Source organism: Ciconia boyciana, chromosome 2 (assembly GCF_034638445.1).
Source record: "Ciconia boyciana chromosome 2, ASM3463844v1, whole genome shotgun sequence".
Taxonomy (NCBI): Eukaryota; Metazoa; Chordata; class Aves; order Ciconiiformes; family Ciconiidae; genus Ciconia; species Ciconia boyciana.
Genome location: NC_132935.1, coordinates 151,691,408 through 151,835,586, shown reverse-complemented (window position 1 = coordinate 151,835,586; position 144,179 = coordinate 151,691,408). Strand labels below are relative to the sequence as shown.

The 144,179-nt window shown below is 46.9% G+C and overlaps 1 protein-coding gene across 3 annotated transcripts; it reads right to left on the bottom strand.

Moving 5' to 3' along the window:
- Positions 1 to 52,205: 52,205 nt before the first annotated feature.
- Positions 52,206 to 118,729, bottom strand: JCAD (junctional cadherin 5 associated). Of its 3 annotated transcripts, XM_072854550.1 has the most exons (4): positions 118,590 to 118,729; positions 68,451 to 68,809; positions 58,033 to 61,685; positions 52,206 to 54,029 (listed from the first exon to the last, which is right to left on the bottom strand). In XM_072854550.1, exons 2-4 carry the CDS (start codon positions 68,747 to 68,749, stop codon positions 53,995 to 53,997), a joined length of 3,987 nt encoding a protein of 1,328 aa, XP_072710651.1. In that variant the 5' UTR covers positions 68,750 to 68,809; positions 118,590 to 118,729; the 3' UTR covers positions 52,206 to 53,994. The 3 variants fall into 3 exon arrangements, with proteins under 3 accessions (XP_072710651.1, XP_072710649.1, XP_072710650.1); XM_072854548.1 differs by lacking the exon at positions 52,206 to 54,029 and having other exon boundaries at positions 57,938 to 61,685; XM_072854549.1 differs by lacking the exons at positions 52,206 to 54,029; positions 118,590 to 118,729 and adding an exon at positions 81,892 to 81,982 and having other exon boundaries at positions 57,938 to 61,685.
- Positions 118,730 to 144,179: the final 25,450 nt, after the last annotated feature.

The window sequence follows — 144,179 nt, the reverse complement described above, 5'->3', positions numbered from 1 at the left end:
TAATACCAGTTTTATTTGTGGTAGGATTGTCTGAAAACCAGAGAGAACGTGATGCTCGTGATGCCGGGGTCCTTGGCCTGGGTTCCTCTTGCACCCCTGCCTGTTCCTCATGGTGCTTCAGGAAGCATGCACTGTGCTGAGCAGTTTGCTAATGCCTATTGACTGCTTCATTTTACATACACCTGACTTGCAATTTGCTGAATGTGTGTGTTTGCTTTCTCCCTGTCCAGTGCCGTCAGTCATGAGATGCTGGAAGCAGCTGGGAAAGCAGCATGGATGCCAGCCATCACCCAGGGCCAAGGGCTTGTGAGGTCCGTTTCTGCCCACAGCTGGCTGAAATACCCCATGCTGGAGCGCAGAGAGACACCAAAAAATCTCCGGCACGTATGAACTATGCTTTCTGCTTACACAGACAGGATAAGTAAGCACTGAGACAGAATAAAGCATTTTTCTTTTAATAATTTAAGTTTGCATGTCAAAGCTTTGAAACTTAAAGCAAACACTGGGGGGAGGTAATTTTCTGCATGGCAATGTGCACGTTGGAAAAACTTTGGGCTTGTGAGTAAATGGCATATGCTTATCTGCGAGACCACAAACATCGACACACGCCTGCAAGCTGCAGCTCTGTCTGGGCCCCGAGCTGTAAGGGGCAGAGCTGTGTTGCTCCAGCATCACAGGCATTTCTGTCTTTTTTTTTGGTCTCCTGCATGCTCAGTTTCCTGTGGCACCTTCTCAGTCACAGCTTCTGTGACCGCTCTGCTTGGGGTGCATCTTCTCCCCACAGAAACAGAAAAATGAAATGAAATGAAAATATATTCTTTGCTGAAGTTTTGTTAATCTGCAGAGGGAGCCAGACAGGAAATTTGTACATTGGTCCTCACTGACATTGCAATAATATAAACTCCTTATTTCCTCCACAGCTGGCTGGAAGCTCAGCCCCTTCAACACAATGAAGGGAAATGTAATTTTCTGTTTGTTGTATTGTTGGAGGTTCTCGTTTTTACAGCTGCTATTTGACTCCCCCTACATTGTATAAAAGGCTCTTGTTTCTCTTCATATGCAGGCTACCTCCCAAAAAATAAACCTTTGGAGGATCTGCCACACAGTCCCCAGCTCTCGCATCTGTGCTCACAGTGGGCATCGCACCTGGAAAGAGCAGATAAGCCATCAGCCCGGCGTGCACCTTGCGCCCCAGCCCTCCTCCCCCTCGTTTCCCAGTGCAGCCACCCTCCAGGGACTCCTCCGAAAGATGACTGAAAACAATAACATTGGTAATAGCTGATCTGGATGCGCCTCAAATATTTGCCCCATGATACAAATGCTTGTGGTTATCCCATGAACCATCCTCCAGACAAATGTTTTGAATTAGCTGTTTCCAGGAATGAGCTCTCAGGAACGGCCCAGAGCAGCTTTCCCAAACACGTCAGCTACCTCGAGCCAGGTGGGTAGCTCTGCCGCACAGGTAAAACCCTGCCCTCATACCCCGACCGAGCTGCCCGCACGCCCACCCTTCTGCAGGGACGCAGGCAGGACGGAGCAGTAGCGAGGGCAGGGGCATGGCGCGCTGGGGCGACGCACGGGGCGGCTGCTCTGCGCAGGCTGCTGCTGGGCACGGAGCAGAGGCAGGACCCCGTGGGCTGCAGTCCCAGGCGCTGTGCCAGGGTGCCAGGGCCCGGCAGCAGTACCGTCTCTGCCGGTGGCTCACGGGACGGGCACCTTGCAGGTCCTGACAGACTCCCAGATCCATTCCCGTGTTCTCCTAGGGATGTGACAGCGTCTCGTTATCAAACCTCTCCCCGTGGGAAACTTCCCACACCGTGGAGCTTGATCCGGCTCTCATAATTATCACACCTAGGCTCCAGTCTGCAGACTGTTAACAGCAGCCCAAATTAACAAAGTCCTTAGCGCCTTAAGATAATAACCTTGGTTAAGAAAACTGGGGGAAGTATATAATCACAATAAGGCTGCTATGTATACACAAAGGCAAGATTAATAAACCATTGTTGAGCCCGGGCTAAGTCAATAAAGTGGAACTGATGGGAAGCCAGGGCAGCAGGCAGGTAATCATTAATCTGTATGTGTGATATTGAGTTTAAAGACCAGATGTTACTTGAAACCCATGCAGATGCATGGGGTGTCCAGGAGGGCACGGCAGCCGCTGTTACCTTACACCCCTGCATGCAGAGCAGGAAGAGCTGCATTCTTTGTGATTAACCCAGCTTGAACTTTGAAATCCGAGTCCCAAATATTTGCAAGAAAATTGCAACTAAGACAAAGGATCGGGGTTTGAAAGGCGCTTTGGTTCTACAGTGTGGGACAAGCTTCCTACAGGGCGTGGGGCAAGTCCCTTCACCTCCTTGGGACCTCACTTTACCATGTTCAGAGTATGATTCTTCCCCAAACGTATTTCCTTTGCATGTCTTCTTTCCAGGGGGAATTAGTACTGAAGTTTTAGAAGGGAAAAACAAGAAGGCAAAACTAAGAAATACCAAACCCTAAAACTAAAACTCTGAGAGAGTTTTTAACTTATTTCAAAGAAGAGCACAGCTGGTCACAAAAGTAGCAGACATTTCCAAGTTCAAAAGAAGTCTTTGCCTAAATACCTGGGTAGTAGTTGTCATACTCACAATTATTGTACAAGAAGGCACCATGTTTCCAGGAATCACAGCTTCACAGCTGTAAATTTCATATGTGGAGAAAGAAGGTCTTACATTCGGAGGGCTTTTAACAGAGCTGTTTTCCCCAGGATTGGCTGGCCACTAAAATAATCCCCTTTCCTTTCCTTATCCCAGAGCAATCGTCAGGGTCTCCAGAGGACAGGGAGAGCCAGGGGTGTGGTGCCCTGGGTGACTTGGTGACCCAAAGGTGCAGTGTGCCCACCCCACGGCCCGGCGTGGGGAGCGCCCCGGCATGGGCTCCTGCAGACTGACTCCCCACTGGAGTTACACAAGTCGCAGACAGAGCAGACTTCTTATTTTGCCCTTGTGAAAGTGCTTTAACTTAAGAATAAAATATTGTTTTAGCCTCTGCCCTGCTGCTCAGCATAACTCCAGTGTTATCTTCCATAACTATAACAAACCTCCTAAGCAAACAGGTTTTAAGCCCTGCTTCCAAACCAGGCTGGACAAGGAGCAAGCAAGCTCAATTAGGTGCAGTGGCCAATTCATTGCCCCTTCCTCTTCTTCCACTCCCCCTTGATCCTTGAGAGACAGGGCTTAGTCCTTCCACTTTACAGCTCACCCTGAACTGAGTAAATAGGATATTTGTCTCCTCATTTGCATGGATATTTTAATTGCTTGGAGCCAGCACAAAATCTCTTCAATATTTAAAGCTGTGAGGTTTGAGTGGATCACTCTGGAGGAGGACAAACGTAGCCCTGCTGTGGCTGCACAGGGTGTTCCTAACCGTGTCACCCATGTGACAAACAGGGCTGAAGAAATTGATTTTGCAAGGTGGCAATGGCTGGGCAGACTCTTTCCAAGGTGGGGGCAAGCCTCCCCATCATCTCTCCGAAGAGTGCAGCCCTGTCAGCAAGCGGAGCCAGCAGGAGGGCAGGGAGGGGAGGGAGGTGGTGGAAACTTCCCAGGGGAGGGTTGTTAGAGAGACTGAACAGGCTCTGGTACATCCAAGCACAAGTAAACGTAGCAATGTCAGGCCCAAGTGCCCTGGTTTGTTTCATGACAGCACCTTCACAAACATCTCAAACATTTGTTTTCCTTTGTGCAGCCTCACATGCCACCACCCAGCCCCAACAAATACAAGCTCCTTACTTTTTAAGCACAGCCTTATGAGGAAATATTGTTACAATGAGCTGCAGCTCAAGCCTGGCATGAGGATAAAAATGAACACAGGAATAGCAGGCAAGTGAGACTGCGTGCAGAATAGAAGTTGCAAGGAGAAGCGAGGCCAGGAACAATTGCAATGGCTCCCAGGAGCCCCGTGGGGAAAATGGGCCTTCAGATACTGAGAAATTCAGGAGACCTCTTAGGAAGAACTTGCTGTGGAGTTAGTAAGAGCTGTTTTATGACTCTCTGGACTGAGATGGCCATCAAAAACGAGCAGGTAATTTTTTTTCTGAGGTGCAGTGAACTGTTGCTGCTGTGGCACCACCTTCACCAAAAGGAGCTGCTGTGCAGCAACAGTCTGTCCTGTGGGCAGGAGCCTTGCCGAGCTCGCATGAAATGTGGGGCCAGTAACTCTGAGCCCTTGGATATGCATCTGCTCTTCTTGACACCTGAACAGTCCTGACTCCAGAGAACAGGTGCTTAGCACGCTCCAAAGTTCACATTTTCTGAAAGACATCCCCACTAGTCATCCCAAACCACTAATGGCTTTGCACATCCTGGCTTTGGGTCTCAGCCTTCTCAGCAGACCCTAGTGCCAAGGACAGCTGATGGGGACATCATGTAGTCCCAAAGCCATGGATTTCATTGAGTTTAAGGGCAGAAGACCACCAAACAGCCTGCAGATTAGACACTTAAGCAGTAAAGTTTTGCTTAGGTATTTGTCACTCGAGCCCATAGGCATGAATTAGACGAAAGCACGCAAATCCTCAGAGTACTGAGCTACTAACTGCCACCAGCAAAGAGCAAGATTCACCCCACTAACACTGACACCCAATTCCCTGGCCAAAATCTCCTGGCAGGGGAGCCAGGCAATATCATCCTGACATGGGGAAAAAGAGCTTCAATGTAGCCCCAAATTAGACCCCAGGTATGTGGACAGGGAAGACATCAAAGCAAGGGAAATCTCTGCCCATTTCACATCCTGTCTCCTCAAGGCTTAGGAGGTTTTTCCTGCCCCTGTGTCATGCTGTGGTCCCTCCCCACATCCCTCTTGAAGCACAGACAAGGAAATTGCATTGCACCAATCCTATCAGGGCTGGGTTGGAGAGGGAGAACTCCTTCCCTGTTTCTCTTTGATGGACCTCCAGGAGACCCTGGTAGGTCCAAGATTTCCTTAAGCTCCTATTTTGCTCCAGCCTGATGTTGAGCTCTTCCTAAGGCCCTGGGAGCTGCTGCTGGAGTGATGATCTCAGCCCTTGTCTAAGCCACCACTCGCCAAGCCCATGCGTCCCACCCCGGGGTTGTCATGAGTATTTATCTCCATTTCCATTTGCAAAGAGCGAGTGGTTTGAAGGAGGAGGAAGCTGAACTGCCCATGCTGTCAGTGGGACTGTCCATCAGCTGTGGGGTCATGGTCTCATACCTGCACTGGAGCAGGGGGTTGTCCTGGGCCTGGCCACCAACAGGCACACTCCTGGAGACCTCACTGTGCCCCAGGCCTCTTGTGGTTGCAGACTTGGCAGCTGGCACAAGCTGGCCCCCACACACATCTTTCCCTAAATATTATGTTTTTCAGTGTGTTGGTTTTAGCTGTTGTATTTGGCAGGTTTCCTTCATTGCCTTTAGCAGCAACGACTTACTGATAGGAAGGAAAATTTGAGGACATTAGCGGCTTATTCCAGCTCCCCTACTTTGTCTCCTGCACACACACACACCACCCCTTTACTACCATGCCCAGAAACGGGGCCAGGTGGTAAGGACTGGTGCTGAGGCCAGTATATATCTGTAGTTTCCTCCTTGCAGAACATTTCCAGGATCAGACCTTCTTTCTGTGTTTTGTCTTTTTGATAATGTTCACCAACTTCTTGGTAGGATGAGATGTGGGGTAGATCAAGAGGTTCAGATTTCCCCATTGGGAGACACGTACAGAGTTTTTGTTCTTAACACTGCAGACTGGCATTTCAAAACTCCCTCTTAAATGCCAAAAAAGTAGTTACTGTCTCATCAGAGTTCAGATCCTGTGTGCTGCCTGTCTGTAAGGACCTCAATGGATATAATAGTTGCTCCTTTCCAGTTTCTGAATAACTTGATCTTATTTCTACAGCTACTTTTGAATGTTTCAGCCACACAAATACATGGTCAGAAGAAAGAGGAAATGGGAGCTGGAGGGAGGTAGGAAGAGAAGGAGAGAGAAGATTCATCTCTTCTTCCTAACACAGTTCTTTGATCTGTGGATATGGGTTGTTACCCCAGAACTAGTGTTTGGGTTGAAGGTTTATAGCAAAGACATGTAAAACCCCTTCCCTATTCTGAGGAAAACATGCATAAGCGGAAATAAGTACATAAATATTCAACTGAGACATCAGATGCTTACCAAGGCCACCCAGTGAGTTGGCTTTTATTCTAGACCATCTTTCTGTTCTATATTTGTGCATATCTTTCACCACGGGGACCACGACCTACCACTGCTACGCCGATGGTGGAGCGAGGCCTCCTGTGCTTCACGTGCTGAGCTTTGCTGCACTCACCTCGCCAGTCTCCTCCAGAAACAGCCGGGAAGCTCCTCGGGGTGCAATACGTAGGGGGGGAAAACGCTTTGGCAGGGCTGATTTCTGAACGCAGTGGATGAGCTTTGTCTTACTCAACATCCGCTGCTGGAAGGTAACTGCTGAGCAACTAGTCCTTCCTATTTCCATTCCCACTCCAGCGAGTGAAGAAAAATGGAAGAAAAATCATTTACCTTGGATATTCATGACCTGGGGCCTCCTGGGAGGTGAGATGAATCCCACCCTGAGGAGCAGGCCAGTTTGCTGAGAGCAGGAACGCAGAGCCAGCCCTTGTCTCTCAGTTTGTTCTACAGACCTTGGCTTGCCTTTTGGGAGCTCCCAATGTAGCCAAAGCCAACGTCATCTCCTGGGTTTTACTCTGAAAATGGGGCCTGCACACAAGGGCTAGTTATTCCTAATTCCTGGTGGTTCAAGACCAGCTGGTGTGGCTTTACAGGAGTCGGGGCTGAGCCCCCTGCCAGGACCACTGCCTGTTGTGCACTGTGCATGCTCTGGAGTTCAGCCGCGGAGACATCCAGCTCCCCTGCGTATGCTGCGGCTGCCTCCCAAACACCATTTGAGGATCCAGGCGAGACCAGAGCACTTCTTGTACTGCATGCAATATATACAAGTTACAGGATCATTTCTGTCTCCAGGAACTCACAGTCTAAATTAAGACAAGATTGCAGTGAGAGATGTCATGAGAACTGGCAACAGGGAGAAAGGAGGATGGGAAACAGGAACCTTGCTACAATCTCATCCTTCTTTTAGCACACTGCCTTTTTGTTTAAAGCAAACTTTCCTGTTTTCTGGAATGATCTCCCAGCACACCCCACTTCTCTCCTGTTTATCTCTGTCAATATCTGGCGCTTACATTGCATCTCTAGATACATAATGCATCAGCTTCACATGTGGTATTAATAAGCAGTGGGTATCTGCACAGAGTGGTTGCAAAGAGCATCTGACTGATTGCATTGCAGAAGGATGCCTGGAACTGGGGTTGTTTTCCCAGATGAACGTAAGCAGGACATATCCGAGACAATTTTTTTCTCCATTCATTCTCATCACATACATATTTTCAGGACTTAAAGTCTGGACAAGCAGAACATCACGATGTCAACCACGGGAAGATGTAAATCTCCTTAAGTAATTTTTAATGAAAAAAAATATTGAGTTACTCTGAGTGCCATAGTTTCTGGGTGGCTGGCTTTAACTTTAGCAAACCATACTTAAAGGGAAATTTTACAGTCTTAATATATTCCAGATGCTCTCCTAGTCCCACATGAAAGCTCTGTCATCGTTTACTGTTAATATTTTTGTCAGCAGTAGAATTTTATTGTAATACCCCATCTTATTTGTAGCCACTATTAGTCATGAGAGAAACTTCCTCTACAAGTAATCCCTGGGTCACTCCTTGAGTGTCCTGTCTCACTCTAATTAAAAGCCATTAACTGCTTGTTGTGTCCAAGACTTGTCTATACATTGCTTGTATACAATGACTTTTTCCTGATGAAAACCATTTGCTTCTAGCAGTTAGACTAAAAAAAATAAAGTTATACTCTACAGTAACAATAGTTGGCTTTATAACAGTTCTCTGGTGGAATGAAAACAAGAGATTTGCTTTGAAAATAAACTCCATGAACTTGGATCGACAACAAGGGACATGAAGGTTTACTGCAAAAACAAGAAACGTCTTTCACGCTGTTAAACTTTGATCAGATGTTAGTTTCTCACAACGATAATAGTATTTAAACATGGCAATTTTGATCCTTTGTAGTGACTGATGGTCTGATTACAGGGGGAAGGGGATTTGGGGAAACACAACAGAGCACATTATCAAAGTACAAGTCCCCTGAATGGACCTTTGAGGACCTTTCTTAGTCAATGAAGAGCAGCTAGAGTAAAAAAAAAAAGGTCACTACATGATGGGCTCCATATGATATTCAGTTAGTATGCAAGTTAGTTGGAAGCTGCTATGTTATTTTTTTCTCACCACTGTCTCTGAACATTAACCTGGATTTTGAAAAATCAAGTCTTGTTGCTCCTGCTCTTGCCTCACTCCCTTCCTCATAGGGCTCTGGAGCTGCTGACAGCAGCTGAGAGGAGCCACAGGGACACACAAGCTCCCAATGCTGTGGCCAACTCTTGGGCCAGCTCCTCAGCACCAGCAGCAGGGTTCTGCTCTTTGGAAGAAAGAGTCTTCTCTGGCTAGAGCAGTGGTAGGGATTAAGTTTGCTGCGTCCTGAGGTGCTGCGTGGGGACTTGACGAGGATGAAGCATGTCCTTTAGTCCTGGGCTGTATTATCAGCAGGAACATACTAGGCTATGAGCCACACCAATAGTGATCTCTCTGACACATGAGGCATTCCCATGTTGGATCCCACGAGGGAAATATTTTACATGATGGGAGCCTGTGCAACTCTACTGAAGCAACAGAAGGTGGTTGCTGGTTTTAAGCAAAGTCTCTGCTGGGCAGCACAACTCCAGGCTGTGGCATTGCCACCACAGGCCTTTCTGTTTCATGAACTATCCTTGCAGATGCAGCCGGTCAGTGGTGGAGCGCGTGAACCAGCTTTGTCGGACAGGTGGAATCTGGGCATGGCTGTAGAATGATGCGCAGTGGGACCCCGCTGTGCAAGTCTCGCACACACGCTCTACATGTGATTTGATTGGGAAAGCTATCACTGAGACATCTAGGACTGTGGAGGTCCTATTCTGTGTTAATTCTGACAAACCCTAGTGATGCTGAACCTCACCAAGACGAAGCAAGGGCCTTCTAAAAGGACTTACCTGTGCACCCGGTTGTAGCCTCCAGCAGCTGAGGGTCTTGTAAGAAGGAGATGGCTACTGGAGTCCTGCACCCCAATTTACTAATCAGTGTTTATTCCATTATTAGTGTCTTTAAGTCTTGACTAGAATCTGGTTTTGCTCAGTGATGGACAAATTTTATTGCAGAAGGATTCCTGCTACAGAAACCTAAAACCAGAAGAATATCTAGAGAACCTGTTAAGTATTGGGGAGTATGGGCTCTGTGTTGAATTCCATACCCAGAAATCCCACTGCAACCAGGAGCTGTTACTTGCTAATTTAAAGCTGCCTCTGGAATATACTATGTGAACTGCAGCCGGGACATACACCTGTGAGAAAATTGGGATGTGGACCTCTTATTTAAAGCCATGGATAAATTTATCCATGAAAGGTGCAAGATGGTGGCGGGGGGGAAAGGAAATGCTGTCTATTCAAGCATAACTTGATTGAAGGGGTCTAATTTGACTGGAACTCCCCTATTTGCCTTGCCCTCTGTGTCTCATCTTCTGGTTTTGGTGCTGGGACTCCCATGCAACTGCGAAGCCCCAGGGATATGGCTAGAAACATAACAAGATTTATTCCAAAGTCCTTGTTTATACTATCTGGATGAATTTAGGCAAGTGCAGATTCCTAAAGGGATGTGAAGGCATGTAATAAATGCCCAAGGCCTCTGGTCTTTGGGTGCCTCATCTTCTTGTGCAGTCTGTTGGCACCTCAGGGTGTAATCAAAGGGGTTTTTTAACCTTTTCAAAAGTTTCCTTTTAAGTTTACAAACATGCTTAGAGCAAGACTTAAAGTGCAAGCTAAAAAGATATTAGGGAGATAATTATTATCCAGAGGCAGCATTCAGATTACAGCAATAATAAGATAAAGGTTTGTCAGGTTTCTTCTGCCCTGTAGCTGCAGCTGTGCTTGTATCTTTATGAAGTGGCCAGCAGAAAAGCACTCTCCGTTCAGCTCAGCTCTTCACTGTGTGAAGCTATTCACAAGAACATAATGGAGTTGGGACCAAAGAAAGGAAGAGGGGGATATGCTGTAGCTATAGAGCGTGTAATGAGCCTTCATATCGTAGAGGCTTAAAGATGTCACAGTTCATCTGAATGTCACTGAGATACTAATGTACTGTTTCTGAATTTTCTTTTATACAGCAGTACTGTGCGCTGCTAGTAATATCAGTGAACCATATCTAATTATGGATAGTACAACTATATCTGCTGCTGTTAGGCTACTGAGTGAGTTTCAGAAAGACTTTAACTGGAAGGGAATAGACCCCAGTAAGTGGACTGTGCCTTATATATACCCTCCTTTCACTTTGGCACCATCACCATCATCCAGGTGTTGTTACCACATGTGAGCACAAAATCTCCTGCAGTGCCTGCACTGAGAGACGAATGACGACTGACAAGACAAAACAGGCACCGCAGCAACTTCTGAAGCAGCCTCTGCTCTTTCCTGAAGTTTGTGGTTAAGATGGTCATTGGAAAACCTTGTGTCTGGCTACATGGAAATTGCACATCAGTATTTACTACTGACTTAAAATCCAGCAGACTACTGAGCCATCCTCTGACATTGAACAGATGACACCACCACTGGATATGATATATTGCACTGTCTTTGAACTCTTCATGGCTTGAGTCGCTCTGATATTTTTGAAGAGAGGAACCTTCGAGCTAGTTGAAACTGATGATGATAATCTTCCTTTTCTTTGTTACTTTCTACAAGCCCTGCTTCTGTAAGCCATAGGCTGATAACCACTGGTACTTGGCATTGCGATTTGCAACGTATTAGGGGTGAGCCAGGAGAAATATCAGACTTTACTGGATGCAGGTCAACTACTTGGCTGAATTACACATGGTCTGCTGGTTAGCATCATCTCATGGTACATTCATGGACCATTACTCAGCAATCCCATATACCAACTTTCTCTTGCTCTTCCACTTTCTTTGCATTCTGTATTTTTTTCCTTTAGCTGCTTATGGGATCCCTTTTTCTGAGCTGTGGTCTTCATTTCCTCTTATCCTCTTATGCTTCCCTCTTCCTGAATTTTGTTCTTTCTACCATGCCTCTCACCCCAGCCCTGCAGCCCACCACCCTGTGGACCACCCTCGGGCCCCTCACTTCCTACCTGTGTTCCCCAGATCCAGGCTGGGGTCACTGTGGCTGTCAGCAAGCAAATACCTGTTGTAGCTGCTGTGGAGGTTCGTATTTGGCAGCACAGTGGTTGGTACCACAGCCTGTATTGGTTGGAAATAAGATGCAAATGTGGAACAATTCTTTGTTCAAAGGGGCAGTCAGAGGCACTGTATTTCCGTTAGAGATGATGCATTTTCCTCTTAAGTATACATTGCTACTGCCCTTCAATACATAATTCAGGTCTTCTTATTTAAGATGGTACTTACAGACAGTTTTAGTCCATGGGTTTTTTTCTAATAAATTCATAAAACTCTGTATGTAAAGCTCTGTCCCACCCTGTTTAGACAAGGAAAATATTCTTTCCATTCCTGCATATGAAGAGGGAAAGGGCATAATAAACTCAATGTGTTTTAAAAAATTGAAGAATATGACTCTGAAAATAGAGCTTAGACCACTTCCTAGTACAATTCTCCTTAAACATGCACAACCTGCTTGGTAATTCACTTTCAACCTTTTCTCAATGTTTTTTCCATGAAAGTGGTTGAATTGATGTATGAAATTTTGTTTGCTGAAATAAAAATGCAAACTCAGGTATTTAAAAGCTAATATATACATGGAATTATATTACTTTTAATCTTTTCTGTCTTGCCATTACACTTTTAAAATAAGAATTAAATACAAGATGAAAGAATTTGCTGACAATTTTTGGTCTCCGTTCCTTCTACATGGTCTGTGAAACATGACAGTTCACTAATAGCTCTTCAAGACCCTCTCCGGTAATACCTACAATAAGCCAAATGACAATTGTTACTACTCTTAATCATCCATACAAAATGGTTTCTTCACTCATTTTCAGCAGTGCAAAGTTATTTTGTCTATCTTTGAGGGCATGTCTCTTGACAGGTCAAGGATGTTACCGCAGCAGTCACTATCATGACAACAATTTACACAAGAGGTAACTTGAGTAACCCGAAGTGCTTAGACCCAGTCTTGGGTCATGCTGGCTGTGTTTCCTCTGCACTGCCTGCGTGAGTGGCATCATAGCTCCACGTACCTGGTCCATACTGCCAGCTTTTAGCTTTTGGCTTTGATGTCTTGGGACACCAAAACGTCCCCATGTTTCACATGGTGACAAGACAACTCCCTGCACAGAGGATTCATTGAACCTTTGCAAGAAAACCTGTCATCAAGTGCATGAGGTAAGTATTTGCTATTTACATACCCAGCCAGAAATTTTATCCCATGCATGCCATTTTCCCACCTGGCTTCCTTCTCTAAAAACAAAGGTCTGCAATATTATCGTGTTTTAACTGGCAAAGCCTCAAGCCTGGATGATTCTCATTTCAAGTGTGAAAAACGTGATGAAAAATGGAGACCTCTGTTTTGTTTTTGCTTTGCTCTGCAATTCAAATCTGTTAAAATGCTGGGATTTTCTCCCTGTTGAACTCTAACACAGAAAATCCAATTTAATCAGCAGCTGAGCAGCCTGGTGTCATCCTGTGAAGTCCAGTCAACTCCCCCTTCCCCTCTCGTGACCTATGAATGAAATAGATGGTCTCTGCCATAAATATCAGGTGTCCACCTGCACGGATAATCATGCGCTGATCTGCCAACAGGCGATCTATATGGAGTGGATAACTGCTGAGCGCTCACTGGGGGCTTTTCCCCCAGAGCAGGCACTGACCTGGGTCTCCGTCCTTTGTGCAGCCCCCAGGTCTTATGGGACGGGGAGGAAGAGCCTCTCTGATACCCTCATCCTGCTCCAGCCTGGCTGAATTGGCACACAAGCTGGAAAGGCACTGGCTGGAGGAAAGGAAGGGAGTCCGACAGGCAGAGTGCAACCACGTGAGCCTCATTTCCTTTGGAAAGCAGGCTCAGCGAAAAGCATACAGGCCTTTTTTTTCTAGAGGGAATTCTTTCTGCAGCTGCTAGAAGCCTAAAGAAAAACTTCAGCCCTCTTGGACTCCTCTTACTTTACAGTTTGGGCACTTATGTGCATATTTGAGTCTTATTATACATAGGCACAAGCGATGGGTTGAACCAGGACCTTAGGACTCAAGCATGGTCAGATGCTGCTCTGCCAGGAGAGCAGCTGTGAAGGTGTTTGCCTCTGTTGGAGCAATGGGCTCCCTCTCCGTGGGTGCAGCAGCCCGCCAGTACCCCAGGGTGGGGGCTGTGCCCAGGGCCCAGCCTACCATCCTGCTCATGGAGACGGCAAGAACGGCTGCTGCTGCTTTTAGAAAACCAAAGGCTGTTGCCACAAATGCCAGGGTAATGCATACTGCTTGCTAAAGCCCTTGCCAGAGGAGCCAGGCAGAAGGGACGATGCTGTACTTTTACTCCAAAATTCTTTTTATTTGTACTTGTGCAAGAAAGAGACAGAAATTTGCTGGTTTTTTTAAGCCCGCTCAACTTTTCGATGTAAAGATGGGTATAACCCATGCAGCACAAAACCACAGGCCATACAACATGTACATAAACAAGGCTGTGGGACTGAGTTGGAGACACGGAGAGCAGTGACACTGCTGAAGGGGTGAGCAGGGACCCTTGGTGAGCCAACACTGCCTAAGGTGGCTGCACAGATTTCACATCCAGGTGGCTTGAGCAGGGCTGGGGTGCGCCCCATCCATCCAGCTCGGCCAGCCAACAACCTTCAGGAGCGATCACTCTAGGTGGACTCTGCAGAGCTTCCCTCCTTTTTTGCTTGCCCCAGAAGATGCGTTTCGTTTCTGTGCCAACCACAAACAAGAAGTGGAGTGTCAACACAAGCTCTTCGGTGAAATTAAGCCACTCACCCTGAGTTCACGGCATATGGTACACTCTCCCTCCCAAAGTGGAATGTAGCTTTGGAAGGGCTGCACCTTATCATAAAACAAGCTATTGTTGTCTGTGTTTGAGTGCAAGCAGATTAATGATGAATCAGCTTTTTATGAATGCCTCTTTTCATCCCTTCCTTATCCCTCACCTGTGTCTTGCTTTTAAGACAGATGGTGTAACTTCCTTTGCAACTTCAGTTCCCACTGCTCACTTCTCGTCTTGCCGCTGGGGAGCACTCCCAGGCAGGGCAGCTCGTAAATAAATCTTTCCTTACAATTGCTCGGTGACATGTGCAGCCTATAAACAATCCAGCAATGCTGAATAAGGAGCTAATTCAGGCTGGTGACCCTTAAGCATGAACTGAATACAATGAATAAAGACAGATGGGTTATAGGTTTTGCTACTTTTGTAAAACATGCTTTAAATTAAAATAAATACATTAAATGTGAACTTAGATATGATCCAAAACAAAACCCATGTAGAGTAGAAGTATGAATTCCCAGATACACAAGACTAGCAGTCAGCTGCTTAAAGGGGTACGTAAATCAATAAGCCATTGTCATTTCAGGATTAAAATGTGTAATGTAATGAAATTAGATGCATTACAGAAGATCCTGCTTCAGTCTTACTCTGTTCCAAATTCAATGTTCTGAAATAGTATTTCAAAATTTCTTTTTCTGAAAGTAAAGACAAGTGTAATTTGCGATATGTTTCCGCAAACAGCGTATGCAGTTCCTCAGGACTTACATCATTAGGGTTGTGTTAAAAAAGCCTGTATGCTGCAGAGTAAGGATTTTTTTACAGTATGGAGCCCTATTAAAGACAAACATTTCTTCCCCCCTGAAGGTCATGGGAACTGTTTCCCATAGAGCTCTGCCCAGGAGTTTCTAGTTAAATGGCAGCCATTTTATTAAAATGTCTGTTTTCTGTCAAGGAAACTTAGCACATCTTTAACTGTCAGAAAAGGCTATACAAACGTGCTATAGCAGAACACAGAATCCATACACATTTGCTAATAACATGCTCTGACTTCACCAATAAAGACAATTTTATCAAGTCTTGGAGTTACCACTGTCATCATTAAGGAGCCTTGCACTTGGCCACAGCTGACCATGAAGAAGTACAGCAGGAATAATATTATCTCTACCCTCACCTTAGGGTTAGGCTGTGGTACACGCTGTTGCATTTGTTATTACTGTCTTATTTTGAATAGTGCCTGTTATAGCAGGAAGATATGGAGTATCTTTTCTTAATTGCAAAAACCGGTCAAGCCAAGAGCCCAGAGTCAGACCTTGTGGGGTCCCTTCCCACAACAGTACAAAGTCGCTTCTCCATCCTGGCAAGCCACTCAGCTACTCTGTCCTTCCTACACTGGAACTTATACACTCCATCACCACACCTGAGCACGTCTCCATCCTGAGGTCCCCGCTGGGATTAGCTTCTCATGTGCTTGCTTTGTTTTACACTTTCTTCCAGTGTATACAATGATTTGAATCTTCTAACAACACACACATGTTATTATACATTCAAGAGAAGGTAACATCAAAGAAGCAGAGTTTATACTGAGGGCAGAAGGTGATGAGGTATTTCCTGGGGAAGTTCATGCTACGGTCTTAGCTGCTAAATATTGTTGTTCTGAGGAGTTAAATCTTTGGTAACCTTAGGAGTTTATGTAAGTTTATGTTATGTGTGGTGTTCTTTAACCAATGTTTAGTATGCAGTATGAGTTATTTGGCTGGGATTTGTATGGCAACCCAGTGACAGGAGAGCAAAATACAGACTGTAAATTTATGGTACACAAAAGTTTCTAAAGTTCCCACCTGAAAAGGCCGTGTTCTGTGGTACAGCACTGGCACCCCTTGATACATGCTGCCCTGAGGCACTCTGCTGAACCCACCTTCAGCAGCTTTTGCTGTCAGGCCAAAGATTGTTTCCCTTTGAGTTTGTACAGCAATTCCATAAAGCCTAAATACCAGTTAAGATGCTAACACAGTATAAATATTTACTGCTGTTACTGGGTTTGAGAGACAACTACTAAGTTTGCAGCTATGGATAGCTGGAACTGGAAAAAGATGTCCCATGACTGCTGAGACGTCCAAGAATTTGCAGAAGAGAAGGCAGGAAAGATGGGAGAGATTGTGGTCTTCAACAGAGGTCTGGAGAGAAGGTCCAGCCAGGGACTCACTTGGTTTGTACAGACTGCCAAGAGATAGGACCTGACCAGGAGGCACAGGAGAGATGAACAGGCAGAGAAAGGTAGGTCATTCTCAAAGCATGGACAAAATCATGGAGAAAAGAGAAAGAGAAGCAGTAGTAGGTAGAAGCAAAACTGATGTGATACTGAAGGAGAGAGCACTCAAGCATCGTCCTATAGATGGCCAGGTTCCAGGTACTGCCTTTAATATAGGATGAAGCCATTTGTGAGAGGGGCACCCAGGGATATATAACCTGAGGTAGAGTGAGAGCATTTTAGCACCACAGCAGGGGGGCAGTTTTGTAATCCTGCAAGAAATTTCATGTAAAAGAGCTATATACTCCCTTTCTTATTATTGCAGACAATAAGAGTGAGCTGTCCAATATGAGTATGCTGCTACATGGCACTCTTTGAGGGACACACAAGGACATCACGAAACAGAATAAGCACTAGAAGGAGCCAGATGGAGCTGCCTGGTTAGAGAGCAAAACAAAGGAGTCCTAAGAATAACATGGGGAAAATGCAAAAGGAAGCAGAAAGCCAGGAGGAGTTTGAGGACGCATCCAAACTGGGATGCAGAGAGCTTGGAGAGCAGGCCAGGCAGGGCACTGGAAGCTGCCATTAGCATAACAAGTGGGACTCATCACCAGCATGTCTGGGATATTTCCATGAAGCTTATTTCTTCTATGGAGGATTAAGGAACCGCTGCTCTGGATCACACTCACAGTCCAGCACCTCCTGTGGAAGAACAGCCAGAAGCCATGGCCATAGAGGAACAAAGCCTGAAGCTGACATTAGGGAAAAGATGTTGCAAGGAAAGGTTTTCCCAGGAGCAAGGTGATAGGTTCTGTCCTATGGCCTCAAAGTTTAGATCCTTCCCATTGCTCTTTCAGTTTTATTTGGTTTAACGCTAAAATGTAAGCATTTATTATTGGTTTTCAAACCAACATTTGATCCTCATATTTGAAAATCTCTTTAGAATAATACTGCATTCCCACTAATTACTGCACCAAATGAAATCTATTCCAAAGTATAGAAACTGTCAAGTATATGTATCGTTATTTCTTCAGTGCCAGGAATTCCCACTTCTCCCCTGGTTTTCCATCTCAAAGTTGCATTGTTCTAGCTGAAGAAGAAGTTATTTCAGGATTAGTTGTGAGAAACATCTGAGATGATCGCTGATTGAGACATAACCCAGCCGTGTTTCCACAGAATTTCCTGCTGACCTTACATGTCATGCTTTCTTTTTATTATTTAACATATTTTCTTTTTCTAGTAAGAGACATACTCACATTTTATACGGACTTTACATTTTCATGGAGATACTTTCCTAATGTTCTGCATGAAGATTTTTGATTCTTGTCATTATCTATGAAGATTTTAATCTGAAGTTATTATTTTTGTTTCATTTGGCATCTACATTTGGGAAGGAGCCAAGGGAGGAAGTGACAAATCCATCAGCTTAAGACGGGAAACCCTGTGATTTCAGAGCTGCTCATATCTCGTTAGAAGTTGCTTTTCCCTTTGGCTATTTCATACTAACATCCTTTCATGGGATAGTTCCTCCATTCACATCATTAAAATATATCATTAAAATATTTATTTATCAAAACCTGACTGGAATAAGTCTAATCTTGCCCGTTATATACTCTACCATGTTTACACAGCACCCGAGACAGCAGACCTTAATGGGAGATGGGGGCATGACTGTATATTAAACATAACATAGTAATAACAGCTTTACAAAAAGAACGGATCATTTGTCTAATTGCTATCCTGCTCATAAACTATTTTGCCTGGAAGATACTAAGTCAATCACGAGTACCACCTTGTATGTGTATGCTCCTAACATATTTCTGTAGCCTCTTTCCTCCTTTGCCCAAGGCAGCAGTCACTCACTCTGGCTCCTTCCCCAGGAAAAACACTGCGTATTTCAGCATCAGAGAAAGGGAAGTTTTCAGTTTGCTTCTCTCAGTAGCAAATTCCATGGTCTCGAGATGCTTATTACAGTAGAAAAGCAAATGAGAATAACTGCATTGATTAAGTTGTGCCTAGCACAAGCCCCAGATAGTGATTCAGAATAATAATAAAAACATTGCAAAACAATATAAATACTAGTGCGATTAAAAAGCCTCCCTCTAAAGCAAACAAGTCAGAGCACACAGGAGTGTTACATCTCATAGCTGCCCTGAGTTGCATAATGTCTAACATCTATCCGAAGCTCTGGCCATCCCTCAGAGCTGCCTCCAGCAAGCAAAAGGCATTTTAGTCCCCAGTCACGGGTCCCAAGAGGGCCCGGTGCCTCCGTGTACATCCTCTAACTCCTCCTGTTGCATTGCAACACTAACAGGGGAACAACAAGGTTGTGGATGATCAGCAGCAAAGTTTGGAGCGAGGCTGCCTGAAAGAAAAGGGAGATTAGGATGAGAGCTGTATTGAACCAGAGCCAACCAGTCAAACCATGGTACTTACACAGCAAATAACCATGATGACAACTTTGCTCGCCCTTCAGCACTTGCCCCTTTTAAACAATTCTGTAGTATCTTGTGCCCTTACTCCTAACAACGTATCACCGTGGGTGTTGACATTTAACCTGTTTGTCAACAGATCCATTTACATCTCATTTCACTGGCACCCCATGCAAGAGGCAGTAAGTGAAGAGTGTTTTAGCACAAGCGATGAAAGATGTCGTTGCTGGTGCCCTTTAGCACTGCCTGCACTGCCATGAAGTATAGCTACCATTAGTAACAGGGATTTGAGTGTAATGTCTACTTTCACCCAGCAAGGTCAAAAATTTATGGTTCTGACCTTTTCTCTCTCATTTGATGTTGGAGTGGGCTCGGGTCATGTTCGCAAGGAATAACATAAAATCAAATAGAGTTGATGCAGGTTCAGTGTGAAGTGATGCAGAGAAAGGATTCCACCTCTCCCTGATAAAAATGACTTCAACGACTTTAATAACGAGGGCCATAAAGTTCCACAAACTTTACAGAAAAGGTTGTAAGGATGTTAAATGTTTCAAAGGGGCACACAAGATTATGCAATTATTCCAAGAAGACCTACATTTATTCTTATCACTGTATAGTTTCTCAGATGTATTTCTCAAGGTCTCAAATATATGTTTCAAGAAGAGCAAGTCTTGTTATGGCATAAAGGCCTGCGTTAGTTAAACCAGCATAACTTTTAAGTGCTGTGCTCTTAGCAGGCTGTAAACTGCTTTGACTTAGTTTGGGTTGGTCACTTTGCACGTGCAAGCTAGAGAGACACAAACCTTCATGCTGCATTCCCCTGATTTGACCAACTTGGCTCAGTTGGACTGCTGTCTATGCTGACGAGCCTGGAAGTTTTAACGGACTCTTATACTTTCCCCTGAACCTTATTTTTAAGGCCAACCAGAGTTGAACTATTTGGCTGAGTCACTTTTCAGCACTGGAGTCCTCTGATGTGCAGAGCTGCAGCATGGTCTCCAGCACTCTCCTCTCGCTGTCACCAGCAGCTGGGCACGCAAGGAGCAGAGGAGTGCACGCCAGTGCACGCCAGTGACGGAGGGCAACTGCCCAGCGGCAGGGGGGAAGGGGTATTTTAGGGACTGTTGGCTCCTCTCTCACTAAGCATGACAGACAAGAGTCACAAAGTTCAGCCAAGATCAATCCCGCTAGTGTTTAGGACCGGGGATTAGCTCAACCCATTGCAGACGCGGCAGCTCAGTGAGAAACCATTTTCCAAATAGCAAGTTGCTCTGCGATCTCGTTATCTGGAATGGTTTCTCTTTTTTTCTTTTTCTTTTTTTTTTCTTTTCTGCAAAGAAGGTCAATGCCATGTCCAACTGCTTAAATGCATGCATAGTAACTATGCAGAGATTCAAACATATATCATCTGTGATGCTGTAGTACAGCTGGCATAATGCATTTAATTTTGGTACAGTTTGGCTTACTTTTAATTTATTTTCTTGCTGTTTTCAACAGGCGTGAGACATCACTTTGACAAGGAAAAATTTAGAGCAATTCTGGACGCTCATAAAACATGCTGATATCAGAGATCTGCAGATATCCTGCAAATTTTTTGTGCTGGTATTTTTTTGCTTTCTATCTGTAGATGCTCCCCCTGGCTGCAGTACCACAAGTCTAAGCAAATATAGCCTTCCTTGAAGACAATCTTTCCCTAACTTTCTGCTAGGATGCATAACTTCATCAATTCCCCAAGTTTTGGATCTGAGTTTGGGACTTCTGCCAGAAAATTTAATGTCTATTTGCATTCAAGCTATCCATTTTAGTGTGCATACAAGCTGTTCTCTGCTCTCAGGGACTTCAGAAAGAATTGTTGCTTAACAGTGTCTCTGGAAATATCAAGTCATACATAAGCTATGAAATAGATTGTTATTGTTATATGGATATTTTTAACACATTTGAGGACTGAGCAATTAATATGAATGCATTTTGATTCCTATTAGCTAAATCCCTTTGTATCCAGCGTGCTTCCTCTCCAGCTTTTGTAGTCTAGCAGGAGATATAATTTGTACCAGCACACCCAGGGCAAGGGAGCAAGAAATAAGCTACATGTTGCATATCTTTTCTTGCTGCTTCTCACTGCTACAGTGACCTTTCTCCCTGCTGTGAAACTTCATGTCCAGGTTTCCTCCCCAATACCACAGGATGCTGCAAGTACTAACTAAAAGAAATGCAGGGGAAAAAAGGGAAAGAGAGCAGTAAAATGGTGATTAGCAAGGATAACAAGACAAATAGGAATAGCTGTTACAACACGGGTTCTAACCCCAGCAAGACCACTATGAGAGAATACGATATCCAGTAATGTTCCTTGTCAAACTTAATGGATTAGAAGTATCTCGGCTGCTCCTTATATAGATACTTTAAATTCACTTTGTAAAACCATGAGACAGATATACTAAACACCTACCTCTGGCCATCTGCTCGCCGTTGTTGCAGCTCGTGACTCGCCTTGCATACCGCTGTGGTCCACCATGCCCATGCTCAGCCCGCCCTTTCTGGTCAAGAACACGGAGGCACGGAAACTCTCCTAACTATGGGGTATCTTCAGATACGCGGGTGCTTCCCCAGAACCAGCGCAGCAGCGTGTTGTTTTTGTTCCTACAGGTGGCCAACACTTTTCCAGGCAGCCTGATTCCTCCGGGGAATATTGTATTTTTAATGCCACTCAGTTCTCACAGTGTTGGCTTTATATGGAACGATTGGACTCCTAGGAACTACAAGAAACCAGAATCTTTCAAGTTTTGCCACTGCTAAAGTGTTGTTAGATTGAGCCCTATGCTTCTGTTCCTCTGGGTCCTTCCCAGCCCACCCAGCCCCTCGGGTTCAGGAGGCAGCGGTGCCTGGGGCACTGTGCGAGGCTTGGCCCGGCGCGGGAGCTGCACCCCTGCAGTGGAACAGGCATGTGAGCCACAACACCTCTGAGTTACTGCAGTAGAATATACTTACTCAAATGCCTGGTTTTCAGCAAAAATAAGGATAAATTTTGGTTAGCTTTTTGTGGTTTTTTACCATGTAAAAAAATCATTTTTACATTATTATTTGGTTCTCTACCTGCTTGCTGGATATCATCAGCATTTCAAACCTCACCACCACAGTAGCTGCAGAGCATTACCACTAGTACAAGAACATGACACCATGCTCAGAAAAGCAAGGGTCTTTAAAGCAAGGGTTACCCCACTGAATATTTTATGCTTTTTGTTTTGCTTTTTGCTTTGCTTTTTGCTTAGCAATTAGAAAGTGCCCTTTGTTTGTGTTTCGACAGAATTATTGTAGTAGGACACTCTACCAAAAAAGGCAAGGAAAGAGCTTTCGTGCCAGTCAAGAGTTCTCTTTTTATTTTTCTAGCGATGACAGTCACAAAATAGGAGTATTTCAGATGTGGGCAATCTGGAGTTTGGTTAAACAGGAATGAAAAAAAATCTACGAGTGACAACTTGCTTTTGTAACAAAGATTACCTCAAACCCAGGAAATGTTACACAGTAAACCTCTCCTTGTTTGCATTTCAAAATAGTTGCTAAAATACCACTTCTCAGTACTTGAAAATACCCAGTGCACGTATTCCTCTCGTGCCCTCCTCAGCAGGGCTTCAGCAATGGATCTGCCCCGCTGACTTTTCAGACCTGAGCTGCCATGCACCTTTGTCACTGGTTTCTCCCCTTTTTGGTGTCGGCCTGGAAGGAAAAGGTGGAGCAGTTGGGTGAAGGCAGCTCCGTCCCACTCCCCCAGCCACAGCCAGCCTAGCCCCCGGAGCAGACTATTTTCCCATCATCGCATGACTAATATAACCACAGGCGCTTGAAGTGCATGGGAATTTGTCCAGCCAGTATTCAGAGGGCAGCAGCAACCTTTCTGCTGAGGAGGGTCTTATGACATATTTTCTGGTTTTTTTCTTTCAGTAAAGAGTTTGCTGCCACCGCTGGTGCAGCAAGACAGACCCCAAACTTGGCACCACTGGAAAATGACTCTTCTTGAATCCTTCACATACCTTGAATTTCACGCCAGCACAGGCCACACTGGTGGCAGTGACAGTCCGTGCATTTTCTCAGGCATGTTCTCTAGTTAAGCTCTGCCAAAAATGGCTGAACGGATCATTTCATGGTTACTGCACAAGAGCTCACAAGACAAGCAGTGAGGCCTTGCTAGGCGCTGCAATATGTGCCACAGCACAATACCAGCAGCGTGTGGCGGCGGCTCACAAGGCTGGTAAGAGCCACTTTAAATCTTGCATGTGCTGACACTGCCTTTTCGGGTTCTCCTCCAGTTAGCCCAGAGCCTGCAAGCCCCTGAGCAGGGTTAACCAGCTCCCTGCTGGGGCTCTCATTAGGAGCAGCCGAGGCATTGCTGTTTCTTCTGTGCCTCTTTTTACATCTGTTTCTATGTTTCTGAGAAGCCTTGCCAAGAACACCCCAATTTATTTAGCGCTCACATCTGATTTGATTTGAAGCTTCTCAGCCCCTCACCCTTGGGTTAGGCCAGATCACAGGAGCAGAAGTCACGAGATTTCTTAAAAAGAAAACAACAATAAAAAAGCTGATTAGACAAAACTCTTGAAAATCTCCAAGAATTAATTTACAGACTAGATGTGAGAGCTTCCCAGAATGGCTTCTTTCCAACTGCAGTGTCCCTATCACTCCAGTCAATGATGGGACAGATTAGGCACTGAATTCCCGCCAGCTGATATACTACAGCATTTTTATTTATGAGAAATTTTGCAATTTGGTAGGCTTTGATCATTCCTTTGAACTTTGGATGTTCCCATTGTCTGATTTTGGCAAGTTTGCACCTCAGTGAATAGCTGTGTGCTGTTCAAAATCTACATGACCACAGCAATGATACCTTTTATTTATAAATGTCACGCACACACAGTTTGGCTACACGAGGTCTGGTCAACGGAGAATGCAGTTACACTTCAGCATGAGAAGAGACACAGAGCTGGACTAGACGAGGGGGGTTTGAACATGGTTTGCATGTTTCAATTTCAATGCTGACTGACTGAAAGCTTGATAAAAATCCTATCTCAACCACAAAAACTGAACAGTCAATTAATTACTAACATTGTCTCAAATGGCTTCTAAATAAAGGAAAATGTGTCTGTCTTCAAGGCTGACATTTTAGGTGTGAAACTCAGTTTCGTACCGGAGATCCTCCACTCTGCTCTGCAGCGAACCCTCTGCGGGGCCAGCCCGGCTGCTGGCACTCCGCCTTGCCAGCCCAGTGGGAATTCAGTTCTGCAAAAACCTCTGAATGATGCTACTAGCATCAGCCCACGGCTGGTGTCTGCAAGCCGGGAGCATCACTAGCTGGTCTGTAAGGTAAATACGTCAGTGAGCCTTACAGAAACATAGAAAAGTCTTCACAGAAAAGAGAGGTGAAACAAACTTCTAGCTGTGAGTTCTCTATTGCAGTGACAGTGTGTGGCTAAAAACCCAACTATCGGCGGCTAAAAGGCGCAGGCCAAAATCAGATCTTTGTACTTCGGGGGAATTCATATTTAAGCCTTCAGGCCTAAGTCCTGTAGACTGAAATTTCTAACTAGCTCCACAATGTCCAGCCCACAATAAAGAAAAAAGCCTTCGTTGAGCAAGGAGAAAATTTCTTGTGACTGGCTCTCTGATTTTTGCAGAACAACTTATGAAAATTACAGTCCTTGCCCTTGGTTCAGTTTATAACTGGATCCCTGGGACAAAAATATAGATTTGGGACCAAACTCTGCTTCTTGCAATAGAAGAGATTGTTTTGTTTGACTTGTTTCCTACAGAGGTCAAAGAAGGGCAGTTATTTTTTCACAAATCTAAATGGGTATCGAGTGATAGTTAAAATAGGAAAATACCCCAGGAGCTACAGCCTCTCTGCATAGGTGCAAATCTGTAATTCAGCTGAATTCATTCCAGAGCTGTATTAACCTGAGTGCAGGTCGGCAGCTGGCAGGCAGGACAGAAGGGCAGAGTGGGGCAGGAGAAGAGACTTGTTAAACCCTGAACCTGCAACCGGATCTCTGCCAGCGGCTGTTCAAAGCCTCCGGAGACTGCAGGCAAGCTGGGGGCAGGCAGGGCTCCGTGCCGGCACAGGCGGCCGCTGAATCAGGGCCTTGTGCATTGATTTATTTTAGAAAGTCCAGGATGCAGTTACTGGACAGCCTAAATATAGCTCTGTCAAAATGGAAAAACAATCTGGAATCAGCCACGTACAATCAACAAACCTCCTCGCACCTCCGGCAAAAGCGAGATCTTTGTGGGGGCAGAGGGGGAAGGAAAGCGCCAGCGGAGGGAGGACAGACCCTGAGCGGGAGCCGGGTCTCCCCTGCAGACACAGCAGCAGGCAGATGCAAGGGGACTTCAGTCTGCAGAGCAAGCTGGCTTCTACCAGAGCAAGAAACAGCCATGTCCCAATGGCAAAAAAAGGAGAAATCTGTAGAGAAAGCAAATGGTCATTATGTGTTGATAGGGCTTACTCTGAAGCAAGATGTGGAGGGAATCTGGTTTTTACTTGTGCAAGCAGCCTTGGCCAAATGTCTTCTCTTCTCTCCCCCTTCACTACTTCGCTAGAAATCCCCTTCGTTACTCACACACAAACAAGGCTGTTGCCATAGAAGTCGTCTTGACTTGGTTAAAAAGTGATTCAAGAGGATCACCCGGTGGCTGAACCGGCTTATGCCGAGAGTAGGACAGCAGAAACCAGGCCCTCTGCGGTGGCTGGGGCTGCAGGCAGAGCCCCGACGCTCCCGTTAGAGCTTGCCAATCTTCAGCTCTGGTTTTGCTCAGAAAGTGAAGCTGAACAGGAAATTATTGTGCTGCGTGACACGGAGAGCTGTATTATGCAGCATGAGGAAGATCGTGTTTATGAAATGTTATTTTTCCACTTTAACGGTTAAACCTTTGGACTTGTTTTCTTAACGCAATTTTCATTTTCTGCAGTTATTTATGTTTTAGTGCTCTCCTCCTCCAAAGGATAGGATCCCTTCCTCTTGCACTAATGCATAAACGCTGTGTCCCCACGGCAGCCCTGGGGCCGAGGGAAGGGAAGGTGAGCCCTGACACGCCAAGCCTCTGGTGGAAATCATCCCCATGCGCCTCTTCACTACCAACCGATGCCAGAGCTGCGGGCCGGGCTCCTGGGCACACGTGTGGCTTCGGGCACACAGCGCGAGGTGCAGGGGGGCAGGCAAAAGGCTAAATGGGCCCTTCCTCCAGAGGGTAGTGATGTGGTCTCACCTCCTTTATCTTTCAGACATGGTCTGTAGCAAAGTGCTGGCATTGCAAGGGGCCCTGTGACCCGGAGAGTGCGGTATAAAATAATTCATCCATTTCCAAGAGTAAGGCTAAAATAAAATATACACTGCTCAGCTCACTGTAAGCATTAACAATCATCTCCCTTGTAGCCTTTCTGACGAGCCTCCTCTAGCTACTGCTATGTGCTGGAGCAGCAGTTTGGCTTTGCCATTGCAGATATACACCCTCCCAGGAATATTCCCCCAGTTAAGGATCCGTCTTGTCTCAGACAACTTGCACTTCTCACAGAAGCTGCCAGGCTCCAGAGGTGCCACAGCAGTGAGCCTGCCCCGCGGCCCCTTCGCTGCTGCAGGGGGCTGCCCCAGGCGGGTGCCACCACAGCGGCCGTGCTGCTGCTGCAGGCACCGAGCAGCTGCGGGCTGCCCCGTGCTCCCTCCTGGGCTCCCGAATGTCCTTTGCCAACAGAGTGGCAAGGGGTGGGACGCAGCATCCTGCCTCTAATGGGAAGTGAAGGACGGAGAGAGATCAGTGGGGTCTGCCCACAGGAAGGATGGAAGGATGACACAGAGGAAGGAGCCAGGTCTGTTGGGGCAGGTGGGGCTATCTGGAGAGGGCGGGAGGACAGACACATCCTCACCAGCTCCCCTGGGTGATGGCAACTTGCTGCTGAGCTCCAGCTGCAGGGTCTGTGGTCTGACCCTGCCCTAGGCTGAGCAGGCTGCGGTACCCAAGGCACTGGGTTACCCTCTGACGAACGGGATGAAGCCAATCTCTTGATTCGCGGTGGGTTGATTAAAGGTAGCCTGCTGTACCCTGGGCGAGACACAGGTCCTACAGGAGATGTAGCACCTGGCTGTGCAAGCAGAGGCTCTGCCACTGCAGGGCGTGGCACAGGGAGGCACAGGAGGGTAGCATGGGCATGGATACTGGCCTTTCCCAGCTCTGGGGCTTCGTTTGGTAGCTTCAATATTTAGTAAACATATTTTTGTGTTATTTTATATTTACACACACTCTGAAGTTCAACATAAACCACTGTCACAGGCCTGAAGTTGACAAGTAAGACAGGGCTCATGGTATATCGTGCGCGCATGTGGATCTAATTATCGGGGGAGCATTAACAAAATAACCTCTCCCTGCTGAGGTTTACTAGGGCTCCCAAGACATCGTCTGAGAGAAGTATCTGACATCTTTAGAGTGTTAAGGCTAAGGATTTTTCACATTTTTTTAGAGCTAAACATGTGGGACACATACAATATGTTTTTCCATTCTAATCGGCATTTTCATTGGCTAAACTGTGCCTCGCCCTGATACTTCTAAGAGACACACTGATTCCACGTGCCATGAGGGCTGCCGAGGAAAACAGATACTCAAAGACAGTGTAATTATGCAGGATTTTAGGCAGCTTCCACTTAACCCGAAAATGGCGTAATACTAGTCTAAAAGCTTCAACCAGCCTTTGATGTAAAATTTAACTATTCGAAAGAGAGAGACAGAGAGGAAGAGGGAGAAAGAGAAAAGAAAAAGCCCTGAACAGACTTTGCAGACTAGAGCTGCATAAAAACCAGTGATCAAACACTGTTTAATCAGCTGCGTGCCATGATTTGAACAGAAGAGAAGAGGAGAGCTGAAACCTCTGCTTGAAAGTTGTTTCCTTCCCAGATGCAAACTCAAAAGATCACCTATCCGCTTGTTATTTAATTTGCAATATCGATGTTCTAAGCTGCTCACACACACAGTAAATCAAGGAGCAAGGAGCAGAAGATAACTCACAGCCCATACAGACAGTGACTTGCTTCATTTATTACCCAGGGAAGTGTGTCCATTTTGCAAACAGAAGTGGCATTTTCCTCGCTCGGTGGCACTAAGTGTCTTATTACAGCAGGACTGCCAGGGCAAGAGACTTTCTGACAGCACTTAGAAGTGCCAAGTGCCCCGTGACTCTAACTCAGTGAAAGCCAGCCTGATGCTGGCTTTGCCTGATGCCTGCTGGCGTGGCCACTCATATCTCTTTAAAGGACACACATATAATGCAGGGATGCCAGAAGTTCTCAGGAGTTATTTACCTGGGAAACGATGTGTCTGAAAGGGAAAATAAAAGAATCTTGACAAGCTGCCCATGCCAAATGTGAAGTGCTTTGCTCTCTCCTGGAAGCAAGCAGGGTAAGCCGGAGGAGGTACGCCTTCCCAGGCCTGCTGGGACACAGCTGGACTGTCAAACCCAGCCTTTGCCTCTGTTAAAACAGGCCAGAAGCTCAAGAGCTCAAGAGACAAAAAGCAAGAGATACCTGTTCCATCACTCACAACAGCACTTCTCCACTAGCAGCTTTCAAACAGCTAATCAAAAAGGCAAGCACAGCCTGGTATAACGCTTGAAGCATGCCATTGCCTTTGCATTTCACTGTCATCCATCCTCGCATGCTCCAAGGCCCGCAGTCTGGCTTTTAGGTGAGGCACTGGAAAAGCTATTGCCCGTGAAGCTGAGCAGAGCATCGTGCAATGCCGTAGCCCTGTAGTACAGCGCTGCCTCTCTCAGGAGCTGGCCAGAAGCTTTGCACTGAATTTGTAAGGCCTCAGAACTGGGGCTTTCGGGCTGTGCTTGGTCTGAACTTTTCTTGACCTGCTTGCAGCTTTGTTTTACTTTGTTTTGCTTCATTTAGCTGTGGCAGCAAGTTCTCTAAGTGACCGCGTGCACAAAGCTAATTTGTTTTACTTTTGTGTATCTTTGCATGGTACAAGCATACTTTTATAGAGATAGCAGTTCTTCTGTGCAGAATGAGATATTTATGACTAATATAATAATGTCGTGTAGAGGAGGGCAGGTCTGCTACAACAACCGTCGAGAAGTGGAGACACAGGATGAGGCGCAGAGGAGCACAGGCATGGGATGACAAGAGATGGGGCACAGGCTGGCACTGGCGATCCCACAGCTATAAACATCTCTCCCATAGTCAGTTCCATAAAAGCGGAGCTGGACAAAACTGGTTTTAGGGTAAAAAAGAGAACAAGGATGTAGTACCCAACATATGTAAAAGGCACCACATATAGTAAATTCCATTGAAAGATGGAGCTGCAGACCAGTGGAGAAAGAGAAAGGTGTAAAAAAACACGTTAGCAAACTTGTGAAAATGACTCCAAGTGGATCCCAGATGAGGAAGGAGACACCATCAACCTGAACATCACGCTCCTCCCCGCAAAGCACTCCAGGTGCCCCCGACTCGCTGCAACGCCCCCAGCGCCACCAGGCTGAGACCATCCGCCTCTGGGCACGGAGGAGCAGGGACGGGCGAGCCTGACGCCAGGAAAAGGGGTAGAGATTAAGCGTGTGTGAAACGATTTTAACTGCACTGTTATTCTTTCTTTTTCTGTAACAATTAGATCTAGACTAGCAGTGATTCTTGCATTACTGTTAAGGTTTCAGTTAGTATATGAGCTTCCTCTTCACCTGTAAGCAAGATTTTTAACATAAAAATTGCTGGAATTAATGAAATGTGGTGACATCAAAATGACAGAGAGGTCACAGCTAGGAAAGAGACTACTGGTCTTCTGCAGGTTTGCTCTGGGCTGTCACAGTTCCCATGACTGAGCCGTGGTATGGGGTGACTTCTGGAGGTCAGACGAGGCATGGCTGGGAGCTGCACAGCACAGCGTGTTCCTGGGCAAGGAACAGCTATTTCGGCGGAGAGCGGCTGCGGTGGCAAGCTTTCACCCACCACGAGGAAATCGCTGTCTTTCCCAGGAAAGGGAACATGAATGGATCCCCCCGAGGCAATGAGAATCCTGGGACAGATGAACTGCAACACACATTATTTATGTTAAAATACTAAAGATCAGGCCAGAAAATGCTGTAGCCAAATTGATTTGGAAGGGCCAAGCCGGATTCATGAGAAGGAGGCTAGCAGAGGACGGTATGTGTATAATTTGTAACTTAACCCAGGCTGCAGTGATACGGAGACACCAGCTGTCATACCCTTCATGGATGCATAGAAAACATTTAACATGATTTAATGGGACTATTTGGATCAAGTGATGTTGAAGTTTGTTTTTCACAAGACCTTTGCTGATAGTGTTTTCTTTATGGACCTTCCCCTGCCAAACCGTCGCCAAAACTCAGCAGGATGCAATTTCTTCTCCATTTTCCCTGGGAAAAGAAAAGCACTGCAGTTCAGTGGGGCTAATCATACTAGCAGGTATCAAGTCTTTAACAGTCTTTAATCAAGTCTTTTTTTTTTTTTCTTCACAAATGGGGAAAGGGTATTTGCAGCTGCTAGGTTAAAGCACCTGGGAAACACCAACTGCAAAAAAATAGAGGCTTGGGAGGCCTGGGGGGCCAGTGTCCAATGCATTATCATGCAAACTGCATCACGTAGAGCACCGACTACCAGTTCTGTAACCACACTTTTTATGAACTCCAGAAGCTGCAATGTGCTTTGAAAACCTAGTTTTTGGATGGACATATCTGGATGCTGGATCCAAGTCAATCTAACCAGCTCAGTGGAATGAAACTTATGGATATCATCAAGCTTTGGATCAATAGAAGCACAAGACTCTGGCAACTCTTCAGACAGGCCAACATTTTCAAAGGTCATTGACAATTTTGCAATACCAGATTTTTAGCCTAATGCTCAGACCTGTGCCACCTGCTTTACAGATACACAGAAAAGCTGGTCTTTTCTCCAAAGACCTTGCTTTATAAACACATGGATCTCATACAGGCAAGGCTGCTGCTAGAATTAATAGTCTACTAATCATGTTAGCTTTTACTTTTCAGCATATGCTGATGCCATATTTCTGCAGCCAAGTTATCTATAACATGATGGATAGTTTTGTCTGCTTCTAATTTTCAAGTAATAGTGGGAAAATTTTAGATTTAATCAGAAGAACCTGACATTATTCTATGGTTTTGTTCTTGGCATTGCTTTCATGATTCAAAAACATTCCCAGTGCCCTGCTTTCAAACTCTTAATAGAGATGGGGGTGGGTATACCCAAAATTTCCTGTCTCCATCATTATGGGTGGGACTCACTCAAGAGGTGAGCCGGTTTCCCGTTACTTGCTGCAGAGCCTGGACCTCCTGTGTCGCCAGCCCAGCGCCAGGGCTGCTCGCACAGCGTCCAACCCAGCAGCCACCCCATGCCTTGCACCGGGGCCACAGGGCAGGAGAGAGGCTGCTGCTGGGGAATATCCCTCCTCAAGCCTTCTGGAAAGCAGTCTGACTGCGGGACCCACTGCACTGCCATATTGCCTTCCAAAGCAGCTGGTGGTGGGGAGGGCAGGCACGGTGGCTCTCCTGTACAAGTGGATGGAGGAGTCCAGAGGGTGTAGTACCCTGCGGCGCTGCCATGGTCCTTGCCCCAGTTGGACTGTTTGCTGTCAAAGCAAAGCGCTGGGGAATGTTTTGCTGCGGTACGTTCCCTTTCCCATCCTGGCAAGATAAGTCACAGAGCAGGGCGAGTTCATTATGTTCCATGTTTGTTGATCTAAGCGAGACAGAATGAACTAAGACTGATTTTATTTGGCTGGAAAGGGCTGAACAGCAGCTAATATTAAACACCTCTCATGTGAAGCAGGGACATTGGTACTGAAAGAATTATAATGACTTAATGTGAACATTAATAGTGTTCATGAATAATACATCTTAAATTATTACCTAGATATTGGCTGGCTGGAGCTCCAACCTTAGCCCATATTTCTCTGGCACTATTTAACCTCATCACTAATTTAGGGAATTAGAGGCACCAGAAATCCTAGCTGTGGGGGAATATGGGTAGACTTAATAGTATAATCCTTGTCCATTCATGCACTGTTTCCCTTTTGCTCCTATAAAAGAGGATAACAGATAAAATGAAATCTATGAATGAAGTCCATAAAATGAAGTCTATGCTGAGTCTGTGGCCTCTCCACACAACGAGAGGGGGCTTCCATGAACCCAGGCCATGCACTGTCTGTAGGAGCTCGTCAGAAGTGCGGGAGCTGTTTTCCTGCGAGGCTGTGCGTGCCTCCAGCAGGTCCCCGCTAGTTCCACGCGCTGTTGACGTGGCCAAGAACTGCATTGTGTCTGATGGAGCAGACAGCAAATTCAGCCCACCTCTTTTTGATTGCGAGAGTCAAGATTAGGGTTCATTTGGAAAACATCCCACCAGCCAGAATTTTCCAAGCAATGGATGAAGGAGGCAGATAACACTGTAATACATAGGCTTGTAAAGTGACACTTACAGCGGACTTCTCTCCTCTTGCCCTGTTGGCTGCCCAAGTAGCTGTATCCATTTCCAATACCCAGCACACTCTGCATGTACCTCCTGCATGTCTGCTTCTTGCAGCCATGAAAGCACACCTCTAGCAAGTGTATTAGTAACACAGGGTACAGCTACGCAAAGAGATTACTCTGAATGAAGTGGAGGTGTGGATTTACAGTGTCAGTGTAGCTGCTAATGGCAACTTCTCAGAGGCAGCCTCTTGCCTTGGAGCAAATTTCCCTTGATGGTTAGGCAACTTTTCACTTACCACAGGCTGTGAATGGGACCTTGCTGTGGAAAACATGATGTGATGTAAATGCACATCCCCACAGTCACTTGTTTGTATAGCTGTACCTTTAGAAATAAGAGTTGCAACCAGAGTGGAGCTTGAAAAGAGCCCTGCTGCTGGCCAAACAATGCTTTCAAAGGACTTTCAAACACTGCTTCATGTGGGATTTGTAAATTGTTTTGCTGTACGAATCACTGCGGCACCCAAGCCCGTTTCAGCCCGAGTCTGAAGCATGGTTTGTAGTTAAAAACACCATGCAGCTGTAATACAATAACAAAGCAGTTCCTCTGACTAAAACTGGCTGCAGTCCTAGGGGCTTTTCTCTTGCTTTCTCAGTCACACCCTTCCCTTAAATCCCCTCCTGGGTCATGCAGCTGACCCCAAGTCCGGGGTCTTTAATGATTAGTCTAAACCAGCAAAATGATTTTCCAGACCAGAACATTTAGGGCTTGATATATAGATAAAGAGTGAGCTTTAGTACTGTCTCATTTTTGACTCATGAGCAATGCCTGACCTTACCGATGTGCCCCCAGCTGGTTTTCAGAAACTGAACTCTCAGGGGAAATATTCATCCTCAAATTGCCAAGCACCGTAGGTGTCGTGTGGATGTCACCAGAAGGCCATGCCAAATGCACACCCACACGCCTCTCCTCTGCCGTACCCCAAACTGCTGTGGCCCTTCAGGAGCTTAAACATCTGCAGCCTTTCTACCGCTCTTGGGTGCGTACACAGGTCACCGCTGTTGGCTTTCTTCCAGCCGTGTGAGCAGCCGGAGACGGCAGCCAGCGAGGACCTGCGTGCACGGCCAGGCACGGCCAGCCCTCCCCAGCCAAGCAATGCTCTGCAGGACTGTGGTGTAATTCGGGATTGGGGTATTGCTAAGCAGGAGGGACATTTTCTGCAGAATGTACCTGTTTTCATCAGAATTTTTTGGAGGATTGAATTAAAGTAAGGGAATGCATAGAAATACATCTTTGCAGTAAACCAATTTGAAATTCTCAATTTTTGAATGTGATCCTTAAAAAAAAAAAAATCCTATTTTTTTTTGCAGAAAACCTCAAAACCTGCAGAGAAATATTCCCCAGATTTCTCCAAATTTTCCCCAAACTGAAACCCCTGCCCAAGCCAGGCACTTTCACAGAAACAAAAGCAGTAACAAAGCTGGATCATTAACATTGTGTAGAAGCCCAGTTTCAGCTGATTGTGTTGGAAATGTTCATACTTTCAGTATCTTTTTCTTCTTTACCAGTTCTAATAAACCACATAACTTAGTGGAAGGAGATACTACAACACACAACAACCTTGGTAGTTCTCCTCAGGGCTCAGCGATCTCTCTTTAGCAAGCTAGGCGTCTGGTTGTGTTATCAATCCAGGCATCACCCCACCTTGCAGTCCACCTTGCAGTACACAAGAGTGCCTATACGCTGCGCTAGCTCTACTTAGACCAGCATCCACTTTCAGTGATGAAAGTCTACAGGACCAGGTGTCTCTAGGCCAAGCATTCCAGTAAGTGAAATTTATTGTTTTAATATTCCTTTCTCCCATTTCTCCATCAAGGCATCTTCCATCACTAAATCAACATGACTCAGCCTGCTGCAGGAAGACAGAAAACAGGACAAGCACAGGCTGTCTAAAAATAAAATGGAGCCAAAGAGGTCCTCTGCAATACTGAGTTTTACTACAGCACCAAGATGACTCAAGAGAGCTACTCTGTGAGGCCAACAGAAGATGCAGGCAGCAAGAAAAGCTTGTAATTGGTGTCAATATGACAAGAATGGGTGAAAATCATCCTGGTCTCCACATTAGATGGAAATCTGAGGTCCTGCACAGAGCAGGAGCAGGCAATCGGGTCCCTCCAGCCCAGTGCCTTTATCATCACACTGGTCACAGAGGAGGGCAGGAAGGTTTGAGGGTGAGCATTTGCTTTGTGCTTTGCTCCCTTCTCTGTGCCCAAGACCACAAGGATAAAAGCATCTCCTCTCTCAGTGTCCACTGGCAATTTCTCGCTGCCAGAGAAGGGAAAATTGGGCTCCGCAACACGCTGTCTTATGGATGGCCCAAATGTGCCACCCAAGGGGGAGGACAGAAACGGCATCTTCAGCCTCCCCACATCAGCTGTCCACGTGGGAGCCACTAGATCTGCCCCTCCCTGTAAGTGGCCCATCCAGCTGCTACAGGATACCTGGAAGGGCTCTATCTATTTCTGATAATGCTGAAGGAGAGTAGTCTCTGATGGTATGTAGTGTACAAAAAACAGGGTAAAAATATGATCCAGAGGGTTTACAATCTAATTAAAGAGTTTAATTCTTTATACACACTGTAAAACTGAAAATCCAGGGAAGGTCCATTTGAAAACAAAGCAAACCAGATAAATGTGAGCTGTTTCACACTGGGCTATGGGTATATTTATGTGGAAGACTGAACAAATAAATTAGTGGTTTCTTTTCTGATAATGTAAATACTCCCAAGAACACTGGAGATCCCAGCGAAGTCATCTGGACGGGGATATAATGCAGTGCAGATGTGAAAGTGCTTGAAGGGAAAGAGGGAGCGTCCAAGCCTTTCCCGAGACTCTCCTAACACCCTTATGACAGTGATCTGCCTTAGTGTTGTTGTTGGCATGGCTCACTCAGCAGCCGTCACAGCCCAGCTTTATAATTGAAGCTACAGGCCCAATTCATTAAAAGAAGATTTACTGGTGTTAAGAGGGTTTTGTTATAGATCTTGTTTTCATAAATGGGGCTCTATAGTGCATTATGCATGTGATTTACAGAGGAAAGAAAAAACTCTGAGTTATGGGGAGAAGTACATGTGAGCAAGGTCCTTGGAGTGAGAATAGTTTAGTATGGAAAGGAGATATGGATCTGGGGGAGAAGGAATGCAATCTCCTCCTAACTGCTGGTGTCCCAGGAGATGTCACAGCAAGACACCATTGCACTGGGGTTGTTGCGGTGCTCTGCTCACCACTCTGCTCCTGCTACTGTCCTGTGTGCTCCAGCAGCTCCAGGGGAGGTGGAAGGTAGCAGGGGGAGCCCAGCTCCCACAGCTCACTGCCTCCTAAGTGTAGCCTCTCCTGTCTCGGAGAACTGCTCAGCTAAGTGCTGAGACCCTGCAGAAGTCTTCTATACTTGGCGCAACTTTCTAGGCAGACTTGCAAGTACAGCCCAGCATGGTTAGCAGGGGGAGCTGCAGCTATAGCGCAAGTGGCTACGGGAGCTATAGTGCAAGAGACATGCTAGACATCTGGGTATGGCATGATAAATAATGTTTAGCAAATAGACACCTAGTTAATAAGGGTAGTGGAGTCTTGGGCATGTCATGTCTCATCCTAAAATGGATGCCTAAAAAACCATGCTCCCCAATTGCCCCCCCCCCCTTTCCATTGACTACAAAGGGAGCCAGAGTAACTGGCCCCAATTGAGATGAAGTCCCTTCACAGGTCCTGATTTAAGGTCCTGATTTAATTGCAACATTCAGATCCTGGTTGCCCGTGTGGCAGAATACAAACAGCCTGGCTACCTACAGTGGCCAGGAGCAACACAATGGGTGGATCCAGATGTGGAAATCTAGAGGACAGACCAAAACCCTTCTAGTCCCCTTCCTCCTCCCCTTAAAACAGCCCCCTATTGGTCTTTATGTCTAGAGTACAAAATAATTGAGTAAAATATCCCGTTCCTTTATTGAACCCTTTAGGTTTCTGTTCTTAAAAGAGCAGATAGATTATTTTATCAAAAAACTGTGGAAGCTTCTAATTTTTATTTTAATTTTTGTCTCTCAAAATCCATAAAAGGCAATCATGTAATTAACAAACGTAATGAGTAACACACAGCTTAGTATCAGCCCCTTTGGAGCTGCTCAAAATCCACAACACCCAGGAGTTAACAGACTTATAGTAGTGAACAAGGGAAATTGCTGTGTGTTTTGATTTATGATGCTATGTTATAGTTATTTTGCTTTTGCAATATCTGATATGCTGTAGTGACCTACACGCAACACAGCTTTTCCAGAAGGTGTCCTGTACACAACCAAGCATTTTCCCTCGCCAGATCTTGTGCATACAAAACATTTTCTGGAAACATTCATTCACATCTTTACAAGTGATTCACTTACTATAGGAATATCATAAAGGCCAAAAAAGTTTGTAGGCATTTTAATAAAAAGGAAGTGTGAGGTGAAGCATTTACTGCCTTTAATTTAAGTTGTTCATGTTTCTCCAGCAATCAGGAGCTAGTTTCCAGAGGCCCTGCAGGTGTTCGAGCACACATTGGATTTGACAGGGTCTATTGTTTGTGCCAAGCAGTAGATTTTTAAGCAACATTTGGAAATGTTCACAGAAAAGGGCAATTTTGGACTTGTACAGGGGGAGTGATCGTGCACAAAACCCGAAGCTAAGCTTCACTTGCCCAATGGGAGAACAAGGAGCAAAGCCATCCTTATGAGTCATGAATTCAGTCAACTCAGTCAGTGTTCAAATACTGCATACTAGCTATAGGCTGCTCCTAAATTGCTTTTGACCAGGGACCACTGAGTAATTCTGATTAAGCAAAAATGTTCTAAATGGTCATAATCTGCTTGTGGTCAATTCACACACAAAAAAAATAAAGATAAATCATCCAATGCAATCTTTATTCCAAGAAGTTTATTCTGTTCTAATCACATGGCAACACCCAGGTATATGGATCCAGTCACACCCTGCTGGCAAGCCACCAGCAATAGGACACAGGAAAATCAGCCTTGATGCTTCAAACCCATGTTTTTCATTTGCAAACCTCTAAAGAACCATGTAGTGGAGAGGAAGATCCTGCATTTCAAATGCAAGCTGGCTGACAACAAGCAGTTAACTTGGACAATCCCCGCAGGAGTCAATCCACAGATGATGGCTGAAAACCATAGTTTTAGATCAATCATATTTGACAACCCAATTTCAGGGCTGGGCTTTTTCCATGTTGGAACTGTAAAGTTAGAAAGAGATTAAGAAGCCTGCCTAATAATTGGCATTCCAGCCTGTCAGAGTCATATTACCGCACATAAAACTTCTATTAGATGAACAATACAAAGGTTGCCAAGATGAGTATTCAAAAGCTAGGCAATACCAGAAATAAGATCATTGCGCTTTATTTTAGCACTTTGAATGATACAGCCATGTTATCCTCCTGTGGCAGTCATCACTGTACTGTCTGTCCTCCACAGAAAACAATTACTATTTTCAAGACAGTCTGTGAGATTAGCATTTCCATGAGTGAAGATCCCATCTATACTCACCCATATAAATCATGACAGCCAGAGCTTGCCAGAAAATTGATTGCTCTGTTTGAAGTGTGTCTCACCCGATTTTTCAGGATTTTTAAGCATGGCACCTCATCTGTCCAAAGCACAGCTCCCACTGGCTTTCAGTGGCACTGCCTACCTCTTCAAAGACTATTTGAATGATGTGCCCTGCGTCACCCGGGGACAGAGGCACAAGGACAATCCAGCTTTCTGGGGTGGTACTGTCCTTCCTATCCCCACGCTTCCTTGCTGCAATGTGCAGTTCCCTTCTGTGTGTGCTCAGAGAGGATGGACTCTGTGAGATACTAAAATCACAGTCTGTAAATGTACTTTGAAGACTGCTCTGGTATTTCAAAGGCTGTTCTTCTGCTCCATGCTCTGCACTATAGCCAGTTCTTTTGCCACATTGCAAGCCCTTTCCAGAGGGAGAAAGAACTATCACCCATCCCACTCCCCACCCAAAAAAGGACACTCAAGAATTTCAGGCCACAAGAAAAAAAGCATTTTTCATCCTTAACTTGGATCTTGGAAGTAGCCCAAGCTGGATGTCTGGCATGGAAAATCTCCTGCCCAAACATTTTTAAAAGTTTGGCAAAATCACAAAAAAGGAAGACTGGGGTCTTATAACAGGGAAAACTGTTCAACCCAAATAATAAGTAGAGCTGCTAGATCTCTCCAAAACAGCACTTGATATAAAATCTATAAGAGTTTGTCCACATAGGGTTCAAAGCTAATAGGCTAAGGACTGGTGTTTTATAAAGACCTAGAAGGACTGCAGAAAATCCTCTACATTTTCCTGTAGACATTCACTGAGATTAGACTGACACCAAGAGTTGTACTGAACTAAATCCACAGCCAAAAAGTGATCATGTCTCTTGGTTAATGTGAGCAGCTGATCTCTTCAGATTGAATCACTAGATTTTATTCTACACTAACAACCTGCAGGACTAATTCATGGACTATAATTGATCACTGGTGACAACAAGGTGACAACAAATATTCATGCAAATCAGCTTCTTTCTTCCTACAGATGGCTTCTTCAAAAATGTTACTGTTCATTTGCAGAAAGCCCTGTTTGGAAGAGAAAGGAAAAGCATTAGTTTGAGGCTGAGTGTCTCTGTGTGAGCATTGCCTCTCTTTACCTACTTTTTACTTTCTAAGGGCTAAAATGTGTGAACTGAAACAGTGACTCGGAAAAGGTTCTGATTTAGATACCTAATGTGAGATAGATATGCTTGAATATTTATCATCCCAGATGCTGTTTCGGGTTCTTTGCTTTATGCTCATCTCTATTCTTTTGGATTTAGTTTTCAGTGATACATGTTTTCCCTAAAGCCTCTTGCACTGCAGGAGACGAGCTCCCTGAAGCTGGTTTGTGTAGATCTTAAAAATAATACTGGCTTACACATTAAAAGACAGAGACAGCTGCAGTGAAGGGCACTAGGCTTTTGATCTTAAAAAAAGAAGAACAAGGGTTTAAAGAACATTCATTTTATGCAAATAAATCTGTGCAGAAAAACAGTGTAAGAGAAATCTGTGCCCTTTAGAGACTGGGGAAAGCAGCTGGCCTGGCCAGGAAGCAGCCTGCAGGTGCTGGGAACTGTCCAGAGGGTGAGATTCTCAGCTGCCGGACTTAAACCTGGCCTTTGCCACAGCAGGAGCAGGAGAACGTGCTTGAGGAAGTGGGGGTCTTGTGGTAGCTGTCCCTGGAGAGACGTTCACCCCCTCCTGGCTCCAAGTGCTTGAAGGGAGTTGCTTGGCTCTTTGTATCTATCAAATGCAGATACCTATCAGGCTGGATGTTGCATTTGTCTTTTCTTGTGAAATAAGACTTAGTTTGAGAAATGTTTGTTCAGAGGTGGTGGCTGGCAGGCATTTCCCTGTAGGGCAGCCTGTGCTCCGACTTTAGTCAGCTCAGAAAAAAGTCAGATAAATGCTTCTGGAGAGCTGTAGAGGAGAGTCTGATCTATTACTCACGTGAAACAGAAGGAGTTTCTATTTGCAGGCCTTGAAACCTTTCCTGTTTATTTCTCATTTTTTTGTCCTGCTGTAATGACTATGGATTTTCTCCGTCTTCAGTGTCTTTTATATGAATACGCTGCCTTATCATAGGCAGTATTAGAAGGTGAGGGGAGAGGAGGAGACAAAAGGAGTACAACAGCCATGTGTTTCTTCCCACCCAGGCAGATCTGAAGTGCTTGGCCTTCATCTCCCCCCTAAAGTCTGTAACACCAAAGGGATCAGTATAGGTAAAAAATGTTATACTGAGTTGCGTGACTTGCAAAGGGCTGGCAATTCTAAGGACTGTGTAACGAGCCGAGGCTGACACAGCACAGGCAATGTGATGGCACTGCCTGCCTTTTGTGTCACCACAGAGGAGGAGATGGACCAAGGCATCTGCCCATCTCCCAGCTAAGACAGAAAGAGAAGATGTGTAGAGAGCTGGAAAAACAAACATTTTAAGAAAAACAGATGAGAAAGAATGGAAAACACACTCCTAAACATGTAGTGCTAGTACAACCTTTTCCTACCTTCGGATCTCAAAATGCTTCACCATTTTATAAGATGGAAAGCACACAAAGCCCACTGCCAAGTTCACTGAACCTGTTTACATCAGAATCCAGGGTGAAAAATTACCTTCAAGCTACTGCAATCTTGAAATATTCCTCCTTCTTCCTCCTAGCTCATCTTGCGACATGCTTCAATATAAATGTCTCGTTCCCCACAAAAGAGGTTCACTGAGTTCAAAGGTTGGAGGAAGTCTAAGGTAAACTTGGGATTGAGATGGATTTCAGGAAAAATGGGGTTAATTTGGCAACATCTTTTTCAAACTTTGAGAAAAATCTGTAAGTGATGGGTGAGGTTACAGAGCAACCGGACGATTAATTGTTCAGTTCAGTGGGTGTTCCCAGTCATCCTGGGACCCAGCTCCCCATGAAACAAATGCCAAGACACAGCTTTCCTCCTCCAGCATCAAGCTAACATGCCTAATCCCTTCCCAGCTATTCTTTAGCCATCTCAACACAATCTACAATCAAAACCAAAGCCAACTTCCATAGACTTTCATTTTACTTACTGCCTTCAAGCTATTTTCCATACAAGTGTGAAATGTCAAATTTGCCTGCGCTGGGTCTGAAACCACAGGACTGGGATCAGACAATTCAGTTGTGGTATCAAAGTCAAATGGGATTATGGGTTACATATTTGGGACTGGGATATAGGATGGCTGGCATGAAAAGGGCTATGGAGCTCTGGCTGTTATGGTTTGGCAAGTGGGAAGAAACTGTGGTTAATCCAATTTTGAAAACAGCCTCTTAGTGCTTTGCCTCCATGAGAACCATCACTGGAATAAATCCCAGGTCTTTTGAAATATTCATTAAAAATCAAAGATTCTCCCTTGCCAGAAGAGCCCAGCAGCCTGGAGTATGTAAAATGAACCTCATAATCTGGGTAAGTACCAGACAGAGCAGAGAGTCTGGTTGCCACGCATTGGCTTTTATTCTTTTTTGAGATTCTGGATTATGTATCAGTCTTCCCTGCTAAAAGTATCCTAGTTTGTATAAATAATTTGATATTTGGTAGGAGTAGGAGAAATTGTATCTGTATAGGCCATTAGTTGGAGTAAACGGATTACTAATTACTGGCATCCCAGTTTAAAAAGAGGAAGGAATTAAAAACAGAGGGTTTTGGCCAGAGTGCAAGATGTAAATGAGAACAAGCCAGGCAAGACAGCAAAGGCAGGGAGGAGGGAAGGCTACGGGCAGAAAGCGGGATGCTCTGAAGGGGTTTACTGAAGAGTCAAATGTTGATGATGTTATTTTGGCCAAAGTGGGTCTAGAGGTGGTGTGTTCAGAACCAAGAGCAGATGTCAGTGAGGTAGAGACATATGTTTTAAAAGGTCAGTGGTAGCTGATGAATGTGGTGACACTACTGAGTAATTTCACATACATTTTGATGATCACTTCCTAGTCCTAGGAAATCATCTCATACTCTGTAGTTGTGTATCCCCACACCTTTGGGGCAGTTGCTAAAGCAGAACCCACGTGTCTCAGGGATGCTAGAAGGGCAAACTGTTTGATGGTTGTAGATGGACTGGCCACCTATGAAGAGAAACACTGAGCCTGGTGCTGCAACGAGTGCCTCTACAGACCTGAAGGGAGCTGCTGAGGTCAGGTACATGCTCCTGAGTAAGCCTATCCTAAGGAAAGTCACAGTAAAAGTAGTTTCAGGACTGAGGTATATTGATACATGTCTCATAGGAAAATCCAAGGAAGCGGGAGCTCCAGCGGAAGAGTTTCTGAAATTTTTTACTCCTTCCAGGTCTGCCAAATAATGCTTCTAACAAACAGTGTGCCACAGCACCAGCTAGAGCAGCAAGCCACCACAGCTAATATGTCCGGCCTCCCCACCCTCATCTGCCACTGGCTCTTTCTGCCCCTTTTCCAGGCTCCAGTTTAACACGAGTTGGAGCCCACCAGCTCCCACCCATCCCATCTGTCTCCCGCCCAACCCCAACCTGTCCCTGAACGCTCCTGCTAAATCCTATTGCCCTATCACAGGCTGTTTGCATTTCAGCTGTCTCACAAGCCCCTTTAATCCTCGGTAAAAGTTGCCCGGCCAGCAAACAACCCCCTTCCCACTGCACTCTTCCCTGTCCCCCATGCTGCTCAGTAACCCCAGGGCCAGGATGAAGATGAGCAGGGTCAGGGTGACAACTGGCCTCCCTGCCAGCCTGGCCTGTCGGGGCCGAGCCGCTTGGGCGGGCTGGTCATGACAGGCCTGGCAGCAGCTTTTCAAGGACCACCCTGCTCCGCCACAGGGCCAGGGTCTCTCCTTCGGCTGGTACCAGGTCAGCTCCCCGGGGACCCTCAGGACTACCAGTCCTCCTGCACCCTCTGCCTCAGCTCACCGGTGTGATTTGTGGGGGCGTTGATCCCCAGCACCTCGACCACGGTGTCCCCGCGTGCTCCAAGACCCTCGCTTCAGGCCTGCTGGCACCCCGCGGGGCCGGGCCCTTCTCCTCGGCCCTGCCCGCGATCCCTGGCCCGCGGCGGCCCCACGGCCGCTGAGCCGCCCCAGGCAGCGCCCCGCGCCCCGCTCCCGGCCGGGCCGCGGCGCGCCCCGCAGGTGGCGCTGTTGCAGAGGCTGCCGCCGGCGGCCCCGGGCGGCCCAGGGCGAGCGGGCGGTCCCCGCGGCGCGGCTGCGGCTGCGGCTGCGGCGGCAGGGCGGGAGAAGAACCGTGGAGCGGCCGTCCGCCGCCTGCCTGGGGCAGCGCGCCCGGCAGCGACTGCGGCGCGGGTTTTTGCAAAGCTGCGAGGAAGGCCTGAATTTGCCTGTATTTACCCCTCTCTCAAAAAGCCCCGTGATCCTGAGGGACGCTGGGGGAGCCCCTAAGGAGGCTGTGGAGGGTGGGGCTGCCACGGGATGGGCAGTAGCCTTAAAGGCTTGACAAACTATGGCCTCCTCTCATGACGTTTTCCCTTACACAAAGAACACCAATAAAACATAAAAAGCGGAGTAATTTTTCACTGACGGACTTTCTTCTGCGGAAAACACACAAACAAACAACTGTGGCAGCAAGCCCGAGGGCAGCCATCCTCCAGATGAGAGACCTGCAGCCCCCTGGACACAGCGTCGGCACAAAATGGCACCTGCCCCAGCAGCAGCGCAGCAGCTCCGGGTGTGGGAAACCCTGGTGTTCCCTCCCAGGCTTTGGCTTATGGTCGGGCACGTCTCAGGAGGGATCGGGGCTGTGTGGCAGCCCTGTGCGGGGCGGCAATGACTGCCGGCTCTGCAGAGTTGCGGTGGTGTGGGGGCTGTGGCCCAGCGGCCATGCCTCTGAGGGGATTTGCAAGGAAGGGGTAACAGCAGCTCCTCGTCTCCGCTTGGCTCCTCTGTGTGAGGGAGAAATGGAGAAGTGAGCTCTAAGCCCTGCTGAAGGGGTGCTCCGGGCTGGCCAGACAGGAGGGGAAAGGGCCAACTCCCTGACGGGCCACTGAGGCCCGTGAACGTTTGTTGTGCCCTGCTGTGTAAAAACGGGGTGGACACTGAAAGGAGGAACAAGTGGTTGAGAAAGATAATCTGAAGTTAAGGGGAGGATACTTCGCAGCTGTGATTTTTGTATCTTCGAATGTCTTCACCCTCGAGGATGAAGGTCTACACTCTCATGGGTGAAGCGTCCTTGAGGAGGACGTTGGGGAAGGATGTCCGCTGCTGCCTTCCCAGGGGTTTCCACTGAAGAGCACAGTCAAGCCCTACTGTCAGAGCAAGAGTAGTGGTTACTAACCGCCTGTAAAGGGGACGTGCAACCCAACAACGACGCTCCAGTGAGGTTCGTGGGCTGACGGGAGATCAGAGGTCAGCTGCAGCTGTTTTAAACAAGTGATTCTCCTGAAAGGAGCTTTGCTTTTTTACTGCCCTGCCTGCATGTAATTGAGCTTTTTGTTTCCCTTCTCAGCTCCATCTCTTCGCTTCACTGCTCCACGGTTATTATGAACTCCTTCAGCTATTTATATGGTTCAAATGTACCGACACTGCCTAAAAAAAATCCTTAAGGTGGAGTTTTAGGAAATTGGTCAGAAGTCTTAGGAACCGAGTCATTGGGGATGGGCTGAACTTTGCTTTTTTCTTCCAGCTGCCTGCTGTGTGTTTGTCAGATAGGGATTGAACTGAGAAAGGGTCCTGGAGTTCAAACGCCTTCCCTGCTGCAGCGAGGTGGAGCATGGCACAGGATGCAGCTTATCACAGATAACAGCTGTGTGTATCAGGGGTCTCCACTTCCCTCTCCTGTGCTGCTTGCTCGGCTCCCTCCCTCTCCCACGCACGCCGCGTGGAGGGAGGCTGGGGTAGGATATGGTTTTCAGTCCCATTAACAGCTCTTCAGCCAGCTGAAGTCTGTGTCACAGGGCATATCCTGCTGATTCAGCAGTAGAGGGCAGTTCCTATCTCAGGGGGAAGGAGAATAAAAAAGATAAATCTCCTTTGCCTTAGGAGGCATGAGTTACACCTTTCAACCCCGTCTGGGTGAAATGTGGACCTGTATTACAAAGCTCTACTGCTTCACTCACATAGTTAAGGCAGTATAATTTCTCAGCAGTCAACAAAACTGTACAGATATAAATGTAGTCACTAACATTTACCAACTACTGAATTATAACTTCAGCTGGAATAGATACTCCACTCTGTTGAGCTGTGTGCACACCAGGCTTTTGTGGTTGTGGTGTGAAAGTTTTTTTTGGGGAAACCTGGAGGGGTAAGCAGATAAAAAAAAAAAAGAAAAATTACTTTTGTGGGGGAAGAAAGGGGGTTTTTAAAGAGCATTTCAGAAGGTTTGAAATGTATTCACAATTGTTTCATTATTCCCACTTCCCCCAAATCCTCTTTCCAAATCTGTTATCAAAAACATTATCCAGGGGTTATTAAAACACCAACACCATAGCCAATAATAATTTGATAATGAAAATGCAAGAAATGTACACAGCAAGAAAAGGCACAATGTTCTCCATGAGCATCCCCTTATTGCAAGAGTTGACAACACTCATGAATTTTGTTTTTCACTTCTCCAGGGGAATAAAGGATGATTTTTACATAAGGAATGTTTCTGTTTAAAATCTGGCCCAGGAGCTTGGTGGCCTCTCTTTGACTGTCCTGACTCCTCTCCCCGCAGTGACTGTGATTCTTGGGGGCAGGGGAGAGGGCCCTGTATTTTTGGCATGGTGCTGATATCCTTCAGGGGACCTTTGGCTGGAGTGACCGATTTGTATGAGAGCTGCTTAGGGTAAGGAGGGTGTTGCAGGAACGTGGAGGTGTGCACTGAGAGGGAGAAGGAGCTGAAAAGTAATGCAGAAGGAAAAAAAGTTTTGTGGATACTTTTCAGCCTTGGGCACTCAAGAGGAGGCGGAGAAGGGAAGGAAATAAGAAAAGCAGCATATCTCGAAGTGAAGAGAGCGGTGACATTTTACAGCAGCCGAAGATCTCCTCCACAGTGTTTGTACTCCTTTCATGTGGTGTTATCAGGGTTCTTTGCGAAGGTTTATTATCGTATGCTCCCAGACAGAAAGCAGACAGCCATCCTGTGACCCACATCCTGAGTTTTACAGCCCTCCTTGTCCTGTGCCATCTGGGGTATTTATAGTGTGACCCACCACTGGGAGAGCAGAGGACTTCCTTTATACTCTAAACATTATGCTACAATAATAATGAGAAACTGGGACAGATGACAAGCCTTTTTCCCACAAAATGTCATAACCCTGCCACTTCAAATGATGCGAGCTGGCTAGGTCACCATGCTGTTTTCAGCGGGTTTCAGGTTACTGGCTGTTGTTGCTACTATAGTGAAACTGAGGCTAAAGGCTGTACCTGGGGCAGTACACAGAAAGTGAGTCTAAATACTCTGCAGGCTAAACGGAGTAGGGAAGGGGTAAGAGGGGGAGCTGAAGCTCCCCAGTTAGGGCAACATTTGTCCACCCAGCACTTCCCAAGGACTGGCTGTTAAATCAATGGCAAAACGAGATACAGCTAGCCCTTGAAGTACACTGCTGCAGAGCGGTAGTATATCCCCTCAAAGAGATTTAAGGGCTTTTTTCCTATTGTTTTTGGCAAACATTTGCCTTGGTCTCGGTTATCTTTACAAGAAATTTTAAGGGGTAAAAGGAGGGAGTTGGCTTCCTTCCTTTCTGCATCACCCCCCGAGGTATGGCACTTCTGCAGGCTGGCATAAATGATGCAAAGGGACTCCCAGGGGGCTGTTTTTCTTTCCCCCAACAAAGGGAAGATTCAGAGCAGAAGAGAGAGAGAGATAATACAGCTTCAATTGAACCTGGGCAGGCATACCATTGTTACCCAGGAAAGGTCAAACATGTTCTAAGGCTGTAAGAGGTCAGTGGGAGAGATAAAGAAGATGAGGTGCGTAGAGTAAGATAAGAGCTAAAGGTCTTATACGATTAGCCAAGGGTCAGGCATGTGTGGTCTAGTGTGGCAAAGGGTGAGTGAGCTGGTGGCTCTCCAACTAGTGCTGGAGAGGGGGCTGAAGGGAAGACCTGCAGCTGGGAGGGTTTCTGGTTGACTTAGCAGGAAACCTTCTGAGTGAGGGCTTAGCGGCAGCCACTCATCCTTAGCTGCCCCTGTGTTTCCCGCTGACTTGCTTTGCAGGCCAGGGTGGGCCTGAGCACCTACAGATCTGTCTGGAGGGAGCATAGACTATGTTGGCCAGCCCTGTCCCTGTCTGATGGCAGACAGCAGAACATTTGACCGCCTGAAGCATGGCATGGGAGTGCTGGCCAGGTAACATCCAAGAGCAAAAGCGAGAGATGGGTCCCTGCTAGTGTCAGCCAGCATCAGCCTTGATACAGCTGCCCATCTCTTTGCAGAGAGGGTGGGTGCAGGTGGGTCGGAGCAAGCGCAGAAAGGTCTCTGCCCTCATGCCTTCACCTTTCCTGCTGGGCTGTGTGTGTAGGCTCCCCAAGACATGGCCAGCCCCTCGCTTTGAAGCATCAGGTCTCGGGGTAGCAGGACGATTTGGTCCCTAGGCACTCTGGGGACTTCCTCCTGTTGTAGCTGATAGCACACAGGCCAGTTCTGTTATGTATGTGGCTACTTCTGGGAAAAGTAATGAACAATATGTGTGTATTGATGCAGGGACCAAAACTAAGGTGAAGAGTAGAAACAAAAACCCCACCCATAAGCAATTGGAAAGAACTGAATGCCTGCCTTCTCCTACCGGCAGAAAAAAGTAGGAAGAATTGGTTTCTAGACTCAAATTGGGTGGAAGATGGGATTAACCTGGATTAGAGATTTTTCTACTTCAAACAGGTGGGGAAGGAGAGGGTATAGTGAGAGCAGATTGGCTGGATGATGGAAAGAAAAGGAGAGCAAAACTGCCACAGTGATTTCCATCTTCAGCCTGCCCAGATCTGTTGGGTCTTTTGTTCCACAGGTTTGTTGGATACAGGAGAGGAGTACCAGGATGAATCCGTTGCTTCTACATAGCAATATATGTGAGCATGACAGTAAGGTCTAACCTGCTTGTGACCCAGTGACAAAAGACAGAGCTGCACATTCTAGCCATGAGCAGCCTACACTTTTGCCTGAAAAAAAAGACTTTTTTTTAATATTAACTTGAAAACTTAGCTCTCTTGAAGTCCTATCAGCACAGATACAGAGCATGCCATTCTTTACTGCAACGTAGCCAAAGTAAACTATCCCAGTGCCATATCAACTTGTGCAAAGGGAGTGGAAAATACTCATATGGAGTGGAAAATGCTCTGACACCGTAGGTTTACCCAGTGCAGATGGCTGGTTGCCAGGCAGTAAAGGAGGAATCGACTCTCGCACAGAGGCAGAACATACCCGAAAGGTAGCAAACAAACACAACACGACTTCGAAATGAGTGACCTACAGTCTGTGATGATCTGAGAAAGTGCAGATGTGGAAAGTAATTCTTTCAAGTAAACACAATTTCTGTACCTGATGGTGTAACAGGCCAGTCACAACATCAGGTTTTGAAGTAGCAGTCCCCTGCAGAATACTGCAGCCTTTTAACGCTTCACCAATGCGTTTATCTTTCTCGAAGGCAATGCAAACATCAGAGCACATGCTCCATTTTGCTCCATGATAACAACATCAACAACATCACAGAGGAGTGTATCCATGCAAAATCTTTATTTGGAGAATGTCTCCTCTTGAATAACAGCACCCCTCCAGTTTACATGTAATCCCAGAAACACAGTATTTGCATTGTGCAGAAAAAAATACAAAGAAAATTCTTAAAACACATTCATCTTCTGATATCATATAAACAGTATTGTAATTGCTTACCCCTATTTCCTCTCCTTTTATCCCTCTAAATCTGACTTTGGGCTAGTTACAGCAGAAAACCATGGCAATGCCATAGTATTAGTTCTGGAGATAGGCCGCAGTATCTTGAAAGTCAGAGTGGAGAATTATCTGCATTGTATAAGGACAAAGGCACAAGGATACTGATATACTGTCTAGCACATATATGTCCTTGTTTTCCTTCCAGGTTAGGAATGGCTTTCGGAATGATTCTGATTATTTTCTCTGCTGGTGCAGAGCTCGAAAGAAGGCTGAGATTGCTGCTGCTGAGGGTGGAAAGTTCCTCCTTCATTTTATAATCTGTATGTTATTGTGGTTTCTCTTGGCTGGGAAATTTCATTTTTATTTCTAATCTCAGCCATGTGTCGGTTAGTTCTGACTTAAGTTCCCTTCACCCTCTCCCTGCTGTGCAGCTCTGCAGGCCATATTGCAAACATATTTTTCAGCATGGGTGGCAGGTAGCATTGCGGTTTTGGGCTTTGCTATTGATATCAGGATTTCCCTTTTTCTTTGTTTGAAACATTTTTTTCTTTAAAAATAGAGTTGATGGTAAACAGCTTTCATTTAGTCCCCAGGGGGAGGTGCAGTGAACATTTTCATGCAAGTTTGAGTGAGAATTAAATCACAATTTCCCAACTTTTCTAGTTAATTCAATGATATAGTCATCTCATGAAATCTTCAGCTTGATCCTTTATTGGGATTATGCAGAAGAATAGAAGTTTAAACTTTGTAGACTCCACTTGTAATTAAATCTCACTCCAGTAAATTAGGACTGCAGCATCGTGGTTTATTGCCAGTGGAGGGAAATTAGGGGATCATTTGATCCCCAACCAAGAAAATACCAATGTCCTCCAAAAGGCCAGCTTTACAGAAAACATTCAGAAGGCTGACAAGCTGTCAATCCTTTCTATTCCTTTTAACACTGTTTTGTCTCTCTTCTTTGAGCTGATGGCTCCTGCCAAGTAAACATTCACTCCTCATGTATACTTACTTGCCTCTATCAGATCTTGAACCTGGACAAAAGTGCCCACTTTGCACTTGCAAGAACTTCTGCCACTTAAAATGCAAGAACATTTCACTTCTACTTTTCTCCCACTCACTCCACTAGTTTTTCCTTTGAAAAGGGGCAGTGAAGAAAATATCAACATTTTAACCCAAAGAGAAGGTCGAGTACTATACAGCTAACATTCAGCTGGCTGTCCATGTGGCAAAGGCAACAGAATGTTGACCTTAGATATTGATTTCTGATATTAAACAAACAGAAATATTTTACTAAATTCCAATATTTACATGTAAATAAGCTTGATGGGACCGGTTATTTTCGAAGGGTGACAGATCAGTTCTGTTATTTGACCACTTTAAGCATATGCTGTCCTTAATTTTTTTTCAAGAGTTATTGGATGTTTCAGTATATGGATTATTTGCTGCCAACATCAGGAGCTGAGTCAAGGAAACTGGACGGAACTTTTTATCAAAAGATAAAGGATAGTTTGCAGTGAAGACTAACCTGCCATAAAACCTGTGGTATGAAATACAACAGTCCTTCGTATGCCTAGGGAAGGTTTCTCGAGCGATGCTTAGTCAGGCATATCGCTGGGCATTTCAATCACCAGCGAGCGTGAGTCATTCCAAGGGCTTTCCCTCCTTTGCCTCCCCCATCCCACCCCATTTAGCCGTGATGGCAGCGGGGTCTGAAACACAGCCTTAGGAGCTCTTCCCAGACCACACCTCTGTCTGGGGCAAAACGCACCTAGCAAGGAGGCTGGCGTGGGATCCGAAAACGGCGGTTCTTCGTGGAAGCAAACTTCCATGTCGTGCTCAGGGGAGCCGCAGGAGGGAGCGCTGGCACCTCCGCAACCGGGCGTCTCCGCGCAGCCCCGCACCTCCCTCCCGCCGCAGCCCCGCACCTCCCTCCCGCCGCAGCGCCGGGGGCTGCCGCTCTCTGTCCGCATCGGCCAGCGAAGCTGGGCTCGGACGATGCAGAAGCCCGCGCAGCTCACGGGCGACTTTTCTTTCTCGGACAGAAGATAAGAGCCTGAAACTTTGGGTTAGCTGTTTATCTTCCTGGCACCTTAGCACTGCCACCAAGTGCTGTTACTGTCGCTTACCCCTTAGGCTGACTATCCGTTCTGGATTTAGCAGGGTAAATGGAAGGAGATGGCAGGTCCTATTTAGCTATCCATCTCCTGAGCAGTCTCCCCATTAAACATTTTTGAAATGTATAATCCAGGCACGGGGTTTTTGCATGAATTTCTGGGAATGCTCGTGAAACAGGTATCTTCCCACCCAAGCACTTGGATAACCTGTCCACTAGCCCCAGCTTCCCCAGCTGCACAGCAACAGCACAAGCTGGATACACAACAGCTTGTAACGAGGTGATTTCTGAGGTTCTAGCTCTGCTCTTCCTCCTGAGAATAAAGATAAATGCAGAGTTCTTCACTGCTGCTCTGCAGCCACACGACCGCATTGCAGGAGGCACTGGAAACAGACTGCCACATCCTCCTCTCCATCCACTCAGCCCTGAGCTCCTGCCGTTGCCATTACCAGTGACAGCTGTTGCCATGACAGTTTTACGCACCCATTGAAACAGGCACTGAAAGTCACCATTTACTGGTTTTTTAACTACAGCTGGTGTAAAAGGAGCTGTCTGTTGACTGCTGATTGCAACTGGCAAAAGGCTTCTGGAAAGGTGTTCAGCTGTGGTACCATCCAGCCCATTCCGATAGCTGACGTTTTAATTATGGCACAGGTACTGTAGAAACACTGAGCCACAATCATTCATAAAACTGTACTCCATGTACTTCTTAGTTGTCTGTATCATAGTATGAAATGAACCAGCCAGTGTTGTTAGAGGAATACACCATTTTTAAAGCAGTACTAACTCTAATCTTTCGCCCACTGGTCAGTCTCATACTACTGCAAAACAAAACTTACTAACTTTCTAGGTTTTAATTTCTCATTCTTAGCCAATAAAACCTTCCCCGCAATATTGCTACTTCCTATTTATTTCCTTTTTTCTTTTTTTTTTTTTTCCTTGAGATCTTGTCTGGGTACAAGATACAAGCACTGGAAAAGTAGTTACTTGACCTGACTGATGAAACAGACATGTTGCAAAATCAGTTAACTCCCTCCCCATCAGAAGAAAATAAAATCCACAGAAAACTCTTGCTCCACAGAGATGTGAACTGAAGGTGGCAGGAGTGGTTGTATGTGACAATTTACAGTTCTCCAGAAATCAAGGATAAATTAAAACTTTAAAGTTATTGCCAGGCACCTCAGCTTTACTAGTAAGTGGGATGATAAGAGTTGAAGCAATTCTTTTTAAGAACTGTTTTTTTATGGGCAGAATTGGGGTGGGGAGGCAGGGGAAGAAACATGTTTTGTAGCATTTACTAGCCCCCAGATGTCCTAGATGGTGATAAAGAAAGGTGGATATAGTAAGAGTGGTGGGAACAGTTTGTCAACAAGTATTGCTACACAGCATGCACAAGAGTTAATAAAATAAATTATACACCACATTTTCTTTTCAAACAAGCTTTAAATAGTCCATATGTAACAGAATCATGTGTTACAGACAAGAAATTCTTGCTGCCAAAACACAGGATGAGTGTTTTTCCCTGTTGTTCTTTCCGAATTACAGACTTAGGAAAAAATATTTCAAGAAATTAGAAGATTTTAAAAAATAAAATTATGCTAAAAACCAGAAAAGGCCAGTAGAATACACCGGTGAAGTACATGAACAAGTCATCAGAAGAATGTTAGTACACAGGTACTTACAAAAAAACACACAGGAGTGGACATAAAGGCTTTAAAGACACAGATACTATGCAGGCTAATTCAGTATCAAAGAGCAGAATGCATAGGCTTTATTATAAACTCTGTAATTCATGCATTTCTGTGTGCAGAGAAAATATACTTAAAGCCATGTATTTAAATGCCATCAAGAAGACACCTGAACTCCTCCCCAGCAACACCAGTTGACTTCAGGGAAGAATTAAACCCAGGTTTGTTTATTTTTATACACTGGCCTAATCCAAACCCATAATGTGTAAAAGGGAACAAAGTAAAAGAAAGCAACCAGGTATTTTTCTGAGCTGCTCAGAGACACCGGGACAAAGATCCAAACCCGCTTTTTGGTAATCACTGTCACTGGAATGTAATGGCAGCAACACCAGCCCAGACGGTTCTCAGCTGTGTTTCAGAAAGTAGCTCCAAGAAGAACGATCCAAGGGTTGAGTGTGGAAAAATAGAAATTAACCCTGTAGTACATACATACATACATACATAGATGGCTCTTTTCAGAACAAAATAAGGTAGGACTACTGAGTATGTGGCAATATGGAGTGTGCATTAAGATATACAAGTGAAATCTGCTTGGGGCACCTTCACTCAGAGGGATAAGTCTTCTTAAAATATAATAATAATAATAATAATAATTAATAATAATACTTCTTTATACTTGCCACTTGTTAGCAATTGTTTACATCGTAGAAAAATAGATAGTATTCTGTAACAAGAAATATAGTTACTTTGTTAAAATGGGCTACTTTAAACCAGCTACTATTCTTTCATATAAAGAATTTCTAAACAGCAAAACAAAAATAGGTAATACTGAGTGCAAAACAGCCAGTGGTATACTTTGCATTGGTTTGAAACACTAGTTGCCAGCTACTATAATTACACGTTCTGTACACTGTACTACAAAAGTCTTCCATCTTTTACAAGCTTTGGGGTTTTTGCTTTTCTTCTCTCTAGGTGGCAAGTAAGTATTTAATCCGAGTAACTTCAAACTCTGGAAGTCAGAAATAATTTCACAATCAGTCTTCGCTACCATTCTCTCGCATTCCTTCCCCCACGTAGTGCAGCAGCACTTTCTACTTATGCCCAGAAATCCCTTAAGTTAAACAAAGTTTAGACTGTAGATACTTATAAGTTTAGCTTATAAATTCACATTCTTTTAAAAATTATTTCACTAATCTCCCACGCTTACATTTACACCAAAGAGAAAGCTCAAAAGCCTCACTTCATGCATTTCATCATCCCTGCTGAAGACTGAAATAGAGTTCAGATAAAAACTCTTTGCCAATGGTAGGTATTAAGTCTTAATGCTACAAAGCCAGATGGTTCCAATGTAGAAGTCAGATTTTACTGTGGTCTCCGCAACAGTTTCAGATATGAATAGCTAATTCCTAGTGGCAGTGGTAAAGGCATTATGAGTACACCATGAACACCACAAATGGAGGCAATTTCCAAGCATCAAACAACAAAAAAACAAACAAAAAGCACCCAGAAAAAAAATCAGTGAAACATTCTTAGTAGACCAGAAATCTCTATTCTCCTCTTCGTTCAACTCACACCTTTTCAACTTTGGTGGGGTCATATGTATCTGAAAAAAGACAAGAAAACACTATTAATAATGTATTGTGAAATCTATTCAACGTTGCTAGCTGCAGAAATGAGACATCTTTTCCCTAGTTTTTTTAAAAGAAGCAGCTAATACTGGACTTACAGCCTTAAAGATACATACTACATTCCTGACCCAAATTCTGTACTTACACCAGTGCAATTTGGGAGCAACTTGGATCAAATGCATGCATATATAATTTGGGAAACCTTGAGTAGGTAGGAACAAGCACACTGAAGTGATTACTTCTAGTTTTCAGATGCTTTGTCAGGGAGAGAAAGATGTAAGATTTGCCCCCCTCGTACTGAACACTAAGGACAGGTCAATGCTTTAAGCATCCTAGCAGGGTGTTTAAGGCTGGCTGAAGAAGTCATGATGCCATCCAGTCATCAGGGTCTTTTCATTCGATTGCAAATCCTTGGTTTCAGATTAATTCAACAGAATATGGGAAAGCACAGCTGCGTTGCATAACTATGGTTAGACTGTCTTGCTTCAGTCTGCAAAACTGCAGCTCACATTTTGAACATAATTCACTAAAGCACTGGACCAGCTTACTAACATTGGTCTTAATTTTCAGCCTACCTGTTGTCAGTTCACAGGACAGACCACATTTGGTTTTTCTTCTCCTGAAGCCCCAAGGACACTCTTCTATCAATTTTTTTTATTGGATTTATCCCAACATTGGCCATGAAGTGAGCAGATATGAGCCTTTTTCTTCACCCTTGTGACTCTGAGATAGGATTGCAATTAAGGGGCTTTGCCTTGTGAGATCTGCCTGCCCTGTGCCATCATGGACATGTCTGACTTACCCTAGGCTCCTTGGGATGCACGGTCATGGCACGGAGGAACCAGGGCTACCTACGGAGGAGTCTGTAGGTACACAGAGGCCTGGACAAACTGGCACTGCAGCCCATGCTACCCTGTGCTACTTGCTGGTTTTACACAACCTGGGTACCTGTGCTAACCTTAAATGTCCCTCCCGTAGGCTGTACTCCGCAGCACTCGCGTTTAAACAGTTGAGCATGAAAATAGTTGCACACATAAATATCACACTTTGGAGTAAAACGTTCACCCTCAGGACTTTTATGTTGATGTGAGTGAATGTCTTCATTCAAACAAGCATAAAAATCCTCAGAGGGAAATTTTTACTCCTGTGTGCAAGTGGTCCATCTGCAGCATCCAGACTCATCAAGGGGGGACTGGCTAGAAAGAACTTCTGGATTTGGCCCCAGTGGGTGGATTCCTGGTGTAGGATGCTTTATCGCTTCTCTTGCCCACTCTCCTCAAATTGCTAGGCCAGCCAAGAAGGGAGTCTGTGCCAGCAACACCTATGTTTTCAGAACTGCTTATCACTATTCAGCCTCTTCTGGTATTTCCAAACTTCAAGAACAGACACCACATGAATGCAAAAAAATCAAGAGGAAAAAAGTTTTTGAGGGCTAGTGCACTCCAGGATAACACTGCATCTTTCTAAGCTTAATGCACTGATGGTGTGGGAAGATGCCTCTAAAGCAGTAACATTTTTTCAGTTGTAAATATTTTGCCATTTAAACTGCTAGAACATACAAAAATTCTGAACTGTTTGCTGCAAGGCTGACCTAAGAATAAAAATGGATTCTGAATGGATTTCAGAAACCTGATTTTCCTAAGACCAGGCACATGCACGCTAATAGAACTCCCCACAAAATTGCAGGTGCTCACTGAGTGGCAGGGGGGAGAAAATCAGGTCACAAGACATGGAGCCTCTGCGTGGCTCAGTTTATTCCTTGAAAGCTTACCCACACCCTCAGCACCTAAACCAAGGAGACAAAAGGGCCAGACGGCCAGGCTATGTCACACTTCTGGGGGGACAAACATTGGAGTTCTAGCACTGATACAGAAATGTTTATTCAACATTTGGTTAAGCTTATTTGAAGTGCTCTCTACAGAAACAAAGCCAGATCAGCAGCCTCATGGAAGCGGTCTTCAAACAGCAGTGGAGAAAAGACATCCAGTGCATTTGGGACCATTTGGAGATGTTCTTCTAATGGCAGTATTTGCATAGTAAGATGAGCTTCTTGCACTGAGTTTCAATAGAGCTCTTACTCTGAGATGACTGTTCATCTGCCAAGCTGCATTATACATGTGAAAGCCTGTTTCTGCTAAGGCCTCTAGCCTCTGTGACGGGCCCGGTCTGCAATTATAAGACTAACATCACCCTACCTCACTCCAAATAGAATGGCCTTTAGAAATATTTACTCTTTAAAAGCAACAAATACAGTAGTTTTCCAGGATCAATGCTCATTTTGGCTTTCAATGGTACCGGTGAGCTAGTCTGCAAGTTGGAGTGAGGGTTAACAGAGGAAGACACAACATCAAGCCTTTCTACAAACATGAATCTTCAGTCCTGCCTCGTTAAGGTAAGGTGAAGATCTTGTGGCCCTCAACAAATCAGGGTCTCTTTGGATGGGAAGAGGCCAGCGGAGGAGATGCCTTCCCACCCTGCGTGAGCGCGTGTTACCCTGCGGTACTGGATGTGCACAGCGGGACGGGACATCCACGCTATCCAGACGTGGGGAGGGCTGTTACGTCTGCGAGGGAACTGCTACAGTGGGAACACACTGCAGAATACAAGCCTGGCATTGTCAGCAAGAGGGATAAATTTAGACCTAATTTACTGCAGAATAACTCTCCAATAAAACACACACAATCTGTTTTGATACATCCCTGAAGTCATGTCACCACAACAGTTATTTCCTTCACTCCAGCAGAAACCCCAAGGGAGGAAAGCATATGAAATGCATGTGGGGCATACTAGACCTGATGGGTACAAGGGAGCTGAATTAGCCTGTTTGGAAAATCTGGCCTAGAGAAATACAGTTCAGAGCAGAAAGAGACACAGAGCTGTGCGATACAGAAAAATACATGAAGGGAAAGGCTGCAAGACTGCAGGAGCCAATAGAACTCATACAAATATTTCTCTTCAGATGGAAATACATAAATCCACTTTAAAGTATGCTCCATTTAATTTCAGTCCCTCTGTACTGGAAAACTGTGAACAGATTTATATCGATGAGGTTTAATGGATAACCTGTGCAGATTTCACAGTAGAGTGTCAGCTGTTACAGAGAGGATGGAAAAAGGAAGGAGGAGATTAATATTAATTTAACAACTTTCACACCATACATTTGCTCACTCCAATTAATTTAATGGACTAGATAGGTGGCCTGGGAGATTTATCCCTTTACACAGACCTATGGCAACAGCTGATTTTCTGTTGCTCAACACAATGCCGTATGAAAACTGTTTTGGAGAGAGAACAGCTCATGTTACTTTGGGGATGCATATGGACTACAAAAGTTTATACGCTTTTGAGAGATGAGGAACACCAAAAAAAAAAAAAAAGGTGTTCACTGAAAAAATCAACTTTCCATTTGTCCTGGGGATAACAGTTATTCTCAACATCTGATCTGGAAAATATTCATGAGAGAGAGAACTTTCCAGGCCCCTTAATGCAGCCATTTCCCAGAGGCTTCACAGAAGAACATCAGATTTTTATTTTTAGTTTCTTCTGAACTCTGATATAGTATGTGTCTACTTAAGTATTAGAGAGGGAAAAAATGGGTATTCAAGGAGAGGCTATGATTAAATCACCATGTGTTCCCAAACACTGGCACTACAGTGACTATCTTTGAACTCTGCTGTTTGAAGCTGGCCATTCCCTGAAACAATTAGACAGAGAGAAGACCTCCGGGAGCACTCAAATCTCTGTGAATGAGTTTCAGTATCACAAGTGAGTTTTACAGTAACTTGTCCTAAAATGGGATCAGAGAACACTCATGTTACCTGTTCCACAAGGAGAGCAAAGGGGGTGGCAACCAGATGGGGGTAGTACCACCTACAGCCTGTTACTATTTGAGCAGCATTATGTGGGCATAAGCAAACTGATCATGCCCATTACATAAGGAAACCGTAGCCACTTGGATGTCCCATAATAGGGTCTTACCTAAAGAAAAATCTTTGTCGATCTTCTTCTTCTCCATTCCACCTAAATATCCATTTTCACTGAGAGAGATAACACGCTTGGAAACAGCCCCTGAGCTTGCCAGTTTGCTTCCTCTCTCTTCTTGTACCCTCGACAGCTTCTCCTCATCCACCTCCTCTCCTGAGTCTGCGCTCTTAATGCTCAGACGTCTCATCCGGGACACAGAGTCAACTTCTTTCATTCGCACTAAGCGATCCATGGCAGTCCGGCTAGGTGGAGAAGTGAGCTTGCCTTGGAGTGTCTCTATCACTTTCGAGGTGCTTCTCACTCTCTTTTCTGAATGCTGATACACAGCTGACTTGCAAACCAAGTTTTGGTCCTCACCTTGGCTAGGACTTGCAGGTTGTTCAAGAACTTGCTCAGTCACCAGTGTTTTAGCGCTGGCTTCCTGGGCAGTGGTCTGGCATTCATCAGGGTATAAAGATCGTCCTCCTGCTCCAACAAAGAGAGCACTCTCTGTCCAGCCACACTTTCGTCTGCCTTCATAAGAACCATCTTTTTTTCCTTCTTTGTCACTTACTGTGCTCCCCACTGATGACTGAAAGTCCTGGGCACCATTTGCAGGGCTAGTGCCTGGGTGGGGCCCAACGTGGTCATCTGGAAGGAGAGACTCCACTGCTATATCTATACCTAAAATTCTTGCAGCTCTTGCCTGCAATGATTCATTCACAGGGATTTCCACTGCATTTGCATTTGAAGAGTGATCAGAATTGTTAGCGCCAGGTCCTGGGGCTGCATCAAGTCCCACTGACCTCAAATCCGGCTCGGAGCGCCCTTGGTTCCTCTTTGTTAGTGACAAACATACTACTGAGCCTCTCTCTAACACCATATCATTTGTGGGAGTTGCACCTTTGCTCAGTTTAACAAAGTCTAGGTAATTTTGGTCTTCGCTCATCTCCTGCAAGACAGGGTTATTGAAAGGATTACTGTGACACGAACTGCTTGGGCTACTGGACAAAACTCTCTTGAGAGGGCCCACACGAACTGGCTGCTTGCTTGTTCTGCTCTTGGCTTCCCCCGTCCTCATTTCTGTTATCAGACTTCCATCTGCTGGCCCGACTCCTTCACTGCTCCCTCCTGGCTGCGAGGAGCCTGGAGAGCCAACGCAGCCCAGCTTGCCGCCATGCTCCGTCCCCACGCTCCAACTTTCAGACTTACTTTTAACTCTTCCTGACTTAAATACAGGCACCTCTGGCACATCCGTTTCTGTTTTCCCACCGTGTTTTGGCTCCTGGTTTGACTTCTCATTTCTGGATGCCCTCCTCTGCGTGAGGGCACCTGCCTGCGGAGAAGCCGCAGCACTTTCCAAATCTTCTTCACTGCTTGTGCTCTCCTCCTGCCCTTGCAGCTCCTTGTTAAAACTTTCTAGCTCACTTATTGCATCCCAGGGACGGCGACTTACCGGCTTCAACAGGAACTGCCCAAACAGCTCTTTACTGTTGCAGGGAGCGCCTGCTTCTCCCTTAACTACCTCTCCCTTGGAAAGAAGGCCAGTTTCCCTCTCCTGGGCAGGCACTGGCTGGCTCTGGTGGGCTTTTGGGGAGGGGGCCTGAAGGACTGAGGTGGCAGTCCTGGAAAATGCACTGTTGCTAGACTGGCTGAGGTACATCTGACCCTTCATACCGTAAGCGCTCTGTCTGCAGCTTCTCTCGTCAGAAGGAAGCCCTGTCTGTTTTGACCCAATTGTGGATGCTGTACATCCTAGGAGCTTCGGAAACAGCATTTTGTTACTATTGGGCTGCCCAGGCTTTGTACCGTGGAAAAATTGTGGGCTTTTAGGTTCTTCGGTGAAACTGGTCTGTGTCTGCTGGTCTTTGTACTGATCACCTGGCCAGGAGCCAGAGTATTTGAGCTCTCTGTGTTTTGTAGGCTGAATAAATCTGAGGTCATTCATTTGTTTGAACTCTTCTGGTCTCCACAGCTCTTGTTTTTGTAACTCATTTTTATTGGTCATGCTTCCTGTAAGCGCTTGTAACTCCAAGTCCGTTGAAGACATACTTAAGAGACTTTGTTCTTGCAAAGCCCCATTGTTATCAAACCCATTCTTATCAGGGCTCTGGGTTATGTTGTTGTTCCTATCTGTATCTGGCAGATTGGATTCTGATTTAACTGGGATAGAGACCAAACAAAATATAGTTTCATTCATTTTTTTCTTTGAACTCTTTTTGCTCTGCATCCCAGTTCCAGGTTCAAACTTTTTCACTTTTGTAACAGTCTCACAGGTGCTGTCCATATGTGAATTTCTTACAGAAATTTTGCCTTTTGTGTACTCCGCACTGGCTTCGTTACGGGGGCTGTGATTAGTTGTGCTACAACTGTCTCTTTGGTCCGGCAAGGCACAATTTTCCTGATCTCGGGTGGACGGTGCCAACCATCTGTTGCTAGGGGTGGAGCTGTTGGAAGTTCTTTCTCCCTTTGCAGAATTGGACAAGTTTGATGCATCCAAAAAGGCACTGTTGTACTGTACTTCAAGATCTCTCTCTTGCAAAGCACTAGAACTGGGACTACATGCATTTTCAGTGTATTTAGTGTTGTCCTGCAGACCTTCTGGTGGCGCAATTTTAATATGTCGTATCCGAGGATCATCAAAGGGAATATACTGAACAGAACGCAGGTAGTCATTGGGGCGCCTCGCATGGCTTTGCTTCCCGTGAGGAAGATGGTTGTCTTTGCAAGGGTCCCCCCCCACCTCCAAAGTATTCGCAGCTGGTCGTTGGCAGGGGACAGCCCGCTCTGCAGGACCCTGCTGGTCGCTGGTGGTGTACGAGTTGGTGTTAGGCACTTCATTGAGGGGATGTGGGGTCACGTTTTGGTGAGGAGGGGATTTGTAAGAAGGAGGAGGTACGTAGACCGGGGGCTCCAAACCAGAGTCTTGAATGCAAGCATCTTGCCTTGGCTCATTAACTTTGGCTAAGTAGGAGATGGGTTTGTCTTTCTGGTAGTGGTCCTGGAAACCCACGGTTTCTGCAGGTGCCCTCACCTGCCGCTGCAGTTCATAGGATGGAGGCTTCAGAGGTCTCCCGTACTTGGGTTTCACCAGGGGAAGGAAATGGCCTCCCGTTTCAGGGTGCTTGGCTGGTTCCACACTCAGTCTGTTTGGGGGATAGGAGGGGGTTTTAGTTACGCTGAGCGAGTTGTTACTGTTGGTCAGAGAGGGCATTTCCACACACCTCATGCTCTCCGGCGAAAGGACCCTCGGCAAGGACTGCGATTTCCCCTTGTTGTGGGCGCTCAGTACGTTGTCTCCCAGGGTCAGTGAATACAGCTCTTGAAGCAGCTTCTCCCTGTCACCCTCGGACATTTGCCTCCCTACCTTTTTTGGCTGGTTCCAGCTTTCCATTCCCAGACTTTGCCATTTGCAGTCGCCAGGCACTTCGCAGCTCTCCTGCAAGCCGCTTCGTCTGATGCACCCTGCGCCCGTCCCCGCCTTCAGCTGACTCTCCCTGGGGTGCCGGGGTGCCCCCGGGGCTGCAGCCAGGCCTTGCATTTCCACACCGCCTTTCTGGGAGTAGCCCAGGAGCACGCTGAAGTCCTGTCCTCGTCTTCTCCAGTAGGCAAGATCTTTGTCAGTCTTGGGCTGGGAAGACCATGCTAATTGAGGCCTGTCATAAACCCTGAAAAAGAAACAGTGTCACAGGCAGTTTGCACAGATGCCCTCTCTTTCCCTTATGGGTAAGGCCATTAGGAGGTCAAATGTTGAGTTATGCCAATGGGGTTTGTGTAATCTATTTGCAACCAGATGACTTTATGATTTTAATGAGCGGATTTAAAAGTCAGTCATTAACATGAGTAAAGGAAGGGACTGATGCTCTGCTGGCATGTTGTTAGCTATGCAAAGCTGTTAGAGAAACAAATGCACACAGTTACATGCTGTGCAAACATGCACAACCCTCCTCAATGGACACCAGAAAACCAGAAATGATTGTGTTGAACTTATTTCTGCACTCTGCTACATCAAAAATCTATAGACGTCTAGGGGACTACAGTGGTATGCAAGTTTAATAGGAATCCAAAGCTAAAAAGCAGAGGTAGGGAGAACAGGTAGGGGGCTATTTCATAAGATATATTCTGTAAGAAGCATGATTTGCATCCTAGTACAAGAGCTGAAATTAAACATGTCATTTCCAATGTTGATTCTTGTTCATCTTTCAAAGGGAACAAATTTCTTCAAAGTGCTTTGGATTAAATGATATATGCCACAACAATGGTGATGTATCAGCACAGTTCTGAGTAAGATGGAACCAATATTTGAAATCTAAAATACCTCAAAAGAAGTATAACACTGTTAAATAAAAGAGGGATTAACTCCAGCAATCTGTTACTGAAATATGAAAGACATTAGACACTGTATTGCGGATTAGAAATTCAGAACACAGATTTACATGAACAGAATAGGTTCTTTGTGTGCTCTTAACAGACTGCAAACTATTTAATATACTGCTCAACAAAATTGGTACCTTTCTGTATAAATAATTAATCTTCTACTTGAACCGTGTTCTGCTATTCTTGTACCTAAGGTGTCCAACACTGTAACTGCCTTTACACTATGTAGCTGCCACCAGCATAGGACTGGAAAGAAAAATCAAAATTGACAGAAATAGGACAAGTATGTAGATAGAACCCAAGAATTTCTTTCTCTTCCCTCTACCCCAAGGTATACAAACAGTGTCATCTGGCTCTTTTTTACTAAAAACAATGATCTATTCAAATAGTAGCTTATGAAAACAAAATACAATTCAAAATTTGGAAGGAAAACTAAGCAATCCAGATCCATAGCAATTTTCTTGTACGTATGTTAACTTCATCCTATGACTATAAAAGTTTAAAAAACAAACTGAGATTAAAAACAAAGGAGAATCTTGTTCATATTAATTCAACTGGATTAAGACTTAAGATCTGAACAAAATATTCTGCCTCTGAACGACAAAGTACAGTTTGATCGCTGAACCCCAGGAAGTAACAGAAGTCTTCATTAATCAGTGAGATGTAACAGGACACCTCCTATATTGGAAAGCTGATTGCTGTAACAACGAACATTTCCATGCCTCTCTCCATGTGGAAACATGCAGCTGAACAAATTCTTCTGAGATTATCAAATCTACCTTTTTCATCTCATCCCCATGCTGCTATGGCACCATTTGTATCTGCGTTTACAAAACGAGGTGAGAAACAGCATCTAGCAATAGCGAGGAGGGAATGGACAGATTGCTCTTTCTGTTTGATTTTAACCATCATTGTAAAAGGGTCTACAGAAATCACAGGAAGTACAGAGTCATAGATTCCAAGATCAGCAGAGACCATTACGATGATTTAGTCTGACAGCTTGCTCAACGCAGGCCATCAGACTTCCCTAAAATGATTCCTGCTTCAGTGGTAGCATGTCTTTTAGAAAAGCATCTAAAAATCTTGATCGTTAAATTTCCAGAGATGTTGTTGCAAAGCTTAATTCACCATTAAAAAAACCCCAAACTAAACCCAAATTCTTATCAACCCGAATATAAAAATATTGGGGAAAGGAGGTATGGTAGACAATAATACTGAGATTTGCAACAATTGCAACTAACAGCACAGGAATGGAATGGGCTGGATGTTTAAAGGATTTAATAGGAAATCAGGAATAGGGAAGGAAGCGTTACTCGACTCTTTCCTAGGAAACCACTAAAACAGAAGAGTTTGGGTTAGTTTGCTTTTTTAAAAACAAACAAAACCCAAGCTCAGACATTCATTAAAGTAAATTAGCCCTTAGTTAGTACGGCTTCAGTTACAGAAAGGATGTTCCTCCATTTACTAAAAGCTGTTTAAAATATTTAATCTTTAAAAATAAATGTAAAGATTCATAACTAGGCTCCAGTAATAAATTTCTGAACATGATACAAGCCACTGTGACCTGTACTATGTCATCATTGCAACATGAATGTAGAAAAGACACTTAAAAGGAGGTATTTAGAGCATTTTAAACCTGATCTTTTCTATGATCTAGTGATAAGGTGGACAATATCAGTCTTTCCAGCTTCTGACTCAGGTACTAGACGTGGTTACACAGACAGCCCGTTTCCTGGGCCCCGCAAGCCTCTGGGGAGGATGGCACTGCACTGCGCAGTGGGAAGAGGATGCTCCACAGTCTCCCCAGGGACCCTCCACCTTAGCTCCAGCCTGAAGACTCCTCTGCTCCCAAAGATGGAGAGTGGCTCCTGCTCACCTGCACGCAGCAGGCACGGCAGGCAGGCAGCAGGCAGGCAGCACGGCACAACCACACTGCTTGTGGCTGCAACTGTGGCAGAGTGGCTCCTTCCAGGATATATGACTCTTTTGGGTCTTGCAGTTGAATGAAGTGGTAGGAAGGGGGAGCATCCGAGAGCCACCCCAAGTTCAAAATACTTCACTACAGCCTCAGCAATGGTACATCTCTGGATGGCGAATGCCAGTCATGCTGTAGTCTTTGCGTCCATGACATTATCAGTGAAGAGACCGCACAGTCCCTCTTAGCAGCAGCTAGTCTCCGACCACGCTACTGTGCAATTCTGTCTCACTCCATGATGCAATGGTACTGACGCACGAAGAAATGCACACCCAGATACAGCAACTTGCAAGTGCTTCCCAGCTGGGAGGGGTGCCAAGGATGGAGCGGTCCCATGGGACAAGGAGTTAGATTTTACATTATGAACTCTCTTCTAACAGGCCTGCTTCTAACAAATATCACATTTGCTGTCATAAAGTGCTTTGAATTGATTCTATATAAAATTAATCCAATGAAAATCATTTAAAAAAATAAACTATTGCTAGCTTTCTATGAATTTTAGGCCTTTGCAAGAAATGAGGCCATCAGTCCACCCTGCACCGGCTGCATGACTGCATTTCACTGAGCTGCCGCTCTCAGAGCAATGGGTTGAAGCTGCCCAGCTCCCCCAGGGCAACGCTGGACCAACAGGACCTTGCACGACCCACAGAACAGGGCTAGAAGCGAAGGAGTGTGGCACAGGCTAAGAAGTCAAAACCCTGCAGAATGAGGCCACTGCAGGGCTATCTAGCGATACCATGGGAGCTCCTGTCCCTGTTCTGGATGCCAGCATGCAAGCAGTAGGCATTAGGCACCCAGTAGCTCAGGGTGGGTGAGCCGCAGGCACCAGCACAGACTTTGTGCCCAACGAGGAGGCACTGTTAAGAAACTTCCAGGATTTGGCAGCAAGGGGGAAAAAATTTTCAGAGGGCTGTTCTGGACACTGGCAGCTGCTGTTCTATTTTGGGATCCTATCCTCACATACGCTCTTCCAAGCCTCAACACTGGGAAACACAGTACAGTCTTCTAATTTTTCCAGCAGGTAATCTCATCAATGATGCTATCTATTTATCTCTAAATTTGCTAGCTACCAACATAGTTCCTCCCACACAAATAGCTAAACAAAGTGCCTCTTCTCTCCACTCAGAAGAGAAGCAGGAGGGAGTTCTCCTTCTGTGAACCCTCTCATCTCTACGCATGGGGTCAGCTTTCCCATTTTCTTTGCCTCGTCTCCTCTTCCAAACCTGTACCGTGTGGCCTCCTAATGCTTAGTTAAGCAAGGACAGCCCTCCCACCATCTGTTGCCCCACGCTTTGCCTGAAGGACAACGGGATGGAGCAACACATCACTTCCCCACTCTGCTGGGGCGTCACTCCCCCCTTGCAAGCAGCAGTGGCGGGGTATGATGTGCCCACCTGCAGTTGCTATAAAGCCTCTCTCCTCCTCCTCAGCAAGGACTGATCAGCAGAACAATCCCAATGAGTGGAGACAACAGCATCATCCCCTGCCATCATGAAACACCCCGAGCCCTGCAAACCTGTCTGCGAAGGCAGCAATGAGGTGGGCAACATCACTCACTTCTGTGGTGTTTGGAGGGTGATTAGTTCTTCTGCATCAGTGGTCTGAGCATGAGTGTGGTGTAGATAATTCCTCATCTGAGGAGCCTGAGTCATGCTCCAGATTGCTGTGGAGCTGGTCAAGGTCTGTGAAGGTAGTTGGGACACACGCTGCCTCTTCTGACCTTCTCCTGCCACTGTGCTGCACTGGAAGGCAGCGTCAGGAGATGGTTGCAGGAAGCCTGCAATGCCCAAAGAGCAGTGTCTTTGTGCTGGACCCTGCCGGGTGGTTGTCCCCTCTGTGGGCCCAAATGGTCCCCAGGTCTCTGCAGTGTGCAGTTCTGTCCCAGCCTGAGAACCAGGAACCTATTTCCTGCAACGGTCCAGAAACCAGACAGCGAGATCAAAATCCCTGGCGGAGTTCACCATGGCCCACCCGTAACAGGGCAAAACACCCCAAAGTGGGCCATCACAAAAATCCTCTCTTCACTTTTAAAACAGCTCACACTTGCACGGCAGCCCCGTGCCTCGGATGCTTCCCCAGAGCAGGGGAGTGGGTCGGGAGTGGGTCTGGAGCGCGACTGTCACCCTGGAGCGCAGCGGCTGTGTGCTGGTTTCGGGAGCACAGGTGCTGCAGCAGTGAAGCTGCAGGCAGCCTTCCAGAGCCGGCCCCGAGCGCTCGCTCCTCCCCTCCTGTACCAGCAGGGCGGCGGCAGCGCCGCGCTCTGCGCCAGAGGTACTCTGCGCGCCCGGGGACGGCACGGGAGGGACGGCTGGTACATAGGTTTTCCCTTGTTCATAGCTGCTAGTGCCTTGTGGAGTTCCCAGCAGGCTCACTGGGAATCAGAGTCTGCTATAGCAATAACAGTCAGAAAAGATTTCTATTTTTGTGAAAGCGTGACAAAGCCATTTCCAGGGCTGCATTCCCTATTTTATGGGGAAAAGCCACTTTTTAAAACCAGGATGTAATATGTAACTACGCTGTAGACTGACAGGTTTCACCCCTTGCGTTTTGAGATGTTAGAAAGAGACGTTTAAACTGTCGGAGAGCATTATTTTGTACTGAGCCTACACCAGCAGTCACAGATACCTCTGCCACGTCGGAGGCACGGGGCAGGCGCGCGAGGCCCTGCAGAGCCCCGGAGAGGCGGGAGGCCGGGAGGCAGCAGCCCTCCCACCTGCCGTGCCCCCGCGCAGGCTCTGCCTTACAGGGCCTGGGACCAGCAGCACTGCGGTCGCTTCCAGCCTTGCACAGCCATACCTTCTTCACACAGGTTTTTCTCCATGCTGTAAACTCTGCTCCAAGGCCAAGCATCACCTTCCTTGACACCCCTGCACACTCTCTTCCCCTGCTTCAAAACCTTTTGCCCTTTCATTCTTTTTCAGCGTCTTTTCTCACTTTATTGGCGTCCAGTTTCCTTCACCCAAAACACACCATGAAGGATCCTTCTTACCACCTTTAAACCTGTGTCCTCTCCTTCCTTCTCCAGAAGGGATAGTTCCACCTGGGGACCTTCACCGCGGCTGGGACTTGCTGCCCTAGGACTGCTTTACATCTCTTCCTGCCCATTATCCTAGCTGGCAGCCAGGAGCCATTCCTGCTCCAGGCAAGCAGGCTCACAAGGGGAAGAGATATGAAGGGAAAGCGTGGACGAGCCCAGCAGTCAGGGGACATGTGCCTTTGCCACGTGTTACCGAAGGTCTTCGTAAGAGGACAAGCTCCCAAGGCGACAGCGTTTTTCCCTGCTTTCAGTTTCAAGCCCATTTGGCAGGAGGAAGGGGCTTTTCCTCAAAAATCATCGTCACATTTGGGCTGGCTTCCAGTCCTGCTCTAGCCCCTTTCCTTTGTTCATCTGCAGCACTCAAATAGCAGCAGAACAATGGCCGAGCCGCGGAGTGTACACACAGCTCTTCCTGCCCAGCCTGCCCCAGCCCCAGCATGCACGTACTCCCTGTTAAGCAAGCCACAGTTGTACAAGCACATTTTATAGAGTGACAGCAAGAGCTTCCACTGGCTTTGAGCTGTTTTAAAAAGCAACGAACAGGCACCTTCTCACGTTTACTCCACGAGAGTGGCCTTAAAAAACCCAATGGAGTCCTTGCCGCATGTAGGAACACCCACCGATAGCTGCACATGGCTGAATCTACAGCAAAAACCAGGGTGTGTATGTGGCAGAAGAAGCTGGGTTCAGTTTTTTAAAACTGAAGAAAAGGAAGAGCTTTTGCCCCTTTTTTTTACTGTACTTGGACTGAGCTTCTCTAAGCCCATCAGAAAGGCCTTTCTGATACAGACCGTATGAGTAAATTAGATTTTCCCACACTCAGCCACTTCCCGTCACCCCAGTATTCTCAAAGGCCTTGCTCTAGCAGAAGGTGAATGGATGTGCCGCTGCTTCGTGTGGACTTGCAGTGCATGGAAATGGTCACTAGTATGGGAGCAGGAAAGGATCACAGGAAGATGGTGTCAAGGGTTAGGGTCATGCTTAGTTATCTGTCAGGACCAAAAGGAGGAGAAAGCAAAGCCATGGCATGATGCTGAAACTTACCCCCCTTCTGAAGTATGAAAAGTGGACAAACCCTGAAGGTCACGGTGGTAACCAGGACCTGCTTGCCTCCCTTGGCTCCCATGGCTGCTCTCAGTGCTGCTCGAGTTGGTTTTCACGAGAGGTTTCTTGCTGTATGCCCCAGCTCTCGATTCTGCCTCGAACCCGTTCAGCGTTCTCTGAGCAGATCTGTTCCCCGCGATTTCATGCCGATATCCATCATATCTGTTCTCGTATGACACAGGAGGATTTTTTGACAATTTGTATCCATGAGAAATCAGGAGGTCCTCAACACTGAACATATTGTGCTGGTTTCGCTCACAGCTATGCCATCAGAAAGCTCTTTCCAGCAGGACCCATCCCTGGAAAACAAAACCAAAAACAAACAGAAGGCCCCTTTAAACAAGGAAAGATACCTCTGATCACCTGGTAGGCTGCTGAAGCTAAGAGTCTCATCCCCTGGCCTCAGTCTTCCACCCTTATAATAAAATAGGTGAAGCAAAGTGCATGCAGATGCTGATGAATCATGTGCTGACCTTCCCTAGACAATACACCTCCGTGTACTCAGCCAAGCAGCAGATGCCGTGCTGCTGCTGACTCAGTCCGTTTCACTGAAGAATTCACTGGTGATTGCAGCTTTCAGATTTCACTAAGTGATCTCAAAAAAAATCTTTGCACCGGAAGTAAGCCCACAATTTGAGTCAGGCATTTCCTTAAAAAACAATTTTTCCCCAGTCATGGAGAAGTGTGCTCTGTATTACTTTTTAAGTTGCTGCAGGAGGAGGGAGCGGATTACAGGGCAATATGCCTCTCCCTACAGCTCTGCATATTCCAATTAAGAAAAAATGTTCACATGAACAAGGACAAAATATGCATGAGAACAAAAATGAATTATGCAACCACATGAGAAACCCAGGTAATGTCATGCAATACCCTAGTTGAACAGTCCTTGTTACAGATTACTTTATTTTTGGCCTGCATTGGCCTGCTGGAAGTCAGTAATCCTCAACTAGAATAATACAAAACCTAAGATTTCAAGTATGGTCTACTTTTACAGCACACTTCCACTGCGTAAAATGACTGGAAACAACCTGAGATGCCCGTGTCTATTGTGTCTCAATGATTTCTAAGACACGGGACAGTCAAGATTTTTCTTCCCAGAGACAGCCCTCAGTTCTCCATTGACTACGGCAAAGATTCAGCAAACTGAATTAGTTGGCCAGAAACAATCTCTATTGTCTATACCACTCTCACAGCTTGTTATGGCAATTACAGAATACCCATTCTTCCAGAGTTTTAAAATGAGTGGAAGGTAATGATCTATTCTGTAGGTTGTGCACAACAATGGAGCCATTCTGGTACACTCCTCCTTGTTGGAACTGTGTTACCAGAAGAAGGAAAGAAGAAAAAAGGTGCATAAAGAAGTGAAACACACAGAAATAAATTTGTTATGTAAAACATAAAACAGTCGAGATGATTTTCCCTGCATGAAGAGTTCGCTTAACATGCCTGGTGAGTAGCGTGCATCCTTACTAATAGCAGGTCTACCTACGGGACAGGAGCCCAGCACTGGCAGCTGCTCAAAAGGAGATTGTCTCTGCAAATATAATGAAAAGCAAGTGCATCTTCTACACTGGGCTCTAATGCTCTCTTTGGGCAAGAAGAAAGAGAACTTTGGTCACTGCTGTTAACAATAATTTACTTTAGATGGAGCAACTACTGAGATGGCTGCTGCACATTTATTAGTACTGAATCTCTCAGGCTACGTATACGCAGGAGTTGATGGGTCGGCTTAGAATATAAACCAGTTTCTGTGGTGCAGCACCTCATATATTATAGCCACTTTTTGCCTATCCAGCGCCCCATCCATTTTCTGCTCCCGCCCTGTCTCCTGGATGCTCTGCAGACTGCAGAGCCGGTCTGGCCAGCCACTCCGGGCCGGCCTGGCGTGCGGCTCCCGGGCACACAGGGACCCTCCAGCTGCCTCTGCCATGCACTGCCCGCAGCGGCCACGGCGCTCACTCGAGGACAGCCCACAGTGTGGAAAAAACACGCACAATTTTTATGCAGAGCCACGATTTAACTGGTAACCTGGAATGCTGCAAAAGTGGCTTTTCAGCCTGAGAGCCTGCTGAGCACTTAAACCGGTTTGTCTCTAGCGCTTAATGAATCTCTTCCCTTTTCACACCCTTTAAAAACAGAGAAATAAAGCTCTATGCCGAAGATATTTTAGGACTATCCCTTGCTAGAACAGGACTCCAAATTCCCAGTAAGTGCTCTGAGTAAGTTAGCCAGCAGTAAGTACAAGCAGGCAGAAAGCAGGGAGGAGCAAGACCCTTCCCTCTTGGAAGGAAGGGAAGGCTTTGTGGATTATTATTGAATGCTGACCTAAAAGGTTGATTTTCTATCCACCCGCCGCCCCGGACTGTGCAAGGAGCCAGGTAGGAGCAGAGCAAGGGGAACAGCTGGCTGCTAGAGCTGTTCAGCCTCTAACAAGAGAAAGATCCAATGTGACTACCATAAACATCAGAAAGCCCATCTGAGTGCTCACAGGTGTAAGGAAGAAATGTGCTTTTCCTGCTATTATTGTCAGGCTGGCTTGGAGTGCAGCTTAACCCTCTCTCTGCCGCCCACTGCAGCCATGGTGCATCAGAGAGTCAAAGGCGAGCGGGCAAGAAACCTCCAGCCCATGGGGTTTACTCTGATCCTCCTTTTGGCACCGGTGGTGAGGAGCAACAGGGTGGAAATGAACCGTGAGGAACTGGTGCGACTGTCTCCTCCTGCTCTGCAAATTTATCACGTGTGGAAGGGAAAATCCCGCAGTGCTACGGGCAGTGGGAAGGCCTGGCTGGGAGCGGGATGCTATCACTGTGCCCATCACAGCTCCGCAATGGGAACAAACAAGGCTGAGAAGCCTGCACCCCTCTGCTTGCCGTGGTGCCCTTGGCACCAAAGCCCCCGATGAGCTCTCCCCAGACCCACCACACGAAGAAATGCTCCGTGCCCACGGCACAAGCTCCAAGGAGCCAGCAGCAATGGTGGCGGGTGGCCGCTAGCCCGGACGCTGTCAGGACACCTGCCTCGAAGGGCTGCGCAGAAGTCGCAGGGAGGTACCGTCCCCCCACATCGGAGCTGGCCGGGGCCAGGGGAGCTGGAGGCCCTGCCCGAGCAAAGCCTGCAGGACATCAACCATGTCAGCACCCAACGTCCGCAAGGATGCTGGCCAGCTTTCCAAAGCTGGCTGCAGTGCTGGGATGCTCTTCCCACCCTCCCTTAGATAAATAAATCTAAAAAATAAAATCAAAGGAATTGTATTGGCAGGAGTAACAAAACCATTGCTGCAGCACTGTCTTGTAAATAATCTGTCAGACTGGGCCAAAGAGTAAAGGCTGTGCAGAGCTTCTAATTTGAGGGAAGATCAACAACACTGGAAAACAGTTTGTTTTTCCAGCGCTCATTTGTTTTCTTTGCCAATGACATCAGTGCTTTCTGATAGGGTTTGCTTCCTGAGGATGCCTGCTATCTTGCCAGTGTTTCCGACTTGTCCCCGTCAGCCGGTACAACTCTGCATTGCACTGGAAACAGGGGCCAAGCTTTTCTCTGGAAACTTCTCAGCAGCGCTCTCAGATGCAAAGCAACAAGCGCAGGCTGCCTGGCGGAAATCGGCATCAGCCCCCGTGTACACAGGGACACAATGGGGACCCGCAGCCTCGGCAAGCGGGACACAATGGGACCACCAGATGGAAACGTCATCAGAGCACCTCGACTCGGGGTGCTCTGTCCAAGAGCGGCGATCTCATCTCTGGCCCTGAGAAAAGCCCAAAGCAGTCCCAAAAGACATCCTGAAGAAATCTGGTGCTAGAGTTTCCTCTGAGCTGCTGCCGGAGCCCATTCTCAGTGGGGGAAACGCGCTGGTTTCTGTTGATAGTCTGCCTTTATCTGCAGTTTTTTTCAGTGGCAGGGGTTCCCAAGCCTTATTATTTAGGGGAGTACCACCACCACCTGTACGACGACCAGTACCAGCGATGATGAATGCCAACACTTGTGGCAGTGGCAGAAGCAGCTCTTCCCTCTGTGCTCTGAAATGGCTCGCATGCCGCTGAACCCTCTCTGCGTGGCGTTTAGAGCAGCCCATCAGTGTGCTCCTTTGGTTAGCCCTGGCTCCAGAGAGCATCCTGGCACAGCACCCACATACCGGGTGGGAGACCAGAAGTGACAGAGAATTTGGCCCTGGCTGTCCTCTGTTACATCTCTCTGCCCTCTGCTACTTGAAATAAAATGGAAGGTGGCAACCCTTTAACTGTTGGAATACGACCCCTGAAACTCCTTGTTGCGCATGATTTGCCCTGCCCACCTCCGCAGAACTATTTATAACATCTTTGTAAGTTATTCTGTACAACTTTACAGAAAAGAAAACATCAAAGGAACATGATTCATATTGCAAAATGAAGCATACAAACATCATGAATTGCCAAAATCCAGGCACCCTGCATGGACGCAGGAGTTGCCGCAGTCTGTAATTACATGACTTCAGGCTACTGAAGTCTGCAGGACTCCTGCCTCGTTTGATACGCAGGCTAGGTGATGCTAGTCTTCCTAGGCTTTATCTACAGCAGCTATCCAAACACTCTTCTGAAGACAGAGTTACTAACAAGCATCTGAATTACAAAGCGTATTATCCAGATGGGTCACACATTAAACTAGCTTATCTTCACTCACGTCTGGGTGACATTATTCCCATTTTGTATCAGACATGTGCCAGACAGAAATATTTATGTAGATAGTCTAAAGTGAAAACAACCCTCTCCACTCTAGGCACCCAGTCTGAAGTGTCTACAACCTGATTTTTCAAAGCACTTAGCCTTAAAACTGAGCTAGGTACATTCAAAGCAACTGCTGCAAGAACCTAGTGCCTCTCCACGTCAAGCCAAGTGTCGCAAGTCAGGTGCCCACACAATGAAGACACGGGATGAGCCAAAAAATTGGTTGCAGTAATTCGTCTACCTTGTTCTCCTCTGTCCCTCTGCCTATCTAATCCAGCACCAACGCTTTTGTCCAGGCAGTCCCCATCTCCCTCCCACGCCTGTCAGCTCCTCACCACCATGTGCACCGCTGCCTTCATTTCCCAATTCCCAACCTTCTGGCCGGTCAGAGCCACCTGTCCTTCCCTCTGCCCCCCAGCATCCCTCCCCTGCTTTCCCGTCTCCTGGTCCCACCAGTCCGGCCGCTCTTACCGCACAGCACACCGCCGTGCTAACCAGCCCACCCTGCCCTGCAGCCCTTACAGCTTCGCCCCGCCAGTCCTCTGTTCACATCCCTCACCCCAATTTTCCTCCTTCCCCTCCTGATAACCAGCCTCTGTCCCATCTACGTTTCCAGCAGAAGCACCTCTGTGCCTGGTCTCCGCTCCCAGGTCCGAGACCCTGTCTCACCTTTACCTGGAAAAAGCAGGAGCTGTCATTATGGGGACAATCCAGCTCCACTGCTGCAGCCGTGGCAGGGGCACTGCGCCGCGGCTACGCAGACATGCTCTGCTCGCACGTCTGCTGGAGCGGTTAGGGCACAAGCGCTGTCCCTGCGCAGGGCTGTGTCACGAGCGGGCTGCTCAGCACCAGATGCTGTGAGGTGCTGATGGATGGGAGGAAAAAATCTTCAGAAAACAGAGCAGCTAGAAACAGAGAGGAGTCTGGCGAGAACATGCATGGACATCTTCAAGCCTTGTCACCATAGATCCTGTTTCTGAACATGATGGCACTGCAGCTCTCAATCAAACATCTGGAAGATTTCTTTTCTTTCCCCTTTTTAATGTGGGCAAAACAACATTCCTTCTCCACGCCCCCCTCCCCCCCAGTTTTTCTTGGAAATGGTTGAATTGGTTTAGCTGATGATATTAAAATAAATTTAGCCTGAGAGAGAGACACAACCTGAAAGTCTCAGATCAAGTGATAAAAGCCTGACAGACTACAGCAATGGAAAACAGGTTCTTGTAGTAGAAGTTTCAATACTAGATGGTACTACTCGCTCAGTCTAAATATAACCCTGAGCAACATCCCAGGAGAATATGCAAGTCTTTGGCCATCGTAATTGCTCTTGTTTTCTCACTCTGGTTTTGCATGTGTGCATATGAGACAGCTTATCAAAAATAAACACATTAAATGAGGCTTTTACCTTGATCATTTCATCTTTTTTTGGGACAATAAAGTCAGATGGGACTGTAAGCGGCAGGCTGCTGTGCGTGCAGCTGCCTTGGCGCGCCATGCCCCTGCCCTCCGCTGCGGAAACAACCACCACCGCCTTCACTGGCTTGCAGACACATGCTCCATCGGGAAAGATAGAATTCATGTGCTTGAAGAGCCTTCAACAATAATGTTCACTATGATAAAATATTAGATAATTAATGCAAAGATAGTCTAGAACACGGGAAAGAGAGATTAGAGAATATTAATGTAAGTTGGATGTATTCAACTCAGCAGGGCTTAATTAAGCGTAGGCTAGGAGTAAGGAAAGAGTAGGGAACTAGCCAGGGCAGCCTCCGAGCCATGAGTAAATACCTCCTAGAAATTCTCAAAGGATAGGCGAAGGACAAACATATTCTCTAACTTCAAACAAAAGGGGGAAGGAGACAGATCTGAGGTATCATAGACCAGACAGCCTGGCTTTGATATTGACTCAGACAAATTATTATTCAACCCACTTGTAAATACTTATAGCAGGTGTCGATTTATCGTGGAGCGGGAGGGAGCGAGTATGTGATCCAGGAGAAGCAGCGGACTTTCCAGCTCCCTGTTTCCCACCCCGCACTGCAGCTGCATCCACTCCCACATGATAAAGTCATGAGAAACCAGAAAACACAGACTTGTCAAGAACAAATTAAATCTAATCAATTTAATTTTCTTCTTTGACGGAGTTGGGAGCAGAGTGACTAGGGAGGAAAAAACAGTAGAAGTCACACATTGGAACGAGGAAAGCTTTTGATGGATGCATGTGATAGTCTTACATGCAAACCAGGTGAATACAATTTAGGTATAGGTGGGTATACAAATGTTTTGTATCTGTGCTCAAGGAACAGTTCGTAAATTCAATGTCAACCTGAAAAGATACATAAGGTCTGTGCCTGGGGTCTTGCTCTATTCGTTATTTCCACTAATGACTTGTAAATTAGAATAAAGATTATAATTACAAATCTGTAGGGAGTGCTGCGAGCATTTTCAGGGATTACAATTAGAATAAAATCTTAATAAATTAGAGACCCAGTCTGAAATGAATGACTGAGATTCAATACAGGCAGGTGTAAAGCACCATGGTGAAGAAGAAGGATGCAATGCAAAAGTGCAAAATGGAGCAGTATGGCAAAAGAGTCTTGGGGGCTAGAGCTGCAAAGAGAGACGACATCAAGAGTAGCGCAGGGCTTGGTACACACAGGTGAATATGCTTGGAGATGTACTAAGAGGAGCATCACATGTCAGGCTCTTTATTCCTCTCAGCCCTATATCCTGTTTTGAGCCCTACCTCAAGCGAGATGCTGCTCCCTCCCACTTGCTCACAAGAATTAAAAGTTTAGGAAGTATGACCCCTTGAGAAGAGGGTACAAGAAGTGGGCTTGTTTAGTTGAAAGAAACGGGAGGAGGAATGAGGGTGAGAGAATGAGAGATGATAACAAGTTTCAAATATGTCAGGCTGCTAAAAGGCAGTGATAATCTTGTCCTGCTCCCTGCAGATGTGGAAAACTGAAGGGACTGGCTTAGTATGCAGCAAGGGGGATTTAGGTTAGATATTAGGAGGAACTGTCTAGCCATGATGATAGTTAACCACTGGTTACGCTGGGAGGCTGTCAATCTCCATCAACACAGGTTTTCAAGAATAGGCTAAATGAAGATCTACCAGGAACAGTGCAGATGAAGCAGACTCTGCTCCAGAACCAAGGGATTTGGCATGGAAACGAAACATTTTTACATTCCTCCTCTCCTTATCCCCCAAAAAAGGTATTGTTTTGTTGGCATGCCCCACACCTGGAGGTTCCAGATTTCAAATATTGAGTTCTTCCCACCTTGATTCCTCAATTATAGTTTGTTGGCCTCCGTTCTCTCCTATGGGCTGGCTCCCTGGCTTTGTATGCTCACATGAACTTCCATGTACCTCCATGGTAAGCCACATACAGCCGAGCAGGATTGGTGCATTTGTTTTGGGGAGTTGAAGCCCTCTGGGGATGTACAAAGAAGTAGGCTTGGAAGCACAGCTCCCCAGGGTAATACATCGTACACAAGACTTTGTTTACAAGTCTGATCTTCTCTCCAACAAAATCAAAACCCTTCTGTACCAGATTCCCAGTCTTATAAATAGCCACCTTGCCTGAATTACAATGTGGCTTTTCCCCAATACTACTGTCCAAAGTAAAATGAACACTTTATCACAAAATGCCACCAATGACCTACCTTGCACCCCCCTGTCCTGACATCCTCTGCTCTGCAGGGAAGAGTGAGGGGGTGCTGAGGACGGGCAGGCCTGGCAAGGTGGCAAGCACCATTTAGTAGGAAGAGAAACTTTGCCTCTCCTCCAGGGATGGGAGGGATAGGGAGAGCGAGACACAAAAGACACACTCACATTGAAGGATCTCGCACAGAGAAGAGGCAGTAGATGACCTCAGTGGAGGCACAAGAACAGTCTTGACCAGAGGACTTGTATCAGATCATGGACACACACCAGAAAAAGCTTCAAAAAAGTTCCCATTTCAGCCAACACCAAGGGCTTCAAAGCCACTAGTGCTAAATGCACAATTATCTCTGCTGCTACATGGGAGGAAGATGTGCCAAAGTAATTGCTGGAAGATAAGCCAACTCTGTGTTGGCTCTGCACATCTTCCCAGGCCTGCATGTCCCTCCCATTCATCTCACCGAAACTGAAAAGAAATCTGTGAAATTTGGTGTTTAACCCTCATTACCTATGGGCAGGAGGGTTCACATTTTTTCCTTTTCACAGACAGTGCAAATTACAGCTCACATCCTCTTTGCATTCTTTGAGCAAAAAGTCCTGACTGAAATCACCAAGGAACTGTGCCAGAGAATAAATTAATGACATGACGTGTCTCCAATAAAATTAGGAAGTGGGGAGGAGAAGAGGAGCGAGTCTCAAAGAGTTTATTTAACTCTCAGAAGGTAGTTATTCCTGTCTTGTATCTCACCCGTGCAGAGGCATCAGCAAACCCACTGTGGCATGAAAGAGAGAGCAGAGCATCTCCTGGGGAGACCTTAACGAGTGACGGCTGCTCTCCAGGGGTTGCCAGCCCCATTTGTTAGGAGGTTTCAGGTCATATTTCAAAGTTTGCCTTCTCAGATTTGCCAAGAAAAAATGGTAGAGAGCTAGATTTTTTTTTTTAAGTAATGTGGGTGTTTGAGTACTGCGTTCACACAATGATGAAATAAATATCTGACGGTGCATGGATAGGAGTTCGTATCTGAAATATGGTTGATTTTTAAATTTGCCATGGACCAATCCAGCCCCGACTGAGCACTGATTCGCTGAGGCTCATAAGCATCCAAATAGAAGTAAACGCATAAAGGAAGAGAGGAAACGTCCAAGCATGCACAGATACCGCTGCTCGTATTAGCTGGTTTTCAAAATGTCAACAGCTCGCTTCCACCGATGACAGAGCAGCACATTACTCCACTGAAATCGGTCCAGATTTTTTTCAGAGAAGGAGCAATTGTTGAAGAGCACTCACTGCTACTCTGTGCTCCAGATATAACCAGTCCTTCGACCAATTGGCAGCATATGGTATATTTCCTCAAATGACAGCTTTTGTTTGTCCCAACAGGAGAACAAAATAGTATATTTATTAAACAAAGTGTCATTAGCCAACTCTATCCCTCCCAAAAAGGAACTGCAGAAGAGGATATTTTTTAGGACTCAGACGAATGCTTCCATGCTGTTTACGACACCACTGTACAGAGCAATACACTCTGGTGGAACAAAGCGCATGGAATCACATTTGTTGCTCACATCTTAAAATCAAGATGTTAAGGGTTAATCATCCCACCTAAACTACCTATGGCAAAGTGCTAATAAGCTACTCCCACGCTAGGACTACATGGATCATTATTATTGTTTGCATGTTTTTTAACAGAGAAGCTCTCCATCTGTACAAACCAAAAAAAAAAAAGGATCTCAATAATAACTGTATTAAATCTTTCAAAGTACAAATTTTTAATAAGGGATCCATCACATAGTTGAACTTCTTTGAGGTGACAGTGACATGACTTATAGAGCCTGGGCTCTGTGATCAAAAGGATTGCCCACATTAGCATCCTACTAATCACAGCAGGACGGGCCGGCCCATCAGGCCAGGACTCACGGAGGAGAGATCCGTAAACAAACACTTTCTCTTGCTCACAAACGTGGCTGGGAGCAGAGGCGCTCCAAGGTTGGTGTGGTCTTCTCCTCTTTGAAAGAGATAAGGATTGTGTCTGCTGGAGTAAATAAATTCTCAGCATAGTCTTACGCATCTGTTTGTTTACTCATTTTCAGACATTTCCATCCTCTCCTGTGTTGTTATCCCTTTTATATTACCCTTGTATGTATAATCAAATGCCCTCTCTTCTGGATTGACCTTCTGCTTCTTCCTGTATTATAGATGCCTTTGATCTTGCTTTCTTGCATCTGTGTGTCCTGCCTTGTCGTCTCAGCAGGATTTCCCCCCGACCCCTTGCACTACCAGAAAATAAATGCCAAAGTAGCATTTGTATGCATTAGCATAGAAAAAAAATAAGACAGACACTCGAGAAGCCTACACGCAAGCGCTGTTCTGCCACTGAGGCACTGCGTGTGCTGGGCACGGCTGCCTACCAGTGAGGTAAGCCCAGGCTGGTGAAAGGTGGCCCAGCTCCTGAGCACGGATGAGCCCCCTGGACCAACAAGGCGAGCAGCCACCATCATGATGGGGGAAGAAGGGCCATCCTAAAATTTCAGAAATGGCTGTTAATTTTTCCCCCTTCGTCACACACTTGGAGACTTGCAGGGTGCCCTCGGCACTTTCAACAAGCAGAACTCAGCTTTAACTTTTTTCTTTTTTCGACTAGCTCAGATTGCAAACTACCTTCCCTTGCCCCACCATTTGAGATGGTCCAAGTTAGGGCTGACAAATTCTATTAATATCCTAACTGTAATACACTTGGGTGACGAAGAGGCCGCTGCTGATTTTTGTTCTTTGCAGGCACTGCCAATACCAGAAGAACTGAGGGTTGTCTCTAGGTAGATGTGAAAAGATGCCATCAGTTCACATAGAGACCTTAATGATTGCATCAAGACTGCTGAAAGGCTGACCAACCCCTTCCTTCATAGCTGGAACTGGTGAGTAAGCTTCCCCAGCAAGCCGGAGTCCACTGGCTCTTCAAACAAAGCACAATAACAAGGTTGCAGAAAGTGAGATAACCCTTTCCACTCAAGAAGTGGAAAACAACATCTGTTAAAAACCAAATAAGCCGGTGTAATGGCTTCAGCAAGAGACCCAGAGGATTTTAGAGATGCAGCTCGTGGCTTGGTCAACACATTGTGAACAGCAAATTACAAGAGAACAATTGTTTCATACCAAGCTCTCCCACCCCTGAACTCCCTCAAGGTTAATTAGGATGGCCTCTGGCCAAATTAATTAGAAGAGAAGATTTGGGCAGGACTTTGCTATGCACTCGTAACTAGTTCCAAGGTGACCGAGAAGTTCAGAAATGCCTCACCTTCCAAATAAAGCCTGCTTGGCAAAAACCAAGCTCACATGTGCCATGTCATTTCTCTGACAATCAGGAGAAACACTTAAAAGTAATCTTTCCCTAACTAACGGCTAAGGCAGAAGAATTTTCTGCATCCTTCCCCACCGAACAATATGCCCTTGTTTATTTTCTGTGTGCTTTTTAGGTCATAAGAGGCCAGTGAAATTATGCATCTAAAGAACAATATACTACTGTAATAAGCCACTTGATACACACAGCCCAGCAGACTCTGAAAGATCGTCTTTTCCAAGAGCTGGCGAATAAATGTTGGAGCATGGAGAAATCCTGACCACCACCATAGGAAGGGAGGATGCAGAAGTGGGCCCAGCCTTCGAAACAACAGACTAAACTGGTATTTTAGTTGGTATTATAACATGCCCTGGTGGCACAGCTTAGGAGAGCGTCCTGCCTTGAGGAGGACAGCCCTGCCCAGCTTCTCTGCCCCGCAGCAGCAACCTGCCTTGACCTCCTCCGGACTCCTGCTGCCCCCAGCATCCTTGGCAAAGGGAATAGCTGGCAGGACCACGCTTTTTTCCTCCAAGTGGTACCATGGTGAGTGGTAGAACTGCAAGAGCATAGCAGTGTAAGGCAGATCTAGCCTCTGTGATTACAAACTAAGCGCTGGCACAAATTGGGGCTTTTGCATGGCTGCATCTCTGAACTGCAGAGCCCTTGTCTGTCATCAATCTGATATTCTTTAGCTTGAAGCTGGAAGGTTGCTATTTTCCATGTGTCTGTTACCCACAAACAGCAATAGCATTTCTAGGCACAATCGGAACTTTTAAAGTAACAAAGAGAAAATGCTTCAGCTCATGCAAAGAAGTGTAGCTGAATAGTTTTCGGCAGGACACAATTCTCATTGTCGCTAGCCAAGATTTAATGTCTTGACTGTGTGGATCAGACTGACTACTCAGAACAGCTACATCGTATTTTCACTTAAAGACATGGGCTGGAGTAACTTAACATGTAGGGTCCGTGCCACAAAAAAGCCATTATTCTCAACTCTTGACAAAAAAGAAAGGAAAAATAAAACAAAACCACCCTTAATAGATGCAAGAGTCCTTTGGCACAGATCCAGTGGCAGACTAAAGCCATAATTTGTAATTCTGAGGCAATTATGAAATGACATAACAGCACAGATCTCCTTCTGACATAACAGCTTTTTTTCATCTCCTTTCCACAGTACATGGTTTGAAACAACCACCAAAAAGGAAATAACCCCAAAGATCTGTTCGACTGCTGTGTAAATACCGGAATAAGAACGAACACCGAGAGGGGCGGCAGTTGATGTTTCAGACCCTGATGCCACATCCCGCTCGGTGTCAACGGGAGCCGGCACCGAGCTGCAGCCGCTGCCCCGCTCCCGGGCGCCGGGGACGGCAGCGACAGGCGTGAAATAAAGGTGAGCGGCTCCGGCGACCGGCACCGACCAACTTCCCCGGGACTGCTGCTCAAGCCGAGCTCCCCAGGGCAGCCGGGCCCTGTGCAGGGCTGGGGGTGCCGGCAGACAGCCCCTCGAGAAACGGGGGGCTGGGGGGGGGGAAGGGAGGAACCAGCAGGTGCAAAGCAGCCGGAGCACGGAGGGATGCGTCCCCCCCGGTGCCCGCCCCGCGACACCTCCGAGCCTCCCCCCGTCGGCGTCCCGTCCTCGTCCCCGCTCCCCGCTTCCACGACCTGCCGGGACTCACCTCTCCGGCCGATCGCCGCAGGACCCTCCGGTAGCGGCTGGGGCCGCCGCGCTCAGCGGCCGCGGCAGCCGGGAGGCACCGAGCCCTCGGCGGGGCGGGGGGCGGGACCGGGCGGGGGGCGGGCGGGGCGTCCGCCCCGCCCGCCCCCCGCCCGGTCCCGCCCCCTGCCCCGCCCGGGGCTCCTTGCTCTCCCCCCGCCGCTGGCACGGAGCATCCCAGCCGAGAAGCGCCGTTTCCTCCACTAAACAGACTTGTTCCCTTTCTTTTTCACTCCCCCCCGCTTTTTTAATTTTTTGCCCTTTTTTAATGGTGGTTGTTTTCCCGCTGCATCCGCCCCGCACAGAGCAGCCCCGGCGGCCGGGGCGCGATGGCCACATCACCCCACAGGGTCCCCAGCACACGCGTGGGGCTGGGGCAGCTCCCGGGGCAGCAGTGCATCAGACCCCCACCCGCGGAGCCATGCTTACGGCCTGGAGAAGCATTTCTTTGCCCTCAGCAAGCCACAGGCACCGGCCCTTGCAGGCGTTACACGCTGCTTTCCCAGCTCGGGATCCAGCGCTTTTCTCCTTTAATCCATCCCTGTGAACACGTTTCCTTGTGCACTGGGGAGCTGATGTCCTGCTCCAGCGGTGAAACGTGCGTGAGGCACTTACAAGCTAAAAAAGCCGAGCCCTAGAAGGTCTGGTTAGCTTCAAGCACCAAAGCCTGCCTGTCACAGGCCCGCTCCGTGGACACTTAGCTGCGAAGCCAGTTTGGGACGTGTCCAACAGCAGTGCGTCCTTCCAGAAACATAAGCCAGGAGGGCCTGACCCAGGAGCCTGCCCCGGCAGTGGGAGCCCTGCCGGGAACACGCTCTTACATGGGGCAGGTTGTTTTCTCCGAAAAGTTGAACAGACACCTCCTGCCCCCTCCCTCTGCAGCTGAGCGCAACGCACAGCTCAGCTGAGAAGAAAGACATCAACTCTCTCAGCACGAGGAAAATCTTCAGAAGGGAAGACTAGGGTCCATCAAGGATGGAGAGGGACCCTTTCAAAGCTCACTGTGCCTTCTGGCACGTGGCTGCATGCCCAAAGGGCTTGTCCTCACCATGGTTTTCACTGGGACATCTGCAAGCATTTTTGAAGCGTTGCTGGTTGCCTGCTTCCCCACCTCTCCCCCCCTCCATCATTTATTCAGCCTCTAGAAACAGGTGAATAATTTGCAAACCTGTTTTGGTTTAATGACACTCTCAAAAGAGTATCTTTGTGAATCATTTACTTCAACAATTGCTTGGGCCCATCAACTGCTTACCATGTCTTAATTGACTTTTACCCTAGGCTATCGAAGCGGTTTACACATGTTCATAAATTGAGTCCTATTCAATACGTGCTCTAGTTAATAGCAGGAAAACAAGGGCAGTGAAGTTACGTGATGAGTCCAAGGTCAGGGGAGAAGTTTGCAGGAGAGCCCAGAACCGTATAGAGGTTTCCCAGTGCCCTGGTTTCATAGGGCACTGGGAGTAATCGTCATTGACCTGCTTTTCTACAGACATCTCGTTTTGTCTTCCAGCAGCGAGGCTCTGAGCCTGCAGCCGCTGACACACGAAGCGTCCACCAAGGCCAATGCCACCGGTGGCAGGGGGACCTCCGGCAGGACCCCATGCAGGCACCTTACACCCAGCCCTTGCAGGGTACCTGTGGAGTTCTCTGTGGCTTTCCTGATTGGGAACCCCCCATATTTTCCCATGGTAAAGCCTTGTAGCTGACACAGTCAAGCAGTAGAAAGTTTAGGTTTTGTCACAGAGCAGCTTCTTGTGGGTGTGACGATAGCACGGGTTTTCATCAAGGAAGCCGTGCTGGCACAAGTTACGGTTTATTATTTAAATATCTTGACTCAGGCAAATTGGGAGTTGTGGGTTTTTTAAATACCTGTCTCTACTGCCTTGTATAAAAAAATTACAGGATGTTTTTTTCATCTGCACGGCTGCAGCTCAGATCTGTTTGCTCTCCTTGGTTGTAAGAGACAGTCCTGTTTACATCCCTCCTTCCCGAGCCAAAAAGCTTTTGCTCCCTGTTGGGTAGTTACGAGGCCCTGCACAGAGCCAGTCCTCGCTGCTGGAGCTCGCAGCTCTCCTTTGGGAAAGCTGCTGCAGCACTGGCTTTAGGGGATGGGAAGAGGGGGAGCACAGGCCGGAGCTGCCGCTCCAGCAGAGGAAATCTGGATCATTTACTGACAAATGTCAAGGTGAAAGGAAGGGACATCTTTTCATCTTCCGGAGGTCACAGCCTGTGGAGCGTACAATAAAAGCACAGAGGACAGCACACCTCAGAGCTGCCTCTCTGCACCTGGGGGTATTTTTTGTTACACCTCTTCTGAGAATACTTCGTGGGCTGCAAAGGGAGGTGTGGCCCTTGCAAGGAGGCACTTCTGCAGATTTGTTTGGAGTCCTGCAGTCACTGAAGATTTCCCTTGAGTCAAGTCAAAGGGCCTCGAGTTGAGAAACAGAGCTTTCCTCCTAAAAAAAGAAAACAGCCGCCCATGCTTCTAGCTGTCCTGTTACAGAGAAAAGCCTGAAAACCTGAGCTGAACTTAGCTCCACGGTCAGACACCAGAAAGCAAATTGCATGATTTTTGAGACAATCTGAGGGATCTCTCGGGCTGGATTCACAGGTAACGACCAATGACAGCTGGCAGCCCCAAGCCGTGTCCAAGCAGGATTGCCCAGAGAGCTGGTGTAATGCATGAAGCCATTAGTCTGTGGTTTGGGAAGCCCGAGTGCTGTGATGGGCTGTGCTCCTCAGCAGCCGTGTGGCTTTCAGGGCCTCCCTTTGCTCCTGCTGCATCTTGCCCTCTGCCTGTTAGCGAGCAAACTCTTTGGGCAGATGTTGCTTCTGGTTTTGCCTTAGCTCAGTGCTCAGATCAATGGGGTTGTGGTCTCAGGTGGCTACTGCAGTGCAGACCATGACTGCCAGGAGAAAGGCAAGGATGAAGAAAAGCGGAGGAGGCAGGAAAGCAATTCTGCTTTTTGGTGGTCAGAGTAAACGTGCACAACTGATGGAGCATTGCTCCCCTGCAAAGCCCATGGTCCTGCAGCCACCTGGGGAGATCTCCCTCTCCTGGCTCTTTCCGGAGAAGGGGACCGTAGCTGGACATTCTTCAGTTTAGAGCTTCAGCCTCGAAAAGGCTGGAAGAACTAAACATGGCTGCAAGAGAAGCATACAAATGGGGTTTGCAGAAGAGAAGAGAGCACTAAAGACTCTTCCCTGCCACTGAGAACTCTTGAGATGCGTGAAAATCAGTGTGATGGGGCAGGGTGACATGATGGGGCAACAGAGGAGAGAGCCATTATTGCCCCTCTGCTTTGCATGGCTTGCAGGGGGCAAGGAGAAGGACAAAGAAATAATGAATCAAACGCCAGCGGTGGCTGTGTGCGGCAAAGGCAGGTATCTGGACAGGAGCATGGAGGGGCTGCATGAACCCAGCACGCAGTAAAGCCGTCCCGTGTGTCTCAGAGGTCAGGTTCAGATCAGCGTCTCACGGGACACAGTAGAGTGGGTCCGTGTGCCTGAGTAAGCAGGGCACGCCAGGGCTCGGCTCCTCGGGAGATGAAGAGCAGCGCCTGCGAGTCTGAGTGAGTGGCCGTTATGGACAGAAATCGTGGAAAACAGAAACACACAAACATGAGAGAGACAGGCCAGATGGGGGAAATACAGATGAATTAATGCACAGGGAAGGGAAAAGGGAAAACACACAGGCTGCTGCACGCTCGCCAGCTCTTCAGCAACAGCACTGCTGCGTGCCATTGCTGTGTGATGAGTGAATGGGAAGTCCTGCTCTGCTCGGTGCAAGTTATTGCTGTTTTATGCCTTTATAATTCTCTCTGGCCTCAAAACCTCCCTGATCAGGAGTCCTCTGTTTATGTTTTATGTCCCATCATCAGCGTTGCTGCTCAGGGCCAGAGCTTTCCTGCCATTCCTACTGAGCTTGTTGCAGGCTTTGAACCTCATTTCTGGAGGTGATCCTGCGTTAGTGGTTTTTACATTGAAATCAAGCAGATTTCTTCATAATTTGGTGCGGTTTGAAGTGACTAAGTGCATTAATTATCCCCTGAAAGACTGTAACAGTTTTTGTCTTAGATCCAGTTGCCGGGAATGTATTTAGGAACATACGCTGAAATCACCACATACCTGAAGTTTACCATAACTAACTAGCCACAGATGTGCTATTAAACCCGTGCTTATTTTTTCCTCTTGTCTGTCCTATATGGCATGTTACAGCCATGATATATTAAACTTTCTTAGAACAGATGCTAATCATAAACAAAACAGCTATTACCCTTTTGCAAGAAAACATGTCACATTACCCGTCCTGCCAGTAATCACCTGTTTATAGAATTGGCACCTCTTTTTAGTTTGAAATAGAGGAGCTTCAGATATTTTATAGCTACATCAAGGGAAACACTAAGCATTGCCATGGAGAGGGGATGTTTTCATTTGCCAGTTCTTTGGTGCTTCTTCAGCTGTGTTTTGACCTGGTATTTGGGGATGCAGTTCTTGAACTACTTTATCGCTTCCTAAGCATCCCAAAGAAGCAGATGGGGTGGGTGTGGGTCTGTATTGAATAGAGGGAAATAGTTCATGATGCCGGGTGGTGACCGTTCTGCAAGGACGATTTAATGCACAGCAGTCAGTGGCTGTGCAAGGTGTTAGGCCACAGGCTGCTGGGGAGGAGTAATAGTTCAGTGCAGTAATGGAGTATATATTCCTTTAATGTAAGGACTCAGCTACCATCTCTGTTAGATGTACCTCAGAGTCCTAAAGTACGACACACGAATGCGTGCTGGAGGAAGGAAAAGATGGGGAAAAAAAGCCAAAAAATAATAGTTAACACAGAGGAAGTGTACATGCATACTGTGTATGAAGACACCTGAACATTGTGAAGACTGCTGAAAAGGCTGAGGTGTGGCACACAAATTACCTTTCAGAATTTAGCTGTTTTACATTTGGGAAAATTAGGTAGTGCTCCCAAAACTTTTGAAGTTTACTTTGCACTTTTTGAAGTGTTAAGTATTGTTAAAATAATCCTTACAGCTTTTCATTCAAGGACTTGGCTCAGGGTACTCAGCAAATATTAATGAGTTTCTCATCATAACACCCAGGAGAGACAGGAAGTTATCACAGTAATTACCCCCGTCGCCCAGCTGAGGAACAGAACAGTTAGGCCTCATTTTTCAGGAGAGTTTCCTGACCAAAATATTTGTACAGTCCATTCAGCTGAAAAGCTCTCGAGAAGGATTAGGAGCTCCAGCTGGCCACCCAGCAAGGTGTCAGGACTGGGGATGGAGAGGGTCATCCCTAAAGCTAGGGGAAGATGAAAGGGGAATAGTTATGCATTAGCAAAGCATATTGGTGCTGGATCTGTCCTATTTTTCCTAGTTTAAAATTTGGATGCTTAATACTCTAGAGAAGGCTAATCCCTGCATTTGCTTAATAAAGTAATATAGATTTGATATATTACATACAAAGGTACAGGAATGGTACAATACAGATGTTATTGCAGCTCCATTGATCTCCACGAAGTATGTATGGAGGCCAAGCTGTGATGGCCACATAGTCATTTCTGCTAGTGATGTGAGCTTCGCTCATTAAGGAGTGAAGTCTTGCAGACACTGGGAACTGCGGTTGTGGCTGAAATGGGTGCAGCTGGGAAGTGGTCTTTGTCCAAGCACAGGCAAGGTTTGAGCTTGATTTCTCTAGTCAAAAAGAAGGGCTTAGCAAGAGTTGTGGATACCGTTAACATCACTCTGTGAACTAGTGCTGATTGAAAACACATTTCAAATAAGGTAAAAGAAAAGCAGACCCTGGTCGGATCTCATGTGTTACCACAAGATGTTGATGATCTCCAGAGAAAATGCCCACTTCACCGTTACTTGTGCGTGGTCAGCAGCTACCAGCCAACACTCAGCAGCCCATTGGGTCATGCTCGATATCCAGTGCAGGCCTAATCAAACAGTAGGATGCACCCTGTCCTCTCACCGAATTTCAAGCTACGCCTCAGCACCATCCAACTGTGACTCCAGATTTACTGTGGTGAGAGCACATACTGACCTGTTGGAGTTACAGCGAAGGATGAGAGCAAACTCAGGTTGCCTACAGGCATTAGCTAAAAATTCTTTGCCTTTTTTGTGAAACTAATTGCAAATCTACTTTGAAAAAAACCAACTTCATCTTCAAAACAGCTGCGAACATATTCTTAGCAATATAGATAATTTAACTCGCAAACACATCGTGTGTGCTGAGCAGCTCTTTATGTGGGAGAGTAGAGTCTGAAATAGTGGGGCACCTGGGGGAGGAGATGCACAAGGGGCAGGGTGATAAAGGTATGTGAAGTAATGTAGAAACAGGAGAGGTGGCTTGGGAATGTCTCCTCCCTTTCCTGAATGTATATGTATAAACAATTAGTTGAAAGATGCCAAATGCAGTACTGACAGAAGGATTCTTATTTATTTCCACTGATATCGTTATGCTGTGAAAATCACTGCTGTAAGATACAACTGAAGCCCTGAGGTTTATAAGGAACAAACAAAAATATATACTGATGGGAAAAGAGCCTATAGTTACAGCAGTAAATATCAATAAATAGAGTCTGGAAGGGTTGCAGTCTTCAAAGTGCTTTGGCCAGGCTGTAATCATTGACAAAATGAAGGAAACCTGCCCCAGCGCAGGGTACCCTGTTCCCCCAGCCCTGGTCACTGCCGCTTAGAGAGGCACGGAGGTGCTGAGGGACCGGTGTGCAGCCAGGCAGGGACATGCAGCAGGACAGGGAGTTGGACCGGCGGCTCTAGGCTGTAGGCCAGCTATTGGCATGATAGTCCTCCTGCTTGCCTTTAGAAGGCAAGAGATAAATGCAGCTTCAAAACTGAGAGACCGTCCTTCTCACAGCACTTGCCGTGGTTGAGCAGCGTGGCTTTGGGTACGGCTTGTGCTGGAGCCTCTGCAGCAAGCCCTTCCCCGAGGAGCACAGGTTCACGCTCAGGAGGGGGGAGCATCCCTGAAATGGTGTGTTTTAATACAAAACCACAGCACACAATAAAAAGACTCTTTTTATAAATGCTCTGTGGCATAGTTCCTATTAGTTCCATAAGGTCTTAAGTGATAGTGATTTAAGTTTAACTCACCAATTTCAGCTTTTAGCTGTGGTAACATTAATTTTTAAATCTTATGTTTCACAGGGCAGCACTGTACTTTCTGAAATACTGCCTCCCTCCTGTAGATCTACATGAGCTGGTTTTTGAGAGATCAAGGGAAGAAAACTATCTATAGGGGGTTGTTTGGTTTTTTTCGTAAAAGTCGAACACAGTAGCAAGGGCAGAGCATGAAGAAAGGCTTGTCTGTAACAGCAGTACTCAAAAAGTTCAACAAGAGTTTGTAAGACCCCTTCATGCCAGTGCATTCCCACAAAAAGCCTCACCCAAAAAGCTGAAATTACAGTCCTTCTCTGTTAAAGAGAAAAAATGTGAGAATGGCTTGTAATTTTTGAACCAGAAAAGCTATGTTTATCTTCCAAAGAACAGCCCCTTGAAGATGTGACTGTCATCCAGGGTTAAAGAGCAGGCAGAAAGCCCGCAGAGGGATGGGCCCTCGGTGGCTTGACACCCAGCACCAGGCATCTGTCTCCTTGGGAGCGGGGATGCTCCTGTTATCTAGCTGATATATACCAGAGTGTCACAGCTTTCCGTATCCAAACACATCTTGACACTGGAGATTACACAGATCCCAGAGCTCTGGAGTGAGGCCAGGGACGTGCACCCGCCCCGGAGCAGCTCACCGCCACGGGAGCAGGCAGAGGCAGCGTGGAGAATCGTTATCAGAGAGCAATGACATGTCACGGCCGTCTCAGACGGGCCAGGGGGTCAAAGGATTATGGCTCAAATCCGTTCTTCATAGAAAAATCTTTTCCAAATGCCTGGCTTAAAGCTATGAAATCACACAGCAAGTGTGCTGTTATCTGTGGGGGTGGTACAGACCCACCTCTGCTTCGAGTGGGAATCCAAAAAAAGAAAAATATAGCTGCACAGAGCATCCCCATTGCACAGTCATGCTCACCAAGCTGCTTTCCTTCCCCCTCACACCCGCTGGTGGACAGGTTTAGAGGAGTGAGTGGGGATGTGTCTTTAGACCCACAGTAATAAACTTGCCTTGAGCATGTATATTTTAGTCTTGAATTTAACTCTTATGTGCTCTCATATTATTTTACAGCAGGGTATGCACTTCTGAAGATACTGCTCTCATCCCCATTTCTTACCTGCTCTCCACTGGAATGGCGTTTGGAGTGACTGGAGAGGAGACACTTTTTTGGAAAAGCACTTTCGCCAAAAACTTATCTGAGCAGCATGACGGAAACATGATTTTGCTCGATAACCTTTAAGTTACAGCAACGGTGCAAAGGATTGCAGCAGCAACAACAGAATGCCAGCCTGCACCATAAAGGTTGGCAGGTCTGTAGGGATTGTATTTGGGTTTGGAAGTCATTGAAATCTATTAATGATCTTGTAGAAGTTGATACTGAGATTACAAAGAAATCTTTCTTGGAAGGTAGAGAAATCCAAGCTCTCATATCAAAATGCTTTTCTTGTCAAGCTGAATTCTTACATTTCCCTCCTTCTATCCAGGACCAGAGGGAAAATGGAACTAAGTGCCGAAATAATAGAAGATTTTTATTAGGCAAAGCCTCATTCAGATCAATCAGAAGGTGTCTGTGTGCATTTTACTAGGTTATTTTGGTCTAAGGCCACCTTCTGTACAATTTATGCAGCCCCCTGATTCACTAGAGGGCTTTCCGGCTCATCAGTGGAAATTGCACCTCTACTTACACCATGTTTTCTGTGCTTTGGATCAGAAACAGCCACCATGGAAACCTTAATTTATCGCATCCTTTCTTTTGCTGGCTGAAGCTTCACCCCTGATATTTGGACATATTGCAGCACTGTGATACAGAAGCATCATGCAGGCTTTCATTAGGAGGCAGGCAGTTTAAAGACCAGGGTGCTGTGGGACATTTATATCCCTCACTCTTTAATTGCATCGCCGACCTGCCCAAACGCAGTCATCCCCACAGGAAAGTCCCTACTCTGGAGAGTCCCACATCCCCCTGCCCAGACTGTGGTGGACCTCCCAAGACCTCCCTTCATCTTACAAAGACCTGAACCTAGAAGGAGATCCTTCGTTCAAGCTGTTTTGGAGCACCTTGTTTGTCCTCAGGAAGGCTCTGGGAGAAAAACAGCCAGCCAGCCCCTGAACAAACTGCTGCTTGAAGGAGATGATTAAACCCTCCCCTCCACGTGCAACTTATAGTCAGGCAGACAACATCAGAGAAGCCAAGGAGAAAGTTAAAATAGAAATGAGTCTTCTTACTTCCGCTCTGCCTTTTGTTGTGCCCTGCAGGCAGCGTGCACCTGCGACCGTGTATCCTCCAAAGTCAGAGTATGCTTGCCCAAAGTGAAAAATGGCACATGCAGCCTTACATTTAATTCCCATTGTTTCTAGAAGAGCCTCTGTTCTTCTTCTATTGAGCATGAACTTAGTGGTCATGAGCAGCACCACAAACCATTTAAGTACGTGACACATCTCAGGAGGGAAGCTGAAGAGTGAGTTGTGAAGCTCAGAGCATAGCTCAGGTCCTTACAAGTGGCCACTCCATATTCAAGGAAAGAAGCAAACAATCACTACAGAAATAACAATACTACTGTAAGATGCTGTCCTCCTCTACCCGCCAGGAGCCACCTTCCTCCCTAGCAGGGTCAGAGGCATGGATGGTGGGAGCTGCAAATCCATTTCAACACCGTCAGTGGTACTAGCCTGGCTAGTTTTCTGGAGTGCACTAGGCTGACGGTTTTGCAGTGAAGCCAGTGAGGAAAGCTCTGCTGAGGGGTGTTTCCTTGTAGAAGTGATGAAGGAAATAGCTTGGGGCAATGACACCATAACCCAGTACAGCTGTTTCTGCAGTGATCATTTGTTCACATCCTAGGATGCATTAAAAGAGCAGCTTGGAGCATTTCTGTTGCTGCTTATCCTCTGACTGGGCTGTTGTTAATGCAACACTCACTCAATGAAGTGTTTGGGATGAGGTCCAAAAAAGCACTTAGGTGCCTAAATCCAAGACAGCAATTCACAGCTGCCTAAGGACTTAGGTTCCCCCTTTTGTACACCCCTTCCCGGAACCTCTTTAAAAACTTGGACTTCTGCAATGGGGGTGACTGTAGGTGCTGCCATCTTAGCTGGGCTTGGCCACCGGAGCCTGCCTCCTGTCTCTCTTCCAGCCCTGCAGACGAGGTAGCCGTGTTCAGGGTCACTCAGATGCTCTGCAGCTGTGCCCTGGGCTCTGAATTCAGCAGCTGGAGCTGCTCTTGCTCAAACCGTGGCTGGTGCTGCTCTTCCCCATCAGTATAGCCACCATGGGGGGGGGGGGGGAGGGTGCTGCGGGCTGGCTCTTTGCAGCTGGAGAGTCATGATGAGCATGGCACAAGGGTGACAAGGGAAGAGGCTGCCACTGGCCTGGCTTGGGTACGTTTTCTCCCATGTAGCATTCCCCTTCTCCCACTCCCTAAAAGGGGTCCAGGATAGAAGCGATGAACATACCCGTTGCAGAAAACAGACATTCCCTCTTCCATTGCCCTTGCTACTGGTGGCCTGATAGGGAACAGTGGAGCCAGGTGGACTCTGCAGTCTGGCAGCTGCTGCGTGTGTAGAAGCTGAATGGGTCATGGGACGCCAGGCTCAAAGCCACTCATGCTGCCACCCATCAATGAAGCTGTACAAGAACAGCTTAAGGTCATTCCTAACACGGTATAAAATTCCTCCATTAACCAACTCTTCCACTACATTGCAGAGCATGTCTGTCCATGTGCCTCTTTCCCCAAGATAGAGCTCAAAATAGTTACAGAAATCTGGTTATCAAACTTCTGTGACTTACAGGGAGCGAGAGAGAGCGTAGTTGCTCTTCTACTACAGCTTATTCACCCTGCTCCTGAAAAAGCCGATTACCTCCCAGGAAGCTGTCTGGGTAGATGACAAGCTGAGGCGCGTGTGCTGGGAATGAACGCCTTAGTTGGGATGGCAGCACCCCTTCCCACAGCCTGAATATGTGTTTCGGTGATTTGACAGACATCTTTCAACCATGTTCCCGTGTCTTGCCATGAGATTGTTAAGCTTTGCCAGGTTTCTCCTCTCGTCTGATAAAGCAGTTAGGGGTCCACGTAACAGACACTTGCACTTTTCAAATATATGTCTCAGGTAGGGCTCTACACACGTGGACTGTTTTTCTCATTAAGCCCTTCAGTTACTGCAGTTACCTAAATCCATGCTGGACTGTAAAAGGCTTAATCGATGTAACACATTCACTCCTGATGATGTCAGGGAGCCACTATACCAATCTAACAGGCGAGCTGATCTGATAGCCAGTAAATTTGGGATGACAAGCAAGGTTTATCATGTTAAACCAGATGCCGTCAGCACCCTTCAGTCCTGCAAAAATGCTCTAATTCTTCATAAAGCTATTACTGAGACATGTAAGGAAAACATGAGATCTGAGCTCCTTCCTGCTCCAGCCTTCTGCTGCTGGCTCCTCTTCCTACAATCAGGAGGAGAGCCTGATGTGGAGGCATGTTTCTGAAATTATTTCAAAGATCAGATTTGGTGTCTTCTCTGCCTGTATGTGTCCTCAGCAGGAAAACTGCAGAGCAGCAGAAGTGGGAAGATGAGGGCTACTGTGGGACGGAAAATGAATTATCTGTAGATCTGTCCATGCACGTGTATCTGGCTGGGCCCCGTACTCCAGCCATGCTGTGATCCGTATTTCAAAGGGACCATCATTCCTTCTCAAATTACTGGTGCCGGCAGAGCAGCAGAGCTGGCAAGTGAGCTTTCGGGAATGTCTTTATCCTTCACAATCCATATGATACAGCTCCAAGTAGTTATATTCTTGGAGGGCCAGACACACAGATTTTGCAAAGGTTGGGAGCAGCAAAGCACACTATTAATAAAATAGTCACAGTGCTCTTGTTTTTTTTCTGATTGTGATAATTATAAGCGGAAGTTGTCTTTTGTCTAGGTCAAAGTCTCTGTTGCTGCAAGTTTAGAGCTGTCAGAGGCAGCTGTGTAAGAGGGCTCATTCAATGGAGAGCAGGGTCCGATCCAGCAAGTGCCATCAGTCTACTTTGTTAAGTTCAGTGGAACAGTGAAGAGGAGAGCTTGTCTGAGGACCCACTCTCCCATCCACTGTTAACACTATTGCAGCTCAGAGCAGCTTACCAAAGGTGTCTTGGCTTTGAGAAAAAAATGGATTTTTCTGGATGTGTAGAAGCATATCCATGACCGTATACAATGGTAAAAGCTAGTATTACATCAATTGTCATATTTATTATTCTATTAATGCTGGCTTATTTTAATGTGGTGCCTTCAACAGGGAGAAATAAAGGACATATTCTCAAAATACTGAGAACCAGATACAAAAAAGAAGCTGCTTGTAAGTGTCTTTTTTATCCTCAGGCAAATGATATGAAACAAAGTTGGTGCCTTCTGACAGTATGAGCCTGCTTAGGAGGGGAGGGTTTGTTCTGATAGTAAATAAATTTTCCCTACATGTTTTCAACAGGTAGGTCTCAATAGCTACCATTAAGAATCAAAGTCTTTGTTCTCCAGAGGCCAAAGCACCCACCATTTCACCTCATTTGCAATTTAACAGGTTTATCATTTACACTATGTTGTCTCTTTTAAAGGAAATCCTAGTGGAATTAACCAATATTAGATTTCAGGTGCAGCAGGAAAATGTGCAGCGAAGCACATTTGTGCTAGAGACAGACTTTTGTGCCTAGGTACGCTGCAGTGGATATTGCTGAAAAGGGCAGCTTTTCTGCAAAGTTCTGTTAGATCCCCTCAGCAGGAAACAATTATCTGTAATACCAATTTCCCGCAGAATTTCGTAAATCCTTCCCTACAGGGATTTCACCTTTCATTGTTTTCCCTGCACAGGACAGAAAATCTAACAGCAGTGGTACAAAATCAGATCTGAGTCATATTTTTTTCAGCCTCTGGCAGCAGAAGGGAATAATCTCATCTTTGACTAGAAGGAGATGGGCAAACAGGGTGAGGGCTGGTGACCTGAGTCCCAAGATGACCTCCGGAGGCCCCTTCCCACTGCCCCCATTTCGTGGTGTGACGCCCAGAAGGAGAGGGGTGGAGGGTGCAGTGGTGGGGTCCCTGCTTTGGGGGCACTCATGCCGTGGCAGCAGAAGGGGTCCAAATCCAGGCATGCCGGGGCCCCGAAACGCCTGTGGGAAGGAGCACTGCCATAACCGGTGCCTGCCTGGAGGAGCCCCTCACAATACCTGCCGTCCTCCCATGTGTCCTCTGAAGGCCACGGCGTCCCCATGGCAGAGCCCCTGGCTGTCTTGAACCAATTCTCTTTTTCTTTCAGCTTCGGTGGTGCGGGGTTACGAGGAGGATTACAGCCATGGCAACCAGGAGTCACATTTTCAGTGCGTGTTTTGCATTTTTTGCCTTTGTCCCTGTCCTCTCTTCCAAAGCGAGGTATCTCACCTCACGGCTTCCTGACGGCGTGGGCAGAGCCCTGGCTGCACAGGCAGTCCCAGAAACAACCCATGGCGTGCGTGGGGGTCTGCCTTCTTCTCCCACGTTGGAAAGAAACTTGGGGCTCAGCGTGGGGGTGCTCAGACCCTGTACCAGGCAGCACGTGCCCAGGGATGGAGGATGTGTGGGATGTTCCAGGGCGGTGGGCGTCCAGCCAGAGCAGGGACTTCTCTCTACCAGCAGTTCAGCGTATTCAGAGCTACCATATACCAAGGTTTTCTTGCAGAATCCACCTTTTTCCACTTCTACAGACATTTTGAGGGCGGCAGGGGGAAACGAGGACTTTGGCTATGTGGTTAGGGACGTGGGTAGTATGACCCCGGGAACACAGGACAGTCTGTTTTGGTGTCCCCAGTACCTGGCAGCCCTGCAGCAGCGGGACCCTGGCCTGCCGGATGACAGATACATATAACCAGTTAGACATTGTAGCTGCATTTCCCAGCAAGAGGAGGCTTGTGAGGCTGCGCTGTCTGTCCGTCTGCCCGTGGCAGTGCGTGGCTCTGCCAGCCACTTTCACCCAGTCCTGATGGGGGAGGCGTTTCAAGGCCATGAAGTCCTCACGGGTTTGGGACATGCAATGAGCTGGGTCTGTCCTCAGCACCAGTTGCCCTTCGCCCAGGCAAGCGCTGGCTGCTGGGGCGGGCAGCGGGAGCCGTAAGGCAGCAGCTGAGGCAGTGCCAAGGGCCGGGCCCTGCGGGAAACCAACCTCACAGGCTCCTACGAGCAACTCCATCACTGTTTGTCCCCGTCCGTCCCGAGCTGTTTATTAACTCCAGCCCAGATGACCTGACATTCAGGTAAGCCAAATCTGATTTTCCGGCTGAGGGAGCCCTCAGATCTTTACCGTTTCCAACCAGATTTCATCATGGAAAGCACATTGCCCTCCAAGGCCTGATCTTCAATGCCAGCAGCAGAAAGTACCGAGCGTGCCCAGCCGCTGGCTAAAGGAAACTCAGACCTTTGCTAAGCCCTGGCTGCAGAACGGGGAGGAGAAGGAGCGCTGGAGCAGTCCCTAGACACAGCACTCGACCGGGGTCTGACCTGGGGTGTCCCGTCGGTGCCCGTGAGTGAGCCGGGGTGCAGCTCCTCCCCTGCACGGCTGGCACTTGCGGGCTGCTGCCCCCCACCAAAATGCAGGCTGTGCCAGGGGCACATGGGACGGTGAGGTCTTTGTGGTTTGAGGTCAAAACCTTGAGCAGCTCTGCTCCCCACTGTGGATGCTTGAAGACATGCCCAAAGCATGTCCGTGGGTATATGGAGCTGTGATTTGCTTTTCTTTGGGGTGTCTTTGTTGTTGGCCTTGAAGCTGCAGGAGAGCTGCCTTGTTTCTTCCTCAGCAGAAGGGGATACAAAGTACAAGGCTACCGTCCAAAAAATGTGAGTACAACTGTGAAGGCACACAGACACACAACACTGAAATTCAAAGCTATGGAGCAATTCTGCAGTGTTGTTAATATTGTTTGATGTTCATCCCTGATCATCCATTAGTATTCCTGGTCTTTTTACTTGCTAGAATCCTCTAGCAATCGTTAATCCAAAAAAAATTCATTTCCCACTTGAGATCTCAGAGGAACAGGGTAAAAATGTAATTTGCATTATAATCAAGGTCTCCTTCAGGGAAAGCGTAGGATCTGGATAAATTAGCCACAACCCGGCAAGGGTGGGAATATCCATCAACAGTTTGTTCCCTTAATGCCAAAGTCCAGGTGACCACAAATGTTGTTTTGTAGAAGCCAGGAAAGCAACAACCAAAGGGAAATGATTTCTTCCAGTGAGCTCTGTATACTGGAAAGCCCTGCTGAAGTGGTCGCAGGGGAAAAATGAGAATAATCGCAGGCTGCCCTCCCTGCCGTGGGAGGCAGGAGGTGAAGTGCAGCAATAAGGCAGTCGAGGAGGCGGTGGGACAGGCTGCGGAGGGTGGGGAGGAGGTTGCGAGCAGGTTTGGCAAGCACTGGGTGGGCCACGTGGAGCTGAACCTGCCTGGGCGAGGGGGAGAAGCTGCTGAGCCGCCCTGGGAGCTGGTGAGCCGCCCTGGGATGCACCTCTCCAAGCAGACAGACACGCTCCATGTTGCGCTTGCCCTCACCCTGCCAAAGTCTGGGAAGGGGGTTTGCGGCACCAGGATTTCTATTTTTCCACCTCAGTGTCTAGTTCTTATTTTAAGTTGGACATTTTTGATTCAGTTGCAGCATAGTGGTGATGTCCCACGACATGCCACAACATTTACAGAGATCAACAACAGTCCAAGTCCTTCATTGACTAGGAGCACTCCTGGTTATTTCCGAGTACAATGGGAGAAGCAGAGATCCTGGCCTTCCTCAGCAATACGTCCTTGAGGAGGATGTAATTACTGAATTGGGTTTTGTAGTCGTTCTGCTCTGATTGACAGCCTGGGCCAACCCGCACTTCTCTCCTTCATAATAGTGGAAGCTTATCTGCCTGCAGTGCCAATAAAAATAAATCATCTGGTTGCCTTATGCTCTGTGTGGATGAAAACAGAGTCATCAGTGGTCTGCGTACTTCTATGCTAACTTTACGCCCACAGCATTCTTTTTTTTAAATAAAATTGCAGGATTTTGAAGAGGCTACTATGTACTGGAGAAGAACGGAGGGCTGAGGCTCAGTGTGTGCGAATGATGAGGTTACAATACATTCATTGTTCAGTTTAAATAATGTTTTTTCAAATTAGGTTTGCATGTATGAGTGTAATGTTCTCATTGACTAGAGCGATGCACAATAGACCACCCACAATTTGGGAGAGCGCTATGAGTTTGTCCCTCTGTGGGCAGACATCACTTAGTTTTCCATCCCCATTCTGTCAATATGTTTTCAGCCTGGCCTCAATCGTTCCTTCTAGATGAGCTGGAAGCATATCTGGATCACATAATTTTCCATGGTGGTCTCATATGCAATTAAAAGATGATTTCAAGTTGAGAGTGCTCAAAGCCTGGAGGGTTGAGACCTGTACCACTGATCCAAAATCCAACTTCAGCATTTTCCACTCATTTAGTGTGGGAGTAAATCAGGATTTATTCTTCTGAAGTCAGAGATTTACATCACTTTAAAGCAGGAATAAGTGAACATGCCTCATCTGTCAAGGGGGAACCATGTAGCTGGTTAATTTTTTTTGCCAAATACTGGGAGTCTCAGCTGCTTTGCAGTAGTTTTGTCATCATCCCTATTACCTGTCCCTCTACTTTCATAAAAAAGTAGGTGTGCAAGGAGCCAAATACGATGCAGTTTGTGGAGGAATCACTCCCACTCAGGTCACATTGAGATAAAATTATATAACTCGGAGCCACCGAGGGCACGACCCCCAGTGATATTTCCATCTGGAACATACGTCCTTCCCCTTCCCCCAGCACTCATAGGGGAGATGCTTGGACAGGTTGTTATTTATGTCGGCGCAAACTGGTGGTACCAGGCATGTCTCTGCGGTAGTGAAGGAAAGTATTAGCGCTGGCATCTTTGCGCAGCATATGTATGTGATGAGATAATAGACAGCTGGCTCTGAGAGGCTACTGGGGCTCTGTAAACCCCTTGTTTTGTAGTTTTGTGTAGAAAAGCTACCTCCAGCACAGTATATGACTGTATAGTCTGGAGTAATATTTTAAAGATTGTGTTGGTCCTTACAAAGCACTGAGCTGTGTAACGCTGCTTTCGGGTCCCCAGCTTAGCATTTGTGCCCGGATGCCCCCAAGGACGTTGGTGCCTGAAGAGGGACTCAGGGAGCTCTCAGGTGTCTGTGGGCTTCCTTGTAAATCCCTAAGGTTTGCTTCCTCACATCCCTTTGCTTCCTCACAGTCCCTTTGCTTCCTCACATCTCAGCATTTTGGCTGGGCCAAGCAGCTCAGCATCTGCCCTCAGGCTGGATGTCTCCCACCTGAGACCCCACACGTGACACATGCTGCCTGGACGAGTCTTCCCGCACGAGCGCCCACAATCACAGCCCAGGCACCCCACATCACCTCCCCATCCCACATCGCTGCTGGAAACTTGCTGTCCAGGATGCAGGATGTGCTCACCGTTTTCTGGGCCTGAACGGATGTGAATGCCACATCTCCCACTTCTGGGACAGGAGAGATGAGTTCAGGTCCCTGCTCCAGGTGCAGGTTGTGCATTGCATCCAACTGCTGTTTAGGATACACACCCTAAAAACCTGTGTTATTAACTCAAGGTTAACATATAGTTAATCTTATTCCAAATTGAGGAGGTTACAAATGCCATTAATATTCACCACTGTTGAGAAGCATGAGAGTAAACAACTCATTAGAGAGCGCTGTGACTATGGCGAACCCGCTGCAGAACATACGGCACGTTCCATTCTGTGATGGGGCATTGCCAGCTCAAAATCCCTTGGGATGGGTACGGGACCAAAGTCAACTCTCTCTTCCACTGCCCTACAGCTAAACTGACTTCAGTTTGCATCCCTGTGGCTTTATGTGGTAAACTGGTGGGATATTTGATCTCCAGTACCAAGAATAGGAATGAAGTGTCTGATTCCAGTGCATGATATTCTGCAAATATCTATTGGAGTAGCCAGGTCTGAGTAAAAAAAGAAATCAAATAGAGGGATGTGGAAAAATCTCTTTATGCCTATAAAAGGATCACTTCAAAACCACAGGATTTTGTATAGGAACCTTTCTCCTTAAATAGTAGAAACAGTCACCGGGTGCATTCCATCAGTGTAAAAAATGGGGGTTAGAGGAGAGCCGCCATGTCCGGCTCTCCCTTTCCTCCCCCCGCCACACGTGTACCTTGTCTGAGCCCCAGAAACTGTGCTTGTAGGAAGCATGAAAACAGTATAGTTGCAGTATATATATTTATACACATAGATATAATCAAACCCATATATATGTATGCTGTGTAGCTAAAGAGGAACTGTGTGGTGGGATTTTTCTGCATTTTTCAGGAAACACCTTTCTGTCCCATTTTCCCACCGAGATAAACAAAATTTGGCAGTGAATTTTGCTGGGTGGCTAAAACCCTGGTGCAGGCTCCTACTGCAGGCTCACACCTGCAGCCTCCTCCTGCCCACCGCTGGCCAGAAGGCAGGGGAATAAAACCCAAAGTTCTCTGGCAGTGCCCGTACGAGGGCAGTGGGCCAAATCCTGCCACGCAAAACCCTGCTGACATCACGGGGATTAGACGGGCTGCTAATCAGGACAGTGGGATTTGTGTCAATCGTTTACTTAGGATGCTGGGGCTGCGAAGGGACCGGGTGTCCCCGGGGGTGAGCAGCCGTGGGGGGTGGCACTGGGCTTTGGGGTGCCCTGCGTGTGCGCCGGGGTGCCTTCTGTGTGCTGCCCTGGGGAGGAGCAGAAGTGTGGGACCAGCTCTCCCAGGGCACGGGACCACTTTCCAGCTTGGGGGTCCCAGGCCAGCAGAGGACAGGAGGGGGGAGAAGATTTCTGTGATTTTGGGGTTCAGTGGCCCCTTTGCAGCAGGTTTGTCTGAGGGTGGGATGGGGAAAGGAGTCAAAAGGTTTCCATCTTCGAACTGGAGATGGGCTCAGTCGAGACTAAAACCTTTTCTGGGGGCTGTTTAGAAACCAGGGTGATGTTTTTCATACTTTATAAGAGGAGTCTCATGTGTTTACGTTAATATGATGAAAATGCCATGCAGAAGGGTCCCTGGGGACTCAGGCTGGCTCCAGTCCATCCGTCCACCTCATGCCTAGGGTCAGTCCTTACAGATGTCTGGATAACCTGCTCTTAAAAACCTCTAATAACAGAACCTCCACAGTCTCCTGAGACAAAGTATTTCAGAGTTTTACTACTCTTACTATTAGGAACATTTCTTAAATCTGTCTTAAATCTTTCTTAACTCCCTCCCAGCCAGACCCACTACACACCCTCATTGAAATTTTAGCATGTGGCTGCTATCTACACCAGGGACAGACAGCAGTTTATTTACTTTCTTTTTGCTCAGTTCCTTATGTGCCTGAAAGCCATTATTTCTCCCTTCAGACATCTGTTCTTTAATCAAACCCAGTTTCTTTAGCCTACCTTCCTGCACATACCTGTATACACCTTTCTTGAGGAATACCATCCCCATCCATAAAAAAAATCTCTAGGTGAAGTCTCACACTAAGAGGGGGAGCTGAACAGAGGGAAGGGAGATGTCTTGCATGCTGTATTTCTATTTATGTACTCCACAATGGAGTTGGTTTTTTTTTGCAACAGCATGACATTATAGGTACTCAGTCAGCCTGTGACCCATCAGAACCTGCTGTTCCTTGGAGCTGACCAGCAGCCCAGGCAGTCAGCCCCAGCCTGGCTCAGGGACACTGGGGAGAGCTGTGCATTCATCCCTCCCAAACTGCATCTTAGGGCTTTTCAATCCTTATCTCCAGTTTATCATTCCTGCAACCTACAGTCACCGCAACACCCACCATAGCAGCAACAAGCACATTGCTCTATTTTTCCATTGCCCAAGCTGTCAGTGAAAATGTTGGCTAGTTCTGGGATGAAGGGAGACCGCCAAGGTCCCATTCAAGGCACTCCCCTAGTCAACAGGGAAGTATTGACACCTTCCACATACAACTTTGTAATGGCTTCACCCTTCCCATAAAGTTTCACTCCAACCCCATTTCCGCTGCTTGCTCATGAAAAGGATGACACTGTCAGGGTTGGCAGAAACCAGGAGGAAAGGGTGCTGGGGTGAGAGTGCACCCACTTACACCGCAGGCAAAGCCTGGGGTGGCACAGCAAGTAGCACCTGCGGGGCAGGGGCCATGGGAGCTGCAGGTTGTGCCACGCCAAGCAGAGAGAGGCGGGCAAAGTCACTCGGAGCATGGGCCCTGCTGTGGGAAAGCTTTGTAGACCCCAATCTTGGGGTCCCACAAGGCCACGCATGCGCTGGCACAGACAGGGCTTCAAACGGGGCAGGGGCCCTGCTGCAGCAGGGCAAGCCATGTGAGAAGCTGGGAAGCATGGGCTAGGAGCAAGGTGCCTGCCTTTTGGTGCATGCAACTCAGTTCTGCTACTGTAATAAATATTAGCAACCTCAGAGTGGTAAGAGCTGTGCGTATGGCTGGCCACCTCCAGAATGGCTGTGTTTCTACTTCATGGACCCTTGCACCTTTTGCCAAGTCCTACCCTCTGCAGGAGGCACAGGCCTTGCGCTGCACATGCACAAGTTTCTAGTAAAGTTTTAGTGCAATTAGAAAAGGATAAAAAGTACCTCTGATGCAATTGCTCAATCTCCTTTTCAAAGAGCAACACATCATACAGCTGGAGACACACTGCTGGAGAAAGCGCGTTCCATGTACTGGTCTAGCAAACACCTCCTGAACATTTTTTAATGTGACCTGGCAGCAGACCAGGGTAAATGGCATGTTCTTTTTCCAGTGCTTTGGCCCAAAGTGTGTATTTCAGAGGCTTGAAAGAACAGTCAGTCAATTAAATGTGATAAACGAGGCCATTTGTCACCAGCATTTTAGCTTTTCTTTTAAAGTATAAAACGAGATAATGAGCAGGGCTTGAAGAAATCCTTTGTGGTGTTGGGAGCCAAGGGCACATGAAATACAGAACGGATTTTCTGCCTCTCCCATCATGAGAATGCGATCTGACAATACTCCCCCTCATGACACAGAAATCAGAGACAATGTTAAGAGAGGGAAAAAAAAATCACTAATGGATAAAAAACCAGTGACATGTTGCAAAGAAGATAAGAAAAGAAATGCACTTAGTTAAGGGCAAATCAACCCCCATTGCAAACTTCCCATTGTATGTGCTGGTCGATAGGAACACTAACACAGAGACAGCTGCATAGTACCTTTAGCTCACAAAAAAGCCTCAAGTAGCATAGTTACCACCACATCACCTACTCAGAAAGAAGCCAGCAGGGTATGCATCCAGGGGCAGGCGGTGGTTGATAGAAAAGATGGATCACCCCTTCCCTCAGCATGGGAGAGGGGACATGACTGTGTGACTGTGACGGGCTACGTGAGCTGCGGGGTCCTGCACAGTATGAGAGTCCCGGGGCTTTGGGGATCCAGGAGGTGGGAGGATATTCCTCCTGTAATGTCCACACGTACATACAGCACACTGGGACACCCCATTCACTGACAGCCACGTAGGCAATGCAGTACAGGTATGTAGCCCATATGAATGGTGGCACTTAGGTGGTGTCCGCATTAGTGTGGGTTAGTATCCATGGCTGGAGGCTAGAGCTGGATCTGGATCCAGAGCTGGACTGTTTCCAGCTGTCTTTTAAAATATAGCACCTTTCTTTCTGGCAGGTTCCCTGAATAGGTTTCCTTCTGTGCGCTATCCTTTTCTATCATGTGTGTCTAGGAATTAGGAAACGTTTACTCCAATGTGTGAAACCTCTCCGCACCTGTGGGATATGAACATATTGACTGTATTGACTGCATTTCACATTGGCGTGTGCACCACTGGGTCAATGTTACTTCTGCACCCTTTTCCCATCTCCCCTCTGCATCTACCCACTTGTGCTACCACAGTAAGAAATTTTTTTTAACTTGTTTTCTCTTTTTTTTTTTAACTTGTTTTCTCAATCAATCATCAGTTTATACTGAATACATCGAGGCAGGAGTGCCAGTAAGTATGGTTGTGCACAAACCCAAACAGATATTTAAGGAGATGAGAGCCACTGGCAGTTTGTCTCTACAACCTATGTTTTATTTATGTCTGTACTGTGCTGTCTTGGCAGCATTTGATTTAGTCCTGGGATGAAAACCCTGCCTTCTTGCAAACATGGAAGCCTCACACATGCCTCTGACATTAAATAAGTAATACACACAGTGCACGGAAACATATATTTTAAGAAAACTACCCAGATGCACCAGCAACAGGAGGTATCGCAGTAACTCAAAAGACAAAGAATTAAAATCTTGTTAAAGGAATTGCATGAAAGGAGGTCCCAGTCAGGTACCAAACGAGTAAATGCCAAACACGCAGTTGAGCCAATGACTCGGCATCAGGCCAATGAGTTTTCAGCTGATAACGAACTTTGTGCATGGCCTTTGATGGGGCTCTGCACGGAGGGCTGTCCTCCTCGGCACCCCAGCGACCCAACGGCAGCAGCGTGCAGCCAGCTGCACCCACGCGAAGGTTTCCAACACTCATGGTGGCTACCACATTAGTGAGGTCTATGCCCGAGGGGATTTTTCAGATGAGGTTTCAAACAACAGGACCAGATCCTGTGCTCTATGAAACTGCTGGTAAGAGTGGTCTGTCTGTCCCTGCCTCCCCTGGAAGCAGGCTCAGCCCCAGGCCACAGGTTGCCCTGGCTATGGCTTGCTGAATGGGTGGGATAAGCCTGCCGAAGCCCTTGGTGGGCTGCCCATTTCCTCTCCTTCCGACTTGCTTGCTTCCAAAACAAATTCTTGTTGCAAAGGCTCAGGCCCTTTCAACTGCGCATTCCTGCCTGTAACACAATCCCTTTTGAAAAGGAGGTGAACTGGTACAACTCAGTGAACTTGAAAGGAAAAAGATCCCAAATAATTGTTGGAAATGATTGGAAAGAAATATCTCATAAAACAACATCCTAAACCAAACAGAGAGCTGAATGTTTGAGAAGCAGTTAGCTGTGAAATGGTGTGTTTTCAAAAGGACGGTGACTTACCATGGGCAGGCAATGGAGGTGTGGGAGTCGATGCCAACGCCTTTCCCTTCCTCACACGCAAAGCCCGTGGGACTGCTGCCTGCTCCGCGAGGCGGTTGTGTAAAGGTGCTACCACCATCCATTTCACCAAGAGTGTGACAGACCCACCACTGCAGTCTCTAGCTCTGGCCCAAAGAGTGAACACTCCATCCTTTCTGCAGCAGAGGTTTGCTGGCATTCACCTCATTTGTCTGGGTTAAGTGAGGAGGATGTGGAGAAGGAGGGGAGGCTCTGACTCGCAAAAGTTCAAATTTACAGCTTCAGGAAGATAGTTTATTTGCAAACACTTTCCATGGTTTTCTTCCTCCTGTTATCTCTACAGAAAGTTGAGCATCTTTAAAACTGCATTAGCCTCCCTTAGGGAGGCTTGTTTTCAGATTCCTTCTCAACCCGATTTGGAGCAGGGACATCAAAGGCAAGGCAAATCTGGTCCCCTGTTAACTTGGATCCATTTGGAGCTGGTCTGGGCAGTTGGAGCTTGCCATGGTGTTCACAGTCTTTCGAAATATTTACTTATCTGACTGACAAGAGAGTTATTAAATAAGTTATGATGTCTGCAGTTTTGTGTAAACAATTTACAGTGCCATGATTGATGCTGGGCGCTGTTTGGAGAGAGGCAAGACTGATTGTATATATTGGGCTTCGGTTTGGAGAGTTCAGCCCCAGGACTGGAGAGTCTTATACCTAATAAATAACAACAGTTAATCATTTGGACTCACGCTGTTTCAGTGCTCATAAAGCCACACAAACATGGCCAAATTAAACCAACGGTTCTTTGAGCAGACCTTGGCCATGCAAACATCAGGGACCTCTGCAGTGGTGCCCGGTACAGCAGTCACAGTGCCCGGCTCTGCTGTTGCCCTGTGCCTATGCTGTCCACAGCCCTCCAGCGCTTACTGGGCAGAAGGAAATGGCTGGTTTTGTGGGTAGGACAGCTAGCGTGGATGTGGGGCATCGCACTTCAAGACCCTTCTCCAAATCCAGGAGGGTGGAGGTTGGGAAGCGAGTGTCACCATGTCCAGGAGGCAGCTCCAGCTCCTGCAAGAGTACAGGGAAACGAGTGGGCTTGCTTCTTCTGGCACAGCTTCAGGTCATGATACATGGGTGGGTTTCCTCAGTCTTCCATTTTTCAGTGCCTTACCTCAGGTCTTCAGGGGCTTCCAGGAGAAGATGGGATTTCTGCTGCTCTGCTTTGGGTCACATCACCAAAGTCCTTTTTCTGGGTGAATGCCTTCCATTACAGGTGTGCAGGATCATGCGAAAAGCCTATTTCTTGATGGAAGAGGTGTTCCCACCTCCAGTGGAGTGACACAGGAGTGTGATTGCTGTGGCTTATGGGTGCATGCAGCCCAGCTGGTGAGCCACAGCTACTGTAGATAAGCACAAGCCCCTATGAGACACCAGAGCAGAAAAGAGAAGGCATGGACTAATGTCAAACTGAGAGGAAGTCAGAGGTTTTGGCTTCGTTCAAACTGGAAACAAGTTGTTTCAGTTCTGAACCATCAAAATGTTTTGTTTCTGGAATTAAGTGACCTGGACATGTCTGAAACAACATTTTCAGGACCATGCAGCTCCCTCAAATTTTCTGCAATTTGACTTCCACACCTGATTGTGTACAAAGACAAGGATATAACTCTCAGAAGTTCCCATGAAATGGAAATGCTAGGCCCAGTGCAGCCATGTGCAATGCAGGAGCTATGCAAGAGCTACCGCTGAAAGGCAAAAGCTTGGAAGGAGAGGAAGAAAGAGCCCTTTCTTGCTACCAAGCAGCTGTTCAGATTGATTAGTACAGGCAAGAAAATAAAAAAAAAAACATTTAAGAACTTTATTCTGGAAATACTCTTTCAGACACATTCACCGTCAAAGGTCTACGCCAGATGCTGTGAATAAAGAACGGGAGGAAATTAAAAGGAGGGAATTGACCCTAACACTGACACAAGATGGCTGGGTGGATGTGAGCTGGATAAAAGCTCCACATTCCCATGCAGAGAAAAATGTGCTTCCTCTGAACAAAGCAAAGTAATGAAGTATTGATCTGAAATTATTGAACTGTGATACTACATCCATGTTGTTGATGATGGCCTTGTCTGATGGAGAGAAAAGTACAAGGTCTTTCCAGTTCAGACTGGAAAAAGGAAAAGGATGTCTGAGGCAGACTTTCCACATATTGCATTCACCATGGGAGGAAAGTAATACTCAATGCCCTCCTGATGTTCAAAACTGTTTCTGCAATCATCTTCAGCCACCAGAAAAGGCTAATTGATCCCCCAGCTTCACCAATAGCATTCGCTCTCGAAAGGATATATCTTTTCATTGAGTTTGTTGAAATTTGCACTCAGAACAAGAAGGATCTTGAGCAAAACGCAGCCTGTCTCTTCCTCCCAAGGAGCCCTCCGGAGATGCACTGCACTTAGCAAAGCAAGTGAAGGTTTCAGGGGGACCTGAGGGACAGCAGGCTGATGGCACCACTCTTGGTCTCCATGGAAATATGCCTTGATGTAATTAATGATAAAGAACTAGGATAAGAATAAAAATGATTCAGAGAAGCTCTGGTACTGCTCCCCTGTTTAGCTCCCATGATTAAACCCACACAGAGCCTAGAGTGGGGAGATGAGCCTCAATTATAGCTGAGGAACAGCATAATGAATTATCTCCTTTGCACTTACTTTAGCTCTGAGTAATCTGATTTCCACCCAAACCCATGTTAACTATGGAGATTTTGCCAATATCTGATTCATCAAGATGCTGAAAGAATGTGGAATTAGAAATGCAGAAGAAGGACTGTAGCTCTCCACGACTTATTCTTAAACACCGATAATTTGGGGCAAACTTTTTAACAGATAACATTAATACAACCAATACTTTGGTGAAAGTCCACCTTTAGCTAAAATTGCATACAAACAAATGGCCTGCTAAGTGAAGAGTTTGAATCCTCTTTTATATGTACAATATAAAAATCTTATTTTGGATTCCTTCTAAGTCCTTCTCAGATTTGCGGACTCCAACTGAATAGTACAGAGCGTGTTTTATGTGTTTTGAAGGTCTTCTGCTCAGAAAATGCCCAGACCTGCAGGTTCTGAAGTTATAATTTAAATACTATTGAAAGGTATCAGCAGCCTCAGCTTCACCCCCTGGCTGGCGAGAGCCACAGAGGGTTGGCGTCCCTGTGTTCAGCCATTGTGTGTGGGTACCAGTAGGCAGAGACGGCTCTCAGAGCAGCTTTCCTGCATCTGAAAGGAGCCTATTCCTGGAAGTTACAGGGTTGTTGAGTTCCTGGGACAGAAACAATATGACTGCTGAAACTCTGCCCTGCGACTCTGGGAGCTGCTGGCACGATTTGAGGGCTGGGTCTGCAAGCCCTGTGGAGCAGGCACCGGCTTTCTGAGCCGTGGGATCTGCAACCCCGGCAGAAGGAGGTGCTGGCCCACAGCACAGCGGTGAGGCAGGAAAGCAGTTCAAATAAATTAAAAAAAAAGGTTGGGGTCTTTTATGAAAGGCAATCTTGTACAGTAATCTATCAAGAGCTCAAGGGATGTTATTGTTTAAATAAATATTTAAGGGAGATTCCTCTCAATTTAAACACAGTGAGCTGTAGCATGTGGAAAGCAGCAGCGTTTGATTACATATATGCAAGAGGCCAAAGCAAACCGTTATGAACAAAAGCAGCGGAGGAGAAAGCAATTATTTCATTTGATTCTGTTTCTCCGAGATAGGTTATTGACAACACCATTTCTGCCTAGTGCCAAAGTGCAGCAGGGGTACAAACCCTGGCAGTCCCAGCAGTGGATGCACTGCGCAAGAAAGCTGTTCTGCGAGCCCCGTTGGTGTTTTGTCCGATGAGATGGCTGGATATAGAAGTGCAGGGCTTAGCTCTGCAGGTGATACCCTGCCTGGTGGCTCACGACCTGACATGCGGTAGCAGGACTGTGTGCCCGAGGAGAAGGGGACAAAGGTGGGTATGGCTGATCATGCATGACCCATCACGTGTGTTGGCCAGTCTTTGACAGACACACAATCACAGCCTTGATAATAGAGGGCTGCACATTGCAACACGGGTTCACTTTAAAACCCTGCTTGATTTGGTTGAGGCTCAGGGATGGCAACTCGGGTGAGAGTTTATTGTGCTCTGTGGCTACAGAACTGGAGTCACCTTGTGCGGTGAGCTCAGCACAGCCAAAGCTCAATGCCGTGCGCTGTCAGAGGTTTGATACAAGGAGGTGCTTGCTTTCTGCCCTGCAGAAAATGCCAAGGGTATAAACATCCAACCAGTAGTAGCAGAAAAGAAGAGAAAACAAGAGAAATCCACTGCTGAGGGACAAGACATCTAAATAAAAGTGAAAACATGCTAAAAGGCCGTAAGCAGTTAAAAAACCCCCAGTGAGTTTGAGGTTATTAGGAACCTGTGTATGTCATAAGTTTCATACATAGATTTGGACTATGGGATTCACAAGGGTGTTATAAATTAATTGATAGAAAAGGACTTAGGGGAACCCACGACACTTGCCTCAGGGTGAGAAACCTCAATTCATGTCTGGGTAGAGGTTTCCCAAATGGTCTTCACCAGTGCAAAAGGCTGAAATGCTTATCTTCCTCACCCTGTGCTAGTCTCCTTTTGAAAAAGGTAAGGCCTTTGCCTTTTCAGAAATGAGTTTTTGTTTTCTGATATAACTGTGTATTCACTCCCCTTCTGAATTTAAGTCACAAGCCAATAAAGCACCAAATAAATCACTTCTCCAAAGTGACCCTGAAATTGGAGGATTCTGTAAAGGTCATGCAGCCCAGGTGACACATATTTCATGGATGCATCTGAAGACATGGCAGATCCCCTGTACGAAGTAGGACATGATTTATATAGGAGAACACTGTTTGGATTATTAAGATGGTTGCTACAAGAGTACTCAGCCAGGGCTGTATCTTGGTAGGAGACAAAATCTGTGCACCCATTCATGAACAAACTTCTTTGATGTTTCATGCTATCCCATGTCATTGGACAGCAGACTAACATGAAGACAAATTTATATCTGGGGTGTAACTGCAGGAAGGTAGCAAGCATCTCTCAGGGCTGGGATCAATCTCGTTCTCTCCAGCCACAGGATCTGGAGGGGACCTCAATGTTACTGTACAACCACCTTCAGAAACCCAAGACCCTGGCATGGCTTAGGACAGAAGACCTGGCCCACACAATCTGTGGAGACACGGGGGTCTGCAGAGTAGGTCAAAGCAGACCATTTGGAAAAAAAGCATTAATTTCCGAGACAAAATAGTTCATGATTCATGACTATTTGGAAACAAATGAGAAACAGGAATTACACAAAAGCCCTATTTTGTTCATTGAGGAACTGCAGAATTAATTACATGTACTTTAGTTTTCAGCAAAGGCTAAGTCCCAAGGCACAGTGTTGTGATTGTTGAACTAGTCATGTCACACATACTGGTTTAATTCAGACCAAAACCATAGGAAGAGCATGATGGGATATAGCCAGTAGCTAGCTGGGAATAGAGGTGGGATAGGAGTAGGGACTGAGTCTCAAGTAGGTCAAGCAATTCATCAAGCAGTGAACGTTTTGGGTGAGCACTCATGAGGTGACCTCACTCTTTCCCTGGGCTATGTGCAGTGAACGGAGCTGGCTGGAACAGCCAGAGTTGCAGATTAGGAGGTGGCAGCTCTTCCAGAGCTGTGCAAGAAACATTATGCACAGACCTGACTGCTTCATTCATGATGTTACTCCCCACTTGTAATCATCTGTCGTGGTTTAAACCCAGTCAGCAACTAAGCACCACACAGCCGCTCGCTCACCCTCCCCTGCCTCCCCCGGTGGGATAGGGGAGAGAATCAGAAAAAAAGTAAAACCCGTGGGTTGAGATAAAGACAGTTTAATAGGACAGCAGAGGAAGACAAAAAAAAAAAAGATAAAAGAATGCACAAAACAAGTGATGCACAATGCAATTGCTCACCACCCACTGACCAATACCCAGCCCGCCCCTGAGAAACAACTCCCCCCAGTTTATCTACTGAGCATGAAGTCATGTGGTATGGAATAGCCCTTGGGCCAGTTGGGGTCAGCTGTCCTGGCTGTGCCCCCTCCCAGCTTCTTGTGCACCTGGCAGAGCATGGGAAGCTGAGAAGTCCTTGACTAGTGTAAGCACTACTTAGCAACAACTAAAACATCAGTGTGTTATCAACATTATTCTCATACTAAATCCAACACACAGCACTATACCAGCTACTAGGAAGAAAATTAACCCTATCCCAGCCAAAACCTGGACATCATAACATCAAAGTTGTAACAGCAACAGCTTCCCAGATTTATTTATTTTGTGACAACTTCCACAAGGACATCCCCAATAAGCATCTCTGGTCCTTTGACTGTCAGTCTCCAATCCATCCATCCACTCTAATCCAGTGTCAAAGTTTAGGGCACTGTTTGCCACAGTGTCCAGACAAGCACTTTCTCGTTTTCTTCCATGACACTTGGAGCAGAAGCGCGTAAGCATCCACCACTCTTCTTCCTTTTCTGTTTCAGTTCTCCTGCAAATCCCTGCTTAAAACTTCTTGTGACATCCTTGACAAAGGTGAGACTGTCAGTTTGCAGCAAGCACTGCCTGCCACGCTGGCCAACACTGTCTCACAGCTTCTTAGAACTCCTTCATCTCTCAGTAGCTGTCTGTAGGCACCTCTGGTCTTCTCACATTGTCAGGTCCTGTTCTTCTGGTCTTTGTTTCTACACTGTCTTGCACAGCTGAGTCCTGGCATGTGCATGGGGCTCCCCGGAGCTGATGAAGATGGTGAAAATTCACTGCCTGGCTTTGTGGAAGGACGTACAGGCTGTACAGGATGCTCTGTAACCCATAGCCATAAAAGAAGTGAAGGAAACCATCTCTCCCTGCCACTCCAGCAGGAGCGGAAACAAGCAGACTGCAGCTCCCTACCTTTCAATGTGGAAATCACGTCAAGTGGCAAAATGGAAACACTGAGATTTCACCATCTGTCTGCAAATGCTGCATATGTATTGCATACAAAAATAGGCTATAAGAATACTGTTAAGACTGAAAAACCTATGAGGCAAGAGATGCCAGAATTAGGCTTCCCTTGTGCTATGTGTTATGATACACTTGTTAATTAGATGATCACACAATATTTTGCCAGAGGTCTCAGCTTTATCCCATGGTACAGGATGGACTGTCTTCACTGAAGAAGACATTATATAGAATTTTGTTTTTTCCTTAGTGTTCAGTGTGGTCATAGGCTTTACTTGCTACCCAAGTCCTCCTCTGAATAAAAATTACTGATTTTCCCAACAGTGGGAAAATTGCAGCGGCACACCTCCCTACAGTATCTAGGTGCTTCACAAGAGTCTCTGAGCTCTGGTACCTCTGTCGGGGGTGTGATGGTGCTTTAGCCACTTGAACGAACTGGAAATGGAGGGTAGAGACAGGCATGCAAGCAACCAGCTTAATTGCATCAGGCATCAGTTTATCAGGGGTCTGGCTTTGTCACCCATCCCAGCCATCCCCCACCACAGTGGTGGGCCTTCCCTGCAGCAAGACCCATACCCACATCCACCCTTGCAGGCTTCACGGATCCCATAGCCCAGTGCTTCAAGGTCATGAGCTGAGACTGAAGGGTGACCAACAGACATAGCTGGGGCTGGGGCTGTGCAAGAGTGTTCAGCATCAGGTGGCACTGGACATGCTCGAGGCAGAGCTCCCATCAACTCCCATCCCAGGAGTGGACATTCAGTACCAGGGTCTTATGGCATGTGCAGACGGGGGGCACACCCCACAGCTACTGACTGCAGACGGGTTGAAGCACCAGCGAGACCTGGCACAAAAGAATCATTGAATCATAGAATCATTTAAGTTGGAAAAGACCTTTAAGATCATCAAGTCTAACCATTAACCTAGCACTGCCAAGTCCACCACTGAACAATGTCCCTGAGCACTACATCTAAACATCTTTTAAATACCTCCAGGGATGGTCACTCAACCACTTCCCTGGGCAGCCTGTTCCAATGCTTGACAACCCTTTCAGTGAAGAAATTTTTCCTAATATCCAATCTAAACCTCCCCTGATACAACTTGAGGCCATTTCCTCTCATCCTATCACTTGTTACCTGGGAGAAGAGATGGACCCCCACCTCTCTACAACCTCCTTTCAGGTAGTGGTAGGGAGCGATAAGGTCTCCCCTCAGCCTCCTTTTCTCCAGGCTAAACAACCCCAGTTCCCCCAGCCGCTCCTCATCAGACTTGTGCTCCAGACCCTTCACCAGCTTCGTTGCCCTTCTCTGGACACGCTCCAGCACCTCAATGTCTCTCTTGTAGTGGGGGGCCCAAAACTGAACACAGTATTCGAGGTGGGGCCTCACCAGTGCTGAGTACAGGGGGACGATCACTTCTCTAGTCCTGCTGGCCACACTATTTTTGATACAAGCCAGGATGCCATTGGCTTTCTTGGCCACCTGGGCACACTGCTGGCTCATATCCAGCTGGCTACTGACCAGCACTCCCAGGTCTGTTTCCACTGGGCAGCTTTCCAGCCACTCTTCCCCAAGCCTGTAGCGTTGCATGGGGTTGTTGTGGCCCAAGTGCAGGACCCAACACTTGGCCTTGTTGAACTTCACACAATTGGCCCCAGCCCATTGATCCAGCCTGTCCAGATCCCTCTGCAGAGCCTTCCTACCCTCAAGCAGATCAACACTCCCACCCAATTTGGTGTCATCTGCAAACTTACTGAGGGTGCACTCGATCCCCTCATCCAGGTCATTGATAAAGATATTAAACAGGACTGGCCCCAACACTGAGCCCTGGGGAACACCACTTGTGACCAGCCGCCAACTGGATTTAACTCCATTCACCACAACTCTCTGGGCCCGGCCATCCAGCCAGTTCTTCACCCAGCAAAGAGTACACCCATCCAAGCCACGAGCAGCCAGTTTCTCCAGAAGAATGCTGTGGGAAATGGTGCCAAAGGCTTTACTAAAGTCTAGATAGACAACATCCACAGCCTTTCCTTCATCCACTAAGTGGGTCACCTTGTCACAGAAGGAGATCAGGTTAGTCAAGCAGGACCTGCCTTTCATAAACCCATGCTGACTGGGCCTGATCACCTGGTTGTCCTGTACGTGCTGTGTGATGGCACTCAGGATGATCTGCTCCATAACCTTCCCCAGCACTGAGGTCAGACTGACAGACTTGTGTGTGTCCAAGTGGTGCAGCAGGTCGCTAACCATTTTCCCTTGGACTATGGGGGCTTCATTCTGCTCCCTGTCCCTGTCTTCCAGCTCAGGGGGCTGGGTACCTGGAGAACAATTGGTCTTACTAGTAAAGACTGAGGCAAAGAAGGCATTAAGTACCTCAGCCTTTTCCTCATCCTTTGTCACTATGTTTCCCCTCGCATCCAATACAGGATGGAGATTCTCCTTAGTCCTCCTTTTGTTGCTAATGTATTTATAGAAATATTTTTTATTGTCTTTTACGGCAGTAGCCAGATTAAGTTCTAGCTGGGCTTTGGCCCTTCTAATTTTCTCCCTGCATAACCTCACATCTTTGTAGTCCTCCTGAGTTGCCTGGCCCTTCTTCCAAAGGTCATAAACTCTCCTTTTTTTCCTGAGTTCCAGCCAAAGCTCTCTGTTCAGCCAGGCCAGTCTTCTTCCCTGACGGTTCATCTTTTGGCACATGGGGATGGCCTGCTCCTGCACCTTTAAGATTTCCTTCTTGAAGAATGTCCAGCCTTCCTGCACTCCTTTGCCCTTTAGGGCTGCCTCCCAAGGGACTCTGTCAACCAGACTCCTAAACAGGCCAAAGTCCGCCCTCCGGAAGTCCAAGGTAGCAGTTCTGCTGAGCCTTCCCCCCCTTCTCCAAGAATCAAAATCTCTATCATTTTGTGATCGCTATGGCCAAGATGGCCTCCAGCCACCACATCACCTACAAGTTCTTCTCTGTTCACAAACAACAGGTCCAGCCTTCCTAGTTGGCTCCCTCACCAGCTGTGTCAGGATGTCTCTTCCACACACTCCAGGAACCTCCTAGACTGTTTCCTCTCTGCTGTGTTGTATTTCCAGCAGACATCTGGTAAGTTGAAGTCCCCCGCGAGAACAAGGGCTAACGATTGTGAGACTTCTCCCAGCTGCTTATAGAATATTTCGTCTGCCTCTTCATCCTGGTTGGGTGGTCTATAACAGACTCCTACCATGATATCTGCCTTGTTGGCCTTCCCCCTGATTCTTACCCATAAACACTCAACCCTATCGTCACCATCATTAAGCTCTAGACAATCAAAACACTCCCTAACATACAGAGCTATCCCACTGCCTCTCCTTCCTTGCCTTTCCTTTCTGAAGAGTTTATAGCCATCCATTGCAGCACTCCAGCTGTGTGAGTCATCCCACCATGTTTCCGTGATGGCAACTATATCATAGTTTTCCTGCTGCACAATGGCTTCCAGATCCTCCTGTTTGTTGCCCTGCAGGGGAGAGCGGGACTGAAGCCAGTTCTGCAAGGCAGCACTCATATTCCCAAAAAGGGACCATGGATGGGGCAGCTTAGGTTTCATGTCAGGCCCTGGCATGTCCAGACCCTCCCTATGGCTCACACCTTGACACACACCTCCCCGCCCTGCTCCTGAGCCCCCTGAGCCCCTGACTCCTCACTCGTACCATGTACTCCCCATCCCATTCCCATGCCATCCTTCAGCTTTAGCATCCCAGTACCAGACCTTCCCTTAGCCCAGCATCCCCAGGGTCCCTGGCTGCCTCCTGGCTGTGCGGGGAAGGTGTCAAAAGAAGAGTGCTGTTCCCTGCCTGCCTTTCCATTGCCCAACCCCTCTGCCGCGAGCAGCATTACAGGGAGAGCCCAGCTTCATCCTGCTCCTAGAGCTGGCGATGGCTGCAGAGAGGGGACACAGGTAGCCTGGTCCCTGCAGAGCTGTGGGGAGGCAGCAGGAGCAGCAGGAACTTGGTAGCACCGGCTGGGTGTGCAGGAGCATTGGGGTTGGCACTGGGAGCTGCTGGGATGCTGGGCTGAGCTCACTCACGTGGGAAGGAATCTCAGCAGATTTTGACTACTTGGCCCTAGCATGTCCCTAATAAGTTGCTATTTTTTCCCTTCAAAGGCTATCACTAAGCCAAATTGGAGGAGATTTACAAAGTATTAAAAAAAAAAAAAAAATCGCAATCCTAACACAAAGCTGCCAAATTTCAGATCTCTACTCCAAAGCACAGAGGGATAAGAAATATCCAAGGAAAGGATCACCAGGTTCCCCCCTCCTGTTTCTTCCTTTCTTTTTTTTCCAGTTGGACAATAATGCCTTTTTCCCTATGCTCATTCTTGGAAATGGCTGGAGAGTTTTGGCTGAAATTTTCCAGAAAAGAACGTAGCCCAAGGCAGACAATCAAGTTGGAAGAACTCAGTCTAAACGGTTCAAGTCTGGCAAAGTTATAAGCAACTGCAAATGCAGTCTTACAGCAGGACACATATGAGTAACTTTAATCATAGGAGCTGCATGCAATCCCACCTTTGACGCATTCAAAGTTATAATAGCTGATGATGCTGTTCCATTCAGGTGTGTCTTATCACGATTCAGATATGTCACCAGTAAAAAAGCTTTAACTCAGTCATCCCACTGAGCCTTCCCACACCCCTTCCTACTCGAACAGCTCTTGCTATCTAACAACTGGTCGTACAAAAAAACACAGTTCCCTCGCCTCCAGTATTTGCATTTGAGCTTCGGCTTCTTGGATAGAGGCAGCTGATGCTAAAATGGGATTGCTCTCTGAACTAATGTATTCAAAATTAATAAAAGAAATAAAGCAACACACTCCGCTGGCAGGTTCCCATGCATATTTTCCATAAAAGTTCATTTTTCCACAAGAACAAATTGTATGTGGGGGATTTGCGCTGAATCTTGATACGGAGCTTAGAATTCTTGGCACTGCTTGGGACGTTAAAATGACATCAGCTCCACTTTCTATATTGAAATTTTATAGTTGCTGCCTGACCGCATTTCTTTGTTCTGCACATATTCCTTCTCCTCCGAGCTGCCTCTCTGCCACAGCATACTGTACATGAGTATCGTGAAAAGCTGTGTGTTTGTATTCCTTATAGCCCTGCTTGCCCCTCTCTGCGCCGGGCACCCAAGTGACAAAGCTGCATTTCTTCCTCCAGGACAAAGCAGCATTGTTGGCTCAAGGGACGAGGGCACCTTTGCCAGCCGAGAGGCTTCCCGCAGCACGGCAGCTCTGTGCTGCGATGGACCTGGCATGCCAAGCAGGGTCCTCCTCTTTTCTCCAGAGGAGCAGAGGAGTGGAGTGCATGCTGCTGGGTGACAGGGCTGTGGGACAGCAGGGACCAGGGCAGGCCAGTTATTGCAGGCAGGACACTGTGAACCATCCTGTCTCGCTCAGGGAAGGGAAGGGGGAGTGGAAAGAAGGGGAAGAGGAAAGGGAGCATCTGTGGGTGGGAGACAAGGCTTTCTCCAGCACTGGCAAGGTAACACCTGGAGCAGCTTTTGTCTGGTGTTACCTAGACAGAGGGAGAATATAACTGCCCCCCAACACACACACTGCCCCATGCCTTGGGGCAGGGAGGGGCAGGTTTTTTTTAAATTAAGAAGAAATCTGAGTAACGGTGTTTCTGTATTATCCAGCAGCATGACCCGCGGTGTTTGAACACCGTGGTGCAGGAGGACTGATTTGGTACTCAGGATCCCCCATGAATCACAGCACGGGGAGAACTGAGAGCGTTGGGGCTGGGAGAGTTAACAGACTCTGGTACTGGGAGTACAGTTCCATAGGCATTAGCACAGACATCACGCTTGTTTCCTGGATTTCAAATAAAATAGGATTCAAGGAAAAGATGATGCTTTCCTACATCCCCTGGGACTTGGAAAGCAATAAGACCAAATAAAGGCAGTTAATTATCTGGCATGCCACATCCAAACATTTCTGAAAGCACCACTCCGCCGTTACTGTAAGAGTCATGCTGGAACAGCATCAGCATATACTCTGTAAACAGGCTCAGTGCCATCCTACAGCACAGCCTCAGCCTCCCGCACGGGGATTACAGCAGTTGGACAAACCCAGGAGGGACTATACCTGACAGTCAACAAAATGCCAGTTTTGCTTTAGTCTGGCTTGATCACAATAGTACCTGGGTTTGTTATTTCCTACATTGCCTACGTGCTCAGCCTCTCTAACGTGTGACAGAGAATCGCTGCTGCTTGCTTCTCTGTGCAAGATTATCATTTCATAATTTCACTGTCATATGGAAATAGCCACAAGACCAGATTAACAGTTAAAGATTGTGAAGCCATTTGCCAAACGGTTCTTGCTCTATAAGCAACAACATTTTTACAATTGCATTTGCAACAGTATTTTTGCAATCACATGTATACACTCCTTTACAAGCACATGCAACCATATACAGAATGCAGAAAATCTTTACCTTGCATGCCCAGAGGAGAGAGCCTGATTTCCTCTCATGGATCAGAAGTAGGATGAAAAACAAACCCGAGAAAGACCCTTGAACAGACTCATCTGCTGAGAGTTGTCTAAATCCCAAGCCTGCTCCTGCTAGCAGCTCTAAGTTTGTGCTCTGAATAGAGGCTGTGTTATTTTAACCACAGGATTTCTAGTCATGGGGGAGGAGAAATGGCTTAGGTACGTTTGCAATCTAATGCTTCACATTTACCTCAACTGAAACAAACTACTTTAAGCCTGATGTAAATAAGTACTGCTAAGATATAAATTGCAAGAGCCCACTAACCAATTATGCTTAAACTAACATGCTAAATAACTGTGGAAAATTCCAGAGGAATAAGATAACATACTTTTGTGTTCTTTCCTAAATAAAAGGCATGTGTGGAATTTCATGCTAGATACTACAACAAGTGAGGGGCACAGACGAACTGCACAAACCAACCTATGTAAGGTGTCGTACCTCATAAAACAATATTCCTAACACCTGTTAGCATGGATTTCAGCAGGCATCCCGGCAATTTGGGTTTCCCTGGCTTGTAAAAAGTAAAGATATGAGGGATTTGAATCTAATATTTCAAAAAAGCAAATAAAGCTCTTTAAGGTAATAAGGCAAGATTTTAAAAGGCCACAAGGTCTGTAGTTCTGCGGGAGCACAGACATTAACCCGCTGAACAAGTGCTATCTCCAACAGGGATGTAAGCTCGATACCCTCCCTGCAGCTCATGGATTGCTACAGAGATTGTTAAATGCAGGCAAAATATTGTGCCCAGGACACTGGTTTGGGGTTTTTGTCATTTAATCCAGCTCAAACTCTGCCTTCATTTCCTGGTTTATGACACTTTGGTGCCGCAGCTGCTGTGGTTGCAAAGCATGGCTACAGTCCAGGCTTCCAGGGCCACCTCACAGCTGATGGAAAAGAGATCTGTTAACTTTCTGAGAAGTAAATAAAATGCATTCTTAAACTTTGGGCTGAACTGAGGAAAACAATTTGGATGCAAAACACTAAAGGAAAGGGGACAAATTCCAATTTGTCTTTGACAGCAGAGGCTTCAGGAACACAAGTTTAATTCCATTTTGAATAAAACCTGGCTCTATAAATAACATTATCTTACACTTACATAACGCTCTTGATCCCAAAGCATTCCCGAGTGCTTTGCAGACTTAATTATCCTGTCTGAAAACTGCGGGCGGACCCCCCACCCCGGCGTGGAAGTTAGTGCCGCCTGGCAGCGCTGCCCGCGCTGGGCAGGAGGGAGGCAGCGGAGCATCCAGCGGCAGCTCGGCCGGCTCCCGTCCCTCGGCAGGAGCTGGCAGCTGGCTGGGGCGTCACAGCCAGCACCCTGCTCTTGGGGTGCTGGCCAGGAGCGCGCAGCGTCAGCTTGTGGGTTGGTAGCGCTGGCTGCAGGAGAGCTCACTCTGAGGTACGGGTCTGGTATCTGTAACGACCAGCAGTGGTTAAGAGCCTGTGGCCCAGCTCAGCACACAGGTTCCCAGAACAGACTGGGGCGTCTCTGGAGATGTCAGCCTGCTTCCCAGAGCTCAGGCTGAGCTCTCTAAGCTCCCCCCAATGCTTGGCTCAGCCTGGCTCACCTGAGCTTGGGTTTTTGCAGGGTAGGCAATGGATCCCAAGCATCTGTGCCATGGGCAGGGATGTGCACCTGAGCTAGAAGCAAAATGTCCCCAAACCTCCCATCAACATGTCTCTGGCCCAACTAACTTCTCCTTCCACCAGTCAAGTGGCTTGCTCCCCCCCAGCTGGCTTTCTTCGGCATTGCTGTAATTGCCATCAGACCAACTCCACTGATGTTTCCCAGCTACAGGTTCTACCTCATCCTTGCATGGGACCCCACAAGAAAAGTGGGCATGAGAAATGCTCCTGGGGCAGGGGCAGGTGCTGCTACAGCCCTCCTGGGGGGAGCTCCAGCTGGAAGAGTCCAGGTCTCCCAGTTTGCAGAGATACTGGTATGACAGGCACCAGACCTGTGCACCAACATTGCAAGCTGCAGGAGAGGACTTTAGGAAGAAAACAACCCGTCTCCTTTTCTTGTGCTCCCTGCTTCACCTGGATGGAGGATCTTTGCATGAACAAAGGAAGTTTCTGTGCTGCAGAGGGGTATATTTTTCATTTTTGCTTAGCTAGCTCCATAGGAAACAGCAGGAGGAAGAGAGGCCGACAGAAGTTGCTCTGCAGGTTGACCTGAAAAGAGTCCGTTTTTCCAGGGAAACTAAAAAAGAAAAAAAGTGGGAGGGGAGAAAGCAAAAATAATTTCGAATTAAGTGAAAGCATTTGATCCTAACGCACGGTTTGGTTTTTCTAGTTTATCTCTTAGGTCAGACTGTACTCAATTTACAAAGAAAAAGCACTTTTAAAACAAACATAAAGGAAATGAAGAGTTTAATTTCTAAAATGTCAAGGCAAGACATTTCAGCGTTCCACATTGCTGCTGTTTCTTTGGGATGCAGAGAAAAATAGTAACAGAGGGACGGGTTTAGTGTTCATTTCCTTTCTCCTCCTAGACAAGTCAACAAATTGGACCCAAATTCACAAACTTGTTCCTTCAAGTTCATATTTTTTATAAAAAAAAAATAAAAATCATTCTGTCTGAAACCTTAGCCAGATTTAGACTCTGACACAGCAGCCAGCATCTGGAAGTCAAACACCTGCCTATTGATGATGTTTGTTATTTTTCTCTCGTGCCTTGAGGCAGCTCAGACCCGCTCCCTGCCTGACGTGTCCTCCTGCTGCAGTGCAAACCGCAAACATGCCCACTGCCTCCAAAACAAAGTCAGCTCCGCATAGTTTCCTAGAGCTCTTTCCTTCTTCATCCAACCCTAACATTACAGATCTTAGCTGGAATGGCTGTTTCCCAAGTGTAAACAGCAACAAATTATTCCTGGTCTGTGAGAGGAACACTCCCTTTCAGCACCTTCTGTGCGAAGCCGGGTATTTCTGCACCGTAATCACACTGGGCTGAGGTCTGTAAGCTGCGGTGCTCACCTGCCTTCCATTAAAGCCTGCAGAATAAAACACAGCCCATGCTAGAACTATTTAGGGATTCAATTTTGCATTTCAGTCAGCACTTAGACAAATCGAGCAACAAATGAAAGGAAACATGAAGCACAATGAACTGTACAATGAAGTACAATTTTGTAGCAGCAAGAACTCCCACACTGGCCTCCCCTTCCAAGATAACGGGTTGAAGAATTCATAATAGATGTTGTTGATGGGGAATTACATATTAAAGGAACCTGAACAGTTGCCCATCTATTTTGCATGTTTTCTCCCTTTTTTCTAAAGTGGACTGAGAATTAGAGAGAAAAAGTTTCTATTTCTTTTGAATTAGGGAACCGGTTTTAGAAGTGATATTGCCAATCCACACCATTAAAAGATCTTCCATTAGGATCTGCATAAAACCACATGATTGACCTAGAAAACACAAGCTTTTGTGAAAAAAGCCCATTGGGAATGGTAGCAGACCACATTTTCACACTTCTGCTCTGCAGTTTTGACATCTGGTACTTACTTCTGTTGTAAAAGAAAGCAAATGTTTTCTTTAATCAAAGTACTCCAGGAACTGAGGCCCTGAACCAGCCCCTCCCAGTATCAAGTACCATAAGACACAAAATTGTGATAGTTGTCAAAAATGAAAAAATCACAAGAAAAAAAGTGAATTTAAGCTGATGCATCTTGAATTATTTTCTTTCTGGATTGCAGTGCTCGCTTCTATTCTATTTATTTCTAAAATTATGTCAGTTGCAACCATCAGTGAACATAAAACACTATAAATGACATGACGAGCTAAAACTGAACGAGCTTGCAGTTAATTGCAAGTTGACCCAGGGAATTCTACCAAAGAGTTTCCCCTTAAATGAAGTGTGTGCAGCTCTCAGTTACAAGCCCAAGATAAAACAGGTGGGTGCCCAGTTTGGGGGATCCAGGCCCTGTTGGCTGGCACAGGGGAGGCGCTGGCAGCCATTGACCCTTCGTGGGCATTGCTTCCCCTCTCCAAACCCAGCAGGTCTTGCCCCTACCATGAGGAAGTTGCACCCAACCCAGCAAGAAGCATCTCCCAGTTAATGGCACTAGGGCTCTGACCCCTGTTCAGGGTTATGTGGGGCACTGCTCGATGCAGGCAGCCCCAGGCACCCACGGGGAGGTGGCAGATCCAGGGGACATGGAACAGGGGTACCCCCAGACCCCCAGGTCTGCTGAGCAAGAGCAGGGACATGCTGGAGTGGGCTGAGCACCACAGCCAGGCCCTGCAAGCTTTGCCATGGCTCTGGCATGGTGAACAAATTCAAATAAATCTCCTTCTGGAACGAGTACTTGTGGAGGAAGGTTTAAGTTTCACAGCTTAGCACTGCCCCAACAACCAACTTCATTTCACATGGTGGAAAACTCTGAAGTTGTGTTTAATGTTAGTACATGAGCACTGGGCAAAACCTACGGTATAATATTAACTCTAATGGTGCAGGCTCCTACCCTGCAGTGGTGGATCTCAGGGAACTGCAGGACTCTGCAGAGGAGCAAAGGATTAAATAACTGAATCACCAGGGTCCAGGTGGGAGCCAGGAACCTACTGGGACTTCAGTGGAGGGGACCTGCTGTGCTCAGCATGTGATGAGGAAAGCTGTGGTCACCTTCAAGCCTGGGGTACCACACAGTTGTCCCAGGAAGGGTTCCGTGGCAGTGCCCAGGGCACTTCTGGACAAGGCTTGCTTTTAGTGATTTGAATTGCTAATAACAGAAGTGTAAGCCTGGCCTGTATCTGCAGTCACTCAGAGTAGGGTGGGAATTTATGTTGCTTAGCAAGCTCTTTTGGTTAAATTAACAAATTTAGAGAAAATAAAGATAACTAACTCTTCTCCATGGATGCTTAAGCGTGTGTTGTGGCTGTGGCTAAGTTGGTCTTTCAGTTGGGTGTATCCCTAACTGTCCTCCCATTCATACCAGAATGCCTGCGTTTGATGACACTTCAAATCTGGGCTCACTGGCCCAGTGCAGGTATGGACTTGAGTTCAGGGGCTGCTTTTGCAAAGGAACACCGTGCTTGCAAAGATGCTGAAGCCAAAATCATTCAGCTGGTGGTAGTCTTCCCATATCTCCCTGCATGCCTAGAAGGCACTGGGAAGCATGCTCTCCCCAGCGTGCCTAGGGTGGTTTATAAATTACTTACTAGGCAGGTACCATAGAACGGCTCACCTGACAAGGCAATGGGTTTTGGGGGACCCACATAGGTGAGGGCCACACTACGACAGCACAGTAAGGCCAGTACAGTTTCTGGGGTGACTGCTGACATCGAAGCCAGACTGACCCAGGAGCACTGCCCTTGATGCTAATCACTGTCATTAACTCCGTGATGAAGACATAACCAAACTGTCAATTGTATTGAGCAGATTTTTGTCCTAATTTTCTGGATATAAAATGTTATTATATTGCCCTTATGGTGATTTGCTTCAGAAAGGGCTTCCTTTTGGTGGGAGGATTTCAGTTAATAGATCTGATTGGAAAATTCTTGTCTAGTTAGAAGTATTTTATTATAATGTTAGAAAGAAGTATTATGATCTGATTATGTCTTATTTAAGCTTTCTTATCCCATCTATCTATCTGCCCTTCTTCTATATCCTGTCTCCCAGCCTTTTCTGGCTTGCTGTGAGTATGAGACAGAACAAGAAAATCCATGTGGATCTCAGAAGGAAGAACATGCATTTCCTGAAGGGAGCTTTTGGATGAGATAGCTGAAAACCAGGCTGTATAGACAACACTGAAAATACTCCTAGAGAAGAGCCAGTTTTGCTCAGCAATAGAGAAGTGCCAGCAGCAGTGCCCAGTGAGACCTTCCACTCCAGAAGATGTTATCTTCTCCCCCAGTCCCACCAGATGGGTAGATGCGATTGCTACTACTGGATATGCTTTTGTTATGAGGTGCCTTCTGAGGTCCTCAAGCATATTAAATCCCAACAGGCAGGCTCATCCGTCAGCAGGGAGCATTTGCACTAGATATGGGACTGCTATAAACTGGAATTTCTGCCTTGGAGAACTTGCGTTATTAGAAAGCTCTGCTGTTGCGGGAGGAGCTCTTTGCATCTTGTGTAATGTTTATATGCTCATCTTTGTTGTGGGAAGGAAGATTACTTATTGTGACATTCAGGATCAAAAATGAAGGCCACTGAGTTCTGATTTATGAGATTAAGGGTTTTCTCTGCATTAACAAAGGATTCATGTTCTTGCAGTCAGGTATGTGTATCTTTAACACTGTGTTACATTATGATACCCAAACCAAAGCAGGTTTTGGGTGCAGCAGGTAGTTTTAGGAGTGTCAGCTCCTGCTTTACTTTGTGAGCGATGCCTCTTTGAACTCCCCTGTCTTACCTGGTACCCTCCGTAGCATGAGCTGCTCATGCTCATGAGCTGCGGGGGGGCTACAGGGGTGGATTCTGTGAGAAGCTGCTAGAAGCTTTCCCCATGTCTGATAGAGCTGATGCCAGCCGGCTCCAAGACAGACCTACCGCTGGACAAGGCCGAGCCCATCAGCGACGGTGGTAGCACCTCTGGGATAATGTATTTAAGAAAGGGAAAAAAGGTGCTGCAGTTGCAGCTGGAGAGAGGAGTGAGAATATGTGAGAGAAACAACCCTGCAGACACCAAGGTCAGTGAAGAAGAAGGGGGAGGAGGTGCTCCAGGCACTGGAGCAGAGATTCCCCTGCAGCCTGTGGTGAAGATCATGGTGAGGCAGGTTGTCCCCCTGCAGCCCATGGAGGTTAACGGTGGAGCAGATATCCACTGCAGCCCATGGAGGACCCCACGCTGGAGCAGGTGGATGTGCCTGAAGGAGGCTGTGACCCCATGGGAAGCCTGTGCTGGAGCAGGCTCCTGGCAGGACCTGTGGACCTGTGGAGAGAGGAGCCCATGCTGGAGCAGGTTTGCTGGCAGGACTTGTGACCCCATGGGGGACTGGACAACCACGCTGGAGCAGTGTGTCCCTGAAGGACTGCACCCCGTGGAAGGGACCCACACTGGAGCAGTTTGTGAAGAGCTGCAGCCCGTGGGAAGGACTCAAGTTGGAGAAGTTTGTGGAGGACTGTCTCCCGTGGGAGGGACCCTGTGCTGGAGCAGGGGAAGAGTGTGAGGAGGAAGGAACATCAGAGACAACGCGTGATGAATTGACCGCAACCCCCGTTTCCTGTTCCCCTGTGCCGCTGGAGGGGGAGGAGGTAGACAAATAGGGAATGAGGTTGAGCTCGGGAAGAAGAGAGAGGTGGGGGGAAGGTATTTTAAGATTTGGTTTTATTTCTCATTATCCTACTCTGATTCGATTGGTAATAAACTAATTTCCCCAAGTCAAGTCTGTTTTGCCTGTGATGGTAATTGCTGAGTGATCTCCCTGTCCTTATCTCAACCCACGAGTCTTTCATTATATTTTCTCTCCCCTGTCCAGCTGAGGAGGGGAGTGACAGAGCGGCTTGGTGGGCACCTGGCATCCAGCCAAGGTCAACCCACCACACGTGTCAACCCACCACACGGGCGAGGGCTGTCTGTGCTCCCACAGCAGCGATGCCCCACCTCTGCACGGACTGCGTCGTCATGCCTGCAGTGATGGTGTGTATATGCAGGATGCTGATTGTTAATCCAGACTTGGAGCAACGTGTTGCCAAGCTGTGCTTTAGATAACAAAAGTGTGAACAGAAGTAACAGGAGAGCATGGGGAGGCCAGTGTGCAGCACTTCTGGTGACTCAAAAGAAAAGTATGGTCATGACGATGCTCCCCACAGCCCACAGACTTCTTTCCCACAAACTTGTCCAGATGCAAGGTGTCAGGATAAAGTCCCTGGTTTAGAGGGTGCGTTCAATGAGATGGGAGCAGATAACAGAGGTCCTTGTTCAGCTGGAGGTGTCAGGGCACATTGTGGAGAAAATGGAGAAACAGCAGGCTGAGAGGAAAGGAAACTGGGGTTTTGGAGCAGGAACCTCAGAGGTCCTGAAAGTAGAGGCTAATGAGGAAAACAGAGTTAGGAGAACTCTTTGCTGAACTTCAGAAAATGCTGATATTCAGGCAAAGCATGTGATGGCTCTTGTTAGGCAATACAGTGGTTCCTCTTTTCTCTCACACCTCTGATTGCAGGAGCCCGGGGACCTCTGGCAGGTCCCTATATCACGGACCCTGAAATGAGCCACGTTAGTGGAAGGTGTCATCACGCTGCCAATATCTGGTGGTGGTTATGGCTTCACAGAATCACAGAATCGTATAGGTTGGAAAAGACCTTTAAGATCATTGAGTCCAACCGTAAACCTAACACTACCAAGACCACCACTAAATCATGTCCCTAAGCACCTCATCCAAACATCTTTTAAATACCTCCAGGGATGGCAACTCAACCACTTCCCTGGGCAGCCTGTTCCAATGCTTGACAACCCTTTCAGTGAAGTAAAATTTCCTAATATCCAGTCTAAACCTCCCCTGGAGCAACTTGAGGCCATTTCCTCTCATCCTATCACTTGTTACCTGGGACAAGAGACCGACTCCCACCTCTCTACAACCTCCTTTCAGGTAGTTGTAGAGAGCGATAAGGTCTCCCCTCAGCCTCCTTTTCTCCAGGCTAAACAACCCCAGGTCCCTCAGCCGCTCCTCATCAGACTTGTGCTCCAGACCCTTCACCAGCTTCGTTGCCCTTCTCTGGACATGCTCCAGCACCTCAATGTCTCTCTTGTAGTGAGGGGCCCAAAACTGAACACAGTATTCGAGGTGCGGCCTCACCAGTGCCGACTACAAGGGCACGATCACTTCCCTAGTCCTGCTGGTCACACTATTCCTGATACTAGCCAGGATGCTGTTGGCTTTCTTGGCTTGTCACTCTATGCCATGAAAGCAAAATGCAGAGCCAGCCACAGGGAGGGGAGTGGGTCCGGCCTGACGGCTGCTCCTCCAGGAAAAGGAGTAATTGCTGTTAATGAAAGTACGGGTGGGTCTGACACAAATTGGAGTCCTGTCCTGTGGCCTCTGTGTCTCCTTGGCTATTTTCATGTGACAGTTCTTGACGATTTCGGCAAGGCAGGAGGCATCCAGGCAGCTGGGAGGGGAATAAGTCTCTTTTTAATGCACCCAGAACTGCAGCCTGCATCTCTAAGAAAGCCTCTGTTCTCATGCCTTGGTTTCCACTACTTACCTGTAATTATTTCTGTTAAAATTAGCCAAGTGGCTGTCCAGGCTGCAGAGTGAAAACCTGGCTGAAGGAAATGCTGAGCTAGAGATCCTACTGAATAAAAAGGTAGGTCATGAATGAAACGCAGAAAGTGTGGCACCACAACAATGCTTACCCCTCGCACTGCTTGCAGAACAGCATTTAAGTTTTGCCTTTGTTTTCTGCAATAAAAGTTATCCTGCATATGATACTATAAGACTCAGGGAAAGATGCTTCACCAACCTGCTTGCAGGCGTTCTCCAAGCCTTCATCACACCTAGCAGTCCCGGAGGAATTTGTTCAAAAATTATGAAGCCTGCATGGAAGATCTAAAATCCTGCTGAGGCCCGAAGCCCTTTGCACTGCTCAGGACAGGCAGGATGAGGTGGGGCTGTCTCTACCCCATCACAGCCATACCAGCCCTGAGGACATTTCCTCGTAGAGAGGTCAGGTCCTTCTCTAGAGCTCCCGGGGGAAATGCGCAAAAGGCTCCTAAGGAATTGCAAGAGCTTGCTTTTTTTTTTAATCTAAAGCAAGACGGCTAAGCCAGGGCCAAATCTTGTGCTTTCCAGACAAGTAAGAGGCCTGAATAACGTACTTTGTCTCAGAGATCACTATTTGATCCCCAGATGAATCACAGACTCCGTGTATCACTTTGGCAAGTCTCTTTGTGATGGATTTTCATACACTTGGCACTAAAGCCAAGTCGTTACAGTAACTATATAAGGCAAGATCCCCAGAAGAGCTCATTTCCCCTTGTCCAGAGTTCTTTGGAAGAATTAGCCCATTATTTTACTTATTAAATGGAAGCTCAGCTCTTCTGAAAACCTGCCTGTGCTTGGCAGCCCCGAGTTCTTAAGAAACTCTATCCCCACACCTCTCTGCCTCCATTCCCATCTGCATGTTGAAGGAAACCATCTTTCCTTGGAGCCCTTCATCTGGCTTTTCTCTTCCAACCATGAGGTGCCGGTGGTGAGACCTCTCTCATGTGAGGTGTCCCAACCTCTCTGGCATGGCAGGGCACGAACCTCTGACACACACCTGCCTGCCCCGTTACACAAATATACACCATTGGTAACAGGAATCGAACTTAAAGAAGCAAACTGCACAGAGGAAGGACACTAAAAAAGGAAATAAAACATCATGTTAGATTCCTCTTCGATGCACTTGAATCTGTTTTCTCTTGTAAGATCCTGGGTGTTTGGGACCTATTTCTGCTTTGTACACTTGGAGGATTAGAAGGAACATTTTCTGGAAAAGGCAGGGTAAATCTTCTTTGGGTTTTTAATGACGAAGATGAATAAGGATGAGCATGCTCTGTCTAAATTGAGCATCAGAAGGAGCAAAACACCGGATTTCCCAGGAAGTACAAAGAAACTGAGCTTCAGGTCAGAGCAAACTGAACTTTCCTCAATTTTATGGCCGCAGTAATTCTGCTTGATTTTTTCCTGAAACTGGTGTTCAGCATAGGATTTCTCAGATGCTGGAACTGCTCCTTTGAGCTATGGAAACTTACTCACAAGCCAAGCTACAAAGGTAGTTGCACTCAAATTATACACTGCCCCTAGAAAATCAAAACTCATTCCTACCTGTTTGTGTTCCAGCAAACCAAGCCTCACACTGTCAGTACGGGTCACTCACTGATTGGCAGTGCAGAAAAGTTTAGAGGCGATGGAGAAAAACAAGGATATTTTTGGAAAAGTTCTGATAATCAGACTTGGATTTGCGCTGAGACCGAAGAGCTCACAGTAACCTTTCCCACCAAAAATTACAAGAAAGCATGGCAAAATTAAGGAGAATAATGCACAGGCTGGCAGATGAGCTCCCAGCTCCATCCTTCACAGACACAACTTGCAGGGCTGACAGGGCGATATTTTTTAAACCTTGAGTGCCTTGTAGAAAGCCGTAAGTGCCAGTGGCTCCTTCTAAAGCCAGGGCATTTGGCACTTTATGGGCCAAATCCTGCTCTGAGGGCAGCTCTGCCTGCGCCGCAGACCGTGCTGTGGTTGTACCTGCACTCGCTGCTGGGGAGTTTACAACGCAGCAGCTGCTGACGGAGTCAGGGTCAGCCCTGTCTCACAGCCTGCTGTTTCCACCTGCCCACAGCAAGCCAGAAAACTCACAGGAGGCCACAAGTCTTATTCTGGGCACTGGTCAGTTCAGGATGGGGAAGCATCCCAAAAAGATTAGCAACTGCATCTACATTACATGTCTTCATACAGAATGGAGCCGCATTCCTGTGCTTGCCCCCTCACTGCCATTGCAATGCAGGTGTTCAGTGCTTAATCGCCATTCAGGATGCGGTCAGGGAGGACTCCTGGACAGTGACAGCAATGCAGTGAGATTTCCCACTGAATAAAAGCATTCATGAAGACAGGAGTAAGAACATTTACCTGAGCAAAAACAAGGTGCAAATATCTTAGTTGCATGCGTTACCCCCTCCTACAGATGCTCCTGAGTTTGAAGCTGGCTTTGTTATATTTTAAGTAGCAAAACGGGCGGGTCTCTTTCCTTACCACCCACTTTGCAATGCATTTCAGATCTCTACAAAAAAGCAATGTCAGACTGTGCTGGGCTGTGTGGAGGGAGTGGCCTGAATACGGAGTCTTTCCCTTTTAACTAATCTCTTCAAATCTGTTTAAGACAGGAGCAGTTTGAAGCTCTTACCCTCTGAGAACTACTTGGCAGCTCAAATTAAATGAATTAGGCCAGGCTCCAGAAGATGTGACATTGTCACAGCGGGGTCGGCAGCAGCCCTAGCCAGCATCCTGATCCCCGTTTGCAGATGGGGCAAAAAGAAACACTACACCTTGTCCACAGCCACACGAGGAGATATCTCACACATGAGATATCAATCACAGGCGTTTTCTTCTCAGAGCACGACTGGGTCTCTGGGCACAAAGACAGGCTGCTGTGCCCCACCGCTGCTTGGTGGCTCGCCTGCCCGGGTGTGAGTGAGCCGGGGCCCAAGGGCAGCGGGGGAGAGGAAGGCAAGACGGTGTGCTGCCAAAATTCAGGCCCACGCAGTGTTTGTCGTTAGTGGACAGGTTTGTCTCCTTGATCTCATTAGAATTTTTCTTTTCCTTTTTGTTTACGTCTTCATTTGAAGGAGATATGGTTGCACTTGTTATCAATACTCAGAAGCAAAGCAGTTAACCAGCGATTATTCAAATGCATCTGTGTGTGTTGGTATTCCAGAATGACAGAAAGTCTATAAACAGGGGTTTTTTAAGGACTCTTATTTGAGGCAGGGCAGAAAAACAATCTTCCATTCTGGGAAAACTCATGAGATTTGAAAAAGCTTAGGAAAGCTCTGCTGTGAGGAAGCAGAGGTGCCTGCCTGGTTTGCCTGCATGAGCCCAGCTCCCCTAGGAGGGCTGCTTGGAGGAAAACGGGGAGGGAGTTCTTAGGAAAAATCAGCTCCTGTTCACAGCCCTGCAACTGCGCGAGCTGCTGTGGAGATCTGGGGCCCAAGGGTGCAGAGGGGCTTTGTAGCGAGAGCCCCCATGGCAAAACTAATGGGTTTTAACTCCCCTGGCTGCTGCAATCTGTCAAATTCCACACATTCCTGCAGAACATTCCCATTTTGACCAACTGGCATTTTCAAATGGAAAAAAACATTCAGCTGGAAAATATTCAACTAGATCTAGTCCTCATGATGCACTGCACTGACACACTATTTATGCACTGGAGGTTGGTGTAGCTTGCACAAGGAAATGAATCCAAGAGGAGCCTTAACAATGAACCGCAGCCAGCGTCGGTATATTAAGATAGCAAAAATCTGTGCATTGGCAAACCCAGGCGGCACCATGAACATGACTGTAGCGAGTCCACATCAGCTGTTGCGGTAATGACGTTAACTGATCAATAACTTAAAGTCCCTAGAAACCAAGCTGCCTGAAAACAAACCCGCTCCTTCTCCTCCCATTTAGACTCAACTGCTAAGCAAAACGGCAGAGAAAAAATTGCATGAATTAGACACTCAAACTCCCAACCTATTTTTTACTGCCCCTTCATGCCTCCTAAAGAAAGGCAACATAGTGTTGCCTGCATTAACCTGAAGATAAAAATGATTTCTGAATTTAAGAAACCAAAGACCAGAGCATTTTGTTAATCTTCACTTCCTATGCATCCGCAGAGATGAGATTAATCATAACACTGCTTTTCAATATGTCACACAAACATGAGTTTCAGGCTTTTTGAGTGAAATACTTTGCTCCATTTTGCAGATAAAGAAACAGAAACATGGGAGGTTAAATTGCTGGCTTTAAGACATGCTGTGGGCCATTGTCAGAGTGATGTCTCAGGGAGCAGCTCTTGACCTGTGCCTGATTCATCTCACTCTGCTACCCCAGAAGGTCACAGCAGAATAATTCAGGTGATATGGCTGGTGTTGGTGGCCTTACCAATGCCTGCTCAAAACCACTGGCAAAAACCAAGTTCACAGAATTTAGCATCAAACTAAAGAGAGTCCCTCCGCAGCCAGGATCCGAGCACTGTCCTTCCAGTGACCCTGCTCTTTTCACAGCTTCCCTTCTCCATCTGCTGCAGTCTCATGCTGTCGTGGTGTGCTGTCCTTCTCCTGCATTGCTCTCCCACCACCAGTCCCTTGAGGCTCTGACAAAATTTGGGAGGGGCTGCTAAATTTTCAAGAAGCTAACTGGATCAAAATGCAAATCTTAAAAATGAAGGATAACGCTCCCCCTGCAAAAATGCGCCTCCCATCTCTCCAAGTGACAGCACTGTGATGCTCGGGGGATTCTGTGTTCACACCTCGTGTAACAGGCTCTGGCTTTTCTTTAAGGCTCCAGTTCCTGGAATAATCTGATTATGTGAAAATGCCTAAGTTTATTTAAGGAAAATATTAGTAGCTCTCTTGTTTGAGGAGAAAAGCTCAAAAATATGAAACCGAGGGGATCAAAATCCAGGCGGCAAATTAAAAAGCTGTTGCGTGATTTCTTTTAGCTCACCCCTCAGCTTGCCCTCGCTCATGAGGTGCTCTCTCACTTGTAAGAGCTTCCTCTGCCTGTTGGGAAGCTCTCTGAGCCACAGGCCACACGCACATCTTCCGGGAACTACAATTAACACAATATGTTCATCATAAGTAAGCATCATGTTAGACTGGCACTGCTGGACCGGCTGTGCTGGAAGGGGCACGCACAGGCTGAGATGCCTGCAGCAGGAGTGCAGTATGAGGTGCAAGGTGTGCAGCAGGAGCACCGCTTTGCACTCGGCAGGAGCCCGCTTGGTGAGGGCGGTGGGCACGGCACAGGAGTGTGCTGAAGCACAAGCCGCCCGGGAGAGACAGCGAGGTTGCACTCACCCAAGTACCCCGTGGAGATGTCTCCTGAATACCAGTCCTGCCTTAGGCACAGCCAAAGTCCCATCTTCCCAGCTGTGAGAGGAGTCTGATACAGAAGCATGTATGCTAGATCCTCTTTTTCCCATTTCAGCCAGACAAAACCAAATTGCTCTTTAATTTTCCCCTGGAGCATTTGCTTCTGCATGCTCAGCCAGTGGTCACTGTAGAGAAGAGCCAGCAGTAGATGCGGTGTAAGCAGATGTTGCCATTAATGTGGTGTTCATCTTTGGAGCAGCGTGGTGCTTATGGTGCACTGGTGGCATGTTGTGTTTCTCATCAGGCTCCCTGCTGGCTATCTCTGTTGAACGGTGCCTGCTGGGCTCAAACCACAAGGCAAGTCTGCCTTGCGAGCTGGCAGCCACGCTGGGGCGGCTGTGCTGCGGGCAGGGAGGGGCTCAGCCAGGGTGCACGGAGGTTTCACACCACCGGCTCCCGCTCAGGCTGTGCCGGTGAGGGGACTTCGCTGCGTCACTGTCAGCTTCTACAGCTTCAGCATCCCCAGCGAGGCTGGTCTCATTAGCCAGCAAGAAGTGCCTCACTGCAGAGAGATGAAAACCCTTAATCATCTCCTTGCACAGATGCTTTTCTGCATGAGGTTTCCTTGTCTGAAGCTCAGCCCTCCACTCTGCTCCCGCAGGGGCAGGATTAGCTGACCTGCAGGGCACGCTGCAAAGCACGTTTGCTTCCAGGGCTTTTCCTGGGACAGTAGGGAGGGACATAACGGAGGCAATCTGCAGCGTGCCCAGCTCGGGGAAAGGAGCACTAAGAAACAACGCTAATTAGTTGCTGTGGGAGTGCTTGAAGCTATGGATGGAGACAGCTGCTCCCATGCACTGGGATGCTGCACCTTCACCACACCTCTCCCTGGCCAAGCAGCTTAAATCCAGCCACAGCATCACGGCCTCTGAGCATCTCCCGCTGCTCACAGAGCTCCCCGGAGCAGCTTTCCTCCCGGGGGAGGAAAGGCTGGAGCGAGTGCCCTGAAAGCCAGAACTGGGAAGTGCCACGTCCCCTTTCAGCCTCCATTCATTAGTGGTGTTTGTTACTCCACCCTCTGAGCACTTCCTGAACGCTGATGAACATGTCCTCACCATCTTGCAGGTGAGGAGCTGATGAGAGGAGAGCAAATGGCTGGTTCAAGGTCATGCCTGTACCCCTGGCTGAGCTGGGCTCCCTGAGCCTTCGCTCAGTGCATTAGCCAGAAAGCTGTTCTTACTCTCTCCTGCATACATGGACCATTATCAATTTAAATCCTTTAACTCCCCCATCTCCTAGAGCAGTCAATTAGCAGTGATATTTAAAAAAAAACAAAATCCCCAGAAATTTGACCCAATAAGTTTTGCCAGTTTAGAAGCAGATATGGCAAGGCTGATCAGCCAGAGGAGGGGGTCAAAAAAACCAAGTTGTCCCACTGGTCACATCTGTAGCTGACGAGCAAAGGGTGTTGGGCACCCAGGGGCACCCCTCCTGTGGGTCCCCAGCCCTTCGGGGAGTGGGTCCTGGCTGGTTTCTGCTGCTGCAGCCGTACTGCGGGGTGGCTGTTTCTGTTTAGATAGCTGTTGTCCCTCACTGATGAGCTAATGTGTTTCCTTGAATATTTTATTTATTGATCTTTAATAGAGAGCAATAGTTTTGAAAAATATAATTCCTCTTACCAATATCAGCTTTTTTAACTACCAATACTTTTCAACATATGATTGGAAAGTATCAATATAATGAAAATATTGTGTTTGAAAGCTTATAACCACCACTATAACTTTGCTGAAAGAAGAGCAGGTAGATGTTCTTTGCCTGGCAGTTAGATTCATGGGACTGCCTTGCAAGTCTATATCTCGGATTTGCAGTGTGACAGTACCTTTACAGGCAAGGTACTTGTGCCAGAACGGTGAAGGGACTTACCACCACCAAACATAGTTTTTACTTGCTCATATTGGAGGGCTGACAGCAAAGCAAGAAATATTTTCTCTTCCCTTTCTTTCTCCTCCTAATTTAAACAGGAGGAAGCCGTCTTAAAACTACTTCACTTCAACGTGAGACTGGAAATTGTTTAAATGACTGCAGTGAGGAAAAAGAACAAAATAACAGAGAAAGGACACCAGGGGAAAATGGTATAGAAAGCAAGCCACATTTTCTTTTTGCTGTTGGTGTAATGGCCAAATTACTCATCTATGCTGTTGATAGGGCTTTTGGAGATAGAAAAGCTCTGTCCAGCCAGGCTGGTAATCTCATGCCCTGGAGAGGCAGTTTTGGAAGGAGGGCTGGTGCCACGAAGGTGGGATGTACCCATGGGAGCTGTGTCACTTACTCCTCCATGGCACGTGGAAGGGACTGCAGCAAGCCCAGAAGTGCAGGAGACACCGGAGAGGGGCTGTCTCGTGCTTTACAGGACCCCTTCCCACCATGAGGAGACTACGCCTATGTGTTGGCAGGCACTCCCCTGAAAATACTGTGCTTTAATTCATCATTACTCATTAGCTGAAGGACAGCAGTGGACTGCAGATGCCCTTAGTGCTCCTCCGTCCAGAGATGCAACAGCTCTGCTGGGGTCTATGTCCTGCTAGCAGCAATGGGAGGGAGCAGCAGCAGCGGCTGATGGTGGTAACCTGGTTGCTCATAGCTCATTCGTGCCCCTCGCCGGGGCGTGAGGATGTTGGTACAGCTGTTTGTCACCATGGTTAACCCCTGCCAATGAAAAGTGGGAGGCGCTTGATCTCAGCATCAGAAAGCCAGTCTTGTGGGACAAAGAGTCTGCTGCATGTCCTCGTTTGGGTGGACACCAGACCGTGCCAAAGCCTGGTGGGGTCAAAGGTGGGTTTGGTGGAAGGCAGTCCAGCAGCCAGATGTTCAGTCAGCCAAAATGTGCTGCCAGCCTGCCTGCCTCCACTCCTTTCCTCACAAATGCTACGTTCAAATGAGGGCAATGCTTGTGTCCTTGCTGTAGATGAACCTGGGGTCTAACCCTAAGGTTTGGGGGCTGACCCCAGATTGCCCATGTTGACCTCTGGCTAGGGAGTCTCCCCTGGCACGTGCTGGGGACCCTTCAGACCCTGAGAGGGACCCAACATGCAAGGGGTCCTTAAGTATTTCAGGCAGTGATTGAAGGTTCATTTGTGAAGTGTTCAGAAGATGTCAGACAGTAAAAGCAACTTTATTCATCACTTATACTTTCAATGTATCTTTCTGAACCTATCAGTTAGGAGCTGCTCATGCTGAAGGTTTGGTTCTCATGCAGCATGCGGTGCCACGCTGTTAGAGACACTAGATGCTATAACACAGTGAAGAATTATTTTGGTAACTGTCTTCAGGCACTCAAAGAGTCTGAAATACCTTGTTTGGTTTTTTTTTAATAAACTCTCTGGAGCACAAGAGCAAGATGGGGCGTGTGTCTGGAGGGCACTCAGGGTGCCGCTGGCTGGGCTGGTCAGGTTGGCCGCAGCGTGCTGTCCCCGGCAGCCCCGCGGGGACTTCGCTGCCTGCCCACATGCAGGGACCGCAGAGACCAGTGCAACGGCTCACTAGCAGCATGGGATTCATGATCTCAACCGGGAACTGGGAATTTTACCTGGATAAGAACTGAAGGGACAAGGGCCTGTTTTGACAAGCGTGGTATTTAATGTCTGTCAATTGTACTGACATGGAGGAGAAAAAGCTACTTACGTAAAGCCATTAGAAAAATTGAAAACAATTTAGCACTAATGCCTAGATTTCACTTCAGTCCCTGCGGGGAAGATGGAGAAAAAAACCTGTGTGTGCTCAGTTTTCTGTTTAAATGGGCAGGTTTCCTTAGGAAAAGCCTTTGACCTGCTAATAGCTAATACAGAAATGCTCTACTTTCTCCCAGCTTTTTAAAGCTGTTCTTCATCTCTCCTTTCTAGTTAGATATGCAAGGGGAATTGAGGAATATCCAGCTACAAAATGATTGCTTAAACCTGTTATATTTCAGGACACTACAGCCTTGCCTGAAGGAGATTTTGCAAGAATTTCAGTTCTGGCAAACAGATAAGCAGGAGCTCACTCATTAATAGAGAGGATGCAAGTATTATTTCACTGGAGAGTAAATTTTAAGTCTTTTTTTCTCTATCAAATAAGAATTCAGCTAATCAAATCTGAGAAATACAGGAAATCTCAGTTGGAAAAAAAACCCCAAATATACCTTTACAGCTACTCATCCTCGAATCCCTCCAGGGTAACAGGCTTCCTAGAGGTCATGCCATCATTACACAAACTCAACAAAACCCGTAATACCCACGTCAGGGAGGGCGATATCGAGTGCTACAGAAATGGGGTACAAGGCGTCAGACAACTGTTCACCAAGTGCCTCTTCTGACACTGCACGAGTGGACGGAGCAGAGTGGTTCTCACAAAGCCACCCTCCGCTTGTGGCTCGGGATGAACATAAACACTAACTGGAGAGGTGTTGCAAGACACGCACCTGAGGATACACAGCAAATTCATACAAAAGAGCCAGGGAAAGAGTGAAGTGGCTGCAGAAAGTGGATCTTGAAATAAAATTCCGGGGGGTGTGGGGGGGAACAATGCTACCACAGTACAAGGGGCCACAAAAGAAAAAATGTATGCCATCATTTGTGTTCGGGTAGTGGTACAGGGCACACACAAAGAAAGGAGAAGAGAGAGAAAGAAGTGAAGTTCATTTCAAAATAGGAAACCTGTCCCTCGGGAGGCCTTTGAACCATCCAGAGAGCTGGGCTGCTCTGTGTACTGCCATGAGAGACAGTCCATCGGCTCCCCTGGAGAAAATCCTTATCTAGTAGCTGATTTTCAGTGTGACCTTGAACTGAAGTGTGTGAACCCTGCCCCAGAAGTGGTTTCCTCCAGTTTCTGGAAGTACTACAATGGGAAAGGCATTGAAGCAGTCATGGACACTCAGGAAACTCCATCAGGGGCCCTGGCAGCTCCAGCTTGGGCCAAGGCTTGGAAAACTGAGGTTTTATTCCCAGATCTGCCAGTAAACTGATGTGTGGCATTGGGGAAGGCAATCCACCCATCTCTGCTTCACTTTCACCATATGTAAAATGGAAATAATCACCTTTTCTCTATTGTGCTTTCAGTTCCACTAATGAAAAGAATAAATAAGAGTGCAGTATTAATTATTATTATCAATATTAAGTAGGCAATTAATTAGAGAACAGTCCAGATCTTAAGAGCCTTAAATCAAGATACTGACTTTCTTTCCCTAAGCCACCTGGCATCGGTACTGCATGTATGTGATGCTGCAGAAATCCTGCTCTCCCATGGGCCACAGGGCTCATGCTGCCTGTGAGCTGGGAACCACCGCCCCGAGCTGGTCACATCGGGCATTGGGTCTCTTGGAGATTGTGCCACTGTTGGTCACTCTGGACAGAGGAACATAAAGGCTGGTGTGCAGGGAACAGCCGCAAGCCCTAATGAAGGGCCAGTGTCTAACGAGCTCTACCCTCCCCACTGATTGCAGGGACAGAGTAATGATGTGCTCTCGCACTCTCCCTGCTGATGGGATTTCCAGATAATCCATTTCGCAGGCCATGAAAATCCTTTCTCACAAATCAGCATGCATTGTCACCTACAAGCTACCTTAGATACAGTTGTCTTACTTTATGAAGGACTTACAAGGACAATCACAAACTCAAGTAATATAACTGACCTGACTGTGTTCTCGGTTTGGATTCAGCCTAAAGGCTACTGCATTATATTAGCTTGGGTTATCTGAAAAGAAAATGCCATTGACAGTTGGGATGGATTTGAATGGCCCTTCAATATATGCAGCTCAATGGAAAAATGAAAGAGCGTTTCCTTCTGCTCTGTGGACTCTGCCTTAGAGACAGGCAGAGACACTTCTTGCAAAGGAACATTACCCATACTGAGGTTTGCTCTTAATTCACCCAACCCACCCTTTTCTGTCTGTGCCACTCTTTTACAGCCCTCACCAAAACCATCTGCCTTGTCTCGGTGTCTTGGTGCCTGCAATGAGCATGTTCATGCTCTGCTGCATGCATCAGTGCAAAGATGGATTTTTTTAAATGGGTTGTCTTGTAGTAACAGCTTCACTATCAATACTCTCACCAGTTATTCGAGGAGGTATGATGTCTTTATACAAACATACATCAAGCCTTAAGGTTTATCTTTGTGAAGGACGTGCATAATAGATTTGTACATACCAATGCAATTTACTTAGCAGGTATTATCCTTCTTAAGGACTGCTTTACATTTCAGGATCAATGCTAATTACACACACAAGGAAATGATTGGAAGACTAAAGGCTCAAACCTACCAGGTCTGTACTATGAGAAGATGACTGGCGGAACACATTTCCCCAGACTTGTGTTCAACAGCTGTTGCACTGGTGGAGCTTTCCTTAGCAAGGGAAGGAACATCACCAGTTGGGAACCCTTCATTGCCTTCAAGAGTTTTGTCCAGTAGGTTGTTTGATTTCCTTTTAGCTTTACCTCAATAGACATGTTTTTAAAACAAAACAACCCACCTTCCCACGGATCAGTGATGAAGAATGTACAGAAAAAACAGCAACAAGTAATTGCAGACAATGAAGGTTTTGTTTTCCTCTTAAGGGAGTTCTCCGCTATTGATGAACTGTGTAAAAGCAAAAGCTAAGACACAGCTGAGGGAAAGTCAGTATGGGATGAAATGGTAGTAAAACTAATAGGGGAAAATTTCAACAGAAGCATAGGGATCTCTGTCAAAACCAGGCCAGGAAGAAAAAAAAATCAGCAGTTCTGTGACAGTAATATTCTCTTATATTAATATTCATATAATCCAGTAGTACTTTTGAAGCAATACGAATTTGCAAGCAGATCGAAGTTTCTCCCTGCCCACGTGGGCATGGGTGGGAAGACAGCAGGGCTATGCACGCCATGTCCCCACGGCAGGGCTGTGGGTCTGGAGGCTGGGTGGGCCAGCCTGGATGAGGTCCCTGGTCCAGCAGGTGCCCTCAGCCTGTCTTCTGCTGGGCTGCAGAGCATGAGCTGAGTGTGGGTCAGGCTCAGCCAAGCCCCCTTTCCCCAGGGGTGGATGCTAAACCCCAGCAGTTAATAGGGCAGAAGCTGGCAATGCCGACCCATCGTCACCCCATCGTCACCCCATCGTGCAGGTGAAGGGGACACTTTGGTTCCCGACTGTTTGTCCCCCATCTCTCACCAGGGCTCGCTTTACCTCCAGCTCAGGTAGATAAAATGAGCCCAGCTGGCAGCCTGTGGCTGTATGTCACATTTTGTGTATTTATATGGGAAAACCTAATAGACATCAGAGATGGCTTTTCTGAATATCGAGGGTAGTGGCTGTGGTGGAGGTTAGGTCTGGAGGGGACAGTACTGGAGGGGACAGGGCTGAGGGTACAGGTCTGGAAGGGACAGGGCTGGAGGGGACAGGGATGGGGGAGACAGGATGTGGGGGAATAGGGCTGGGGAAACAGGGCTGAAGGGGACAGGACTGGCAGGGACAGGGCTGGCTTTCCAGACTTGGAACGCAGCTGTCTCAGCTGGATCTGCGCTGTTTGCTCTGAAGCGCCTGAAGCTGCCTGGAGCACTGGGGTGTCAGCAATCTCTCCAGGTGATCTTTCCAAATATGCAAGCCATCCACTTATGGAGCATCTATTGCCTTTTTTGTGCTCCCTCCTGCTCTGCAAGTTGCTTGGCTGCTTTGCAGTGGTGGCAATTCCAGTCCCTCATTTAGGGACTGTATGTTTGCATGTAGGCTGGGCTAAGGAGTAGGCATGTATTCCTGCTTGGGAAAGAAGAGGAAAACTTCTCTTCCTCCTCTTGGCTGCCAGGGGAATGCCAGCCACTCCAGGGACCGAGCAGAGACCCAGACACAGCCCCACAGCAAGCGAGGATTGCTCTGAATTTGTGGAAGCAGCAAAATGTCCCAAAAGCTGAAGAGAGGAAGGAAAATGGGACCTTCTTGTTTTGGCCTCAGTCGGTCTGTTTGACTGCTTTTTGTCCTCAGCGTCCTGGAGAAAGGCCTGGGAGGGAACAGGCGTTTTTGGATGAGCTGAAAGTACACATAAACGGTGCAGGAGAAGGGTGTCCAGAAAAAAGCCTCTCAAAGGAAGACCTGGAATAGAGCCAAGAGGGGAAACGGCAGTCGGAGGGAAGCAGGGGTGCACCACCACTGCCCAGCGGCTCAAGTGCCGTCCCCAGCGGCAGGAGCAGCACGGCCGCAGCCGGAGTCGCTGCAGCTGCAGAACCGCCTGCCTGTGCCGTGGGGCACGGAGGAAGCCAGATGTGTGCCCGCTCTGCCGGCAGGAAGACGGTGTTTTCCTGCAGAAACTGTCTTTCACGCCAGTTAATCTCTGCTCAGGGCTCACCCTGCCAAACCGAGAAGCTTTTCCTTTAGTGACTATTTTCTCTGAGAGCTGAGGAAACTCCATTCTGGCCTTGAGTCAACAACATCTCCTTTCTATTTCATGTCTTTGGCACCTCACGATGTTTTGGACAAGGCGGTTGGGGTAGCGTAGCAGAGCTGTCTTGCAGGGGAAGAGGAGACATGCCGTGCCCCGGGAGCAGGTCCTGCTTATTTAGGTGGCAGCCTCATTGCAAACATGGAGCTGCTAAATGGACCCTGGAGCTCTCCACAGACACAGGCAAGGCAGTAAAAATAAACCCTGACAGAATGACGATGATGCCGCACCCTTGTCACAGGTAGGGAGCTTGCTCCCTAGCTCAGGCTGCTGTGCTAGTGGGATGTGGTGGGATCTTGTGAATCATAGCAGCAACCGCTACAGGAAGGGTTTGGGAAACTGTGAAGGCTTGAGGAAGGACGATGGGTGTAACTGGAAGGAGTGATAACTCCGCTTTGTAAAACAGTGTTTGAGGCTCTCAGTGTGGTTTTGGAGTTTGTCAGAGATGAGTTCAGAGGGCTGGGATCACCGCTTGCTTGGGTGGGTCCCCTCTGACTAAGCACAGATGTATTTAAGCTTATTCTTTAGACTCCCTTTGAAGTCAGTGGAGAAATAAGCACTTTAGGGGTGCAATTCTCCTTCTGCTGAAGGAGAGGTCTAAAACAGGTGACAAAGATTGTATCCTCAAAGTACCTGTTTCCCTCAACTGAGTATAAAGAGCCTGTGGTGACTTGCTCTGCCAGAGATGTCCCCACTGCAGCTATCCAAAGGTAGGCAAGGTGAACCCCACTGTAAGTGGTGCTAAAGCAAATAAAAATGTGATCAGGGAGCTCATCAATCTGGAACACAAAGTGCAGCAAAATCTGGAGCTGGATGTCAGAGCACAGGGGTTTTAGATCAAAGGGAGGTGTTTTAGGAACGACATTAACCAAACATGGGAATGGTTTAGCATAGGCTGGGGAGGATTTTCAAAACCCAGAAATTTTCCTATAATGCATTTTTAAACAGAAATACTGTAGTTCAAAGGCAAACTAATTCCGGGAAGCTCTGGCCTGAGCTGCCTGGGAAGCCAGAGTACATGTTTATAACAGTCTCTTCTGATTCTGTACTCGGCAAATCTAAATGGCAAACAGAGGACAGGTTTCACCAGCTTTAGTACATTTTTTTTTAAGGTTTGCAAGTTGCTGCACTACAGTGATGAGAACTAGATCTGATAGGCATTAGTAATGCTGAGCTCACCACAGCTCCATTTGCGGTATCTGCCACTCCTTCACCGGCGCTGCTAGAAAGAAATATATTTCTTTGCTTGGACTGTCCAAGGCTGCATCAGGAAAGCAATTATTTTGAAAGGAAAATGACTGAAACCATTTGGGGGTTTGCTCCATAGAACAAAATGGGACACAATTGATACTGGGATGTTGTGGAAAGGCTGGGGAATGCTTATTTTCTTGACTGAGCCACTACCACCTTTTTCCCATGTAGGTAGTTACTGCTCATTCAGACACAATGGCACAGAGCTGGACTGGGAAAAAGGCTGAAATCAATTTCACAGGAGGTCAGACAAGCATTTTCCTCCAGGCCAAACACTATAGGTGCATTGTTTAGGAAAGATTGAAGTGAAAAAAGTGCTTCAGCCAGGGCAGCAGCGAAGTTCAGCCTATCTACAGCGCTGGCCGTGTTTGGCTGGTCTCTACCAAGGCAAGGCTCTGCGTTGTACCTCGTGCCGCTGCCACATCACGTTAGTTAACCCCTCCTAGAGAGGTTTAAAGAAACAAACTGCTGAATCTAACGTGAACTGTCGTCACCTCACGGTTTTCTTGCTTAAAAGCAGAAAAAGAGAAGGGTTTGTGGCAGCAGGGGCATCCCTCTGTTTTAACCCTTAATTTAACAAACTATGCATGAAGGATTTTTGTTGTGATTTTCCCTTTCTTCTGCCTTTTAAAATATATTTTTGGTCTGCTTGAGAAACACATTTCACAAATTCTCTTTTTTAACCTCCATGCGTGTGTGTGTATAAATATACGTACCTATGGCATAAAGTCTTCTGTTTGAATACACTACCTGGGGCAAGAGCGGTGTTTTTGATCCAGTGTCTAGCAGGAGGGACTCCTCAGAGTCCTTTGGGAAGACTCCTGGGCTTCGTTGTGTACAGAGAGATACCACAATAGCGTAATAGGATGGGTTGTTTGCTCGATGGCCAGCTGGGAAAGTATCAGGCCACCACACGTGAATGCTACGCAATCCTTCCTCATGTGACAGTCACCTTTTTCCTGCCCCTCTCCTTTTGGCTGTCAGTGTTTCTGTCCTCCTCCTCCCAGGTATCTCTGTGTCTCCCCCAGTGACACCCTCAATACGGCACAGCTTCCCCAGACCTGTGCTCTGTCCCTGGTGTCTAATCACTGTGCCTAATCCCCCCATGCATTCAGTCACTGCCGCTTGCATTGTTATTTTGAGTCACTGAAGCTCGATATTAAAAAGATCTGTTTAATCTTTAAGTCTCATCCCTTTTTCATATGTAAAGATCAAATCCCTTTTGAGCGGACACACTAAATATTTAATGTTATACTACACTTGATCTTCACCAAAAGCTTCCGAGAAGGTATTTGTGAAATCCTAGGCTTAATTAATAGTTGTCCTTTTTTTTTCCTTTTTTTTTCCTCCCT

Coding starts and splice junctions, on each gene's coding strand:
- JCAD (XM_072854548.1), bottom strand. CDS start 68,749: ATGTTCAGTGTTGAGGACCTCCTGATTTCTCATGGATACAAATTGTCA. Junction 61,686..68,450: donor TTTCATACTTCAGAAGGGGG/GTAAGTTTCAGC, acceptor TTTCTTTTTCAG/GGTTTATGACAGGCCTCAAT.